The sequence below is a fragment of the Leptopilina heterotoma genome, unplaced genomic scaffold (genome assembly GCF_015476425.1).
Source record: "Leptopilina heterotoma isolate Lh14 unplaced genomic scaffold, ASM1547642v1 Lhet_509, whole genome shotgun sequence".
Taxonomy (NCBI): domain Eukaryota; kingdom Metazoa; phylum Arthropoda; class Insecta; order Hymenoptera; family Figitidae; genus Leptopilina; species Leptopilina heterotoma.
This window is the reverse complement of record NW_025111109.1, coordinates 91,602-235,780: the sequence shown is the minus strand read 5'-3', so window position 1 is coordinate 235,780 and position 144,179 is coordinate 91,602. Positions and strand designations below refer to the sequence as shown.

At 28.5% G+C, this 144,179-nt stretch overlaps 2 protein-coding genes across 2 annotated transcripts; one reads left to right on the top strand and one right to left on the bottom strand.

Moving 5' to 3' along the window:
• Nucleotides 1-66,387: 66,387 nt before the first annotated feature.
• LOC122507657 lies at nt 66,388-131,650 on the bottom strand. Its single transcript, XM_043620489.1, has 18 exons — nt 131,624-131,650; nt 130,652-130,678; nt 130,490-130,513; nt 130,045-130,071; nt 128,111-128,149; nt 127,936-127,959; nt 127,723-127,749; nt 127,600-127,626; nt 127,401-127,418; nt 100,429-100,460; nt 100,276-100,311; nt 99,867-100,065; nt 99,647-99,751; nt 90,726-90,751; nt 88,859-88,894; nt 88,483-88,684; nt 66,610-66,711; nt 66,388-66,507 (listed from the first exon to the last, which is right to left on the bottom strand). Exons 12-18 carry the CDS (start codon nt 100,006-100,008, stop codon nt 66,497-66,499), a joined length of 624 nt encoding a protein of 207 aa, XP_043476424.1. The 5' UTR covers nt 100,009-100,065; nt 100,276-100,311; nt 100,429-100,460; nt 127,401-127,418; nt 127,600-127,626; nt 127,723-127,749; nt 127,936-127,959; nt 128,111-128,149; nt 130,045-130,071; nt 130,490-130,513; nt 130,652-130,678; nt 131,624-131,650; the 3' UTR covers nt 66,388-66,496.
• On the top strand, nt 112,313-115,817 carry LOC122507655. Its single transcript, XM_043620479.1, has one exon. It carries the CDS (start codon nt 114,228-114,230, stop codon nt 115,815-115,817), a length of 1,590 nt encoding a protein of 529 aa, XP_043476414.1. The 5' UTR covers nt 112,313-114,227.
• Nucleotides 131,651-144,179: the final 12,529 nt, after the last annotated feature.

Below are 144,179 nucleotides of genomic sequence, written 5' to 3'. Positions count from 1 at the left end.
AAACACCTCCAGCAATGCGACCGGTCAATTCTCGAGGAATATATTTGATTGTAAAACCAATATTCAAATAAGTTTCCGTGAATCGATATTTTAAAGGTAATTTTAAACGGTCACACTTTTTATAACAAACCAAAAGAAAAATAAAATATTATACAAAAACTCATTAAAGAAAAAGGAAAAAATAGAGAATTGATGTAAAACAAAAAAGAGAATTTACCTTTCCGTGTCCTCGGCCGGCACGTGAGAGCGTAGCCTATATCAGTTCCGTCGACGAGGCGTGAAACGCGAATGACTTATCATTCGCATAAACCCCCCAAAACGACGACTGAATTCGGCTTATTCTCTCACATTCCTCCTTTTCTTTTCATATTTCGAGAACACGGAAATTCATATGAGTTTAACCGGTAGCATCACCAAAGGGGCCATACAACTGCAAAAATACATCATAAAAAGGCATCGTCTCAATTATTTTATTTTCTGTCTTCCATAGATGCTGGAATATTATTTAATTCTTCCTTACTCTAGGTCCTGTTAAATACCCTTCGCATCCTCGTTACGTTTTCTTGAGTCCTTTTCTAATCTTTCTTTGCCCCTATTTATTCATCTTATATGATTTTTGAATCATCTTGCTTTCTTTCAAATCTTCTTATTATGATTCCGTACCCGGTAGAAACCCTATTAAAACTGTTACGAAGATGATCATGTACCCCCCTAGCGCTTACATTTTTCACCAAGAGAATTAAAATTGGTAAAAATATATATTTTCACGCGTAGATTTAAAAGATTTTTAACAATACATATGGCAAAACTAAGTAGTGTAGATCTTTATTATGGTGTTTTCAGAAAAAAGTTAGAAATTTTTGACAATTTATCTCAGTGAGAAAAGTGTAAAATATAATTATAAAATATTTTTTGTTTTGTGTTTCTCACAAAACAGAATGTTATGTAAGTCTCAGTTTTCAGTGAAATAGCATGTCTCAGAAGTCGTGAAAAATTTCACCATGTGGTATATAAGAACAATTCGATACGTACTTTTAAGTGTTAAGTGTGTGTTTATATTTAAGTTATACGCGAATATATGTGTGTGTTATAGGTTAGTTCATAAGTGTTGACGAACGTCGAAAAGTGATACAATAATTGTTCTTTGTTTGTGTGATTAATTATCCAAATATGTGAATGAATGAGTGAATTTCAGAAAAACGGTGTGAACAAGTGGAAATTATTTTTTTTATTTTACAGTTTTTTTGAAAGTCAATGAAATTCTCAAGCAAGGTACTAGAAATTTTCATTGACTGCTTTTGAAACTCTCATGCAAAAGTACTAGACTGTTTTTAGTATTTTGTGTCGTATCCAAAAGTCAAGTACCGAGTCAATGAAAAATTCACGTACTTTTTTTTTCCGTGTAGTGGTTGCAATACTGGACCTCGTGGACTACAGTTTTACATTCGTATATGTTTTTATATTTAAACGTGAGGAAAAATGTAAGGAAAATGATTAGATTTCAGTATACGTATACAAAACTCACGGATTTAGTAGGAGTTCAACTGGCACTTGTCCGGTTTTATTATTTTATAATTTCTGATGTTCCTTGAGTTCTTTTGAATGCTCTTTGAACATTTTTAGATTTAAGCTTTAAACTCTTTGTTTTTTATTATTATCTTGAATTATTTTAGAAATTTTCGTAATCTTTTGACTGTAAGATAAATATAGGGGAGAGTAGGCTACATTGAACCAGCGTCAACAGTGAACCACTTTAATTTTCTGAGAAATGACTGAGTGAAACTTTTTCTTATTTAATATATAAGTTAGTTTTACTGAAACAAACTATGTCCGAAAATTTCGGCCACGTAGGTTTATTATTTATAAAGAAAAACTAAAAAAACTGTTTTTCACGTACAAAATAAAAAATTTTGTGGAAATATAATCAAGTTTTTTTTTTAATTGGAAGTTTTAAAAATTAGTAAACTTGTGATTTATTTCGCTTAGGGTGTCAACTTCAATATTCCAATGTGATAAAGAATTTTAACTCTTACATAAATTTATTATAAACAATTTTTGTTGTGATTGTCATGTGTATACAGTGAGTGCGGCATCATTGAACCACCCGAAAAAGCAAAGAATTTTCAATTTTAAGAGTTGTAAAGTTGTCTGCTTTACTAATTAGTAAGAAAAATACTAGAAGACATGCTTTCATCACAATTGTGAACGAGATAAACTCAAACTGTCACTTTACCTACCTAACCTGACATCAAAATATATTAATCTCCTATATTAACAAATAATAACTCTTTAACAACAATTTTCTATTTTTTTGAGTGAAAAATAATATTTTTCACAATGTGTAAGTGGAAATATTATTTTTGAAGTAAATTGTAGTGTTTTATTAGAGGTAGTTCAATGTAGACACAGATCCTTTAAAATAAGAAAAGTGTGACTTGTTAGAAAAAAAATTAAATTTAATTATTTAATCATAATAATTTGTGTTTGTAACGTGTGTATTAACTAAAGGAGTACTTCAGCTTAATTTTAATACAAAAACCTGATTGAAATTCGTAAAATTTAATTAGTTCTTGGACTTTATAAAATACCCGGTTCAACGTAGCCTACCCTCCCCTATGTGGACGTCCACATAAAAAGGACCCATTTTGGCACTATTGGACTTATCTATATGGACGAATTCCTTGCAAAATTTGAAAAATTTTGAGCGGTCACACAAATTTTTTGGTAAAAAATTCGATGAGTTATAGAATTTCAAAGTTGAGAATGCCAAAAACCTCATTTCGAGAAAAACGGAATTAAATATTATGATACCAATTAATTGTGATATCTCTGGTTCTTCTGGGAATTTATTTAGATAATAATTGTTTCTAATCCAGGGCTCGTTACAGATTAAAAATCAAGAGGTTTTAAATTTTTTCCCCTCCATTTCAAAAATACGGAATACTTTTGCAAAGGACCGACAAAATGGGCCCTTATCTTTTTTTCTAAAGAACCAATGAAATCAAACACTTAAATTAACAATAAATTAATAAAAACTGCATGATTTCACTTGTCAAAACATGTAGATTGATAATAAAAAATAAAACAAAATTAAGGTTTTTTTCAAAAATATTAAATTGCGATTAACTTGAAAACTAGAACCGACAAAATGAGCCCTTTTCATGTGGACGTCCACATATTTCTAGCCTTAGGCAATACAGTACTTGATTGAAGCATATGTTTTAATTTTCTTATGAAAAAAATTCTTGGGATTTTATAGAACATAAAATGTTATACACAATTTACAGAAGTGGATGATGCCCATGAGCAGTTAATATTGGAGCGTAATCATTCCGTAGAAGCCGATTCACAAATTACCGATTCTCAATTAATTAATCGACAATCATTGCAAAATAATTCACAAGAACCAGTTTTACAAACTGGTTTACAATCAGTTATCCACCAACCGCTGCCGAGTACATCGAATGTTTCCAAAAACTTGTTGGAGCAAAATGATTCTGGAGACCCAGACATACAAATTACAAATTCAGAGACAGTAAACCATCCATTTTTGCTTGGTAGATCGCTTCTTGGTAGATCTTCTACTCATTTTGATCTGTCTTTGAAATGTCGAATATTATTATTATTCTTTTGAGTTGGTTTTTTTGACCGGGGCTCCGCCCCTGGACCCCGTCAGGGGGAGACACCCCGAACCCCCCCCGCGCGATTAGCTAGTAAGTACGCTTGACAGTGGTTCTGTGTTCCGAATCTTATGTATGCGTTTCTCAACATTCTTTTCAGTTATATATATGTTTTTCAGTGTCAACGCCTTTTTATGATTTTGTTATGAAAAGTATCGTGCGCAACACGTGTGGCGGCTTCGGCTTCCTCACCTACGACTCGTTACGAAAACTTAGCGCTCGTTCCAAAAAGGCCGCTAGTTCACACTTGTTACGCAATGTACTATTTTATTATCATTGTTGAGGATGCAGGTCTTAATTTCTAAATGCACATTAAATGACTGATGGCATTCTTACTGTTACAATATTTATTATTACGCATAGAATTAAATTTGATTCCGCACTCCAAGGTTATGTGGGGTTGGTACAATGAAAAAAAAATTTTTAAATAAAGGTAAATAAATATTATAATAATTTTAATAAACTGGTGACCTACTGCCAGCCCGACCCACTAAAACCCGTAACCCTTCTTTTAGAGCCCTATACCCACCCTCGGAACTGTCGTAAGACTTTAGCCTTCGAGGGCGGTGCTCCAACTCTGTCGCTGATGCGACCTTGTTCGTTCCCTGCGGCTCTCCTGCGTCAATAGTTAAAATGTAAAACTATTTTAATGTCAAAGCGGCATTCACAACACAACAATAAAAAACAAATGTTAAAAAAGTGTAAAAAAAGTGTAAAAATAAAATTGTAATTGGACATAGGCAACAGAAACAAGAAAGTAAACATATTGACAGTAAAGTTCAAAAGATAAAATTATAAAAGGACAAATAAAAATCACAAAACAAATTAAAATTGGAAAAGGACAAATGAAAATCAGAGTAATTAAATTAAACAGAACAAAGCAAAATGTTGACTAAAGACATAAAAGTTGTGGTGTGAAATTACGCCTTTTTTCTACTTTTGGTCCTTGCGGAAGTCTTCTTCGCCTCCTCAAGGGCAGTTCGCAAGACTCTGCAAGTTCCACTTCCCGCAACGTGATGAACGTTTTTCGATTCTGGAAACTTTTCCTTACAAAAAAAGCAAGAAGCATTCCTCTTGCAATCCACAGCCTTGTGATCGACTTTACCGCATTTAAAGCACGCAGTCGATCTATCCGTCCTGTTACATTCTCTTGCTAGGTGACCATAGCCGAGGCATCGGTGACACCTCACTATCATAAGCCTCTTTCTGATCGGGCATGACATAAAACCAATTTTTATGTTTCCTAGCACCTCCAGCTTTGCAGCCTGATCCTGGTCGGTGACCACAACTGCGAGTTTCATTCCCCGCTTGTTAGGTCCAAGAACCGTCACTCTTCTGCTTTCTGCCGGTTTACTTATGAGACCCGATAGTGCCTCCTGCAGAATCCTGCACAACAGTGATCTGAAAAATTGCATTCAAATATTTATTTTGGGCGTTCAGTTTTTTATTGTTTTTACAAGGATTTCCAAGAATTAATTCTGGGAAATATTTTTTTAATTATTGTGCGCGATTGGTACTTTGACTTCAAAAACAAATTTTGAATCAAATTGAAATGTATAAATAATACAAAGCTTTTTGTAAAATGAAGCATTTCGGGTATTGTGGTCCACGTTTTTTGGGGAAGTATTTGTTGCTTGTTTTTGCCGATTTAATTGACCAATGCATACATAATATTATAATTACTATAATATAAAGAAATTTTGCATCAAAATTTCTTATCGTAATTTAACAAAAACAATTATATTCATTGCGATTCATATGATAGAGCTGCTCACAGGTCTCCTCAAAGGTGGTCAGGTTATTCTAAAATGTAACGCTTTAAACTTGGTAAGGAGTTGTTCAAAATGACTTCCAGATTCCAAATTTTCAAACCGATAAATCGTACCTGATCCTCTTTTCGAATTATCTCTTCTACAGATAGTCGGAAACTTAAAAATGTATTATCTTAATGTGGAAGCTTTGATTCAGAAGACTGCTGATTTTTCGTTATGAGCAATTCCATGTGAAATGATCGACGATTTTTGGACATTGTTAGTAATTTTCTTGAAACTTTTTTTTCTTGTAGCTATAAGGATAAGATATGATAAAGTGAAGGCGATTTTGAAAATTTCGAAAAAATTTTGAAAATATTCAAATTTAAAAATTTATGTACTAATTTTTTAAAATTAAGATAACTCCAGTTGTTTTCAATATTTTTTCAAAATTTTTTTTTTCAATTTCTCAGTATAACTAGTACTTTTTAAATAAATTTTTTAGAAACAAAAATTTTTAGAAATTATTAAAAAATTTTCAAAAAAAAATTTTTTTTTTAATTTTTTGAAAAACACCCCCCCTCCGATTTTTTTTATTTTTTTTATAATGATAGCCAAAAGTAATAAGAAAATTTTCGTAAAAGTTTTATAATGGGATCGCGATAACTTTTCGAGAAATCAACGAAAAAGTCTATGGCGCCCTGTTGACGCTGACGCGCTCACGTACGTATGTCCAAGAAGTTGGCAACGCCATTTCATTTTTTCTCATCAAAATTTTGATAAAACTAAAAAACGAAAATTGTGCTACACTTAGAAAACGATAACAAATATTGTGCTGGAAAAAAATTAAAATATTTTTTAAAAATTAAAAAAATTTTCTTATTATACTTCAATTTTTTTGAACATTTTTCAAAAATCAAAATTTTGAAAAAATAAATTTTGTGCTGAATTGTTCTCAGCGAGGACAATAAAAAAGTCTAAGAACAATTGTACAAGTTAATAATTATTTTAAAAAATCACACTTTTTGAACCTTTTTGAAAAATCAAAAGTTTGGAAAAATAAAATTTGTCCCGAATTGTGCTCGTGAGCACAATAATATAGTCTCAAAACAATGTTTCAAAAAGTTAAAGAATTGTTTGAGAATAATCATAGAGGAAATTGGGGAATTGTGGGTCACCTCCATTATTTAACAATTTTTAAAAATTTTTGATCATCCAATTTTTTTATTTTCTTTTGTTTGTCAAAAGTAAATTTTTCATTAGCATTTTATAACTTTACAGTATTTCTCAATTACCTATAAGTCATAAACAACAACCAACTGAAAATTGCAATAAAATATTTATTTTGGGCGTTCAAGTTTTTACAAGAATTTAGAAGAATTGCCTAGTTAAAAAAAATTTTAATATATATTGTTTCTTTTTCTTTTACTTCGACTCCAAAAAAAATTTGCATGAAATTTAAATAAAAAAATAATACAAAGCTTTTTGTAAAATGAAGCATTCAGGGAATTGTGGGCTACTATTTTTTTAGAAGTATGCAGGTACATAATATTAAAATCACATATAGCTAAAATAGTAATTTAATTAAAACAATTCTATTCATTGCAATGAATGAGATAGAGCTGTTGTAAAACTGTTGTAAAATTGTTTTTTAGACTTTTTTATTGTGCTCGCCGAGCACAATTCAGCACAAAATTTATTTTTTCAAAATTATGATTTTTGAAAAATATTCAAAAAATTTTAGACTCAAAAAATATGATTTTCTTGAATAATTATTAACTTTTTCAAAAACTGTTATACACTTTTTTTATTGTCCTCGCTGAGAACAATTCAGCACAAAATTTATTTTTTCAAAATTTTGATTTTTGGAAAAATGTTCAAAAAAATTGAAGTATAATAAGAAATTTTTTTTAATTTTTAAAAAATATTTTAATTTTTTTTCAGCACAATATTTGTTATCGTTTTCTAAGTGTAGCACAATTTTCGTTTTTTAGTTTTATCAAAATTTTGTTGAGAAAAAATGAAATGGCGTTGCCAACTTCTTGGACATACGTACGTGAGCGCGTCAGTCTCAACGGGGCGCCATAGACTTTTTCGTTGATTTCTCGAAAAGTTATCGCGATCCCATTATAAAACTTTTACGAAAATTTTCTTATTACTTTTGGCTATCATTATAAAAAAAATAAAAAAAATCGGAGGGGGGGTGTTTTTCAAAAAATTAAAAAAAAAAATTTTTTTTTGAAAATTTTTTAATAATTTCTAAAAATTTTTGTTTCTAAAAAATTTATTTAAAAAGTACTAGTTATACTGAGAAATTGAAAAAAAAAATTTTGAAAAAATATTGAAAACAACTGGAGTTATCTTAATTTTAAAAAATTAGTACATAAATTTTTAAATTTGAATATTTTCAAAATTTTTTCGAAATTTTCAAAATCGCCTTCACTTTATCATATCTTATCCTTATAGCTACAAGGAAAAAAAGTTTCAAGAAAATTGCTAACAATGTCCAAAAATCGTCGATCACTTCACATGGAATTGCTCTTATTAAAAATTTTTAGACAAAGATTTTATAGATAATTATGTTCATGATTTTGAGAAAAGTGGGGGTAGGGGAGAGTGGGTCAAGACGGGGTACTTAAGGTTTAAAGCGCAAAAAATCGAAAATTATCGAATACATATTTTATTATTTTATTTAATAACCATCTTTGTAAATCAGTCTTTAGTAATAAAGGAGCACAAAAGCCATTGGTTTCTTGAAAAATCATAAAATTAATAATATGGAAAAAATTGCAAATCTCCCCATTGACCCACCGCTGGTGGGTCAGGACCCACCAGCGCGGTACTAAAAAAGCAGCCTATTTCTGTCGACAAATTTAACAAGTAAAGGTTGCATCTTCATCATTGGCACCAGCACAACGGCACAAAGTCCATTGGCCGCAGACAGAAGAAGCAGCCCAGCCTTTATTTGAGTCTAAATAATAACCATTACAATTTATAGAGACAAGGTGTATTTTCCACTTTACCATCGCTAATTATTGATTTAACCTGACAAGCTTTTTTCTTTTTGGTCACTCTTATTTTATTTAGTCTTGATTTAAGTAGTTTTCTTAACTTCCCTTATTTCTCTTTTCTTTTGCTTCATTTGTGTAACCCGCCTTGTCCCACTCTTCTCTACCCTATGTTGCCCGCACCTACGAAATTGAATAAAATGATTAATTACTACAATTTACGATTCAACAAAGAAAAAACATATGCTTCCCTTCTTCTGTAACCCTTGCCAGTTATAAAAAATTTTGTATAGTTTATTAACTGTTATTATTGAATAATAAACACCTCATAAAAAAGTGAAAAATTCACAAAAAAATCGTCGAAAACAGTTTTTTTAGTAAAACAGATAAAAGATTTGTTCTCATGGCTTTTAGGTTTTGTAAACAAGAGACTATCGTCTCGGTGCAGTATTATGTAAAATATAATCGCGAATGGTTAATTCGTTTGTTAAATAGGGCCGGTACCCCGTCTTGACCCACTCTCCCCTATAAGTCCCAAAAATCACTTTTTAGTTTTTGTAAATACAACTGTTTTAAAAAATGATTGGATTGGTTTAAAATTTGTTACTCAGGGGTTTCGGGGTCGCTGATTGCGAATATGATGTCAAAATAAAAAAATCTGTGGACAAATTCCTAATCAGCAAAACCCCGCGAGTAACGTGTTTCAGGTAAATTGAATCGATTTTTTAAAGTCGATCGCCATATTGGATCCAACATTTTGAGTTTTGAAAATCTGACGTCATATTCGTAATCAACGATCCCGAAAACCCCCGAGTAACAAATTCTTAGCGAATCCAATCATTTTTTAAAATAGTTGTATTTAAGTCAATTTGTATGCAGGACAACTGTTGAAAAATCAATTTTGACAGTTAATTTAGTTTGTTGTTGGCAATATCGCTATATTTTCGTAAAGTAGAGGGTTCAAGCTTTAATTTAACTAATATGACAAGTCTCTAGCATGTCGGATTTACCCAGCAGAAATTTTTAAAAACTACTAAGAAATGATTTTTGGGTACTTTACCCCCAATTTTCTTAAAATCCTGACGTGATCGGAGGTTTTTGTTAAATGTTAATTCGGATTTAGCGCACTAAAAGCTACGGTAAATGACTTCTTGATCTCAGACAACGGAAATTTTTATTTTTTTGCAGGCTTCTGAAATTATATATATATTCATATATGTAGCACTTTAGCATGTGACAGACGTGTCCAAATTCAAAAAATCAAAAAGTTTCTGGAAGAAGAGACAATTCGGTACCATAATTATCCATAAAATCTTTGTCTAAAAAATTTTTAGTAACGAAAAATCAGCAGTCTTCTGAATCAAGGCTTCCACATTAAAATAATAAATTTTTCAAGTTTCCGACTATCTGCATAAGAGATAATTCGAAAAGAGGATCAGGTACGATTTATCGGTTTGAAAATTTGGAATCTGGAAGTCATTTTAACAACTCCCCACCAAGTTTGTAGCGTTACATTTTAGAATAACCTGCCCATCTCTGAGGAGACCTGTGTGCTCACTTAAAATATGTAATTAATGGAAATTATTTTACTTGAAAAAATTACGATTCCGATTAATTTCATTTTCTTAGTTCTTCTTTTCTAATTTTAAATTAATAATTAAAATTTTTTGACGTGCTTAATATTTCTAATCATTTAATAAATATATTTCATTATTATTTTTTATTTTGAACTTAATTTCGGCAGTGGCCCACAATTCTCTAACATTTTTAAAAATTTAATAATTTAAAAAAAAACTTTTTGTGCAAATTATTGAGCTAAGAAAAAGTGTGTCCCACAATACCCCAATCTCCCCTAACTTATGAAAATTTCAGTTACAAATTTGTTTTTAAATCTGATCTTTATAATTTAAAAAAATATTTACTTCAGGATTTCTATTTCATTTTGTTCTTTTTCAAAAGCTAAACTTTAACTTTCTTATTTATCTATTTATCTATTACTGTAAATAGTGTAGTTTTTTATTTCAAAATTATAAAAATAATTGAATTTTATGAAATTTGTGTTTTTAATGTTTTTTATAAATAATACAAACAAATAGCCCAACAAACGAAGTATTTTATTTATTATTATTATTATTATTATTATTATTATGAAAATAATGTAAATTAAAAATTTTTTATTTTCAAATTTATGAGTAAATAATTTTGGATTTAAAACAAAAAAAAATTGAACTTTAATAAATTTGTTCAAAAATATTAATTTTTCTCAAATTTAATAAAAAATTTTTAATTCTCAGGAAAAAAAAATTTAACTATAATAAATTATACAGGAATAGAAATGAAAATGTACAAATTATCCCATTATTCTTAAAATTAATTGTTTGTAAATTACTGAATTTTTTAACAAAAGAAAGTATTTTCTATTGTAAAATGTTAGGCATACAAATCTCATCTCATCTCTTGGTACGAATCACTTTTGACATTTGAAAGATTTTTTAATAAAAAAAAATTTTTGGGACCAAAAAAATGATTTATATTTGTCTTTTTTTTCAATATTTCGCTATAAATGTAAGTGTTCCAGGAGACGTAAGTTAAAGTGAGTTCTTTGGCTTGCTGATTATTTGCCTGCTCGATTTCATCTCTCAAGACGAATCACTTTTGACATTTTTAAGATTTTTTAATGAAAAATAAATTTTTGGGACCAAGAAAATGATTTTTAAATGTAATTTTTATCAATTTTTCGCTATAAATCTAAGTGTCCCTGGAGACGGAAGTTCAAATGAGTTCTTTGGCTTGCTGATTATTTGCCTGCTCGATTTCATCTCTCAAGACGAGTCACTTTTGAGATTTTTAAGATTTTTTAATGAAAAATAAATTTTTGGGACCAAAAATAGTATATTAAGCAACAAGAGGAGAAAGGCAGCCATTTCTTTACGGTGATTTTTGTGACACGAGTGGAGGTCGAGGGCGCCGTAGGCGCCCCGAGACTGGAACAAGTGTCACAAAAATCATCGTAATGAAATTGGCTGCCTTTATTCTCGTGTTACTTACGATATTTTTTATTCCTAATGCACAAAAGCGGCGATTTCAGATAGCAGACGACAGGGAGTAAAAGTCATTCACTTGTTCGATTTGTATGAAAATGGCGGCCGATTTCTCCCTTGGGCAAGAAAAATGCATGTGAACAGCTAATTTTCTTGCCCTTGGGAGAACACGGCCGCCATTTTCATACGGTCGAAGAAATGAATGACTTTCCTCCCTGTCGTCTGCTATCAGAAAGCGCCATTTTTGTGCATGTGGGATAAAAAATTATTTTTATTTGTCTTTTTTTCAATATTTCGCCCATACATGTAAGTGTTCCAGAAGACGCAAGTTGAAGTGAGTTCTGTGGCTTGCTGATTATTTGCCAGCTCGATTTCATCTCTCAAGGCGAATCACTTTTGATATTTGCAAGAGTTTTTAATGAAAAATAAATTTTTGGGTCCTTGAAATTGATTTTTATTTGTCTTTTTTTTCAATTTTTCACTTAAAATGTAAGTTTCCCTGAAGACAAAAGTTCAAATGAGTTCTTTGGCTTGCTGATTATTTGCCTGCTCGATTTCATCTCTCAAGACAAGTCACTTTTGAGATTTGCAAGAGTTTTTAATGAAAAATAAATTTTTGGGACCAAGAAAATGATTTTTAAATGTAATTTTTATCAATTTTTCGCTCTAAATCTAAGTGTCCCTGGAGACGAAAGTTCAAATGAGTTCTTTGGCTTGCTGATTATTTGCCTGCTCGATTTCATCTCTTAAGACGAGAATGAAAAACTGACTTCAAACTGTGGTCAGATATAATTCATGATTATATCGACGAATGTAAAAAACAAAAAAAAATAAAATAGATTTTCAATGTGTCCACCTTCGGCATTGATAAGCAGTCTACACCTTCTCTCCAAATTCTCAATACTGCTTGAAATCATTTCGGGTGTAATTTCTCGTACTGCTGCCGTTATTCTCGTTCTTATTACATTAACATTAGGCACAGTATGCCGATAATTTTATTTTTCATGGCTCCCCATAAAAAGTAGTCCAATGGGTTCAGATCAGGTGATCTTGCAGGCCAACTGATTAGGCCAACGCGTCCAATAAATCTGTTCGGAAATGTGCTTGCAACCAAATTCTGTTGTTTCTTGCCGTATGGTATGGAGCATTATCGTGTTGGTACCATAATTCACTTATTTCTTGCTCTGTGTACCCTAAATTCATTAATCGAAAGCGAATTGTCCTCAAGAGCCGTCCATATTTCCCTGGAACACTATCGGTTCAAACTGTAAATAGAAAAAAATAATAAAATGATCTATATTATTAATATTTCTGAAAACTACAAAAATAAACAGAAAACAATAACATTATAATTTTTTAAAATTATTTTTAACATTTTGGAGAAAATAATAAAACAAATTCTTCAATTATTTTCGAAATATAAAATTCCAATATAATAAAAAATTTAATCTTAGAATTTTTTTATCATTATTTTTTAAAATTCAATTATTCTCAAATTCAAATATGAATTTTTGAATAATTTCAGATTCAAACTTTAAAAAAAATCCAATAAATAACTAATTTACTAATTAATTATTCTTGTTTCTTAATTTCAAAAATTTTAATAGAATTCTTCGCAAAAATGTAATTATTTTTATAAAAATAATAACATTCTTCGTAAAAATTCAATTATTTTTATAAATAATAAATTTTTTTAATGAACAATTCAATTATTTTTAAAGAAAATTTAAGTAAATATTTCGCGAATGAATACAATTATTTTCTAAAATTTTAATAAAATCTTTGCCAAAATTCAATTATTTTGGGGTGCATGATTATTCCCCAAATGTCATTTTTGCGAAATGTCATTTTACCGAACTGCACTTTGGCGAAAAGTCATTTTTGCGTATCGACATTTTTCGAATTGTCAAATTTCCGAAAAGTCATTTTTGCGAAAATTCCTATAGTAAACTTGTATGCATATATAGATTCACTATAGTAATTTTCGCAAAAATGACTTTTCGGAAAATTGACAATTCGTAAAAATGGCGATTCGCAAAAATGTCTTTTCGGAAAATTAACAATTCGTGAAAATGGCGATTCGCAAAAATGTCGATTCGCAAAAATGACAATTCGCAAAAATGACAATTCGCAAAAATGACATTTCACAAAAATGTCTTTTCGCAAAAGTGACAATTCGCAAAAATGACAATTCGTAAAAATGACTTTTCGCAAAAAATGACTATTCGCAAAAATGACAATTCGGAAAATTGACAATTCGTAAAAATGTCCATTCGCAAAAATGACAATTCGCAAAAGTGACATTTCGCAAAATTGGCTTTTCGCAAAAATGACTTTTCGCAAAAATGACTATTCGCAAAAATGACAATTCGTAAAAATGGCGATTCGCAAAAGTGACAATTCGCAAAAATGACATTTCTCAAAAATAACAATTCGCAAAAATAGCAATTCGTAAAAATGACTTTTCGCAAAATGGCTTTTCACGAAAATGACATTTCACAAAAATGTCTTTTCGGAAAAATAATAAAAATTTTTTGCAAAATTTCAATTATTTTCATGAATTTTAATAAAATTCTTGGCAAATTAAAAATTCAATTATATTTGTAAGTTAATAAATTTATTTCGAAAAATTTAATTATTTTTTAATTATTTTCAAAAATTTTAATTAAAACTATTAAAGACATAAATTTTATTATTTTTAAAAAATATATTCAAAGAAATTCTTAAAAAAGAAATTAATTAGAATTTTCAAAAATGTTATAAAAATTCTTCCCGAGAATTAAATTATTTTCCTAAATAATAAAATTCTTTGAAGGAATTCTATTATTTTGTTTTATTTTTGATAAAATTATTTGAAATAATTAAATGATTTTCAATACATTAATTTCAAAATTTAAAAAAATTAAAAAATGAAAAATCATTTTTAAAAAGGTAAGAAACAAAAAAGCAAACAACAACTAATGTCAAACTGCGAACAGATTACCGGATCAAGCATTTTATTAATATAGATTATTAAACTTCTTACCAGCTTATTATCTATCATTCCAGCCCATACGTTCAATTTGAATTGTCCCTGAAAGCCCCTTTCTGACACCAAATGAGGATTCTCCCGGGCATAATGGTGGAAATTTTTAGTGTTCCAAGTTCCCTCATTCCCAAAGGTGCATTCGTCGGTGAAGAGAATTTTTTTGAGAAAATTTGGATTTTCTCCGATTCCTTGGATTATTGATTGGCCAAACGCCAAGCGGCTTTCCGGATCCAGAATTTTTAATTCTTGCACTCTTGTTTGATGATATGCGTGCAATTTTTCGTCCTTCAAAATTGGCCGAATTGTTGAATATGACAATTCTAGCGATTCCTCTATGCCTCTTATTCTAATTTCTGGATTCTCTTCAACGAACTCGATAACTCGTTCTACATTCCGAGGAGTCCTTTTGGTCCTCGGTCTTCCAGATTTTCCTTTTTTATCCACATTAGCACTTCCCGTTCTTTCAAATCTATTCACTGCATCTAATATTACATGATCTGATGGCCAATTGTCTTCTAGAGGATGGATCTCGGCGTATCTTCTGCTCGTCTCTGCGGCATTATTATCATTCTTATAGTACAATTTCACCATTTCCACGTACTCTGCGGTTGTATATATAACCATTTCAAAAATGGTTATATGCAAAAACAAAGAACAAAAACGAAGAACAAAAACTATACAATTGACAATAATAACAAATGAATTAAATAAACTAATTAACTATAAAACTAATAAATACTTTTGCAATTTAATAAACGAAATAGGACGCCACAAATAAATCCTCAACACGGGTTAACACGAATAAATTATAAAAACGAATTTTGTTTTTATTAAAAAATTTGAGATCGTTTTTTGTTTTAAGAGCGTTCGATGGTCTCTGAAATTTGTAGGTTATGAGCGACCTACACTTTTCGCCCTACAAAAACGGTACTGCCTGATTTAAATGACGTGAAATTGGTAAAGAATCATTTTCGAACGAGTTTTTCTCTGCACACAAGCACTTTTTGCAAAATCTGAATCCGAACCAATGACACAAATCTTCTTAATTACCTAAATCCAAAATATTTTTTTAATCCATGAAGAAACGCGGTTGCAAAATAGTAAATGCAAAAGCAACAAAAGTAATGTAATGACAGGCGGCAAGACGTTTGTTCCAACCATTTGCCATTAGAGGGCAGCAGCATGCAGGGAGCGTAAAGGCTCAGCTGTCAAAATGATTCGCATTACATTACTCCGGCCTTTCTCATTTTGCAATCACGTTTCTTCAAGGATTAAAAAAATATTTTGGATTTAGGTAATTAAGAAGATTTGTGTCAATGGTTCGGATTCAGATTTTGCAAAAAGTGCTTGTGTGCAGAGAAAAACTCGTTCGAAAATGATTGTTTACCAATTTCACGTCATTTAAACGAGGCAGTGCCGTATTTGTTGGGTGATAGCGGTTTGTCGAATGTAATCTAGAAATTTAAGAGACCGTCGAACACCGTTAAATTTTGCGTGCAACCTGAACATATCTGACATCTCGAGATAGCTATTGGCTGAAATTCGCGCCATAATGTAAAATTATTTAAAAAATTTTTCGAAAATCTTTTGCGTGAATTTAGTTATTTTTACAAATATTAAAATTTAAATATTATTTTTATTAATTAGTTGTAATATTTCATTGGCTTTAAGGATCAGGTTAAAAGAAAAAAACTAATTTTTCATTTAAAGTCAGACGTTTCTGCGATTCCTCCTACATTAGCACAACAAAAAGAAATATTAAAACGCGAAATAACGAACACAAGAAAGATGTTTACAAACCCCCTAAACAGTGGACATCATTAACTAAACATGCTTCGTATAGGGACCATACATTTGATTACAATAACACTAAAATAATTGATCAATCTGATAACTATAAAAAAAGAATGATCCTTGAAATGACACATATTGTCAGTAATCCTAAATCAGTAAATAAACGAAGCGATACGGACAATCTATCCTCATTTTACAAAGCCTTATTAACAAACAACCTTTAAATAACAATTACATTTATAAGGATTAATTTTCAATAATCACAAGAAAACCCTAAAAGTAAATTTGTCAAAATAAAACCATTAAAATAAATTTTGTTACAAAGGGCATAAAATCTCACATTTCAAAAAATAAAGATAGTTCAAAAATGCTTTTCACCATATAATTCGTCATGGTCACGTTCGACCACTCCAGTTACAGATCAAAAAATAAAAATCGGTTTCCGCCCTCATCTCACACTTTTCTAATTCTACACATACAAACAACACTTGACAAATACACATTTTGACATCTCTTCCACAAAACAAAAAAGTCAGTTTCGCTTGTACCCTTCAAAAGGGAAGACTAACAGTTTTTGAGAAATGTTTTCTCTAAAAATGTACAAATTTTCTGTGTTACTTTGTTCAATAATTATGGATTAAAGTGTTTATTTAAGGTTCGTAAATATAATGTTTTGGGATATTATAATTTGGATATTTCTTCTTTTTTCTTTGTTCTTTATATAATTATAAAAAATAATTAAAATAAAAAAATCTCTAAAATTTTTTATTATGTTTCATATTAATATCTTAAATAATTTATAATTACATTATATTCTTTTACATAATTTTATCACGCCGTTATATAAAAAGTATATATTTTTTAAATAATTTTTAGAAAATAAACGTCACTGACGCTCCCACATGAGCTGAAACGTCTGACTTTAAATGAAAAATTAGTTTTTTTCTTTTAACCTGATCCTTAAAGCCAATGAAATATTACAACTAATTATTATATAAGAGGATCAATAAAAATCAAAATGAATAGAATTATTTTTATTATTTATAAAAAATTTTATAAGATTAAAATCAAAAATTTGAATAATAAATTTTTTTTGAAAAAATTAATTGTAATTTAAAATTTTGAAATTAAAAATTCCTACCTCCAAAGAGAAAAGTTTTTCAAGAAAAAAGTGTAGTTTTGAGTAGAAATACTATACATAAATATATAAGTATTATAAAGAAAAAGAAAGTTGATGTAGGATGATTGATCCCGAGCGATCCAAACCATAGGCAAAGTATGTCAAAAAACTATTTTTTGTATTTATTAAATTCAGGGCAAAGGTTGGCGAACTATGAAAAGAAAAAAATATTTTTTCTAATTTCAAGCCACGGGTAAAGTATGACGAAAAATTATACCCATAGTTTGAAAATAGAAAAAAAAAATTTTGGCCATTCTTTGGCCATGGTTTGAATTTAAAAAAATAGTTTTATTTCTTTCCATTGTTCCCCATTCGTTGCCCAGTTTGAAAATAGAAGAAAATAACTTTTCGACATACTCTGTCCATAATTTAAAATTATAAAAAAATAGTTTTCCTTCTTCCCATTTTTCGCCAATCTCTGCTCATAGTTTGAAAATAGAAAAAATAATTTTTGGCCATAGTTACCCATGGTTTAAAATTAGAAAAAAATAATTTTCCTTTTTCCCATTGTTCGCCAATCTCTGTCCATAGTTTAAAAATAGAAAAAAAAATTGAATCAAATAATATTTATAGGAGCTAATTTATAGGAGTATTTGAATGAAATACCATTTAATTGACTCCAATAAATATTATTTAATTCACTTAAATATTTAATTGATAATAGTCAACTAATCGGTTATTTAAATCAATTAAATTTTTTTCAGTGTTACCCCCGCGCACCCTGCTTCGCGGAGGAGTACATTACGGGGTTACATATCACTTATACTTATTTTATTAATTAAATATTTTAGCTTTAACTTTACAGTGGTGTTTTTATTTAATTTTTATTTCATAATTTAGATTATATTGGCAAGCATTCAGAAGGTCTGTCGTATGATGTATACATCGACGTTTTAAATAATCAGTGCCGGACGTTGAGAAATCCAAAGAAATGCAAAAAGCAAAAATCAAAATTAGTTTTTTTTTTTAGTCAGAGCGTAAATCTAAATCATTTTGGAAATCAAATAATACAGGAAAAAAGAAAATTAAGCACAAGAGCACTCTTAAAACTTGGTGTGGTACAAGTTTACCACTTTTTCAAGGGGTTACATGGGTCAAAACGGCCAGACAATATATGATTGTTTAATTTTTTTTTCATAAAATAAATAAATTTTTTATTTGAGTGTTTTTATATCTTAAAGTACACTATTAGAAGAGTAACTTGTAAAAATTTCGTTAAAAAATATTTAAAATCAGGGCCGTACCTACAGGATCTTTGAGAACCCTTCCAAAAAAGCGGTGGTCACGATATCTTCTGACCGGTTCATTGAAAATCAAAAAACCAAATATTTTCTGTTAGTGGATGAGTATAGCTCGTGATTGAACGATGGAATATTTTTTTTGTTGATTAGAACCAATTTTACATAGTCTTAATGGTTCTAAAAATTTTAACTTTTGATAAAAGTCACTGTCAAACATCCAAATTTTAATTTCTTTGAAAACCCTTCGTTCAATCACGAGATATATTCACCCACTAACAGAAAATTTTTTGTATTTTGATTTTAGATGAAGCAGTCAAAAGATATCTTGACCACCGCAAAAGCAATTTTTTTTAAAGGGGTTCGAAGAACTGTTGCTACGGGCCTGATTTTTAATATTTTTTATCAAAAATTTAATATCTTTCTCATTTAAGGAAGTTGTTTACAGCACTTGAGGGGCAGGCAGGGAAAGGGGAGTTCCTATGTCTTAGCATACGAATTTTCCTGTCATACCAACCAAATTACATTATAGAAATTCTCCATTTACTTGTATTTTATGAACTGAAATACACTTTAATGAATTTATTTTGACTAAATTTTAATATATACTTCCATATAAATGTGAAAGATTTGAATTTATTGTTAAAATAATTTAAAAGAAAAATAAGGTTTCACTGTAGTTTACTTGGCAACGCTGTATTTAATGTCTTGTGTTGGCTAACATGAGTACCAGTTTCGTTGTCTCTCTTTATCTTGGGGTAAACAATTGCTCTCTCGCTTACTCTTACAGTACTTTCGCTGACAATTTCACACAGTTCGCGGCAACGTTATGTACGTCAAACGATAAACATAACCCCAAAATAATAATTAAAGTATACAAACATGGAAAAAGTTTTAAGATGAACTTTTTTGAAGATCTATTAATAAAAAACAATTAGAAAAACGTATTAAACAAAGTGAAGGAGGTAAACAGAGAATTAAAAATGTGTGTGAAAATAAAAAACATGCATAGTTGAACTGCGTCGCATTGACGTGAAATTGGTAAACATTCAATTTCTAACAAATTTTTCTCTTTTCACAGGCACTTTTTACAAAATCTGACAACGTACATTTGTCACAAATGTTTTTAATTACCTGAATTCAAAAGATTTTGTTAATCCATGCAGAAACACTGTTGCAGCATTGGAATTACCATAGCAATGTAATGCGAATCATTTTGACAGCTGAGCCTTTACGCTCCTGCCCTCTACTGGCAAAATGGCTATAACATACGTCTTGCCGACTGTCATAACATTGCTTTTGTAATTCCAATCCTGAAACCGCGTTTCTGCATGGATTAACAAAATCTTTTGAATTCAGACAATTAAAAACATTTGTGACAAATGTATGTTGTCAGATTTTGTAAAAAAGTGCCTGTGTGCAGAGAAAAACTAGTTCGAAAACGGTAGTTTACTAATTTCACGTCATTTCAAACAGGCAGTGCCTTTTTTCTTGGGCGATAACTGTAAGCCGCACATAACCTACAAATTTCAGAGAACATCGAACGTTCTTAATTATTTTTATTATTATTATTTAATTAATACCTAATAATTAATGCCTTATGGGATCATTTTTAAATAGAATGCCTCTACTGTATTTTTGAATACTCGCGGTCAAATTCCCACGTTCATCATTTTACAGTGTTGCCGCGGTTTCATTGCCCCTGAGGAAAATGTTAGCCAAATGCATGATTTTTAGTTCGTTTTCTTTAAATATTTTTCATACGATGCGGTAAAAACACAATATTATTAAATATTTATTACCAAAAATGTTTCTATTATTCAATTCAAAGTTTTTTAAAAGAGTGTAACCTTTTTTAGGCACGTTTATTGATATTTTTCTCTGACTTTAGCGCACTGTCCCATAAGAACCCATGTATAAAATAGGAACTTTCACTCAAATTTTTTCAAAAACTATACGGTCAATCATTATCATATTTGAAGTACACCTGTGTGCAGTTCCAATGAATAAAATAAAAAATATTTCAAATTGTTTTAACCTTTTTCATTTCAGTACACAACCTCCTTAATAGTGTACTTTCAGATACCAAAGTGTTCAAATAAAACAATTTATTTATTTTATGATAAAAAATTATTAAAAAAACATACGTTTTCAGGTCGTTTTGATCCATGTAACCCCTTAAGGACCCGAAATTAATTAATTTCCTGAAAGTTGAAATTAGCTTGCCAGCAATATTCGGAATCTTCATTTACGAGGCTCTTTAAAGTTGAAGTAATTCTGTAAATGCCCGATATTATTCAATGTTTGATGTAAAAGTTGATTGAACATTGTATAAATGTTGAAAAATTTTTAAACTTTTAAGCAATGTTCAGTCAACTTTCGCATCAAACATTGAAAAACAGTCGAAATTTAAAGAACTTTTTTACCTTTAAAGAGCTTCGTAACTAAAGATTCCGAACATTGCAGTCAAGGTAATTTCAACTTTTACACGGAGAGAAAAATCAAGCGTTTGTAGTATGGACATGGTCCATACTTAAAAAGCACCGCGCTGTTTACTATTTGCATGCTGTGTGGGACTAAAGGAGCATTCAGACCTCTATAGACTGCCTGCCTGCGCAGGCAGAAGATCGTTCACACCTCACTTTTCCCTTTGAAAAATGAGGGAAGATTTGAATTTTAATAGATATTCAAATCTTCCCTCATTTTTCAACGAGAAAAGTGAGGTGTGAACGATCTTATGTCTGTGCAGGCAGGCAGCCTACAGAGGTCTGAATGCTCCTTAAATGTCATTTCTTCAAAATGGTCTTGACAAGTGCTGCCCTCTCGCCGTGTTTTTGCTTTCTATTCTTTCTAATTTCAATGCATTTTTAAGTATCACAAAAATATTCCTAAACTTCTTTGAAAAATGATGCAATATTTCTTTTAAATATAAAAGAATTAATTTTTCAGTGACAATTAATTTTATTATTGTAATTTGGGGTTACATTTTTATTTAAAAAAAAACATCCATCAGCTGGTGTTTTCTCGTGGCGCTTTTTTATACTAACATTTTTTTTGCAAATTTCTCTTTTTGACAATATAAAATGTTTTACTATTACTTTATATCACAATAATAATAATTAATTTTTATTATTTAAGTTTGTAAAAAAAATTATTAATGAAATAAAATAATTATTATTTTAATATTATCATAAATAAACAAGTTTAATAATTTACGGTTGGCATAAGTGCGTCGTGATACCTCGACCAATGTACTTTTTGGGTTGGTACAGCTGTCTGAATAAATGAGGTTATGTTTTGTGTACCATTGTGTCTGTAGTGCCGATTTTTAAGGTTTATTAATTGTTGTCATATTTAGAATATGTAAGAGCAGAGAAGAAACGGCAGGCAAGTAGAATAATTAAATAAATAACTAATTTTTTCCAAAAAATTCTGAATACTTGAATTTTCTTTAATAATTTTATTTAAATACGAACAAATTTTTATTTTTTTCTTCTTTGTTCGCGTCTTTTTCTTATTTCTTCCCTCCTATTTTTTAATAGAAAAAATAATTGAGAATTGTTGAGAAGAAGTTTTATAAAAATAATTAAATTTTTGTATTTTGTCAAAATTTCTAAAATTGTTACACGTGTAAATGCATGTGTAATTTGAAATTTGATTTTTTAAAGTTTGAAAATTGTTACATGTGTAAATACACGTGTAATGTGAACTTTGAATTTTATAACTTTGATTTTTTGGAAATTTCTCAAATTCTTACACGTGTATTTACACGTGTAACAATTTTAGAAACTTTGACAAAAATACCAAAATTCAAATTCCACGTATAATTTAAAGACACTTTTTTTGTGTGCCTGTGTATTTAATTCCATTATTATAGGTATTATTTTGAACCAGACATGTAATATTAAAATATGAATGTTTTCGCCGCCAATTTCAAAACTGACCAATCACAATTTTCTTAACATTTTCTAATTGGTTAGTTTTGAAATTAAGTTAACTTTATAAATAAGAAAAAGATTTGAAATCACAATTCAACTGTCTTTTTTTCCGTGAAAAAAGTGAAAAAATTTTCTTTTACTTAACTTAAATTTTTTCTCAGTGTCATTTAAAAATTATTAGAATGTAATCCTGGGCGTTAGTTAAGTACATAAATAAATGTAAAATGCATGATTTAAAACATACATACGTTGTAAAAACGGAAGCGATTAAAATTAAAGGCGGCAATTTTGACCAATGTCAAATATATGACACCGAATGTCGAAATGGTGAAAAGTTTTGCCAAGCTATCATAGGAAAAATTGTTCAAGCTTCAAGTAAGTTATTATTCATTAAGTAATTCTATAGGAATTTCGGAAATAATAATATAAGGAAAAAAATTTATTTTAAAATTTATAAGATTTCCTGCGTCATCTATGAGCAGGAATTAATCAATAATATGTTCCAGAAAATATTAAATTAGGAAAGGGCCTAGCGGAGTAAGCATGCAAAATCTGCCCCCGCTCAAAAAAATTTGAAATTCTTGGTACATGTTGGCAACATTGAGATAAAATTTTTAACCAAATATTTTTTCAAAAAATGTTTTTATGTAAGAGTTATGGAGGGGGAAAGAAAAATCAAAAATTTGTTTTTTCTCAAAAAACACTAGATCGATTTTAATGAAATTTATATGTGTTTTATAAATTCATAAGAGGGAAAAAAAAAATTTCAAAAAATTTTGCCCAAAAAAAACCCAAAAAAAATTTTTTTTAATTTTTAAAAAAAATTTTTTTGTCCTATTTTAGAGATACTACTTTGGAATTTTTACAGAAAAATCTCCTAAATGTGTACTTTTAAGAAATATTTTTGTCGATTTTTTTAATTGGCTACCACATAGTTAAAAAAATTAAAATCCTAGGTGGCGCATCATTCCGGCTGAAGCACAATGTATCCAGTAACTGATTATTTTTAAATTTCCTTGAAATTTAGTAATTATGCGTTTCTGGGGTCACTCAGTTCGAATGTAATATTAAATTGTCAAAATTCAAAATGACTTAGTACATTGTGCTTCAGCCGGAATGATGCGCCACCTAGGATTTTAATTTTTTTAACTATGTGGTACCCAATTAAAAAAATCGACAAAAATATTTCTTAAAAGTACACATTTAGGAGATTTTTCTGTAAAAATTCCAAAGTAGTATCTCTAAAATAGGACCAAAAAAATTTTTTTTAAAAGTTAAAAAATTTTTTTTTTGGGTTTTTTTTGGGCAAAATTTTTTGAAATTTTTTTTTTTAATTCCTCTTATGAATTTATAAAACACATATAAATTTTATTAAAATCGATCTAGTGTTTTTTGAGAAAAAACAAATTTTTGATTTTTCTTTCCCCCTCCATAACTCTTACAAAAATACATTTTTTGAAAAAATATTTGGTTAAAAGTTTTATCTCAATTTTGCCAACATGTACCAAGAATTTCAAATTTTTTTGAGCGGGGGCAGATTTTGCATGCTTACTCCGCTAGGCCCTTTAAACATTATTAGAGGAAAATAAATAACAAAATTAAGCAAACAAAAAAATGTATTTAAATCAACCAAATACGTTTAACTAAAACTATTTATTTGAATCAAACAAATCTTTTCTCTTAAAATAAACAAATTTTTTGGTTATATAAAATAAAAACGTTTGGTTAAGTGTAATAACCATTTGGTTAATACAAATAAACGTATTGGAAGAAATTTTTTGGTTGAATCAAACAAACGTTTGGTTGACTGTATAGCAATGCATTTATTTGGTCGATTCAACCAAAATTTGGTTGTTTCGAACAAATTTTTTTTCTCTCGGAGAGGATTAAAAGAATGAAAGTGTATCGATAGATATTATAGAGAATGAATAGAGAAACAAGAGAATTAAAAGAGAACCAATAAGAGAATCAAGAGTAACAAAACTTCGACTCGGGTATTTAAACTCATTCAAATTAATTTATAGAATTATTATTTAAAAAAATTAACTTGAATTAGGGCATCCAGGAAATAATAATGGTTTCGTAATAGATATCTCATTTAAAATGAAAAGAATATTTTGAGTCGGGATTTTTTGGAAAATAAAGAGGAACGCTCTGGGAAGCGCGGACCTCCCGAAATTTTGCAAAATTGTGATAAATAATTATTAAAAAAAATTGTTTAAAAATTGAAAAAAAATGGTTTTTAATGGTTTGGAATAGACATCTCACTGTAAGAGGTTATAATATTTCGGTTTAATACTTGAAGGGGTGACAGAGGAAGACTCTCGGAGGCGCGGCCCTCTCTGTTTTTGCAATAATTTTGCGAGGAAATTATTTTATTGGGGATCAAAGTTGGAGTGGTTTTCGGTTGAGTCGTTTTTTTAGTTGAACAACCGGCCACTAGCTCGAATTGGCGCCACCTCCTTCACCACTGACACACAGATCTTACACACAGGTCTGTGTGCTCGCCGCCATATTGCTTCTCATTTTCGCCAAAAACACAATTTTTAACTTTCTTTTTCAATAATTTTTTTTTAAATTACTTGCAAATTTTAAGAATATTTTTCTTCAGCACGAATTCCCCTAATTATCCTGATAAATCCCAACGAGGTATCTTTAATTATTTAGGAGTAAGACGACACGCAGGAAAACACTTTTTGGCCACAATTTTTCCCGGATGCTCTTAAAGAAAGTCTTCATTTTATATTAGATATTCTTAAAAAAAAGTCACATAGATTAGGGTCAATTTCGATTAGTTTATATATAAAAGCTCAAGGTTTTTAATGTTTATAATTTATATTATTAGTAAAAAAAATACCGAAAAAAAATTAAGGGGACTTTCTGGTTTAGAATTGACAAAAAAGGAAGGTTTTAAAACTTTTATTGTAAGAACAGTATTAAAGAAATTGTAAAAACTATTTTTGGACATTGTAGCACATTGCGTAGAGAAAATTTAAAAAATATGTTTGAGTGTATTTAGTTCAATTTCATAGCTGTAGGTGTCGTCTTCCAAAAGATACCTTTTTTTTGGTACGTTAGATTCCGGGCAACCTGTAATACATAAATTCAAGTTCCAAACGGGAATCTCTTCATAAGGATTTATTCTTGTGCTTAAACCTCAAAAACGATTTTTTTTAAAGGTTTTTTTATTTTATATGTACATTTTTCTCAAAAACTCGCAAAAACGCAGTGTTTTTGGGTCAATTTACCTCCATATAAAAACACAGGCGGTAGAAATATGAGTTTTTAGAGGTTTAGGCACCAGTTTTTTAAATAAAGAATCGAAAAATTTTTGGAATTTCAAAATCGGTTCAGTAGATTTCGAGAAAAGCTCTGTACCAGTTTGAAAAATGAGTTTTCGAGAAAAACGCGTTTAAAGTTTTCATAACATAATTCATTGAGTCATGAATATCAAACAACTTTTTATTACAACAGAACAAATATCCCGCTGTTTTTGGGGTCGCTGATTACGAATTTGATGTCAGTTTTTGAAAATACAAAATGGCGGATCCAATATGGCGGACGAAAAAATAAAAATTCAACCGGATTTGCTTAAAACTTGCTACTCGGGGGTTTTTGGGGTCGCTGATTACGAATTTGATGTTAGTTTTTGAAAATACAAAATGGCGGATCCAATATGGCGGACGAAAAAATAAAAATTCAACCGAATTTGCTTAAAACTTGCTACTCGGGGGTTAAATCAAAATCCAATTAGAATTTAGGATATATACACTGAAAAAATGCTATTGAATCTAAAGCATATGCTATTGCGAGCTACCAAAAGAAGATAATGTTAAATTAATAGCATATATGAACAATTCGACAGTATTACTTTCAAAATTGATAATGAAGTATTTGATTCAAACGCAATGCTTTAAGATTTTGAACATATGCTATTCATTCAACAATATCTGCTTTTGGCAGCCCGCAATAGCATATCTTTAGATTCTATAGCATTTTTTTCAGTGTATATGTATTTAAAACGTTCCTAGAACGTTAATGTTTTGTGCCTATATTCATAACTAGCAATCTCAAAAGGCCACAAGTAACCATTTTCAACTAAATTTAATTAATTTCTTAATCTTTGTCCGCCATATTAGATCCGCCATTTTGTATTTTCAAAAACTGACATCAAATTCGTAATCAGCGACCCCAAAAACCCCCGAGTAACAAGTTTTAAGCAAATCCGGTTGAATTTTTATTTTTTCGTCCGCCATATTGGATCCGCCATTTTGTATTTTCAAAAACTGACATCAAATTCGTAATCAGCGACCCCAAAAACCCTCGAGTAACATGTTTTAAGCTAATATCAATAAAAGAGGAACACCAAATATGTAAATAAGATAACTGTAGATTGTTGTTGAAATACATACCATCATAAATATTGTTATAACTTTTGTTTTTGTACATATTTTTTAAAAATCGTTTTGGGACAGTAATTCCATGATACTAAGGAACATTTTTAAGCAAAAAAAAAAATCGATTTTTTTGAAATTCTAAACCAGAAAGTCCCCTTAATATGAAATATATTGAATTTGTAAAGATATAATATATTTAAAAATAATGTATTTAATATGATTAAATATGATTAGACATAATTAATTATAATAGATATAATTAAATATAAAAGTAATAAATTAACAAAGTTTTTATTTAAGCTAACAAATAAAACTAAAGAATCAAAATTATAAAAAGAATTTGATATTTCCATTATTAACACATAAAATTTTTTCCATTGATTGTCCCGTGCAGAAATTAAAATGTGGGCCTGATAGGGTACTGGACAGTTTTTCCGATCTCTGGTGTGGCTCTGGGTAGAGAAACTGACCAGGGCCCGACTAGTGTGTGACGCTGTTCCCGACCAATGCCCTACTATAATTTTTGTTTTCAAATGTATAAGTAATAATTAATATTTATTTAATAAATATTTTATTCAAATTTATTAATTATGTTTAAAAAATAGTTATTAAATATTGAAGTTGTTAAATTTAACAATCTCTCCGAATCATTTTCTCACTTTAAGCTAATATAATATAAAATAATAATTATTATTAAAATAATATAATATATATATATACAAACCAAATGATAAATTCATCCTATAAATTAATAATTATAAAAACTCATTAAGTATAATTTATTAATAATTGTTTATTAATTATTTTTTTTTAAATTCATAATTTTTATTTTTAAATAAATGTATAATAATTAATTATTTAATAACTATTATTATTCGTTATTTATAATTTAGTTGTTATTATTAATAAATAAACTTTATTATAATATTGTACTTAAAGAAAAAAAAATTATATGTATTTTCGTTTTTTAAATATATTACCATAATTATTTTATAAAGTGTTTTAAAAGAACACGCTTTTTTAACTTAAATAACTGTTTTAAAAAAGTTAATTTTTTTATAATTAAATTTATTTACATGCTTTTAAAACGAGGAAAACTATCGAGGCCCTGACCAGAGCCCTATTTTATATCTAGTGAACACCCCACTTAGGGTTTTGGCTAGAATTTCTGGTCAAACCCATAAGATAAACAAATTCTTAAAAATGTAGTGTAAATACTCCGTTTAATTAATTTCTTCAATTGTTTATAATTTTATTATGGGAACTAATTTAAAAAACTTAATTCATTTACACTTTATTCAAACGAGAAAAACTGCGGAGGCCCTGATCAGAGCCCTATTTAATATCTAGTGAACACCTCACTTGGGGTTTTGGCCAGAAATTCTGGTCAAACCCACAAAATAAAAAAAATATTAAAACGATAGTATAATTACTCCCTTTAATTGTATTCTTCAATTGTTCATTATTTTTTATTAAAAGTAATTTTAGAGATTTAATTTTTTTACACTTTATTTAAACAAGGAAAACTGTCGAGGCCCTGATCAGTACCCTATCTAAAATCTAATGAACACCCTACCTGGGGTTCTGGCTAGAAATTCTAGTCAAACCCCTAAAATAAAAAAATTATTAAATAACTAAAATAATGATTGCCTTTCATTGTAAGTAGCTTCTACAACAAAAAAGAATTCTAAAAACTTTATTAAAAAAAAAATTTTAATAGGGAAAACTGTCGAGGCCCCGACCAGAACCCTGTTTTAAATAGGGCAAAGTGGGGCATTTTCTGCACGGGCTATGTTGAATTCCAACATTTTCTATTTCATCATTTAAATTTTGAAAAACGTTATTCTGATCAGAATTTGATGACTGTAGAGAATAAGGCCCGTCATCTTCATGTGAATTTGATTGTTGCGGTAAATAGAGCTCACGAGGAGGAGTTTCAACTAATATGATAAACAAATATTAATTGTTTATTAATTATTAATTATTTATTTAGAAGTGTTATTACAAAGGTTGGAATAACTATTTAAGTATTCAAATATGGTGAGAATCACGTGAAAAATCCACCCAAAAAAACTTTTTTTGTTCAATTATTCTCAAATTTTTTTATGATATGTCTTATAAGTTAGTAATTTGTATACCAAATATTTTTGAATTTTATAAAAAATTGGCCGAGGGGGAAAGGGTAAAAGTTATGAACTTTTGCGTGACGTGATGCGCAATATTTAAAAATTAATAACTCGAAAATAAAAAAACAGGTTTTCTGGAAATTAAGTATTTCGTCAGAAAAAATCTCAGCTTTATTTTAAAAATAAAATTAAAAAAAATGATCCAAACATGAGAAAAGTGAAAATATATTTTTATTTTTTCAAAATTTTTGTCAAAATTACAAAATTTTTGAAAATAGTTTATGCCATTCGAAAGCTGATGAAAAATTGTAAAAAACCCATATAGCATCTTTTTTTTAAATTGCTTCTTTTCAAAGTAATAAATATTCAAAATGGGGCGTGTCACGCAAAAGTTTATAACTTTTACCCCTTCCCCTCGGCCAATTTCTTATAAAATTCAAAAATATTTAGTATACAAATTAATAACCTATAGGACATGCCATAAAAAATATTTGAGAATAATTGAAAAAAAAAATTTTTTGAGTGGATTTTTCATGTGATTCACACCATATTTGTCATTAAACTACAAAATATATTTATATTCTTATTTGAAATTAAATAATTAACGTTTTTAATTAACAAAAAAGAAACCTTCATAAATTAGCTTCATATCTTGAATTTTGCGATTAAATGTGTTTTTTACTTTTGAAATTTTAGTCTCTGTGACACGTTTGCCTGGAAACATTAAATTTATAAGAGTTATACATTCTTCTTGAATTAAAAACTGTTTCTTTGCAGGCCCATTAAAATTTTTTTCTAACTTCAACAAAATATCAGAGTTTTGTTTGATTGATTGTAATAATAATATTAAATAATCATTATCTTCACGCTTCTGCGGAGCATCAATTTCAATATTTGGATGTAAAATTTTATCTGATGGAAAAACAAATTAACAATAAATATAATAAGTCGGCTAATATAATAAATCATAAAGAATATATAATTAAATAAAACAAGTAAATAAACATTAATAAAAATTTTAAATAATCATAAAAAATAGGAATCAAACTAAAAAAAATTTCACAATATTTAAAAAAATAAAACTAAAGTAACAATAAATAAATAATGTTAAAATATTTTTAAAAAATTAATAATGTATATACTTCTATTGTTGAAAGTTACGAAATAAACCATTATTATCCATCTAATTATAAAAATTATAATGGGAAATTTATAGTTATGTATAATTTACTGAATTAAAAACTATTGCATCGTTAACCCGAAATTCAAACACTATGATCTCAGAACTCTAATTTACAAAGGACAGAAAATTTAACAAAATCTCATTAAAGGGGCGAACTGCTGAGAATGAAAATCGCGATGCATCGATCTCCAGTGATAAATGAATTTCAAACCTTCGTTGAATGAACTCGTCAACAACCAACGGCGTCTCCAAACTCCAACGATCAATTCGAACACAATTAGCAAGAAAATAATTAAAAGGTTTAAACACCAAATAAAATAACAAATTAATCAAAAAGAAACTGATAATTTATTAATAAATTAAAATAAAATATTAAAAATGGCAATAATTCAAGTTTGAAATATCTTTGATTTTCACACACACGAAATTGCAAATTCAGACCAATTACAATTTCAAACTTAACCAGCTCGATTAATATCTGGGCGACGAGTGTTCCTCCGATCCGCGGCTTTTCAGGAAACCAGCAGCGAATTTGGGAAAACTCCTTCCTTATCACACCTCATGATTTTTCCTATGAATCCTTCCTTGTCGAATATCAACGATACCTATTAGGAAGAAGGGAAAGGGTCGCTAAAAGCCATGTGACATCTCCCTCTTATCAAACAGACGAGAAATCATTCAGGGAAGGGGCACTAGGTGAGACAGACACAAGACGCTGACTAACGGAATATACCAAAATTGGGAAAAATGCGACGGAACGATAGAAAAGACGGAGACAAAGTCACTAACTATAGAACTGGACTCAGAACGAAAATTTGCCTATACAAGTAACGATTTACTTCGTTACAAAATTAATTAATTAAATGTAACAATTATATATGAATATTATCTTTTATCATTAACTAATCTTGAAACTTTTACAATATTACTAATATTCTTATTAATAATACAATATTCTAATATTCTAATCTTACTTAATAGATCTTCTTTAATTTGAACAAAATATTTTCCTCTTAAGAACTTCTGATATTGTTGGATGCGTATCGATTCAAATTGGCCATGAATTTTTGAAATCATATTTTTTAAAAGGTTTTGATTTAAATATCCTTTGCTTGTTATGAAATTATTATCTTCTCCTTCCTTTATTATAAAAGATAATAAATTGTTGTATAATTTATTATTTTTTTCTAAATTCAGATTCATGACTATCTTTATTATTGATTTGATAACCAATGAAAAATTGAAATGACGAATCGCTAAATAAAAATATTAAGAATAAATTTATAAACAAATCATAATCATAAAATTAATAACTCACTTCAGTTAACATTTAGTATACAATTTTTTAAACGAAATGAAAAAAGATGAATAAAAATTTAAAGAGAAATGAAAAATTCTAAAATGAAATGACAACAGTCAACCAGTGTTTTATATGAGGCGCACAGTGTCGAAAACTGTTGATTTTTGTGACAAAATCGTAAAACTCTCAACAGAGTTGATATAATTTAATATAAAAAATTAAACATTAAAGCTAAATTTCTATAGATTATGGGAAAAATATGGAGAAACTCATAAAAAATGTTTTAACCTATAAGAAAATTATGCAAAGTTGGAATTTGACTGCAGAAAAATGGTTTTCATTGTACTGACAACACCAACGCGTTGAAATCATTGTCTATATCAACTATACTTAAGTAGATTTTTATGCTGAATACTAATCCGATGACTGAATTGTTGAAAAAAATTGATAAATATAAATCCGCAATGTTTTTTTTTTAAATGTCAAACCTCTGCAATTGGTGGTTTCGCCCCACCAACACATTTTTTTAAAAAATATAATAACTTTTAAAACACTTAAAAAATTTCAAAATAAACTACATCACTGCGTTCAGAACACTCAAATTAATAAAGAAATTCTATCCTTCTATTAATTTTTACATCATATTAACAATAATTAAATCATCAAGTGAAACAAAAAGTTGTGAAAATTGTTTACATTTTACAAATAAAACTGTCATTTAGAAGACATTTTGATAAACGGTTTGAAACTTCGGAAACCAGCAGAAAATGTTCCCATGATTCGAAAAATCAAAAAAATTTCCTGAAAAATTTGAGAAATAAAAAAAATTAATGAAACATATGAGAAATCAAAAAAATTTGATTATAGCTTTCTCCCATAATTTAAAAAAATTAATTCTAGCCTTCGCCCACACTTTCATAGACTGTTGCCATGTTTGGAAAATAGAAAAAAATAAGAATATAAGAAATTTGAACAGTATTTATTCTAGCTTTTGCTCAATCTTTTCTAGACAGTTGTCATGTTTGGAAAATAAAAAAAAATTTTATAAGAAAAATTAAAATTTTTTAAAAAATTATTATACTTTGCGCCCATAACTCTACTAGACAGTTGCCATGGTTGGATAATAGAAAAAAATGTATAAAAAATTAAAAATTTGAAAAAAATGATTCTAGTCTTTTTCCATGATTTTTTAGACAGCTGCTCTGGTTGAAAAATGAAAAAAAAATACATTATAGCTGTTCCCCATACATTTCTAGTATGATCCCATTGTTTGATTTTAGTGTGATTGCGAAGCCTAAGATTCGATCATGAGCCATACCTTTGATATTTAACCTTTAAAGTGCTAAGTGTTGAAAAATCACGCTCAGTGCTAACCCCGGTCTGTCAGACCGCTATTCCCTTTTGACAGTTTTTTAGTCATTTATAATTTTTAAAAGACAACTATTATAAATATTTTTTACTTTTTAACAAAAAAAGTCATTTCTGTATTATGCATTTATTTATTTTATTTATTTTATAAATGCAGTCTATGAGAACTGTCAGTAGAACTAGCTGCGCGTCAAGTTGCGCAGACGTCACTCATGGGAATATACTGGAATATACTTTCACTTAAAGCTAACCCCGGTCTCACAGACCGCTATACTTCAAATATTTATTTATATTACAAAATTTAAGGAATAAAATTTTTTGAAAAAGTTGTCTCCTAACAGATTTTTATAAAATATGAAGCTACTTAAAAGTTCAAGTTCTTATTATACTTTGAAAAAAAGTTACAAGCAAAGAAAATTTTAATAGCGGTCTGTCAGACCGGCATAGCACTTTAAAGGTTAAAAAATAATGAAAATTATCAATTCCATAATTTTAGGTTATTCTTGACTTTTCTACCTTCCCCTCTTTTTTCAGAGCTAGTGACAATTTAAACTAATCAAAAATATCAAACTTCCTTACAGTTCGAGTGAAGTTTGATATTTAAAAAATTATCAATTTCATAGTTTTAGGTTATTCTTGACTTTTCTACCTTCCCCTCTTTTTTCTGAGCTAGTGACAATTTAAACTAATCGAAAATATTAAAATTCCTTACAGTTCGAGTGACCTTTGATATTTAAAAAATTATCAAAATTATCCATTTCATAGTTTTAGGTTATTCTTGACTTTTCTACCTTCCCCTTTTTTTCTAAGCTAGTGACAATTTAAACTAATGGAAAATATCAAAATTCATGATAGTTCGAGTGATCTTTGATATTTAAAAAATTATTAAAATTATCAATTTCATATCTTTAGGTTATTCTTGACTTTTCTACCTTCCCCTCTTTTTCTGAGCTAGTGACAATTTAAACTAATCGAAAATATTAAAATTCCTTACAGTTCGAGTGACCTTTGATATTTAAAAAATAATGAAAATTATCAATTTCATAGTTTTAGGTTATTCTTGACTTTTCTAACTTTCCCTATTTTTACTGATCTAGTGATAATCAAAACTAATCGAAAATATCAAAATTCCTTACAGTTCGAGTGAAGTTTGATATTTAAAAAATTATCAAAATTATCAATTTTATAGTTTTTGATTATTCTTGACTTTTCTACCTTCCCCTCTTTTTTCAGAGCTAGTGACAATTTAAACTAATCAAAAATATCAAACTTCCTTACAGTTCGAGTGAAGTTTGATATTTAAAAAATTATCAATTTCATAGTTTTAGGTTATTCTTGACTTTTCTACCTTCCCCTCTTTTTTCTGAGCTAGTGACAATTTAAACTAATCAAAAATATCAAAATTCCTTACAGTTCAAGTGAAGTTTGATATTTAAAAAATTATCGAAATTATCAATTTCATAGTTGGGCGGTAGCGATACTACACATTTAAACTCTACATTGATGAACTGTACTCGTTCGATTATATACTGTTGAATTGTATACAAATATGTATTATAAATATTTATCATTAAACTGCATACATTTCAACTCTACACAAATAATTTTAAATAATTTTATTTTTTTTTATATGCTTGTTTGAACACAGTTGGGTCATTTCGCAGGAGAGTTAAGGTTCATGTCTCAGATTTTTTTTATATTTTGCTTATTAATAGTATTTTGGGTCCTAAACAACTATACAAAATTTTAATTAAATATTTTTATTATTTTTCAAGATATTTGCATTGCAAATTTCTTGACATGTTTTTTTCATTTTATTATAACTCACTTATTTTTAAAAATTTATAAATTTGTTAAGAACCTTTTTTACGTAAAAACCATTGAAGTTTAATAAAAAAAATTGAAAATTAAAAAATATCAATTTTTTTAATTATTTATTTATAAAATTATATTTATTTTTAATGTTTAAGCATGAGCCCTATCAGATTTTGTTTAAAAAAAAATCTTATTTCAAAGTTTAAGATCTTATTAAAAAACCGTGAAATTTTTAGAATGGCATCTGTCTTTGTTTTTTAGTAATAAATTGTCAAAGTTTTAATTGCACTATCGCGCGCCGGCTCACAGTTGGATTTTTTTACAATTTACTGTTTAAAAATGACTACAGCCTACAATTTTTAACCGATTTGAGTGTTTTTTGTTTTAAATTAAAGGGGACATCCTGGGAGGCCGATTTTTTAAATATTAATTGTTTATAATTTTTTATTATAAAAAAATTAATACAATTTTTTTAAAAAGGACGTTTATTTTTTTATTCTGTTACTGCACATGATCTAAATAAGTTCAAAATAATCCAATATATCCACCAGACAATTAATAAAACAAAATAATTTATTTAAATTGTTATGAACAATATTAATTAACAAATAGTTAACTTTGATTCCTCTTCAATAAAAAAAGTTTTTTTCACATTTACTTTTATATTTAGGTTCATTTAAAGAATATATGTCCTCTCCTTGTTTAAATAAGTTATTTTTTAAACAAGTAGGACATGTATTCTTGAAATAAAATTAAATCAAAAAGAAAATGTGGAAAAAAACCTTTTTTAGTGAAGAGGAATCAAAGTTATCTATTTGTTTAATTATATTGTTTATAACAATTTAAATAAGTTATGTTTTGAACGAGGAGGACATATAATTATTCATTAAATGATCCTAAATAAAAAGTAAATGTTAAAAAAAAACATTTTTTAGTGAACAGGAATCAAAGTTAACTTTTTGTTAATTAATATTGTTCCTAACAATTTAAATAAATTATTTTGTTTTATTAATTGTCTGGTGGATATATTGGATTATTTTGAACTTATTTAGATCATGTGCAGTAACGGAATAAGAAAATAAACGTCCTTTTTAAAAAAATTGTATTAATTTTTGAAAAATAAAAAATTATAAACAATTAATATTTAAAAAATTGACCTCCCAGGATGTCCCCTTTAATTTAAAACAAAAAACACTCAAATCGGTTAAAAATTGTAGGCTGTAGTCATTTTTGAACAGTAAATTGTAAAAAAATCCAACTGTCAGCCGACGCGCGATAGTGCAATTAAAACTTTGACAATTTATTACTAAAAAACAAAGACAGATGCCATTCTAAATATTTCACGGTTTTTTAATGAGATCTTAAACTTTGAAATAAGATTTTTTTTTTAACAAAATCTGATAGGGCTCATGCTTAAACATTAAAAATAAATATAATTTTATAAATAAATAATTAAAAAAATTAATATTTTTTAATTTTCAATTTTTTTTATTAAACTTCAATGGTTTTTACGTAAAAAAGGTTCTTAACAAATTTAATAAATTTTGAAAAATAAGTGAGTTATAATAAAATGAAAAAAACATGTCAAGAAATTTGCAATGCAAATATCTTGAAAAATAATAAAAATATTTAATTAAAATTTGGTATAGTTGTTTAGGACCCAAAATACTATTAATAAGCAAAATATAAAAAAAATCTAAGACATTAACCTTAACTCTCCTGCGAAATGACCCAGTTAGATTCTACACTATTAAATTTGGTAAAATTGTATCGAAAAATTGTACACAGTTTGATTCTATATAGTAGAATTATATACTGCAAAATATTATTTTATTTGTTGAACTGCATACAGGTAAATTCTATACAAGATAAAATACGATTAATTGTATACAGTTGTATTGTACATAGAAATTTTTTGCATTATATTATTCTTAAACTGTATACATTTCAACTCTACACAAATAATTTTCAATAATTTTATTTTTTTAATATGCTTGTTTAAATACAGTTAGATTCTACACTCTTTAATTTGATAAAATAATAACAAAAAATTCTACACCGTTAGATTCTATTCAGTACAATTTTGTATATTATTCTACTGTATAGAATCTAACGGTGTAGAATTTTTTGTTATTATTTTATCAAATTAAAGAGTGTAGAATCTAACTGTATTCAAACAAACATATTAAAAAAATAAAATTATTGAAAATTATTTGTGTAGAGTTGAAATGTATACAGTTTAAGAATAATATAATGCAAAAAATTTCTATGTACAATACAACTGTATACAATTAATCGTATTTTATCTTGTATACAATTTACCTGTATGCAGTTCAACAAATAAAATAATATTTTGCAGTATATAATTCTACTATATAGAATCAAACTGTGTACAATTTTTCGATACAATTTTACCAAATTTAATAGTGTAGAATCTAACTGTGTTCAAACAAGCATATTAACATAATGAAATTATTTAAAATTATTTGTGTAGAGTTGAAATGTATGCAGTTTAATGATAAATATTTATAAAACATATTTGTATACAATTCAACAGTATACAATCAAACGTGTACAGTTCATCAATGTAGAGTTCAAATGTGTAGTATCGCTACCGCCCCGTTTTAGATTATTCTTGACTTTTCTACCTTCCCCTCTTTTTTCTGAGCTAGTGACAATTTAAACTAATCGAAAATATCAAAATACTTTACAGTTCGAGTGAAGTTTGATATTTAAAAAATTATTAAAATTATCAATTTCATAGTTTTAGGTTATTTATGACTTTTCTACCTTTCCCTATTGTTTCTGAGCTAGTGATAATTTAAACTAATCGAAAATATCAAAATTCCTTACAGTTCAAGTGAAGTTTGATATTTAAAAAATTATCAATTTCATGGTTTTAGGTTATTCTTGACTTTTTTACATTCCCCTATTGTTTCTGAGCTAGTGACAATTCAAACTAATCGAAAATATCAAAATTCCTTACAGTTCGAGTGAAGTTTGATATTTAAAAAATTATCAAAATTATCAATTTCATAGTTTTAGGTTATTCTTGACTTTTCTACCTTCCCCTCTTTTTTCTGAGCTAGTGACAATTTAAACTAATCGAAAATATCAAAATTTCTTACAGTTCGAGTGACCTTTGATATTTAAAAAATAATGAAAATTGTCAAATTCATAGTTTTAGGTTATTCTTGACTTTTCTACCTTCCCCTCTTTTTTCTAAACTACTGAAAATTTAAACTAATCGAAAATATCAAAATTCCTTACAGTTCGAGTGAAGTTTGATATTTAAAAATTTATCAATTTCATAGTTTTAGGTTATTCTTGATTTTTCTACCTTTCCCTCTTTTTTTAAGCAGGGAATTAATCAGCAAGCCAATGAACTCATTTAAACTTACGTCTTCAGAGAAACTTAGATTTTTAGCGAAAAATTGATAAAAATGACATTTAAAAATCATTTTCTTGGTCCCAAAAATTTATTATTTATTAAAAACTTTTGCAAATCTCAAAAGTGACTTGTCTTAATAGATGAAATCGAGCAGGCAAATAATCAGCAAGCCAAAGAACTGACTTTAACTTACGTCTCCTGGAACACTTACATTTATAGCGAAATATTGAAAAAAAGACAAATAAAAATCATTTTTTTGGTCCCAAAATTTTTTTTTATTAAAAAATCTTTCAAATGTCAAAAGTGATTCGTACCAAGAGATGAGATGAGATTTGTTTGCCTAACATTTTACAATAGAAAATACTTTCTTTAGTTAAAAAAGTTCAGTAATTTACAAACAATTAATTTTGAGAATAATGGGATAATTTGTACATTTTCATTTCTATTCCTGTATAATTCATTATTGTTAAATTTTTTTTTCCTGAGAATTAAAAATTTTTTATTAAATTTGAGAAAAATTAATATTTTTGAATAAATTTATTAAAGTTCAATTTTTTTTGTTTTAAATCCAAAATTATTTACTCATAAATTTGAAAATAAAAAATTTTTAATTTACATTATTCTCATAATAATAAGAATAATAATAATAATAATAATAATAATAATAAATAAAATACTTTGTTTGTTGGGCTATTTGTTTGTATTATTTATAAAAAACATTAAAAACACAAATTTCATAAAATTCAATTATTTTTATAATTTTAAAATAAAAAATTATTCTAAAATAATTCATGAAAAAAAGTATTTCTGGATAGCTTTTCAAAAATTACATAATTCAAAAAATTCAATTTTAAGGACGCTACACGGTGGGAAATATTTAAAAGTACGCATAGGCGTAGCGAGCGATTTCTCCTCAACTTCAACTCTTTTCCCCTCCTTTCATCACTCTTGTTGCAATTTTTTGACTTTGATAATTAATTTAAAAAACTGCAGATTGAAAAAAAGGGCGATTTAAGGAAAAATAATATTTAATAGTGAATATAAAACAAGTTTTCTTATGACGATTAGATGTTTCTATAGGCGTGAATATCAATCCGCGTTTTACAAAACATAGCAAACTGACAGCTCAATATGGGAGGTTAGTCATGGCCGACTATATCAGGTTGTACCGTTTGCGTAGTACAGTAGGAATGAACGTGAGGAACAAAAATATCAAATATCAATTACTCTTATTGTTTACTATTATATTTATTATTTGTTTATTTATTTATTATTGTTATTATATCTATTATTATTTATTATTGTACTTACTTTTTAAAAATATTATTATGAAAAAGTATTAAAACAATAATGGAAAATTTTTTATGAAAATATTATTAAACATAAATTTAGTAAACAAAAAAATAAATAATAAAAAATTATGAAGTGCATAATTTTTTAAATTTTATATTGTTATTTTTATTATTATTTTTAAGTAGGTATAAGAAAAATATAATTTAAATATTCCACAAAATTAGTTTTAAAGTAATTTTTTGTAAGGAATTCAACGGTCATAAAATAAAAGCGGACAACAAATATTTTGACCCTTTTTCAATTTTCATTCTTCTTAAAAATTGGTGGATTTCGAAACACACGCGTAATTTGGTAGAAAATATGTTTTTAAATCCATAAAATAATTCCAAATGAAATCGATGATTTTCATATGTAATAACCTAAAAAAAGTATTGTTTTGAAAAAATCTTTGTTTTTAAACTGAAAATTCTAAAAATAACATTGTTATTCAATTTTTCTATATGGAAAATTATTTGTTTATTTATTTAATTTCTGATCAAAATTTGATCTTAATTTTTCTGTATTTTCTATTTTTCATCAATAAAAATTATAATATGAAATTATTTAGAAAAATAAATTTCAAAAAATGCCCTTTTTAATAAAAAAAGCAGTAATGTGTTGAAAAAAGACGAAAATTTAATAATCGACTTCAAAAATTGTTAGAAAAAATTTGCAAACATCAACGTCGTTTTCTCAAGACAAAAATGGTTTTCGTAATTGGAAATAAATTCTGAGTACCTCTGTTTCGGAAAAAGGACTTTTTTCATAAAAAAGATTCAATTTTATGACAAAAATTATGTTTAATAATATTTTCATAAAAAATTTACATTAAATTTTTTATACTTTTCCATTATAACATTTCTAAAAAATAAGAATAATATTAAATAATAATAGATAAATAAATATAATTATTTATATAATATTAAATAATAAAAGTAATGACTTATTATTTTTGTTGATCATCTTCGTCCCAACATTATCATAGCGTAAACACTTTTAACACGAAAACGGTGCAACCTGTTATGGTCGGCCATGTCCTACATCGAGCTGTTGCTTTGTTTTGTAAAACGCGGATTCATATTTACGCTCCTAGAAACATCTAATAGTCATAAGTAAGTTTCAATTATATTCTCTATTAAATATTATTTTTCCTTAAATCGCCCTTTTTTCATTTTCTGTCTGAATTTTTAAAAATTAATTATCAAAGTCGAAAACTTCTCCTCTTTTGGTGTAATTTTCGATTTTGATAATTAATTTTTAAAAATTCAGACAGAAAATGAAAAAAGGGCGATTTAGGGAAAAATAGTATTTAATAGAGAATATAAAACAATCTTTCTTATGACGATTATATGTTTCTATGGGCGTAAATATCAATCCGCGTTTTACGAAACATATCAAACCGATAGCTCAATATGAGAAGTTGGACATGGCGGACCATAACAGGTTGCTCCGTTTGCGTGGTACAGTAAGAATGAACGTGAGGAACAAAAATCTTAAATGTCAATTACTCTTATTATTTACTATTATATTTATTATTTGTTTATTTATTTATTATTGTTATTATATCTATTATTATTTATTATTATACTTACTTTTTAAAAAAAGTTTTTTATAAAAATTTTTTCAAATACCAAGATTAATTTTTTTTATAGACAATTTGAAAATTATTACACTGGGAATAATATTGACACATTTAAAAAAATTAAATTTTAATGTATAATTTTTTTCTTTATTCTTTATCAACTATAGTTTATTCCTAAAAAGACTATTTAAAAAAAAATTTGGTTTTTTTATTTCTAATGATTTAAAATTTTATGCTTCTTTTCCCAAATTTTTCACTTTGATAATTTATTTTAAAAAATCCTGAAACTTTTTTTAAAAAAATTGGCTTTTAGAAATAAACTACAGTCAATAAACATTCTAAGAAAATGTTTTCTTTAATTATTTAATGTTTCGATGACCGTCAATATGAATCCGGGTTTTACAAAGAAATACCCCAGTGGGCACAGGGACGTCTAAAAGACGTCCCTTTTTGTCCGCGGACAATTCGGGGACAATAATGGTAATGTCTCTAAGTCATCAAAAAGACAACTAAAAGACGTTCTATGTCTGGTCCAAAAGACGTCTAAAGGACAAAAAAAGGACGTCTAAAGTGCGTCTTAAAGACGTCGTTTGGACGTCTAAAAGACATAAAAGAGACGTCTTTTGGACGTCCTTTTTACATTCCTTCAGATCTTGAATAAATATTTCTTTTTTAACATTTTTTAAGTTAAAACTCAGTAATATTGTATTAAATTTATTTTAAGTTTAATTTTATTTTTTCTAAAATGTGGAGAATTAATGAAAAAATTCCTACACGGGGAAAAGAGAAACGTTGGGTTAATACCGATTTCAGATTGGATGAACAGTTTTTCAGTGCTGTTTCAACATACGCGACATCTGTATAGTATAATGTATGTTGTATTACTGTCACCTCGTAAGCAGGGTTGTGCAGTGACGCGTCACTCGAGGTTTTTGACGTAAAATACTTAAATCGGGTAATTTACGTCAAAAACTGGTAAAATACTTGGTAAATTACCTGGTTCAAATAAAACCGTTTATAACCTCACATTTTGTTGTCAACAATGTTGCAGAAACATAAAATTAAACAAAATTAGGAATCACCTTACATTAAGGAAGAATCTGATGTACAGTGAAAACAAAAGTTATTCCAATGTCACAATTTCGTAATTTAAAATAAAAAGACAAATTTTTCAGATCCCAATAAGAAACATTTGTTAAATTTTAGGTTATGCTACTTAAATAATTTATTATTGCCAAAAAATTATATTTTTTATTTAAATATAACTTTAAAATGTTCAAAACGTAGAAAATTGAATTCCTTACGCTTCTACCAAATGTAATTTAATATTTAATTTAACTTTTTTTTAAATACGAAATTATGACATTGGACCAACTTTTGTTTCGATTGTTTGTCGGATTCTTTTTTTTTAATTTGCAATAAAATATTAAAGAATGTTGGGTATAATCGCCTATTAAAACATAGATATGGAGATTTATAAATAAATATACTGTTTTCTATAAATTATTAATGTATTTTTAGTTTAATTAATTTCATTAATTAGATAATTTCGAAATTGTTTCAATATTTATTTTTAGTTTCATATTATATAAATATTTAGAGCATTTGAAGTCGTTCTATTTTACATGAATACAGAAAGGCATTTTTAAAAATATGCATTATAATTATTATATAACGATGCCTGCCACCTTTGCTCATGGTTTATTTTTTAAATTTAAAATAATTAGTTTGACAGTTTGGAGGTTATGTTCGAGTAATTTACATCGCGTCAAAAACTAGTGAAGTAATTTACCTTGTATTTTACCGTAAAAAACCACGTAATTTACCTGAGGTATTTTACGCGCCCAACCCTGCTCGTAAGTGAGTTTGATTCCGAAAGTAACTGTCAGGCGATGGTGTGTTGATTCATTTTACAATTAACCGTTGAATTAACGTACTATATCATTTTATACATCAAAATAAATAATATTTAAGAAATAATTATTTAAAACATGAATCACTTGGCAAATCCATTATGAAAGATAATTTCCGCAATCATTAAAAACATTTACGACTATATAAAAATATACGCAGCTGATCAGTCAATTTTCATATACGGCCATAACCTAGCTGATCAGTCATAATTACACGCATTTTTCAATGACAGGCATGTGATCTTCCTCTTCAAACAATGGAACGTTGACCGTGCTGTGGCTTGTTTTGGACTTTTTCTTATCACTTCCGAGAGATATAAATGTTTTATAATCTTGTCTCAAATCGCCGTAAGTTTTTAACTCAAGATCCTCTTCATCGTTTTCCAGTTCAGACCGAGTTTTCAATTTCTCTAAAGATATAAAGCAATAAGGACAAGGGAAGGAAGCGCTTGCAGTTTGCTGTCCATTAATGATCAGAAGCAATTTAAAATCTGCTACGAACTTGAATGGAATGTCATTGATTTTTATCAAGTTGAACAGTTTTTTGACATTTTCATAACTTTCCTTTATCTGAGGCACAATTGTGTACACTGGTTAATTTATCAGTCTTGAATTTCTTTACAGGAACATTATCGGAAGCTAAATTTAAATCAGAAGCGTAACATTCTGGGAGAATAGTCATACAGACTTTAAAAAATCCTTGTCCACCATCTGCCATTACTTTAATCACGTAGTTACCAACTAAATTTCTTCTCTGTATTACTTCTTCCAGTATTTCTTCAGAATTACACCATACAACAGGTCTTTTCTGCTGAACGTTACTTTTTTCAATATCAAAGTCTAATGTCTCGTACCTGTAATACAATACAATACAATACAATACAATACAATACAATACAATACAATACAATACAATACAATACAATACAATACAATACAATACAATACAATACAATACAATACAATACAATACAATACAATACAATACAATACAATACAATACAATACAATACAATACAATACAATACAATACAATACAATACAATACAATACAATACAATACAATACAATACAATACAATACAATACAATACAATACAATACAATACAATACAATACAATACAATACAATACAATACAATACAATACAATACAATACAATACAATACAATACAATACAATACAATACAATACATACAATACAATACAATACAATACAATACAATACAATACAATACATACAATACAATACAATACAATACAATACAATACAATACAATACAATACAATACAATACAATACATACAATACAATACAATACAATACAAGACAATACATACAATCATACAATACAATACAATAACAATACAATACAATACAATACAATACAGACAATACAATACAATACAATACAATACAAGACAATAAAACAATACAATACAGAAATACAATACATACAATACAAATACATACAATACAATACAAGACAATACAATACAATACAATACATACAATACAATACAATACATACAATACAATACATAAAACAATACAATACATACAAATACAATACAATACAAGACACATACATACATTACAATACAATACAATACAATACAATACAATACATACAATACATACAATACAATCAATACAATACAATACAATACAATACAGATCAATACATACAATACAATACAATACAATACAATACAATACAATACAATACAATACAATACAATACAATACAATACAATACAATACAAAGTATAATATATCATACCTGTAAAAATCTTTTAAAGCACTAGCTCTTGCTGCCACTTGCTTGGAATAATTAGCTGGAATTGATTTTCGACCAGCATTCGCTCGAATAAAAGTAGCTAAGTTTTTCATTTGCTGTCCTGAAGAACTCGAATGAATCTGGTAAGTATGTAAACTTTAATTGGAAACACGATAGGTTTAGTCGATTTTTTACAATGCAATGTCCTTTTCCGCCCCATTGTACTTAATGTCAATGAATCAACATTATTCCCTGTTAATAATGATTCACTCTTTTCCTTTTGATGAATAATTTCACTGCAAACCTGTTCTTTTTGTTTTTGTGGGATATCTTTAATTAAATAAAGTATATTTCCTACCAGTTTTGTCTGTGAACGAATATCTTTTATACACGAATGCGAAATGCCTTTTCCGATTTCTTGAAAACATTGATTGCACAAAGTTTTTAAACTTTGTTGCTGTTCTATCGGTTTTGCGGTTGCTAACTTGGTCACTTTTGAATTGTGCGATCCAAATTGCCCGTTGTTTGCATCGATTTTTACAGATAAATTAAGACTTTCTCCTATTTTCAATTTTTTTTTCATATTAACTGATCCTTTATGCCGTCCTGTCAAACAAATAAAGCAGTTGCAAATTGAATCTTCATCACTTGCTCTATTTTTTTTGGCAGCAAAATGTCTTCATAATTCGGCATTATCTTAAAAGGCCTCTGAAAATTATCTTTGCTGTGCTCAGTAAGTATCTTTCTACAATTGTAACAAATACTCAAAGGATATTTCGAGTCATTTATGGAAAAATTAGCATTAACAAATTGCTGAATAAGATGTTCGACGTTTTCAGTGATCCGGAAATAATCAATTTTTTTATCCCCAAGACTAATTTTTCTCCCGCATGGGGCACAAAGTTTTGACCTATTTTCTTCATGATCGCAACGGTGATTAGAAGGATGAGGCATCTTTATTTTTACAATTTTATACGAAGAACACACTTTAAAACATATTAACAATTCTTGTTAAAACAGTAAACATCAGATTAGCGCGATACAAACTAGGTTATAAATAAATGATGCAAAAAAACATTTGACAAAATTAAATATATTTCAATACAGAGAAACACATAAAAAATTTGTTATTTGCAATTGTTATTTCTATAAAATCTAAATTTTCAAAAATGCAAGTATCTAAAAAAATTTTTTTACCCTTTATGTATGTAAATTGAAGCTTTATAAAAGCATTCACATCTGTAAGAATTATATAATAGCTGTAAAAAAATTTTACAAACATTATTGATCATTTGAAAGAATATTCTTTAATAATTTCCTGAATCGTCCCTTAAAAGGGTCAATTCTCTCGCAAATGAACAGCTATGATTTTGGGTGAAGTTTTTCTCGACTCAGGGGATGCTATGGAATCACCTGATACCATTCACTTGAAGGGGCATCGTAGGTAAACTTTTTTTTCCTTCCAGCCACCTGTGAATTGTAATTAAGAAATAGAAATGATGCAAATTATATCCTTTTAAAAAAAGAGAATTTTCTACAAAAATATTTAAAAAATTTGTTGAATAAATGAATGTTTTCTAAATTTTAATTCTCATAATTCAATTTTAAAAAACATTTAGTTATTCAATAAATTATTTATTTTTGTATTAAAATAATTGAATTCTCGTAGAATTTTCTAATAAAAATTGATTTAAAAATGGATTCTAGTTAAATTTTTTGATAATAATTAAATATTAAAAACATATCATGAATTTTCATATTAAATTATTTTAAATTTAATTGACAATTATGTGACGAAAATCGGCCCATTAAAGGCACATTAGTGGCACTTTAATGGCAAAAATTTTGTATCTTTGAAGGCAAATTATAATTGCCAGTATTGGGGCGTAGCTTAGCTTAATAATGGCACATTCACGGCAAAGTTGATCAATCTTTAATGGCAAAAGACAATTGCCAGCGATGTGACAAAGATCGGCTCATTAATGGCACATTATTGGCACTTTAATGACAAAAAATTTGTATCTTTCATGGCAAATTATAATTGCCAGTATTGGAGCGTAGCTTGGCTCAATAACGGCACAACATTGGCAAAGTTGATCAATCTTTAATGGCAAAATTCAATTGCCAGTGATGTGACGAAGATTGGCCCATTAATGGCACATTAATGGCAAACATTTTGTATCTTTGATAGCAAATTATAATTACTAGAATTGGGGTGTAGCTTGGCCCAGGAATGGCACATTAATGTCTATCATTTTGTATCTATGATGGTAAATTATAATTGCCAATATTGGGACGTAGCTTGGCCCAATAATGTCACAGTATCGGCCAGTGTAGTGTAGCTTATAAGAACCCTTTTGCTTCCTCGACTTCACGTCGGAGTAGCAGAGTGGTCAGAGTGTTAGGCTGTGGTGCATCAGGTTCAGGTATCGATCCCCGCGAGCGGTAAGAAATTTTCAAATGTTTGTAAGTTTGCGTTTAATTTAAGAAAATAAACCGTATAAATATTATCAATTAATTAGTTAATTAAATAAAAAATATATTTTTTATAAATTTTGTCAACATTGGGGGAGTAATGGCAGCCAATATTGGGCCATTAATGTCTTCTGAGATCTGGCTGCCAATATTGGGCCATTAATGTCTGCCGACATCTGGCTGCCAGTATTGGGCCAATAATGTCTGCCGACGTCTAACCGTGGTTAACACCACAAAAGTCGGGCCAATATTGTCTGCCAAGTCTTGATGCCAGCTTTGCTAATGCTTGGCCAATGTTGGGCCGCGTTGGTTTTCGCACTTGGGCTTATATATTTAATTATCACTTCAATGTAAACGATAGTAAACAGACATAGGATAAGTGCGCTAATTATTGCTGCGGATGCTTAAATTTCTGCGCGTTTGTGAAATAAGTCATTATTTATCACTTAAGAAAATATTAATGTTTTAAAAATGTTGCAAAAATTATTTTGAACAATTCTTAATATAATTTTCTTTAAAGATATACATTTAAAATAAAAGTACTTTATTTTAAGTTGCTGCGGACAAAATGATATCTAAATGCATATTATTTTGGTCTCAGAAACTGAAGGCGCTCGCACAGATCTACTGCCTGCAGGTCGTCATGGTAACACATAAGAGTAAGAGAGTCAGAAAATTCAAATTAAATGTTTTTTCTCCCTTACTCTCATTTCTCCTGCCTGCGCAGACAGGCAGGCAGTAGAGGTGAGAGAGCAGAGCTGGGTAAAATGGTTCTTCATATCTATTTAAAATACAAAACGCCAAATAGGTTGATAAAACCTATTTAAAATGGAAAATTATTTTCTGTTTCTTATTTAAAATGAAAAATGCAAAATGTGTATTTGAAATAGATTAACATAAAATGCAAAATGGTTTTTTTTTAATTTTATTATAAAATCTGTATTATGTTAACAGTTTCAAAATAAAATACCGTACCACGGTCAAAATTGTAAGTCCATCCATTTTCAAGGAAATAAAAAAAGTTTTTAAAAATAAAATTTATGAAAACTAAAATTTGTTTCGACATATGGTTTGAAAGCTGATAAAATTTTGAAAATAATAAGACCTTACAGAAGTAATTTAGCCAGTATTTTATTTAGATATTTTTAAAAAATAATAATTTTCAATGTTTTACAAAAATTTGAATAACTTCTAATGTAATGAACGCTTTTTAATGATATTAAGCTTATTTTAAAGGTCATTTTTTACAGAAAAGATTATTTATAGTCATTAACGTATAATTTTTTTCTTTGAAAATGCAGGTCGTCAAAGTTAGACCAAAATATTTAAAAAATTTAAAACAATCTTTTGAACAGAAAAATAATTTTTAAAATTCAAACATATTTTTTATTAAATTTTCTTGAAAAATCTACACCATATCATCATGTTTTATATATTTTCTAGAATACTTCTTGTAGAAAAAAATAAGACGCATGCTTATTTCCGAAATCTTTTTTGACCAAATAGCTATTTGATATAAAACTACTTAACTTAAAATTCACATAATATGCACATAATTTGACATAAATTTCATTGCACACAAGAAACATTTAATATAAATATCATTTGTCATAGAATTCATTAAACAGAAATATTATGTTACATAAAACTCAGATAACTTAATTCCCATTTGACATAAAAATTATGTAACATAAATTTCCATTGACATAAAAATCTAACATGAATTTCTTTTGACATAAAATTCATTTAACGTAAATTTTATTTATGAGAGTAAAGGAGAAAAAACATTTAATTTGAATTTTCTGACTCTCTTACTCTTATGTGTTACCATGACGACCTGCAGGCAGTAGAGCTGTTCGAGCGTCTTCAGTTTCTGAGGCCAATATAATATGCATTTACATATCATTTTGTCCGCAGCAACTTAAAATAAAGTACTTTTATTTTAAATGTATATCTTTAAAGAAAATTATATTAAGAATTGTTCAAAATAATTTTTCAACATTTTTAAAACATTAATATTTTCTTAAGTGATAAATAATGACTTATTTCACAAACGCGTAGAAATTTAAGCATCCGTAGCAATAATTAGGGCACTTATCCTATGTCTGTTTACTATCGTTTACATTGAAGTGATAATTAAATATATAAGGTCGTTTTCTATATAGAGACAGCAATTTATTTGTATTGCTTTGTAAACCCCGGATTCATATTGACGGTCATCGAAACATTAAATAATTAAAGAAAACATTTTCTTAGAATGTTTATTGACTGTAGTTTATTTCTAAAAGCCAATTTTTTTAAAAAAAGTTGCAGGATTTTTTAAAATAAATTATCAAAGTGAAAAATTTGGGAAAAGAAGCATAAAATTTTAAATCATTAGAAATAAAAAAAACCAAATTTTTTTTTAAATAGTCTTTTTAGGAATAAACTATAGTTGATAAAGAATAAAGAAAAAAATTATACATTAAAATTTAATTTTTTTAAATGTGTCAATATTATTCCCAGTGTAATAATTTTCAAATTGTCTATAAAAAAAATTAATCTTGGTATTTGAAAAAATTTTTATAAAAAACTTTTTTTAAAAAGTAAGTATAATAATAAATAATAATAGATATAATAACAATAATAAATAAATAAACAAATAATAAATATAATAGTAAACAATAAGAGTAATTGACATTTAAGATTTTTGTTCCTCACGTTCATTCTTACTGTACCACGCAAACGGAGCAACCTGTTATGGTCCGCCATGTCCAACTTCTCATATTGAGCTATCGGTTTGATATGTTTCGTAAAACGAGGATTGATATTTACGCCCATAGAAACATATTATCGTCATAAGAAAGATTGTTTTATATTCTCTATTAAATATTATTTTTCCCTGAATCGACCTTTTTTCATTTTCTGTCTGGATTTTTAAAAATTAATTATCAAAGTCGAAAATTACACCAAAAGAGGGGAAGTTTTCGACTTTGATAATTAATTTTTAAAAATTCAGACAGAAAATGAAAAAAAGGGCGATTTAAGGAAAAATAATATTTAATAGAGAATATAATTGAAACTTACTTATGACTATTAGATGTTTCTAGAAGCGTAAATATGAATCCGCGTTTTACAAAACAAAGCAACAGCTCGATGTAGGACATGGCCGACCATAACAGGTTGCACCGTTTTCGTGTTAAAAGTGTTTACGCTATGATAATGTTGGGACGAAGATGATCAACAAAAATAATAAGTCATTACTTTTATTATTTAATATTATATAAATAATTATATTTATTTGTTTATTTATCTATTATTATTTAATATTATTCTTATTTTTTAGAAATGTTATAATGGAAAAGTATAAAAAATTTAATGTAAATTTTTTATGAAATATTATTAAACATAATTTTTGTCATAAAATTGAATCTTTTTTATGAAAAAAGTCCTTTTTCCGAAACACAGAGGTACACAGAATTTATTTCCAATTACGAAAACCATTTTTGTCTTGAGAAAACGACGTTGATGTTTGCAAATTTTTTCTAACAATTTTTGAAGTCGATTATTAAATTTTCGTCTTTTTTCAACACATTACTGCTTTTTTGATTAAAAAGGGCATTTTTTAAAATTTATTTTTCTAAATAATTTCATATTATAATTTTTATTGATGAAAAATAGAAAATACAGAAAAATTAAGATCAAATTTTGATCAGAAATTAAATAAATAAACAAATAATTTTCCATATAGAAAAATTAAATAACAATGTTATTTTTAGAATTTTCAGTTTAAAAACAAAGATTTTTTTAAAACAATACTTTTTTTAGGTAAAATTTTCATATGTAATTACATATGAAAATCATTGATTTCATTTGGAATTATTTTATGGATTTAAAAACATATTTTCTACCAAATTACGCGTGTGTTTCGAAATCCACCAATTTTTAAGAAGAATGAAAATTGAAAAAGGGTCAAAATATTTGCTGTCCGCTTTTATTTTATGACCGTTGAATTCCTTACAAAAATCTCAATTCCGAAGTGAAATAGTCTCTAAAATGTTCAAATTTTACATTGTTTGTTAATTTGTAATCTCTTTTATAATTCCCACCTTTATTTATAATCTCAAATTTAACCACATCATTTACTTTTAAATTTTTGAAATTGTTCTCACTATTTTCAGAGTTTTCTACTAAATTCTTTTGCTTTAAATTTATAAGAGTTTCTTTTACTTTATTTTCGATTTCTATTTTTAATTTATCATTTATATCGTTTGTTCCTTTCTCATCTGATGGTAAATCATCATTGATTACCTTATTGGTTTCGCGCATCATATCTTTTTGTGCAAGTCTAAAAGTTTTGGCTATTCCCTCTAAAGCTTTGATATTTTCATTGGTTTTTCTATTTTGTTGCACATAGTCAGTTCTAAGTAAACCTGTGAGATCTCTTAAAGTTTCACGGCTTGGTGAATCTGTTTCTATGTGTTTTAACACATCTTTAATTTGGGTAACAATGCTTGTTAATTGTTCAGTTAACTGTATTGAAAGTTCGCAAAATTTGTTCACGATTACAATCAACTTATCAATTTTATTTTCTTGTCTGGTCACTCTATCTTCAACTGAAATATTTTCATTTTTATTAGTTGGGGGTACAAAATCAGAGGTTTCAAGTTTTCTTGTTAATTTATACTGATATATTTTATAATTGCATTTAATATTACTACTAATTGTGGGTTTAGGATTAAAATTACTAGAGGTAGGTTTCAAATCACCAGTTTTGAAAAATGCGGTCACAGAGTCATCATGTTTTTCTCTTTTCGTCTCATCAGTCGCTTCTTTCTCTTCTACTAATTTCCCTCCTGTCTCATCCTTCTCATCTAATTTCTCATCTTCATTATTTTCTCTTTCGTCATCTATTTTTGTTGACTCATTCTCCTCATCTATTTTCATTTTTCTCTCTCTCTTCTTTTTCCTTTTCCACAATTTGTAAATTTTCCACATCTAAATGATCAATAACACTCTCCATTGACTCTTCTAAATCTAAATTTGTCTCATTACTCATTTAAAACTTTAAAACTTCGTCACATCACTGGCAATTGAATTTTGCCATTAAAGATTGATCAACTTTGCCGTGAATGTGCCATTATTGGGCCAAGAGCTGGCCCAGTCTTAAAAAGTTCGAAAATCTGACCCACGGCGCCATCATTGGCCCATCAATGGGACGTTTTGAACACCAGTAATGGCCCAGTAACTACTGCCAATTCTCGGCAGACATTACTGGATCAATAATGGGCCGTTTTTGCAGTCTTGGCATTTCGCACTTGGGATTGATCGGTAATTGGTAGAATTAAAATAAACAATTATAAAAATATATTAAAATCATTTGATAAAAAAAATAACAAAAAAATTAAAGTATTGTATATATCTAATATTGTAAACAATAATAAGCAGAGGAACAAAATTTTCAAAATTTATTATAGTTCCTCTGCTTATTATTGTTTACAATATTAGATACCGTAAGTAAGGCTAAATTCGCTCAATTTTTCAATTCTTTTTTAAATAACTTCGGGAAACGATGAAAATAAACATTGGCACTGAAAATATATAATCTTTAACCCTTTATCTTTCCTATTACTGCATAAAGAAATTAAAATATGTTGCAGAAAATTATTTATAAGCCTTTTTTTTGTGAGCGACTTTACCTTTAAATGATGGGTAAATTCGCTCACCATTATTATTCTGGCAAAATATATTATAATCTGCAAAAATGAAACTAAATATTCTTTAGAATCAATAAAGAAAAAAATTAAGAACAATATACAAAGTTATTGGAATAAATATTTAATATTGTTTTATCAATAAGTAATTAGATTCAATCTTTCAATCAAACTATAAAAAACAAGGTTAAGTTTGACAGTTTAGTGCTTAAACCGTTTTAAATCGTTTAATTTTCAGTTATAAGAGTACTATTATTTAAAAAAATCGAATTATAAATTAAAATAATTAACATACTTAAAATATCCAGGCCCAAACATCTTTTTTGTAGACTTATTTTCTGAGAAAATTTACACAACAAATTTGAATTTTTTTTTAAATTGATTTTTTGCAGAATCTGTTTATTGCTTTAATTTTTGTGCTTTATGAAAATCATGTTGGAGTTACAGGAAATGTAATGTTCAGAAGTATTCAACTTAAAAATTTTTAAGTAAAGCTTTATTCCCTACTTTTTCGTACTACTTGTTCAATATCAAAATTATTTACTTGTGTTTTAAATATAATTTCTACTGAAAGTTACTAATGAATTTGCTGCAAATAAATTTTAAATTAAAGTTTAGCATTTATATTAACCAAAACAATTGTAAATCTTAAATATTTCTGTCTAAAAAGTATGTTAATCGAATTTTAAAAAATAGACATCGGTTGAGCGAATTTACCCTACATGAGCGAATTTAGCCTCACTTACGGTATACAATACTTTAATTTTTTTTAGTTATTTTTTTTTATCAAATGATTTTAATATATTTTTATAATTGTTTATTTTAATTCTACCAATTACCAATAGGGTTCCGCCGTTACACCGTAGGTGTACGGAACCCTAAAAATGTAAATGTCTATTTAAATGAACTGAATTGGTCAATCATAAGGAAATTAAATTATTTACCATTTTAGTACAGTATAGTTAATATTAAAGTATTAATTAACTTTCAAATAAAATATGGCAATAATTTTCCAGATTCGAGTATATTGTCTACAACTCAAAAGATTAGTAATGCAAGTGCATTAAAAAGTACATTGTGTGATAGTAACGATTCTGCGTCCGCAGTCTTAGGAGAAGTCATCCCTGAGAAATTAAATACTGACAGCGATTTGGAAAAAAATTCGATTGATTTACAATGCAAGACAACTTCTGGTTTGAAGACAAGTTCACATGAACCATCGTCAAATGGTTCAAATAATTCATTACCTACTGCCTTAGACGATGTTCTTCCTAAAGGATTAAATCCGATCTCCTGCTCTGAAATAAATTCTACTGATTTGCAACTTCAGAAAAACTCTATTGGTGAAAAAAGCTGTTGTGATCCGAAATCACTCTGTAAAGGTAATCTAATGTATAACAAGGATGAATAACATATATTAATAGAAATTATTTAAGTCGTTCAATTCAACATATTTATTTGTTTTTAATTTACATAAAAAAATATTGTTTATTTTATTTAAATAATATAAAAAACATTCAATTTACGTATATACAATTATAAAAATTAAAAATAATCTAAATAGTGTAAAGTTAAAAACTTTTTCATTAAAAAAATTTTAAAAAATATTTTTTAACTTTTTCAGATTCTAGTAAATCGTCTTTATCTTAAAATCAAGATAAGGAAAGTACATCAAAAACTGATTCTTGCGATGATGAGGGTCCTTTATCAACAGTCATAAAAAAAGAAAATTCTACAGAATTAAATGCGATTGCTGATTCTGAAAAAAATTCAGCTGATCCAAACTTTGCTGAAACTCTTATTAAATCAAAAAGTTGTGAACAAAATCAGCCCCCTAAATGTAATTTGCTATAAAAAATTCAGAGATGCCACAGGTCAGGGAGATCAGGAATTCAGGGAAAAGTCAGGGAAAGGAGAATTGGTTAGGGAAATCAGGAAAAAGTCAGGGATTTTTATTAAAAGTATTGGAAAAAACTAAATTTATAGAATTCATAAGAAAATATTTTAATAATAACTATTTTATTTTTTTTGTTTCTTTTTTGGTTGCCTCCGAAATGATGAAACTGCTATGAATTCTGATACAAAACTTTCAACAGTTATTTTCTATTTCTGACAAGAATGAATTTTTTAATATTATTCAATTACTTCAAGAGTTTTAACGCAATTATCTTGATAAATAACAAACTTCTTCACCGAAATTAAATTATTTTTAAGAATTTTTATAAAATTCTTTGTAAAATGTAATTATTTTCATAAATAGCAATATTCATCACGAAAATTCAATTATTTTAAAAAATATTAGCAAATATCTCGTTAAGAATTCAATTATCTTTATAAATAGCAAATATCTCGTTAAGAATTCAATTATCTTTATAAATAGCAAAAAATTTTTACCAAAATACAATTATTTTCAGAAATTTAAATAAAACTTTGCAAAATTTCAATTATTTTCAAAAGTTTATCGATATTTAACGATTTCCAATATTCACTATTTTCATAAAATTTATCAAATAAATTAATTATTAAAAAAAAATTTTATAAACACTTCTACAAAAACATTTGAATATTTTCATAAACAATTACATTTTATTTAGGAATTAAATTATTTTTATTGCAGAATTTCAAATATTTTTAATACAATTTTCAATAAATCCCTCGAAAAATGCAATTAATCTTAAAGATTTTATTAAAACTTGACAAAAGAAATAAATTTTAAGAAACATTTAATTATTGAATAAAATTTGTTGCAACAATTCAATTATTTTCATAAATAACTCTTAATTCGTCGCAGAAAATCAATTATTTTCAGAAAGTTTCAAGTAACTCTGCAAAAGAATTCAATTATCTTGCTAATCAACAAAAATTCTTTCCATAAAATCAATTATTTTAAGAGATTTTAATAAAATTCTTTTTTGTAATTCAATTTTTTAGATAAATATCAAAATTCGTAACAAGAATTTAATTTTTTGAAAAATAATAAAATACTTTCTAGAAATTAAATTATTTGCAAGTTTTAAAAAATTCTAGTCAAGAATTAAATTATCCTGAAAGGAATTAGATAATAATTTAAAAATGAAAGCATAATTTTGTGAATTTTTAAAAATAATTCAATTTAAATGATAAAAATTATTTCAAAGAAGTTACAATAAATCCCAATTTCTACGGAAAAATAGAAATGGTTAAATATTTATTTAAAAAAGAAGTTATTGTTGTTTTCTAAATAATTTTACAATTAATGAAAATCCTAAATAAATGTATTAAAACATTTTTCTCAGTATCTAATCATTTAAAATTTCTTAAATTTTTGTGGCAACTCTGACAATGGTCATAACAATATAAAGTGTCTTTCTGGTAATTTGATAATGGAATAATATTTATCTTTCTTTTCAGTTACACGAGAAAATTTAAATTTTTTGGAAAATCTTGTTTCATGGATGCGAACAAAAGTGAATGAAACTCAAATCGAAATATCTACGTCGGCAACAAAGGTTGTTTACCTTAAATGTATTTTTTATTATGAAATATTGCATATCAGATTTTAATTATATTGTGAATTACATTTAGCCTCTACCTCCAACTATAACAGAACGAATAACTGAAGAAATGACTCAATTATCTGAAAAGGAAAATGTTTTTGTAAAAAATTTAATAATTTCTGAAGTTTTAAAATCACAACAAAATCCTGAGGAAATGGTGAGGAAGTTATTGTTAAACTTAGTCGGGATAGACAAATTAGAAAAAATGTCTGCATTAGGAAAAAGAGGAAAGGAGCCTATACCTCAAGATATATTTAATGCAGTTTTTGGTAATAAAATTTTCATTAAGTTTAATCATAATATAGATTAATGGTATTAAAGTATATAATCTACAGTTATAAAAAAATACAATATTGAATTATAAAAATATTTCCAAAAACCATCATTTTTAATAATAACAATATAATTTAAAATTTAAAGATTCCAAAGAAACGTTATTGAAATTGTTTGTAGTAGAAAGAATTATTATTAACATTAACTCTCCAATACTACTTTCTTACAATTTACATTATTATACTAGATTTCATAGAAAACAAAAATGAAGGGTCATCCATTAAAATCGACCAATATATAAAAACTATTAACAATATGTGTGGAAGATTACGACAACAAAGTTTGGAAAATAAAAAGAGTGAATCAAAGAAAGATGAGAAAAGTAATTAAAACTAAGATTTAATCCAGAATTATTAATTTTCAACTTAGATAATTTATACTAAAATATGACATTTATTATTATTTTCTTTTCATCCCTAATGTTAAAAAAAATTCACATAACTCATCAGTTACACTCAATTTCTACCCAAGTATTAAATTGGTGAGTTTGTATTTCTACACTAGAAAACAAAATATTTCATTATTTACTTTCTTGCCCTTATTTCTAAAATATATAATCTTTGCTTTACCAGTATGTTTTTCATCAATGTTAGATGATTTAATTATAATGACAATGCTGATATTACAATTTGTTACTACGAATAATTCTATTAAACTATATTGCAAGTCTACGAAAAAAATTTGCTACTAATATCAGCTATAAATTTCATGTGTATGATTTAAGGAATAGTAATTAATAAAAACATTTTTCAGCTATAAAAATTGATATTTTTTTTAAACTATCAAGAAAAAAATTATTATTTTAACTATGAAAGTAAGTATAACATAAAATGGAGTTTCTTACCTTTTATACACATATAAAATAAGACTTAAAATAAAAAACATTTTCTACTTTTTAGCCTAACTTTTAGGTTTAACAAATTTAAGTAGACCAAATAAGTATAATTAACGTATCTATCAAAAAACTTTGTACAAATATGCATAAAAAAGTTACTAGAATGTTCTTGTTAAAATGTACATTTTGGCTAATAAGCAGTTTTCATTTTGTTACTTAGAGAAAAAACTTAGAAAATCTAAATTTCTGGGTTTATGAATTTTTAATTAGGGTTTATGCCTTAAACTTTAGGGGAGTTTTTAGCTTCAACCAAGTCTCGACCCTTGAGGGAGCCTTAAGCTTCAGGATTATCTTTAGCTTCAACCAAGTCTCGAGCCTTGAGCGATCATTAAGCTTAGGGAGTTTTTAGCTTCAACCAAGTCTCGAGCCTTGAGGGAACCTTAGGCTTTAGGATAATTTTTGGCTTCAACCAAGTCTCGAGCTTTAAGCGATCTTTAAGCTTAGAAGAGTTTTTAGCTTCAATTAAGGCTTTAACAAGTCTCGAGCCTTGAGCTAGTCTTAAGCTTTAGGAGAATTTAAGCTTAAATGAAGTCTCAAGCCTTGAGCTAGCTTTAAGCTTTAGGATTATTTTTAGCTTCAACCAAGTCTCGAGCCTTGAGCGATCCTTAGGCTTAGGAGTTTTTAGCTTCAATTAAGGCTTCAAACAAGTCTCGAGCCTTGAGCTAGCCTTAAGCTTGAGGAGAATTTAAGCTTCAACGAAGTCTCGAGCCTTCAGCAAGCCTTAAGATTTAGGATTGTTTTTAGCTTCAACCAAGTCTCGAGCTTTGAGCGATACTCCAGCTTAAGGGAGTTTTTAGCTTCAACGAAGTCTTGAACCTTAAGCGAGCCTTAAGCTTTAGGATTATTTTAGCATCAACCAAGCCTCGAGCCTTGAGCGATACTCAAGATTAAGGGAGTTTTTAGATTCAACAAAGTCTCGAGCCTTAAGCGACCCTTAAGCTTTAGGATTATTCTAGCTTCAACCAAGTCTCGAGCCTTGAGCTAGCCTTAAGATTTAGGATTATTTTTAGCTTTAACCAAGTCTTGAGCCTTGAGCCATCCTTAAGCTTAAAGGAGTTTTTGGTTTTAATTAAGGATTCAAACAAGTCTCCAGCCTTGAGCTAGCCTTAAGCTTTAGAAGAATTTAAGCTTTAACGAAGTCTTTAGCCTTGAGCTTTAGGATTATTTTTTGCTTTAACCAAGTCTCGTGCCTTGAGCTAGCCTTAAGCTTTAGTATTATTTTTAGCTTCAACTAAGTCTTGAGCCTTGAGGGATCATTAGGCTTAGAGGAGTTTTTAACTTTCAACCATGAATTAAAGCTTGTTCGAAGTCTCGAGCCTTGAGGGAACTTTAAGATGTAGGATAATCTTAGCTTCAACCAAGTCTCGAGCCATGAGATACCTTTAGGATTATTCTTAGATTTAACCAATTCCCCAGCCTTGAGCGATCTTTAAGCTTAGAAGAGTGTTTAGCTTCAATTTAGGCTTCAAACAAGTCTCGAGTCTTGAGCTAGCCTTAAGCTTTAGGAGAATTTAAGCTTCAACGAAGTCTTAAGCCTTGAGCTAGCCTTAAGCTTTAGGATTATTTTTTGCTTTAGCCAAGTCTCGTGCCTTGAGCTAGCCTCAAGCTTTAGTATTATTTTTAGCCTTACCCAAGTCTCGAGCCATGAGATCCTTCAAGCTTTAGGATTATTCTTAGCTTCAACCAATTTTCGAGCCTTGAGCGATCTTTAAGCTTAGAAGAGTTTTTAGCTTCAATTTAGGCTTCAAACAAGTCTCGAGCCTTAAGCTTTAGGATTATTTTTAGCTTCAACCAATTCTCGAGCCTTGAGCGATCTTTAAGCTTAGAAGTGTTTTTAGCTTTAATTTAGGCTTTAAACAAGTCTTGAGCCTTGAGCTAGCCTTAAGCTTTAGGAGAATTTAATCTTTAAAGAAGTCTCGAGCTTTGAGCAAGCCTTAAGCTTTAGGATTATTTTTAGCTTTAACTAAATCTCGAGCCTTGATACTTTTCTGAAGATGACTTCAACAGAGGTGTTAAAATGAGGTGCAACAAATATTACACCCCCCGATTTTCTGTGCAAGTGACAAACGACAAGAAACGCAAATACTCAAAGGAAACTTGGAATTTTGTAGATCAAATTTCTCATTCAAATACTTTTTGATCAAATCTACATATTTTTCGGTTATAGCAAACCACTTTAACTTTTTTCCTTTTAGAACAATTTTTTCTCCACAAGGAGCGCAAATTTTTGGGCGGTTTTTTTGGTGGTTTGCCGATATATCATTTTTAGACATTTTTGGTTAATTTAAATGTAACCATCACACCAACCAAGTCAAATGTAAAATGTCAAATCAATAATAAAACTAAAGTTGCATTTCTTTAAAAAAACGAAAATAAAATTTATAATGTTTTGATTAATTTTGCGATATCTTGCTTAACGATCAGCTAGGATTTCAAATCAAACGGATTTGTGATATTTACGTCACCCCGAACATATTCCCGGGTACAGTTTTACTCTTCATTTTTGCTTGGAATTTTCTAGCTTCAAGACAGCCGCGTTATGTTCATTTCCCGGTTTAATAATTTTTTCAAACTAACGTAATGATTTTTTCTTCCGTTAATGTGGAAAACCCATTTGTGAATATACCAACGTCAACTACATTTTTAATAAATTTCTTTGATTTGTTGCAAATGACCATCATTTGCAATAAAGTATACCAATTAACACAAATTCCAAGGTTGCCGCAAAATTTATTAAGTAATGTAAGCAACTGAAAAATTACATTTTATGACATAATATGTGTCCGCAGTTACAATATTATATTCTCCATTAAAAATTATTTATTAAAGTTACGTCTCCTGATTGGGCAAATTCCATAACCCTTCGAACATAGTAGTCACTGATTTCTTCAGGACCTGTGATACTAATTTTTCAATTCCTGAGAAATAAACATAACTTTAACAGAAGGTGCTCATTTTTTATCTCTTAAATTTATTAATTTTCATTCAATTATTTATTTAAAAGCTCAAGAATAAAAAAAAGCTCAAGTTTTCGTGGAGTTAAGAAATCAAGTGGTATTAAATCAAAGTAAACTGAACCTTGTGATATAAGATATATTAACTATGAAGGTTGCAAACGAGAAAATTATAACGAAATTAGATACATGTAAAGCAAAGTGTCAACAGCTGATAAGTGATTATTGTTACGAAAATTTAAAAAGCCATTTTTTAAATTCACAGTCTGTTGAATCTACTTTAATCCTAATATAAATATAATAGAAAGTGTAAATGAATTAAATGAGACTATACATTTAATATACAAGATTCTTTAGTAGATTGAATATGGATCAGACTTAATACGGCGAATTTAGTTCAAAATTTAAAAGTTACAGATTTGATTTTAGGATCAGATCATTTCCCTCTAGCTCTCTTATTGGACATGCCTGTGGAATCTGGTAACATAAATAGTTTTAAAAATGAATATAAATGGGAGGGAAATTTAGCACATGCTTATACGAATGAGGTGTGAGTATACTCGAATATAGTCATTCATACAGATAATATCGATACCCTTGCTGATAACTTAATAACAACAATAATGAAGGTTTTTCAAAATTTAAATATGGTTACGAAACCTAATGCGAATTTGGGCCGTTCACAGCCGTGGTTTGACAGCGAATGTTTAGAAAGTCGAAAATTAATGAAAAATAAATTTAAAAAGTGCGCAAATAATTTTAGTCGGACAGTTTGTAAATCGTTTTCTCATTGCCCTTACGAATGTTCGCAATTGTTAAACTGTCCGCGTCACCAATAACAACTCGAATATCAACCCCAGTTGATGTTGATTCAGCTCCCAAGTCGGCTTCCATCGCCTTGGTACTTCCTTCGAAATTGTGACGGCAATTGTGATCATCTTTTTTTTGACGAAGTGCGCATAGCTTGTATTTACGGTTTCTTGTCCCAAAATCTAACATTTTACAGCTTAAGAAACCTGTAATACAACAGTAATCGTTCAATCTGTTATAACTTCTTCCGTTGCAGCGCTTAATCCAATTCATATCGTATAGATATTAACAATATTCCCTAATGTCGAATCAAATTGTTTTGGCGTATTTTTCAAAATTTCTTAGAAAAGATAAATAACTTTAGCGATTTTAACCGGACTGTAAAAATACAAATTTTCAAATTTATATTTTAAGGATTTATATAATTTAATAAAACAACATTTAATAGTGTCTCTAAGTTCTCCAAATTTAGGAAAAACTCACCTATATCGTTGTTGTCCTGTCAGAAGGATTGGACGATCTATCATTAAAGATATTGCGCATATTATTTGCAATATTTTTAAATAACGAATATTTACTTTAATGTGCAATGTTTTATTTTGTTCATAAACAAACAAAATTTGGATAACAGTTTTCAAATATAAAATATATCAAAGATAGATTCACTAATAACCTCTTTTGCCAATAATCTAAAATTATTTTCTTAAGAATATTTATAATTAGCTGCAATAGTATTTGCAATTAAGTCAATAAAACTTTTTGTGAAGATCCTAAATTAATTGCATTTTCTGATCAAAATATAACAATTTTTTATTCAAAACACGAAAGTAAACATCAAATTACATTAAAACCAAAAAGAAGGAGATCTGTTAAATCTCTATAATGATAAACTTTATTCATTCAGTTAAAGCTATCTCTATATGTGTTAATTAATTATAAGTTTTATTAGCCTTGAAACAAAATCGCCTATTTTTAATTATACTATTAGATAAATTATCATTGACATAAACTATTAAATTAAAATGTAAGGCATTGTCGGCAGTGGCGGGACAGCTGGTATAATGAGACACTGCGATATTTCAAACAGCTGAGTTGACAGTGCTGTTTCTTCTTGTGTAAAAGTAAAGTTTTATTCTGTTAAAGCTTTTTTATATATGATACACATTTTCTGGGCATAAAATCTGGCAATTTGTTTTAACTACAAATGCTTTAATTTATTAGTGTGTAAGATTCCTTCGAAATTTCTAGAGCATTATACATAATAGTGCGATAGACACAATTGTAGATCGTTATTATCGTAAATCACTGTTTCGGCAATGGCGGGACACTTGTTGGCAGTGTCCAGACACTGCTTCTTTACATCTGATAAAATAGTACAATTCTAAATGACTTTGGTATAATTTTTTTAATTTTTGTCGGTAATATTTTCCATAACAATAACCTAATCCAAAAATTGAGGATGTATTTTCAAATAAAATCTGTAATGATGAAAATAATAATTTTATCTTATTTTTTAGGTAGTAAAAAACGAAAACAATTAAAAAGGGACACAGAGGAACCCAAATACCTCGAATTTGAAAGCCGTAAAAGACTGTAATTAATTGAGAGAATAATAATCAACATACAAATAAATTCATTTATTTTATAATATGTATGAGTACTATTCGACGAGTGTTTATACTCGAAGCTCAACGCTTACTAAAATTTTCGCAAGCAAGGAAATCTCATAAAGCCGATGATTAAAAAAACACTTTAGAAAGCGAGAAATATATCTTATCTGTGTCGAAATGGAAAACATTTACAAAAATAAAAATTAATTCATAAATAGAGAATAAAATAAATGATCTAATTTAGGTAAATTTTAAACATATATAAAAATCAGTCAGAGAAGCAGGCGCAATGCGCCTACATCATAGGGTTTCGTGGCCTAAAATGACAAAAAAAAAAATAATAATTTATTTAGAAATTTTTTTGTACTTAAGATTGAAATTTTTTTTTATTATCATAGTATCGGTTGCCATGGCAACGGTTGTAATGGCAACCATTACTGTATCAACGGTTGCAACGGCAACGTTTGTTATGTCAACCATTAATATAGCAACGGTTACCATGGCAATGGTTGTTATGTTGTCTTAAGACTTAAGACTTATAAGACATAAGACTTAAGACATAGGACATAAGACTTAAGACTTAGGACTTAGGACTTAAGACCTTCTTATACCGAAGTTAAGTCTTTAGTCTTAGGACTTAAGACCTTCTTATACTGAAGTTACGTCTTAAGTCATAGGAGTTAAGACCTTCCTATACCAAAGTCTTGCTATAAGACTTAAGACTTAAACCTTATTACATAAGACTTAAGACGTAAAAACTACGGACGGACACCGAAGTCTCGCTATAAGGGTTTTGGCCCTTGGCCACGAAACCCTAAAAATAGGGTTAAAGCATGAGTTATAATACTGATAGACCGTGTTTTTAGTTTCTGGTACGAGGTCGTATTACCGAATTGAAATACTTTATTTTAACCCAAAAACTAAGGGTTCAAGCAAAAAATTGCGGTTCTGAGTTAAATCATCTCAAAGTGCTAACTTGATTGGACATAAATAGAGTAGAACGGGGTGAAATAGCCAAGGTGCAAAAAAGCCATTTGACTTTTTTTAAAACTATTAAACCGATTTATCAGCTATTTAGAATATAAATACTATCAGTTAATACGCAATTTTTGATACTAGTTTGGATGTTGTACCTATATTAATATAATTTTTATTGTAATTTTAATTTTTGAGTTACTCTGCGTATAATATTTCGATGAACTTTTCAAACATATTACAACCTGTTTAAGTGAACGGGTTATAAAAGTAAATGTTTGTACTATAACGGGTGTCTTACTATTGTTATAATTATAACAATAGTAAGACACCCGTTATTCGAGAAATTACTATTAATTTGATTACTCTAAATGAGGTTATTTTATTTCAAGAATTTATTTTTGTTTACTTCAGGATCAACTAATTAAATAAAACACACGTTACTTTGTTGTTTGAATTTATGCCCGAACGCCAGAGATATTTTATGGAAAAATATTCAAACCTAATATTTTAATTAATTTTATGCTAGCTCAATCTTTTCAAGGAGAGCGCGGGGTAAGAGAAATTACCAGTTAATGTTTAAATTTTGATTTAATAATAATAAATTACAGGTCCAGACGGGACCTGTTCAAATTACAGAAATGTCGTGAAACAAAGAAAATTGACAGATGTTATTTTAGATCGATTATCCGTCAGGAGACAACACATTAATTCTTTCGAGACTCACCGGAGATGCGCCGACGCCCCCGCATTGTTCCTCGGCTCATCCTTGGGAAGTAGACACAACTTATTTTTAATTTAATTTTATATAAAAACGGTCTACTGCGACCTGTCACAATAAGACGCCAAAATGAGAATGAATTAAATGGCCGACGGGGACGCCGAAGCAGACGCGCATCTCGGGTTCGTGGTGAGTCTCACGCGCACTCTTTACAAGATTTTCATATGGTAATCGATGCGCGACCGTAAGTAATTCAGGTCATTTATCGACCGTCGAAAAAGAGTTCATGAAAGTTCGTTTAGTCTCCGCGAGGGGCACTGCGCGACGACGTCCGGTTCGCAAGATGGCTGCAGCCAGTGTTTTGACAGCTGATGTCCTCGTCGATGGACCTTCGCCCTTTTGCCACTTCGTATGACCCGTAATGATTACAAGTAAACACATTACTTGTTGGAATACGAAGCAATCTCTCAGCAGTGATCCCGAAGATTGGAAATCCGGAACTCGCGATGACAGTGGACATGAAATGATAAACCGAGTTTCACATTCTTATGTTTACAATACTAGTGTTGACCAGCGATCTGACGGTTTGCTAAATTACAGGTTTAAATAACATAATTTAAGAGAAACTAAATTTTAATAGTGACAAATTCAAAGTAAGTTTTCTCACAAGGAGAAAATAATTGTTGTTTCTCAGTTTGACGTGAATAAGAAAATTAAAAGTTGATTATTGACAATGAATATTAATTTGTACGCGGCAAATAAAATGCCGCGTTACAGTACATATGGAGAAAACTATACTCAGAACATATACAATGTTAATTTTTGGAATTTGAACTAAATTTAAAATTTATTTTAGCTTTTAGAAAAACTGGTCTTAGGGGTGAAAAAGACAGGGGCAAAAATCCATTGAATATTATGTGTAATTCATTTGTTTTCTACTTAAACTAACCTTCTAATTTTACAAAATTGTCGCGTGTTTACTAAATAAAATTAATTAAACACGACGAGAAAATAGTATAAAGTGCGTTAAAAAATAAAGAACGAAAGAACGGTTGCAACAAAATATGACATATGTTGTGAAATTGAAGGAGTACTTTAAATAAAGGTACAAAAACTTGGCAGTGTAAATAGAAAACAGGTAAACTTAACATAATATTCAATTTTCCTTGATAAAAGCTCTTTAAAATTTATTAAAATATTTGAAAAATAAGATTATTTGTCATGTAAATAAAGGAAAACTATAAAAATACCAAAATTAATAACATATTTTAATAAAATCGCGAGGTGGCTTTTTCCCCCCACCAGGTGGTACAAAAAAGCCACTTGCGGAGCTTTCGTAAAACTCTTATAACTTAGTCCTTTCATGGGATAAAAAATATTTCCGTGAAGAATATTCAAGCTTAATAACTAAACTTTCAATGCCAATTGGAAATTTAAGAAAAAAATTTTAAATTCAGATTTTATAAATTAAAATGTAAAAATGTGACTATTTTACTCTGTTCTACTCTATTGAAGGATTTTTAAAGGAAAGAGAAATTAAATCTAAATTAACATATTTTTTTATTATCATGGAAAAATTACTTCACATTTTTAACAAAACTTGTGATAATTTATACATTTGTTAACTGAAGTTGATGAGTTCACATCACCTTAATGTTCTCCTGAAATCAAAACAAATTTTATAGTTATCCGAAAAATTGCAGAAGATATATTCAGTATTCACTCACTTCTAAGCTGCTTACGTATTTTTCAGATATTTTTACCTTTCAAATATTTTGATATTTCCGTATAAATTATGGTATTGAATGCAGCGTCTAATGATTTCTTTGTAATTCTATCGTTTTTTAATACATCCTTCAAAAATGCTGTAAACAGAAATTTGTTTAATATACACAACCGCAGAAAATTGTCAGTACTATTGCAAGCACTCGGCTTAAAAAAGCTAGTTTTTAAAGCATACTTTTTTTAGTGAAAACAAATGTTAAGAATTAAACCATTGGATTTTTGGAAATTCTGAGAAAATTTTTTAAAATGTTTTTTATCTTAAATCAAAGTTGAGTTTTAAGTGATGACATCTATTTATTTAAAGTTTCAATTATATATCATAAAAGTTAAGATGTAATAGCTTTCGAATGTTACATTTTTTAACTGTCTAAAATTTGTTTTTACTGAAAATCGTGATATAAAGGATTGCTGTTTTTGAGCCGTGCGTGTACAACCGCACCTAAAATGTTTAAAGGTTATGTATGAAATGTTATAAATTAGGCCAAGAGACGAAATTATACCTTCAACTTATTCAAATACAAAAAATAATAATTCATGTTCTAACATATTTTATTTAGTGTACAGCGGAACATAGATAAAAGTAAGAAGTTAACAAATTAAGAAACAAAAAGTAGACAACTGTCTAGTCAGTTAGCTAACTGAGGGATTTACTCATGCCAATAGACGAATACAGGCAAATATTAAGTTGCTTTGTCTTTTTGGCGCCGGTTAGCTAACCGTCTAGACGCTTAGCTAAATGGTAGATTCTTCTACTTGGTTACGATATATGTGACCGCGTCTGAGAAAAGGAACCTTATGACCAAAAAAATCAATTTTAGATTTAAATGTTTTTTTACACTTTAAGTCCTTAAAATGGAGGTCATGAGGTATCTTTTCTCAAACGCGGTCACATATATAGAACGCTCTATATAAGGAAGGACAGACATAGTAGAAGCAATGGTCAATACGGCTGTCAAATCCAAAATTCCGGACAGTAAAAATATTTTTATGACTTAAAAACTAAAACCTGACAAGTGCGAGTTGAACTTGTAGTAAATCTGAGGGTTCCGTAAATGTAGCAAACTCAAATCGTTCTCATTCAATTTATCCTGAAGTCTAGATATAAAAAAACTAATAGAAAACTGCAGTTCACTAGGTTAAGCACGTTTCTAAGGAAAGGTTTTTGGGTTTAAAAAAATGACCATGAATTTTGCACCTACTGTCCTTAAATATGACCCTAACAGTGTTAAAAAATGCCCTAAACAAAAAATCGATCGGGGTCAAAACAAAATAATTGAATTTTTGTTTCAAAGTAACAGTAAGCATTTTGTTCAGTTTTAGAACGCTAAAATGTCGAATTCTAAAATTAGACATTTTAATCGTCTAGTTCGAATGTCGAATTTTTAGTTGGATATCATGGAGGATCCATGCACAGGAATCAATGTAAAGAAGTTCTACAGAAAACAAGCAACCTTTCTGAAGTTTTGCCAAGACATTTATAAAAGTTTGCAAATGCCTTGAAGCTTTTTAATGATGTAAGATTCTCATGTTATAGAAAAACCTACTGCTTTCTTTTGAATTAGATATCAAATCTTTTCAAAAGGCCTACTTGAATCTTTATATTGTAACAGTGTCAAAATTGAAGACACTTTTTAAGTCCTCGACCTTGACGTGGACGTGAAGCCCCCTTTTTATATATATATTTTCCTTTGGATAAAATGTTATTTTTTAGAAGGGGTAAAATCAATCTATGTAATTTTGATGAACACTTACTGTTAAAATTATTATTATTTTCATAAAAAAATTTATCTTAAAAGGATCCGACAGTATTTCCGAAAGTAAGAAAGAACTGATTACTGCCGTATTGTTTTTATTTAAGCCTATTAGATGCGACGAAAGTAGCGCAACCAAACCAATAAGGACTCTCAGAAGGAGCGAGCAGGGTTCAGGAAGCAGTCTTGAGGACAAATATTAAATAATGCAGCCAAAAGTTCTATCACAAGAACTATTATTATTAAACAAAAATTTGTTTTATTGTTTATGTTTATAAAATTAATTTTATTGTGTTATTGCAATGCTCCAGGCTCATTACGTGATAACTTAGTGTCACTAGTCCAAGATTAGCTGTTTTCCTTAAATTAATATTAGGAATAATATTAAGTCGCGCCTGCAAGGCCGCAACCCATTAGTCGTTACTCGTAGATGTATTAATCTACATTTATCGACAGGGTGGCTGTTGAGTAAGAGCCGCGTCTAATAGGCGAAAAGAACGAGCAGCCGAGGGGCGCTTGTTCTTCACGTTTTGCACGTCAAAGGCGACGGACTTATTTTTAAAGAAAGATTCTTTTGTTTTTGTTTTGTTTTAATTTGAGGCATTGGCCGGAAAGTAAAAGGAAAAATTATTAAGGAGGAATATTTGAATATTTAGTTATGGCAATAAGTCAGAGCCTTGATTGTTAAAAACTAAAAAATTAAAAAGAAATTCATTTGTTTTTATGCTCTCGCATCCATGAGGGAATTTCGAGATTTTGTTTATTTTATGTAATTTCTAAACTTTTTCTAAATGATAATAAATGTGATTCTGTGTTAATTTAAAAATATATATGTTTGTATTTATTTATTAATGGTCACCACTCGAATTCACGTCCAGCCGGAATATAAATTATATTTTCTGATTTCACTAATCAAGATTTAAATCGCGTAAATTTTATAAATATGGCCATTAATTATTTGTATATATATGTTATACAAATAATTATTAAATTGCCAGGCGCTCGTAAATCGCGAGCAGCCTTTATAATTTGTCAATTTGTTTGAGGTTAACCCGAGACTTCGATTTCCAAAAAGGAGTTATTTTCATTTCTAATTAGATATAAGAATTGACAAGCTATAAATGGCGCCCAACAAAAATGTGGTGACTATCGGGTAAACGAATAATTAAGCACAGAATAGCATTTCACAGAAAAAGAAAAAATATGATCATTGCATTTTATTACTCTATCAATGTTTTCTTAACTTTTATGTTCTCTCTTTTTCTCCTAACCTTACTTTCCATCAGTGTAAAACTTTAAACTAAATGCAGCATAATCATGCGCATTTTCGCTTTTAATTGACAAGCCCTGTTTAAAAATCTAAAACGCCCTATACGTCATTACTTAACATAAAATATAGCATTCTTATAATACATATTTAATATACAAATGACTCGCGCATTGCCTCAATTAATGCAAAATTTTCTTTTCTACAAAACATGTGCTTAGAGACGCCACGTATGTGTTAGACAGAGATCGGTCCTCTCCGTCAAACCAATACACCTTTGTCGCGTTCCCCTCGTATAAAGCAACAAGTATTCCGCGCACGTGCGCTAAAGGAGAAAGTTTCATTTCTTTCCCCTACACTACATAGAAAGAAATTCTTGCTCTCTCTCGCACTACAGTAGATGCTTGATGAGAAAGGCAAGAAACAGCTGCAGCCATATTGCCGTTACCATCTCCACACAGCCACTCGCGCAACGCAGTAGTCGCTTTAGACGAAGTACACGACGTTCCAGAGTATCCGACATTTTGAATCGCTCTCCCCTCTCACACTGCGCTCCTCTCCTCACACACATGTTACTGTGGCCGTTTTCAGCATGGTCATGGATCGCGATGGATCGTGATCCAGATCACTTTTCCTATGCTGTGATTGGTTACTTTGTGATCCGGATCGCGATCCATGACCATGCCGAAAACAGCCTGTATTAGTCCCACTATTAGAAGTATATATAGATATACTCCTCATAGAGACAATTTAAATATACCAAAATACAGAAAATAAGTCCAAAAATAAAGTCATAATAATTAGACAATAATTCGTGAAGCATATTGCTAATAATTTTAACTTAATTTAATAGCAATAATCAATAAAATATTTTAAATAAATACTATTGATTATAAAAACGATGACAGTTGAAATTTAATTTTCTTTCAATTGCCGAGTTAACAATAAAAATAAAGAAAAATACACTTCTTTTTCTTTAATAATTCTTTTATTAAATATTAAAAGAGAATACTTTTCTATAAATAATAGCAGTTTTTTTAAAATTAATTAACGCTACGTTAAATTTATATAAAGAAAAGAAGTTACAACAGTCGGAGTAAGATGAGAAAAATTAAATAAAGTTCTTAATTACTTTTTCTAATTGACTTAATTGATTGATTTAAATAAATGATTGGATAAATTAATTTAAGTAATTGATTTAGATTTTGAATAAATCTTTAAAGTTATTGATAATAAAATTTAAATTAATACTTATTTTATCTGTAAAATTAATGCAATTTAAATACATCAAATTTTAAAACTCAATGAATTGAAAAATGATTGATTCAATGATTAATTGAAATAATAAATTTGAATAGTTAATCTGAATAATTAATTTGGATTTAAATAAATCTTTTAAATCTTAAATAATAAAATTTAAATTCAGATTTATTTTGTTTGTGAAATGAGAATTTTTTTAGAACTTTAAAATAAAATTCTTCTTTTTCTCTTTCGCATTTTACTGTGACGGTGACACTTCTTATCTTCTCAAACATTGCTTCTAAACAATAAAAATTTTTTATTTACAATATATTGAAACATAATTCATAAAATTAGATATTTTAATTTTTCTTTCTGTTTAATAAAATAGAAGCAATGCCCACTACAGAAGAAAAAATTAATTGGCTATTCTCACTTAGTGAAACTGATTTGCGTAGACTCGCTATCGAGTTCTACGTTAATCCAACTGGTACGACTCCAATTGTGAGAGAAAGACTCCTACGGTTCTTACAAAGACGAGACGGCTTTGACACAATCCCGTGGAATAATCAAGAAGATAGCTACTATCCGGAAATCCCTGATGTTTTAGATGACCAATCATCTGATTTTGAGCTTCCTCTAAATACAAAAGCACAAAATACTACAACACATCAAAAAAGCAACACACACGTTGTAGTAACAACAATTACTACAACAACCACTGCTACAGCGGGTACATCTGGAAATGTCACGTCCACGTATCCTTTTCTTCCGATGGTGTCTTCAACCTTTATAAATCCTTCTCGATTTCCTCCACCTATCTGCCAAGCGCTAACAAGCAGCTGTAACGTGCATTACTCCTCACAAGCGAATAGCCAAATACCAATAAACACGACGTTTTCTCATGATCACACATTTCCGCATCATAATTATTTTCTAAATTCTTCAACCGATGCTCAAAATCCATACGAAAACATCGCGTTTAACAAACAACCACAATCAACAACATTTTTTCCATGTAGCGCAAATGTGCAGCCCCCAACACCACCAAATATAAATATGCTCAATTCATTCAAAGTTCATTCCGATCTAGATTCGGAGACGAAAATTTTGAATATAGAATCCGTGATCAAATTAGGCTGCGCACTCAAGGCGCGCATGAGAAGATAAAAGACTATTTAACTTGCTTAATAGGATTATATAATAAACTCAATAGGTCCACACCAATAGAAGAGCAACTCGACTATGCTCATAGGGGACTTAGAACAGAATACAAAAAAGTAATTAAAAGAAACGAAGTTTCCGACCTACAACGCTTAGCACAAATAGGTCAAGAATGGGAAGCAGAGTGGGCTACTTTCAAAGAGTACAAACCCCCACCCACACCCGAAGCCTCATTTTTACCAGAATTTGCATACAAAGGGGAAACTAGTAGTAAAAATAATAAACAGTCTTTAAAAGTAGCTGCTACTACAACCAGCGAAAAACAAAATTCGATAAATTTACCAACAGATAGCGAATGTTCTGTCCTGTCACATAATCCTAATAAGGAAACAAATACTAAAAAGCAAAACTCATCGAAATCTAACGGTAAAAATAAAAAAGCGCAAGTAAAAGCAGCTCCCCCTAATGACACACCGGTATCAGCTATCAACGCAGATAATTCCCACTTAATTTGTAGGAATTGTTTGTCACATGGCACCCCAGGTCCACACGGCCATTTCGAAATCGAGTGTCCAAAAGACAAATTACACTACTGTTTCCGTTGTGGTAGACGAGGAGTAAAAGCTCCAGATTGCACAACTGCTTAATGTAAATCAAAAAGTAAAAAGGGAAACGAAAAGAGAGCTCAGTGAAGCAGGTCATCACTGAACTCTCTTCTAAACAAACTGACCTACCCGAGTTATCAAACCTACTAGCTGAACTAAATTTGTCGCCGTTGATGGAGTCTGGGGGGGAAAAGGCGCATCCTGCTAGCCAAATAAAGTTCGACCCCACATTGTCACAAGAGATAGATTGTTCAGCAGTAACAATTAGTAATATTACCGAACGTTTCTTTGTTAAAATCAAAATTGGTGATAGTAATCTTAAAGCTTTGATTGACACGGGTTCATCTAGGTCAATACTAAGCGAAACAAGTTTTCAATTAACTAAACAATTAAATAAAAATTTCAAAACCTCAAACGTGAAAGCCATTATTTTTCCAAACGGTAACACACAATCCACATTAGGACAAATCGATTTGCCATGTGAGATAGGGACGGTAACAAAAAAAATTCCTTTCGTAGTAGTGAAAAACTTTAATTACGAGTGCATCCTAGGAATAGATGCAATTCGCATATTTAAACTTTTGGTCGATGGCGCATCGAATACAGTAAGGATGATACCAAATATAGAATCCTTCGCGCCTGTTATTGACCTTATTTCTTTTCCAGAAAACCGCGAAGGCGATGAATGTTCCGCTCTCAAAGAATTAACAAGCGAACAGATTGATTTAGTCGAGAAGTTTTTAAAAATGTATGCCCCCACTCCAACTAAGTTAGGTAGGACTCACTTAATCGAGCATAAGATTAATGTAGAAGGTCACGAACCTATTAGGGCAAAATCTATTAGAAGGTCCCCGGCTATCATGGACGAGATGTATAAACTTATAGACAAACTCGTGGCCTTAGATATAATAGAACCCTCTAAGAGTGGGTGGAACTCACTTATTGTTATGGTACGTAAACCTAACGGTACCTATCGATTATGTATCGATTATCGAGACGTAAAAAAAGTCTCGAAAAAAGATGCATATCCGTTACCCCCGATGTCAAATATTTTAGATAAATTACAAACAGCAAATTACATGTCGACAATTGATCTCGATCAAGCTTCCCACCAAACTCCGTTGGAAATTCAAAGCCGAGAGATCACGGCGTTTTCGGTTTCTGGAAGGGGTCATTTTCAATATAAAAACTATGCCATTTGGCCTCACTGGCGCTCCGGCATCCTTCCAGCGCCTTATAGATAAGATCATAGGTCCAGAAATGGAACCCTATGCATTTGCTTATTTAGACGATATCGTGGTGGTGACGGAAACATTCGAGGACCACCTCAAATGGCTTAAAGAAACGTTAGAGCGCATTAAAGATGCCGGACTTACAATTAATCCGGATAAATGCTCTTTTTTCGCAATGAGATAAAGTATTTGGGATTTGTAGTCAACAACGAAGGAGTCAAAATAGACCCTGAGAAATTGGCTCCAATTCTTGAGTACGAAGCACCTCAAAACATTCGTCAATTGCGCAGGTTTCTAGGGTTTGCTTCTTGGTACCGGCGCTTTTTACCAAATCTAGCAACAGCAGCCGAACCTCTTACTCGTGTGCTCAAATCCAAGCAGGTTTGGGAATGGACTGACGAGCAGACAGTGTCATTCGACTCGATTAAGAGAGCTTTAACTTCAGCTCCAGTAGTCGCATGTCCTGACTTCTCGCAGCCCTTCACTCTGCAAACGGATGCGAGCGCATCGGAATTAGGCGCGGTTCTTATACAAGTGCTGGAGGATAAAGAGCGCATAATTGCCTATGCAAGCCGTACTTTATCGAGCTCAGAACGTAACTATTCAGCCACTGAAAGAGAGTCCTTGGCGGTCGTCTGGGCGATTAAAAAGTTTAGAGAGTATCTTGAGGGTTTCTACTTTACGGTTGTGACTGATCACCACAGCCTGAAGTGGTTAAGATCTCTTAAGGATCCAACTAGTCGCCTAGCCAGATGGTCGCTAAGTTTCTCTGAGTATGATTTTGAAATACAATATAGAAAGGGTTCGCTAAATGTTGTCCCAGATTTTCTATCGCGTATGGATCAAGACAAAGAAGTTACATAACCAGTTTCTTCCATAGAGGAAACTAAAGACGAGTGGTATAGAAAGAGAAAAACAGACGTACAACGCCATCCACATGCATTTCCTAATTGGAAAATAGAGAACAATATATTATATTATCATCAGAGCAATGAGATCATTGACTTCACTGTCCCTGATCTCAATGCTTGGAAACTCGTTCCCTATAAAGAACTCCATTCGAAGGTTTTAGGCGAGGCACATGATGAGTCTCAAGCCGGTCACCAAGGAGTCGATCGCACATTTCGCCGTGTCTCACTCAGGTACTATTAGCCCAGTTATACCGTGACGTAGCAAAATATATTAAGCTTTGTAAAATTTGCCAAACGTGTAAGACTGAGCCAAAGAAACCAGTCGGTGAAATGGGCCATCGCGTTATCGAGCAGCCGTGGTATATGGTAGGCGCTGATATCATGGGCCAATATACTCCTTCGTCTTCCCAACATCAGTATATCCTGATTTTTCAGGATTTCTTTACTCAACGTAAGTGGGACGACTACTCGCAGACTTCCGTTTCGCGTTTAATACGGCCCATCACTCATCCCTCGACACTTCACCAGCATTCCTTAACTTGGGGCGGGATCCCTTACCATCGGAAACATTATTTGAAAAGTTAGTTCTAGAATCTCAACAGCCCTCCTTTTCCGGAAATGTCGACACCTGGGGAGAGAGAATGCAAAAAATTAAGGCAGTGCGCGACTTAGTAAAATTGCACATAGATAAAGCTCATTCAAAGCAAGCACATAATTATAATTTACGGCGTCGTCCGCATAAATATAAAATAGGCGATAAAGTTCTCCAAAAGGACCGAACACTATCTTCAGCGCAGAAGGGTATTACCGCTTCGCTGCTACCAGTGTATAGTCTGGAAGTTTATACAATTTCTAAGGTGTTATCAGATATGGTTTATCAGCTGATGGATAGTAAAAGAGATGTTATTCCTCTTACTTGCCATAGCAAAGACCTCAAACCCTATTATGCCTCAGAACATTCGGATTCCTAATTCTTTGAATGAACTTTTTATAGGAGAATATCGAGTTCAACGAATACCAACCGGAAGTCCTCCCAGTTAATATCGTCTTAAAGTTAGTCTACCTGTATGCCATTTTTGGTCCTTGGCCAGAAGTAATTTACGTAGGCAACCCAGATTTTAAAATAATAAATTACTGGGGTCAATATCATCTGTTTAACCGTACTAACCGTGAGGCCATTGTGGATAACCCGATAAGTGAGGAAGAAGTAGAAACGGTTAACGTCCCCGAACCCGAAGAATCGGCAGCCGAAGTAGCGCCTAATGTCCCTCGTCGTAGAATGAGAGGATGTCGTGCAGGTCGTAAGGTGCGCGAGCGTAAAGAAGCCGCTAAATGGGATCTGCTCTGTCAGGAAGAAGAGCTTATGAAACGTTGGAGGGTTTCTCGAGACAATATTGAATGGTATAAATTCCATTCTGGGGGAAAATGAATGAATCCTATTTGTTAAAGTTGATCCATACATTTGTCTTGACTTAAATTTACTAACTTTTTCTTTTCTCCAATTCTGTTTACGTTTATTCTTTTCTTCCTACTATTACTATAAAATGTAAATGATTTATTTTTTTAACTACTTATAAGGTTTAAACAAGTACTTAAAATATTTTGTAATTTTCATTATTTCATAATAAACTCTTTCAATTTACTTTACCTGTTGTCATTGTTATTAATTTAAGTTATAACAGAATTCAGGAAAGATTTACTCTTGGATCCGAGAGATAGAATTGATTAATAGATTCAGACAAAAATATTATCTCGTCAAGTAGCAGTCAAGCGTTCTGGCTTCATCCCACATTTTCGGTCTGGGAAGGGGTGTTGTAACAGTGTCAAAATTGAAGACACTTTTTAAGTCCTCGACCTTGACGCGGACGTGAAGCTCCCTTTTTATATATATTTTCCTTTGGATAAAATGTTATTTTTTAGAAGGGGTAAAATCAATCTATGTAATTTTGATAAACACTTACTGTTAAAATTATTATTATTTTCATAAAAAAATCTATTTCAAAAGGATCCGAGAGTATTTCCGAAAGTAAGAAAGAACTGATTACTGCCGTATTGTTTTTATTTTTTGTTTAAGTCTATTAGATGCGACGAAAGTAGCGCAACGAAACCAATAAGGACTCTCAGAAGGAGCGAGCAGGGTTCATGAAGCAGTCTTGAGGACGAATATTAAAAAATGCAGCCAAAAGTTCTATCACAAGAACTATTATTATTAAACAAAAATTTGTTTTATTGTTTATGTTTATAAAATTAATTTAATTGTGTTATTGCAATGCTTCAGGCTCATTACGTGATAATTTAGTGTCACTAGTCCAAGATTAGCTGTTTTCCTTAAATTAATATTAAGACTAATATTAAGTCGCGCCTGCAAGGCCGCAACCCATTAGTCGTTACTCGTAGATGTATTATTCTACATTTATCGACAGGGTGGCTGTTGAGTAAGAGCCGCGTCTAATAGGCGAAAAGAACGAGCAGCCAAGGGGCGCTCGTTCTTTACGTTTTGCACGTCAAAGGCGACGGACTTATTTTTAAAGAAAGATTCTTTTGTTTTCGTTTTGTTTTAATTTGAGGCATTGGCCGGAAAGTAAAAGGAAAAATTATTAAGGAGTAATATTTGAATATTTAGTTATGGCGGTAAGTCAGAGCCTTGATTGTTAAAAACTAAAAATTAAAAAGAAATTCATTTGTTTTTATGCTCTCGCATCCATGAGGGAATTTCGAAATTTTGTTTCTTTTATGTAATTTCTAAACTTTTTCTAAATGATAATAAATGTGATTCTGTGTTAATTTAAAAATATATATGTTTGTATTTATTTATTAATGGTCACCACTCGAATTCACGTCCAGCCGGAATATAAATTATATTTTCTGATTTCACTAATCAAGATTTAAATCGCGTAAATTTTATAAATATGGCCATTAATTATTTGTATATATATATGTTATACAAATAGTTATTAAATTGCCAGGCGCTCATAAATCGCGAGCAGCCTTTATAATTTGTCAATTTGTTTGAGGTTAACCCGAGACTTCGATTTCCAAAAAGGAGTTATTTTCATTTCTAATTAAATATAAGAATTGACAAGCTATAATATAGTCACTCCCAAAGTTCATGCTGTTTTTTGCCACGTTCCAGAATTTTGTAAATCTAAAGGAACTGTATTAGTGGTTTATTCAGAACAAGCAAGTGTAGTAGTAAAACTTTTAAAGCTATTTATCACTTACATTATTATTGACAAAAAAAAAAAATTAAAAAAAAATTAAAAAAGAAACAGATGTCATTTGGTCACAACCCCAGGGTGAAGAAATGGGAGTTTCAGGTAATCTACACTAAAAAACAGATATTGTTAATTCTGACATACGAGTATGGTTAGGGCTTTTGTCTGAAATATACGTACAGTATATGTGAGAATATTTTTTATGAAATCTACACATGAAAATACATAAATAATGTAAAACTACAATGAGTGTAAATACGCGAAAGCACCCCTGATTTTTTTACTTTTGACAGCCGTAATGGTATTACCATTTAATTTTTTTGAAAAACGCCTACCGCACTATTGCCAAGATTTAAATACTACTACAAGAAATTGCTGCCATCTATAGCTTTGTTAGGTGAGTGACATTAAGATCTCATCTTTGTAATAATAATTTTAACTAATGAATATTTAATAATCATTTGAGTTCAATTCTTAAAATATAAAACAAATAATTTCACAACTGTGGCCCCAAATACGGAAAAATGGTAAAATGTAAATATTCACACGAGTTTTCGATGAAAATTAGTCAAAGATAATTCGATGCAGAATTCTACTATAAATAAGTTTAAAGTGCGATCTCAACGCAAAAGGTAAATTATTATTCTTAGAGTAATAGAATGATGGAATAAAGATGAAGATGGTAAACGAATCCGCATTATGTCATTAGTAGAAAATTGCCAATGTTAAGATTGTTCCGATGGAAATTGTTAAAACTATTATTATTTCATAAGAAGTAAAAAAACTCACTTGAAGATTTACATTTTACCTTTTTCGATATTTCGGACCACTGTGCACCGTCATCTTGAAGAAGACGAATGTAAGAATTTCAGAAGCCGTTAATCACTTCAATCCATTAAACAAAGTTTTGTTCTCACGGCAAAAAATTGTACGATATGTGTTGGAATACAACGATAATTATTAATATCAATGTTAGAAATGAATCTTGAAGGAAAATTGTGTGGAAAGGGAAACCAGGTAAATGAATTACCTGAGTCCCACTTAGGGTTGGAATTTTTCGTTAGTCGTACAAAAACGTTCCTGCGGTAAATACATAAAGTTGTACGGTTCAAAAATAAAGTAAAGCCTAAAGAATCCATTAAATCTATGTTAAACATTAAATTCTTAATTGTTCAATAAAGTCTCAATATTTGTATCTTAATTCCTTTATTTTGTCTCACACGTGTAATATTCCTACATATTTCCTGTAAGTTCCAACAGGTTATGGGTCCAGGTAGATAAAAGAAAAGGAATAAAGTGTTAAAATAAAGTTTAAGTGAATTTTAACTTCAAGAAAACGATTAAAATAAAGAACAGTGTACCAAGAGATATTAAGCTCAAGTGACAACTCGGACATTAAAGTGAATTGAATAAAAGTGACAATTTAAAGTTTAAAGAATTAACTATAATAATCGTCGTATTCTGTCCATTCTGTCCAGTCTCTCCTGGTCTGTCCAGTCTGTCCACACTTGAAGTCAGACTATTGTGCATGCTTTTGTTTTTTTGATATATTCTGATAGATAATATTATACGTCATTATTTTTTCACTAATTTTTTAATTTAATAATATTATTTTTATTTCTCAAATAATTCAAAAATATTTTTATTAATTTAAAAAAATTATTAATGTTATTATATTATTCATTATTTCTTTTGTTTCTAAACAATAAATCCTGCAAAATATTTTCTTTTTTTATATGAAAAACTTAATTACTTGACAAAATTTTGACTTCTTCCCTAACCCTAAAGAAAATTCTGATACACTCCAAAAATGATTAGACACTCAAAAAATGTTCTATTACATTTATTTACCAATTTCTGAAATTATTTAAACACATCAATAACTTCTTCTCTAAATAAATTTTAATCATTATTATTTTCTCACAGGAATAAATTATTTTTAATAATTTTTGAAAAAAGTTCTTTGAGAATTTTAAAATCCATTTGTTTACAAATTAATTTTACGAAATTTAAATTATACAGAAATTCTTCAATTAAATACGAATTAAAAAATAAACACTTCAAATAATTTCAGGATAAAATTTAATTAAACTTTTTTAATATAATTAATTCCACAGAATTGTTAGTTATAAGTATGAAAAATACAAATTTTTAAAGAATTTAATTTGAAACCATTTTAAAATTTAATTGTTTCTTAAAATTCATGCTAAATATTTATTAGATAATTCAATAATTTAAATGCAAAAATAAATAATTTATTTAATATTTAAAATTTCTTAAAATTGAAGTCTCATAAAGAATTTTATCAAAACATTTTTAAATCATTGATTTCTTTAAACGATTTTTCATAAAATTTTTAAGAACAATTACATTTTTCGATGAATTTGATTAAAATTATATTAAAAATAATTTAAACTCTGCCATGAGTTTTATTTATGAAAATAATTGAATTCCTAAAAGAAATTTTATAATTTATAAAAATAATTAAATTATTGCGAAGAAATTTATAAAAATATTGTAAATAATAGATTTCTTATTAAATTTTTAAAAATAATTGACATTTTGACGAGAATATTAAAAAATTCTTGAACATAATTGAATTTCTGCGAAAAATTTTATTACTTTTGAAAATAATTGCATTTATGCAATCAGTTATAAATTTACAAAAATTCAATTTATTATTGGGAGGCTTAAAAATGAATTTTGTGCAAAAATTAATTTTGTGCAAAGTTAGCAAAGCATTCAAAATTCTTGCTCACCAATTTTTTTAGTTTTTTTGTTATTTGTAACAGGAATTTGTCGTAAATTACTGAAGTAACATTTTAAAAAACTTTAACTAATTCATTTTTTCACCCCGAGTCAACAACCTGACTCGGGGTGATCGATAATTTCAACTCTATTATTTAATTAATTCATTTTTTGAAGGCACAAGTAAGGCACTTATAAAATTGTATGCAAAGTTAGTAAAGCAGTGATAAATTTTGTAAATTTTAATTTTTAACGAAATTTATTTTTCTTACTAAACGAAAAAGTAGACATAATTTGATAATTTCTATTTTATAATCATAATTTTCGCACAAAATTTTGTTTTTTTAAATATTTGAATTCATTTTTGTGATTACACATGTGTAATCCCGTTTTTATTGTTTATAGGCATTATTATTAATTATCTATTGACACTAAGAGAAACTACACGCGCGTTTGTTTAGCTGTTACATATACAATAATTTAAAAGGTTACATTTTTGTAATTTTTTATAAATTTTTCGAACAATTTTTTATTGAAATTTTGTAAAGATAATTTTATTTCTTTTGAGTAATAATAATAATAAATTTAATACTTCAGTTGGCGGGCGTGACAGTTGCTACTTATTTATATTACTTAATAAAAAAATTTTAAATACAAATTTCATAAAATTCAATTATTTCTTTAATTTTTAAATAAAAAATTATTCCAAAATAAGTCATAAAAATAATGTTTTCTCGACAGTTTTTCAATAATTAAATTATTTAAAAAATATAAATTTTAAATCTGTAAAGTCTAATTATTGTTAAAAACAGGAAAAGTTTGAAATAAATAAAATCTTTTTAACGCTGAAGAATAACATTCAGAATTTTCTTATGACTTCTTGAAATTGAATATTATTCCAGCACTTTTGACAAAAATCTCTGGCTTTTTTCTAATTTTCCTAAATAAATTTAGAAAAATAGTGATTTTGTGTAGAATTCTTCTGAATAATGCAATTTTTTAATGTTAATGACATGAAAATAATATTATTTAATTTTGACTAGATAACTATTGGAAACAAAATAACAAATAAGTAATTAATTGTAATTAAATGTAATTTATTTTTGATAATTAATAAGTCAAAAATACTGTAATAAACATATCTTCCATTATCGTCTCATTGGCAATCACGCTTTTCTATGAACAATAGTCAACCTTAAAATATAACATGCTTAACGAAATAAAAATTTAAGTCTTATTTTCATGTGACGTGTAATGTAAAAATTACATTATTGTTATATATGTTAAAAGTGAAATAAGAAACTTCACGCGCGCTTTAGCCCGCGTTATTTGTGCTAGTTTTAAGTAATAAAGTGTTTGTTATTTTACGATGGCTCAAAGTTTTCGCCCAAGTTTCCAAATAGAGAAGCTGAACAATAATAACTACGCCGTGTGGAAATATAGAGTTAAACAAATGCTTGTTAATTTAGAAATATGGTCAGTGGTAAATGAAGAAATTCCAGCAACTACAGCAACTCCGGACGCGACTTGGAAAAAGAAGGGCGATCAAGCTTCTTTCACCATAGGTTTGCTCGTAGATGATAACCAATTAGTTCACATTATCAACGCCAAGTACGCAAAAAACGCATGGAAAGCTCTAGAAGATTATCACCAAAAGTTTTCAGAAGCAAGTATTGTTCATCTCTACAGAACTTTATGCAGAATGCGTTTAAATGAAGATCGTGATATGGAGGACCATGTCAATAAAGTGCAAAATACGGTAAACAGACTAAATGCTTTAGGTGAAGAAATCAGAGATAAGTTTGCGGCAGAAATGTTACTAGAAACTCTACCAGATTCGTACGATACGTTAGTGACAATGTTAGAAGGTAGACAAGAAGCCCTTTCATTGTCGTTAGCAAAAAGTAAATTAATCGGCTAGTTGAAATCCTGCGCATAATTTGCGCCAATGTTGCGGTTATCAGGTTCCGGAACCAGAAATTTTTTTTACTTATACACGTTACTTCAAACGACAAATGAAGAAGTTTCCAATAGTTTTTAGACGGGACAACATAATAGGGCGCTAGATAGGCAAACTCAAAGATTGTTATTTTAAACAAAACTAACTCCGGAACATAAAAAAATTTAATACTCCAGTATGTAAATTAAATTAAAAATTAATTCTAATAACAATAGTTTTTAGACGGAACAACATAACAGGGCACTAGATAGGCAAACTCGAAGACTGTTATTTTGAATAAAACAAACTCCGGAACATGAAAAATGTTAAAACTCCAGTATGTTGATTAAAATAAAAACTAATTCTAATTGAAATAATGTTTATTCTGTTCAACATAACCAGGCGCTAGATAGGCATTTTGAACATTTATTATGATGTATAAAACTAACTCCGGAACATGAAAAATGTTAAAACTGCAATATGTTAATTAAATTAAAAATTAATTATAATTACAATAGTTTTTAGACGGGACAACATAACAGGGCGCTAGATAGGCAAACTCAAAGACTGATATTTTGAATAAAACAAACTCCGGAACATGAAAAATGTTAAAACTCCAGTATATTAATTAGAATAAAAACTAATTCTTATTTCAATAGTTTTTAGACGGGCCTACATAACAGGGCGCTAGATTGGTAAATTAAAAGACTGCTATTTTGAATAAAACAACTCCGGAACATGAAAAATGTTACAACTCTAGTATGTTGATTAAAATAAAAACTAATTCTAATTGAAATAATGTTTATTTGGTACAACATAACCGGGCGCTAGATAGGCATTTTGAACATTTATTATGATGTATAAAACTAACTCCGGAACATGAAAAATGTTAAAACTCCAATATGTTAATTAAATTAAAAATTAATTCTAATTACAATAGTTTTTAGACGGGACAACATAACAGGGCGCTAGATAGGCAAACTCGAAGACTGTTATTTTGAATAAAACAAACTCCGGAACATGAAAAATGTTAAAACTCCAGTATGTTGATTAAAATAAAAACTAATTCTAATTGAAATAATGTTTATTCGGTTCAACATAACCGGGCGCTAGATAGGCATTTTGAACATTTATTATGATGTATAAAACTAACTCCGGAACATGAAAAATGTTAAAACTGCAATATGTTAATTAAATTAAAAATTAATTATAATTACAACAGTTTTTAGACGGGACAACATAACAGGGCGCTAGATAGGCAAACTCGAAGACTGTTATTTTGAATAAAACAAACTCCGGAACATGAAAAATGTTAAAACTCCAGTATGTTGATTAAAATAAAAACTAATTCTAATTGAAATAATGTTTATTCGGTTCAACATAACCGGGCGCTAGATAGGCATTTTGAACATTTATTATGATGTATAAAACTAACTCCGGAACATGAAAAATGTTAAAACTGCAATATGTTAATTAAATTAAAAATTAATTATAATTACAATAGTTTTTAGACGGGACAACATAACAGGGCGCTAGATAGGCAAACTCAAAGATTGTTATTTTGAATAAAACAAACTCCGGAACATGAAAAATGTTAAAACTCCAGTATGTTAATTAAAATAAAAACTAATTCTTATTCCAATAGTTTTTAGACGGGACAACATAACAGGGCGCTAGATAGGTAAATTAAAAGACTGCTATTTTGAATAAAACAAACTCCGGAACATGAAAAATGTTAAAACTCGAGTATGTTAATCAAAATAAAAACTAATACTTATTCCAATAGTTTTTAGACGGGACAACATAACAGGGCGCTAGATAGGCAAATTAAAAGACTGCTATTTTGAATAAAACTAACTCCGGAACATAAAAAACTTTAATACTCCAGTATGTGAATTAAATTAAAAATTAATTCTAATTACAATAGTTTTTAGACGGGACAACATAACACGGCGCTAGATAGGCAAATTCAAAGACTGTTATTTTGAATAGAACTAACTCCGGAACATGAAAAATGTTAAAATTCCAGTATGTTGATTAAAATAAAAACTAATTCTAATTGAAATAATTTTTATTCGGTACAACATAACCGGGCGCTAGATAGTCATTTTGAACATTTATTATGATGTATAAAACTAACTCCGGAACATGAAAAATGTTAAAACTCCAATATGTTAATTAAAATAAAAACTAATTCTTATTCCAATAGTTTTTAGACGAGACAATATAACAGTGCGCTAGATAGGCAAATTCAAAATCTATTATGTTGTATTATACTAACTCCGGAACATGAAAAATGTTATAACTCTAGTATTTTAATTAAAATGAAAACTAATTCTTATTCTAATAATTTTTAGATGGCACAACATACGCAAGATAGGCAAAGTCAAGGTCAGTTATTTTGAATAAAACAAACTCCGGCAAATGAAAAATGTTAATTTTCCTGCATGTTAATTCAAATAAAACTCATTCTTATTCTAATAGTTTTTAGATGTTTCGGTGTTTGTTTTACTTAAAATAACAGTTTTGACTTCGCCTGTCTAGCACCCTGTTATGTTGCCCTGTCTAAAAACTATTGTAATAAGAATTAGTTTTTATTTTAATTAACATACTGGAGTTTTAACATTTTTCATGTTCCGGAGTTAGATTTATTCAAAGTAACAGTCTTTTAATTTTCCTATCAAGCGCCCTGTTATGTTATCCCGTCTAAAAACTATCGTAACAAGAATTACTTGCCATTTTAATTCACATACTAGAGTTTTGCCATTTTGTATGTTTCGGAGTTTCTTTTATTTAAAATAACAGTGTTTGAATTTGCCTATCTAGCGCCCTGTTATGTTGTCCCACCCAAAAACTGTTGGAAACTTCTTCATTTGTCGTTTGAAGTAACATGTATAAGTAAAAAAAATTTTCTGGTTCCGGAGTTTGTTTTATTCAAAATAACAATCTTTGAGTTTGCCTATCTAGCGCCCTGTTATGTCGTCCCGTCTAAAAACTATTGGAATAAGAATTAATTTTTTTTTAATTAACATACTGGAGTATTAAAGTTTTTTATGTTCCGTAGTTAGTTTTATTCAAAATAGTAGTCTTTGAATTTGCCTACCTAGCGCCCTGTTATGTTGTCCCACCCAAAAACTGTTGGAAACTTCTTCATTTGTCGTTTGAAGTAACATGTATAAGTAAAAAAAATTTTCTGGTTTCGGAACCTTATAATCGCAACATTGGCGCAAATTATGCGCAGGATTTCAACTAGCCAATTAATCGACGAATACAAAAGGCGGAAAAATAAGAATGCTCTAAATGAAGGCTACAGTAGGGAATCAGCAATGAAAGCTCAGGTGACATCGGAAATAGAATGTTTCTTTTGCAAAACAAAAGGACATTTTAAAAAGGAGTGTAAAAAATATAAAGTGTTAAAACAAAAGCAAGATTAAGCAAATACTGTTTCATATGTGGATAAAGATGACCAATTTGCTTTTACAACAAAAGACAATATGTGCTCAAAAGTGTGTAGTGCAAGTGAAAGCATAAAGGCCAATTTCTGGATCATTGACTCAGGAGCAACAAGCCACATGTGTAACGACAAGGAATTTTTTGAAAAATTCTGTTGTGAAAAGAAAGGGAAAGTGCAGTTTTCAGATAAAGCCGAATTTACAAACGTCGAAGGGATCGGTTCTAGGACACTTAGACTTGTAAACAACGGCAAAGAAATCGCATTAAAAGTGACAGATGTTTTGTACGTACTAAAACTGAGTTCAAGTTTATTGTCGGTAACTAAGTTAATAGAAAAAAGTTTTAGTGTACAATTCAAAGATAAAATTTGCAGTGTTATTAGCCCTACAGATGGAAAGGTGAAAGCAACAGCGGTCTTGACAAAAAAGAAACTCTTTGAGTTGCAGACTAAAGATTCGAGTGAAAAAGAAGTAATAAAAGTTAAAGAAGACATCCAAAATAAACATGCAGTGCAATTAAGGAAAGCAACATCAAGGCCCGTCAATCCAGGTATAAACGTCTCAGCCAAAGCATGGAAACAACGGTCAGTACAAATCCGGTAATATGGTGTATGTCGATTGGATCCAGGTAAATATAGATGAAAAGGGCAAAGGATTTGCAGAACAATGTTGTCAATAAAAATTCAGATGAAAAGCAAATAGAAGAAGAGTATCAAAGTTCAGGGAAAGAAACATGTGTAGAAAGTGCATCGGAATCAAATTATTCGTCAGAATCGTTTAAGTCAATCACTGACGATGAAAGTCATCACAAAAATGACAATGGGTTAAGAAGGTCGAGTAGGGATAATAAAGGTATACCACCGGAAATTTATATGGATTTATCAAATGTTAAAAAGTGAAATCAATAGAATAGCGATACAGAACAAAAAGGGGTACTAAAGACAATAATTTAAAGGACAATAAGTTTAGAGTTCAATTCTTCAGTGTATTTGCATACAATTAAATTTTAGTTAATGCTTTTATAGTTTTTCAAATGTGTAAAGTGTTCAATTTAGTTTTATATTATAAAATTATTTAATACAGAAAAAAATTATCGTTGAGGGAAAGTGTTGGAATACAACGATAATTATTAATATCAATGTTAGAAATGAATCTTGAAGGAAAATTGTGTGGAAAGGGAAACCAGGTAAATGAATTACCTGAGTCCCACTTAGGGTTGCAATTTTTCGTTAGTCGTACAAAAACGGTCCTGCGGTAAATACACTGTAAAAAAATCTGCTGTAAATTTACTATGTCCGACGTTGGAAAGTTTGGTCACTATGTCCGACGTGGTATTTTTACACGCCGACTGTAATCTACATAACCTGCAAATATTTTTTGAAATAATATTTTCAGTCGTAACTTTTTGTATTTATGAAATATAGCCCAAAACTTTTTGTAATATTATTATTTACTTATGAATTAGCATATACTTTCTATAAATGTACATTATATACACTTTTTTAGAGTTATTTATAAAAACTTGAAAATTTTTTGAAAATCTTAAAGGAATAAGAAAATTACATTCGCCATGTAATTGTACAGATCGTGCGACGTAATATTACGTCAAAGTGTAGAAATACACGCAATGTAAAAATACCACGTCGGACATAGTGATCAAATTTTCCTACGTCGGACGTAGTAAATTTACACAAAACTATTAAATTACATAGTCGTATAATGTAAAATTATTAAAAATAGTAAAACTACTTTTGGAACGAAATAAATTTACTACGTACAACCTATAATTTTGATGTGTGAAATTACAAGTTTCGTGTTATTTTACACCAGATTTTTTTACAGTGTACATAAAGTTGTACGGTTCAAAAATAAAGTAAAGCCTAAAGAATCCATGAAATTTATGTTAAACATTAAATTCTTAATTGTTCAATAATGTATCAATATTTGTATCTCAATTCCTTTCTTTTGTCTCACACGTGTAATATTCCTACATATTTCCTGTAAGTTCCAACAATGTGGATGACCAATATTAGGAATATATTTAATATAAAGGAAGACACAATCAACGTTGTGACCACATAATCCGATTCAGCTAAAATAAATTTAGGTTGGGTCCAATTTGTCAGACACATTGGAAATATACCGCTTTTATAAATTCTGTACTGATCATCGATTTTTATTTTCTTACAAGAAAAAAAATTAAAATAAAAGATACAAAATTAACTTAATCGGCGATCATCTATAAGTTTGGATGTTTGTGATACGATTTAAAATGCTGTTTTCTAGTTTTCATAGGCATATTGATTTTTTAATTTTTTAAAAACTCACCGTAGATGGTTATTTTAAAATTTGGTGGTAACTTTTTTGCTCCTTTCCTTCTTTGAGTTTCAATAAGGTTAAATTTACCTTTACCAATTAAATTTTGTAGTAGGATTCTCATTAACGGAACCAGCTTTAAATTAGATTCTTTCTTTATATCATCACGTACTGTTTCATTTATCCAAATATTTGACTTAGGCCATAACTCAACCTGCAACTCACAAACAGACATACACACAGATAGGAAATTTCATAAAATGATAATTGTGGCATTCTTATCTCAATTTTATTAGGTTGTGACTAATATGAATTTAAAGTTGCTTTATAAAGGCCAAATATTTAGGATATTTATTCCATTTACAAAATAGTAATATGAAACTGTTACCTTCCCTGCACTATCTTCAAATGGAAACAGTTCTTGCTAAAATGAAAAATTTTGGCATATTTTTTTTGTAACATTTGAATAAATGTTTTAGAAAATAATAAGGTACACTGAAAAAAAGGCGCTACTAGAAAATATAAGGCAATGCACCCTTTTTTTCTCACCCTGTTGAAAGTAGAAAGATAGAAGTAGATAAAAACTGATGGATAAAAATGGATAAAAGTTTTCTATCCTTACTAAGTATATACTTTGCATCTTTTAAAAATTATCTTTTTCTATCCAGAATTTTCTATCTATTCAAATCCATCCCAATAAAACATTTTTTTTATCATTTTATATCTGTTAATTTCTATCAATTTAGATCTATGTTAAAATTCTTTCTTATCCATTTCTACCCAGAGAAAGTTTTCTTATTTTATCAAAGTAAAAAGATAAAGTTACTAGATTATTGCTAGACCGCCATTTCAATACCTGCACATATCCTATAAAGCAAATCAAATTTAATTTTTTGCATTTTTTATTTATTTATTTGTAATATTCATTGGTGTTTCATGCTATGCATGACAGTAATTCACTTTTAAAAATGAATAAGCAGAACTGGGACATTTGAGGTTCTTTTGTTTGAATGCACTTGTTTCTGAACAGCATTAAATATTAATCACTTATTATTTTTAACGGTTTTAACGTCATTTTCTAAACCAATAGTTTAGTATGTACATTATTACTGCACATGGTCTGGTGCAAAGCCTTCAACTTTTCTCAACGAACGTAACCGAACGAATGAATCTCAAAATGTCGGACGCTATGATCAGCCGACAACCCTGACGTCAGTGATGCCAACTTTCATGCGCTTTATAATTCTGCTTTTAATATAGCATTTCAAATTTTTAAGATATTTTATTCAGATATGTAAGAAAATAAATATAAATATTATTAGAAAATAGAACATATGCATAAAATATATATTTTTTTAAAGGACTAAAGAACAAAAATTATTTCTAAAATATTTGTTGTAATAATTTAGGTGTATACAGTTGTCAAATACCGTTGAGTATTGTTATATAATATAATTCAATCACATGGTTAAAATAATTTATTTATATAGATAATTTTTTCAATATTTTTATATAACTGATATAAATTTTAGTTTGCAAGTTATCTATGTTATTCGATTGATAGTAAAATTAACTATTAGAAACAATTATAATAGATAGATTTGGATACAATAATGTTTGAAAGTCAAAGATATATTTAGTTCCAGACTAATGTAATTAAATAAAATTAGCCTATTGAAAAAAATTGTTTGAGATTTAATTCCAGAGATTTATATAGATATAAAACTCTAATTAGATCATGACATAGAAAATATTGAAGATTATTGAAAATAGATTATGTTTGATAAAAAATATGATTAAGAAAGATTGGTTTCCTCTTCGATTGAAACAGGTAAAGAAATTATAGATTAAGATAAAATTTAAGTGATTCGTATGGATGTGAAATACAATGGATAAATGTAGGGATTACAAGAGATTAACAAAGAAAAAACCAGAATAAATTTGGATAGAAAAGTTAAGATAAATAGAGGTTAATTAAATTTTGAATTAAGAATGTATTAATAAGGATTGAAGATTGGTTTGGATAAAATTCTTGAAATTTATTTGTATATAAATTTATGTGTATAAAAAAAGGATACATATGGATTGTCATGCATAACTATAGAATAAAAAAGGTATGACACGAATAAAATAAGATAGAAATAATCTATCTTTATTAATCTTTTGGATTAAAAAATATTAAATTGGATAGAATTTTTATCCATATACTTCCAACAGGGCAGTGCACTTATAAAACGCTTTGAATTATCATGTACCTGCAAGAGGTCACTGTTCTCGTTTGCTAATAGAAACAGATAAAATGCAAATATAAATCTACAAAAGAATTCAGAACATATTGTCGCTTGGGGGGTAAAATATATTATTTCAAAAACTTTTTTAAAGGTCTTACTAGAATGGGATATTTTGTGACTTATAGTAGAAGTAGTTTGGAGTATAAAGAACCAAAAAGTCATTGAGATAATGATGTGCCTCAATTTAGAAAAAAATAGCGTAACTTCAAACTTGCAATACAATTTTTCTTAAATTTTGACAACTTAAAAATTAACTTGATATAACATTTTTAACGAAGATTTTTATGTAAACATATAACAGGGTTTATTCTATACAATAAGAAGTAATTTGAACCCTTACAGGAATATGTGACACTTATACATATGGAATGCAATGACTTCAAACGTTAAATTTAGAAACGAAACTCATAATAAAAACCTACCATTTTTAAAGAACACATGTTGAATTTGACTCGAATTTTTCGGGTACTCGATTATTTCGAGTACCCAAAAAGTTCAAGTACTCGTGACAATAAAACTTGAATATTTAATTATTTAGATACTCTTCTAGTTGACATCAAGGTACACCTGGATGCCCCGGAGTCAATTGATAAGAGTATTTTTGTTTCTATCGAATAATCAGAGCTGTATACTAACCGTAAAGTGCACCCGGATGTGCAGGAGCCAAGTGAAAATCACCCTTAGGGAATTTTGGTTTCTATTAAATAATCATAAACATAAACTAACCCTAAAGTGCAACCGGGTGTCCAGGAGTCAGGTGAACATCATCTTCAGAGAATTTTGGTTTCTAATGAATAATCATAGCTAAGGACTAACACTTAAATGCAACTGGATGACTTTAGTGTTATTTTGGCAGCATGCTGACTCGAAAAAAACAGAATTCTCTGAAAATGACATTTACCTGACTCCTGGACACCCGGATGCACTGTAGGGTTAGTCTAAATCAATGATTATTCAGTAGAAACCAAAATTCCCTGAGGATGATTTTCATATGACTTCTGGACACCCGGTTGCAGTTTAGCGTTAGTCTATAGCTATGATTATTCTAAAGAAACAAAAATTTCCTGAAGATGATGTTCACATGACTCCTGGACACCCGGGTGCACTTTAGTGATTGTCTATAGCTATGATTATTTTGATGGGAACCTAAATTTCCTGAAACTGGTGCAAGTACTCAAAAATAACAGGTACTCGAATTATTCGAGTACCCGAAATTTTCGAGTAGTCGAGTGGATTCGAGTACCGGGTACATCGAGCCGAGCTCGGGCTCGACTCGGCCATTCGAGCTTTTTGCACACCTCTAATATATATATATATATGGGGACTTGCACGTAAGATTTATCTATGACCTTTAAAATTCGGTTAAACAAATTTTTTTCTTAATCTTTATAGAAAAATTATGATATACGTATTTTTTATTTTTGTTTAATCACCCAAATTTTCGAGTTATGAATTTTCGAAATTTTGGATTTGTAACTGTTGACATATTTTCAGTAGCTTATAAGTCTGAAAATATTGAGTTTAGAAAAAACTTGTCAAAAAATGAAAGTTTTAGTTTTCTTTCGACTTTTAAGAAATGTAAACAAAATTTTTTTTATAAAGAAATTAATTTTTTTAACTTTGCACCCGATTTTTTTTTATTCTTTAAAAATTTATTTGCACCTTATAATATACAGAAGATTTTCCAAAAAGTTTTAGAGTGGGCCGTCGCGTTTAATGAGTTTTACAAAATTTTCAAAACTCACGTGCAAGGTGCTCGCGTTCTACGAAACGCCTCACAATGGGATTATTGTACAATTTACCTCTCAAAAATGTCTGCAGACTACAATTTTTAATCGATTTGAGTGTTTTTTGTTTTAAATAAAAGGAGAATAATTTCTCAATATATCTCTGCATGAAAATCTGAGAATATTCAATTATATTCATAATTTTTTTAAAAAACAAAAAGTAAACAAATTAATTGTGTACTTTCCTTTAAAAATAAAAGATAATTTTCTTATTTCTTTACTACACATGTCCTAAATCAGTTTCAATTAATATAATTTATGACCTCCAGATAAATAGTAAATCATAAAATAATTTATCTAAACTGTTATGAACAATATTAGTTAACAAATAGTTAACTTTGGTTCCTCTCCATCAAAAAAACTTTTTTCTTTGATATTTATATTGTACTTCAGGTACACTTAATAAATTTATCTCCCTTTTGTAAAAAAAAATTCTTAACTGTTATAAACAATAATAGTTAACAAATAATGAACTTTGGTTTCTTTGCACCAAACACATTTTTTTTCATAGTTTTCATTGAAGTTTATTACAAAGACTATATGTTTAAAAAATAGTGAATATGTGCAATAATTTGTTCAATAATTATATACAATTTAATATATCCTTCCCTCCAAGTGGAATGTACGTATGTTTAAAGAACATTTTAGAAGTTACGTATCATCCACGTTCAGTGAAGAAACCACGTATCTTTCTGTTCCGTGCAAAAACTACGTATCTCTGTCAGTCACTTTAGAAGATCTACATTTTATTATTATTATTATTATTATTATTATTATTTTGAAGTAAATATTTTGTTATGAATTAATAATTTTTTCAAAAGTTGATGCAATAAAATGTATATTTTTAATAATAATTAAATTTTTTTTCTTAAAAATATTAGAATATTATTAGAAGTTTCTAAAGCGACTGACAGAGATACGTAGTTTTTGCACGGAACAGAAAGATACGTGGTTTCTTCACTGAACGTAGAAGATACGTAACTTCTAAAATGTTCTTTAAACATACGTACATTCCACTTGGAGTGAACGATATATATTTAATTATGAAAGATTTCGACTATATGAGCAATTAGTGACATCTATTAGATGTCGATTAAACTCTTTGGTTTAGAGTCAGGTGTTATTCTTAAGATAATTATTCGGATATGGTTGTCGGTAAATAATTATATTTTGAATTAAATTTTTTTTTATCTGAAAAAGTAAACTGCGTGAACGACTGCACTGTGCATCTGTAAGGACTCGAACCCCAGTTAATCGCTGCCTATCGCGGGACTAACGCCTACCAATGCACCTTGCCAACACAGCCTGGACGTTCACGTTTCTTATATTCTCAGATCAAGCCCATACACTAGTCGAAGAGCTGTATAGTTAATTTTCTACATTAATATATATTTATATTAAATGTTTTTTTTATTTTCTTTTCTTGTGCTTATGAAAATTAAAATTAAAATAAAATAACTACAATTAATATAATATTTATATTAAATTGTTTATTGATTTATTTTGACATATATTATTTGCAATAAATTCAATGAAAACTATAAAAAAATTCTTTTGGGTGCAGAGAAACCAATGTTCATTATTTGTTAACTATTATTGTTTATAACAGTTAAAAATTGTTTTTAACAAATGGGAGAAATTGAAGCTGAACAAAGGGCTTATAGAAATATTAAAACAATGTTATTTAACGAAGGATATAATTTAACTGACTTTCAGGGGTTATTAGATATACAAGATGAAATTTTTACTGAACAAGTTAATGATATAAATATTGCAGAACATATTAACATAGGAGAACAGAATTATGCTAAATTAAATGTAAAACAAAAGCTTGTAGTCGATTATGTATTTGATACCCTAAAGGATTCTTCTTTTGATGGTTCTAAGTGCTTATATTTTGATGGTTGTGGAGGATCTGGAAAAACATTTTTATACATTACGCTATGGCATTTGTTAAGAAGTAAAGGAAAAAATGTTTGCAACATGGCATTTACAGGTATAGCTGCGACTCTGCTTCCTAATGGAAAAACTGTTCATAAAGTTTTAGGCTTACCCGTTCCATTATACAGTGATTCATCTCTAAACATTAAAGTTCAATCTAAAGAAGGCCTCTTTTTAAAAAATATAGATGTTTTTATTTGGGATGAAGCACCAATGGCTCCAAAATATACTTTAGAAATTATGGATTATCTATTAAGAGATATAATGAATTCCAACGAACCTTTTGGTGGTAAAATTGTAATTCTAGGCGGATATTTTCGACAAACTTTACCAGTTAAAGAACGGGGTACTAGATCAGAAATAGTAAATTTATCAATAAAAAATAGTAAACTATATATGGAAATATTTCAAAAAATACACATTAACAGATAATATGAGAGCTTTACCACAAGAATCGGAATTTGTAGATTTTTATCTTAAAGTTGGCAATGGTGAATTAAATGATGCAGATGATAATGTTATATTACCAGAACATATTATTTAGAAAGGGAATGTAGATATTGCTGAAGAAATGTATAATCAGTTTATACAAGAAAATAAATTTGAGGAGATGTCGGAGTGTGCAATTTTAGCACCTAGAAACGTTGACGTTGATATTAATCTAAGTTTAAAAGTAGACAAAAATTTTTCATATTTCAACAGATTTTTAAATTTTGAAGGAATTTTACAATATTAGTAATATTACAATAATATAATATATATAATTATATTATTATGAATTTTATAATAATAATTATAAATTATTATTAATTTATAATACTGAAGTTGGCTATCTGATGCTGATTCCACACTTACCCAGTTGCTCCGCTTTTCCGTGGCGCTTCGCGTGAGACAGAAAAAGACAGAGATAGTCTCTGTCTTTTTCTATCTCACGCAAAGCGCCACGGAAAAGCGGAGCGCTGAGTAAGTGTTGAATCAGCATCAATAGTCTTGCAAAAATTTACTTGCATTTTGACCAACAAATTCGTTTTTCGGCAGATTTTTTAAACTAAATTTAAACTAAAAAGTACCTCGTTCTCCCTCACCGAAATTTAATAGAATGAAAAAGAAGGTCAAATTTGAATATTAAGACAAAAATTGGATCTTTTAGTCCTGCACCTGAGAAGAAATTAGTGATTAAAATCATTGAAATTCATTTAACACTTAATATTAAAGGTAAAATTTTTCATATTTCTACACGGAGAGAAGAAAGTAGTCAATCTTACTCAGCCCTGAGTCATAGTTACTAAATAATATGGTGACATTTTCGTTCAACAAAACAAAAAGTAATCTTCACTAAACGGCCGTTTAGTCATTAAGACTACTAACTTCATTAGTATCGTCTACGATATAAATTGTCATATCTGCGATTCTGTTTACAATTTACAAAAATAAAATTTAACCTCTTTTATAATAATTAATATAATAGTTAACACTTTATAAATAATTAATTATTTAGAAATAATTATTATTAATTAATTATTCTTCCAAAAATTTGTTATATATGGGGAACGAGAAGAAAATCAAGTAATATTTTACAAAAATACACTGACGGTGATATAAGGTAACAATAATAAATCAATTTAAAAATTATAATTTCTGTAATTGTTTAGTTAAATAGAGAAAATTATAAGAGCTATATTTCTTTACAAAATATATTTGTCGCATATTTGAATAAACAGCTAAACTTTTTTTATAATTATTATGATAACAATAACCTAATATTTGTTGTAATAACAAGCATAAATAATAAGTATAACACTGCAAATAAAGTTTTGAAAAATAATATTTTTTCTCGATTTCGTTTAATTTTTAATAGGTAGCTTTTTAATTAATTTTAATATTTTTTTTTAAGTTCATTTAATAATATGATTAAAAATGTAAACAGAATTAGTTTTGTCTGCTTTACTAAGCAGATATTCATCCTTACTAGTATGTTTAGTTCGATCGACAAAAAAAAATTGAACGCTGTTTTCTAACCTTTACTTAATATTTATTTGTCACAACTCAAATTTTCTTACTAAATGCGTAATAGTACAACTCACTATAACTCTTCTCTCCGTGTATATTATAAAATTAAAAAGTTAGCACATATTATGAAAGTACATTGAAAACACTTTACATTAAATAATCATAAATTTTTTAATATTTATAAACTTTGTTGAAAAATGTAATAAAAATGTAGTGTTTTTTGACATTTCATAGGAAATTTTAAAATTAATTTTTATCTATTCTTTTGGGTATGTTTACATAATAATCTATTTATACAAGTAAATTAGCTTATTTTTAACAAATATAAATCAAGAAATTTGTATTATCTAATTTATTTCCATGCTTTTTTATTAAATTTTTATAACTGACAATCTAACCTTTTATCTGTCCAACTCAACTTAAAAATTAAAATTCTAAGTTAAATTCAACAAATTTTATAAAATAATTCTCAAAAATGAATTCTATGGATATTAAACATCATTTTTACAAATTATGAGATTTTTTTAAAAATAGGCCGCAACGGCTTCAGGTGAAATATAATAGACTGACCCAAAAAAAAATTTTTTTAAAAATTTTTTACATTTCTTAGAAGTCGAAAGAAAACTAAAACTTTCATTCTCTGACAAGTTTTTTCTAAATTTAATATTTTCAGACTTATAAGCTAATGAAAATATGTCTACACTCTACAGTTACAAATCCAAAATTTCGAAAATTCATAACTCGAAAATTTGGGCGATTAAACAAAAATAAAAAAATACGTATTTCATATTTTTCTATAAAGATTAAGAAAAAAAAATATTTAAACGAATTCTAAAGGTCATAGGTAACTTTTCGTGAAATTGACCATATAAATATATATATATCTAAGAGAGAATATGAGCTTTTACTATCATATACTGCGTTTCATAAAAAAACCATTAAACTGACAAAGCCTATAATTTATTATTTATAGGTTTCTGGCGTGCTGTGGTTACAAATGAATTTGAAATCATTTTTAAAACATTTTAAATAGAAAATCCAATATGGTGAATACATTTCTGTTAAATCGAATCTTTTTGCATGATACTTGCTGTTTGGTAGTTTTTCGTTTGGTATTTTTCATATATGGGTGATTCACCAAAATACCTCATCGATTTTCTAACCTGTCATTTAAGTTCTTTTCATTCTTTTAATACGTAAAATAATTATTTGAAACGTGAAAATTGATACTTTATCAATTTTTTCTAAAAGTTATGATATTTAAGAACATTTCGCTAAAATATGAATAAAATAAGTCGTGCAGATTTTTTAAATATAGAAAATGAAATTTGTCATATAGTACCGCGTCATTCCTCTCATCCGTTGAATATTATCCAATATTTTTGCTGTGGGGATTGGTGGACAATTTTCCCCAAATCCGTTTCCCAAAAAAAACTTTTCCCAAAACAGTTTATCCCAAAATATTTTTTCACAATGCTGGATTTTCCAAAAAATAATTTTCCTAAAAAATTTTCCCAATGTTGTATTTTTTCCAAAATGTATATTTATTGCCAAATTAGTAGTAAATAATCACATTCGAACGTAATGTCCAAGTGATTGTAAATACGTAACAAGTTTGAAAAAATAATAGTTTAAAAAAATTCTAGTTTGAATAAATTCTAGTTCGACAAATTAATAGTTTCAAATTTTGAAAAGAGACTAATTTCAATAAATTCTAGTTTGAAAAAATAATATAGGTAGTTTGAGTAAATTCTATTTCGAAAAAATAGTAGTTACAATAAATTTTGGTTTGAAAAAATAATAGTTTGAGTAAATTCTAGTTTGAAATTTTTTTTAATAAATTCTAGTTCGAACAGATTGGGGGACAATGTTGAATTATTTTTTTTAGGAAATAAAATATTGGGAAAAATGATTTGCTTGGGAAAATTTTTTTTTGGGAAATATAATATTGGGAAAAATTTTTTTTGGGAAAAAATTTTTTGGGAATAATTTTTTTTGGGAAAATTGACCCCCCACCTGCTGTGGGTAGTAATATTGATTAATTATTGTGATCAATATTTCAATTATCATCTCTAATATTAATTCTTAAGTTACTTTTTAAAAAATGTCATTAGTTTGTGTTGAAAGAATTAAAATTGAGACATAAGCAGAGATTCACAACCTAAAGCGTCATTCCTTTCACTCATAATAAAAACAATATTAGTAGATATAAATTGATTGCAATTTTGTTTCACATAAAGTTTTCCTGTATCAACATGATAGGGCATTCTAAGCTGGAGGAAAATTATTTGCCAATTAAATAAAATTAAAAAATGTTGAAATCGTCATTCCTCTCACCCGTCATTCCTCTCACTTTTCTGAATACAAATTAAGAATTGATATTGATTGTCGATTGTTTACAAACTATCAGTGAAAAATCAACCTAAAATGTTAAAAAAATAATTTTTGACAATTGTTACAAGAGATCTTTTATAACGGTAATTCAGTTTAAATAATAAAATTAATTAATTAATTAAAATATTTAAAATATCCTATTTTTTCTTATTTCTATCACTTTCAAAAAGGTTAACTTTGTAAATGAAACACCGGCGCCAAATTTTAACCTCTTGATTTTTTTGTGAATTTTAATTTAAAATATATACTTTAAAAGCTGAAAGTTAGCATGATTATGCTATTAAGGTGGTAGATCTTTTAAAGCTCAATATAATTGACTGCATTAATCCACAAATAATAATTTTTTTTCTTTTTTGTTTGTAACTCACAAAAAGGAGTATTTTGAGAGAAGCACCCATATAACTTTAGAATCATAGTCATTGACCCTATAAACCCCTGAATATACAATGCTGTGAAAATCCGATAAATTTTTTAAAATTTCGATCACCATATTGGATCCGCCATTTTGAATTTTAAAAAACAGATACTGATTGATGTAAAAATCCAACTCCATGAAGGCGGGGTATCAACTTTACACATTTTATTTGCATACAGCGAAAGAGTCATGAAAAATCTAATGAGTCTAGCTAAAATGGTATATGTTTTACCACCCAAACGACAGTTGCAATATTAGTTACTTAAAAAATAATGAAAAAATATTTCATACAAATGAGATAGATAGTTATTTATTTATAATAGTTTGGTTATTATCACCCTTATTTGGAATACTTGAAATAAGATATAGTAGATGACGTAATGCCTCTTTTAAAACTTTATCTGTTAAGTTTTTCTTAGTTTTAAAAATATCCTTCACGAATTCTAAAAATAAACATTTCAATTGCATTAGAATTAGTAAGACCATTTGCATCAAAGAATTATAATTACTTATAATTTTAAACTATGATGAATAAGCTTTAAATGAGGTAAAACTCACTAAGGACTGCGACTTTGACATTTATAGGTAATTCTTCCGGATAATTTAATCTTTTTGAAAAGTGGTGTAATTCATTTATACCAATTAAATTTTGCAATAACGCTCTTATAAAGGTTCTTGGATAAAGTAAAGGCAAGTCCATAATTTTATCAAGTTCTTTTTGATATATCCAAACTGCTGAATTGGGCCATAACTCAACCTACATTATTTATAATTAATAATTTAATTATTTATTTTATATCAATAATTTTTAAAAACTTTTAATATAATATTTCCACTGCATTCTTGCATTCTGCATTCTTGCAAACTGTTATATCAGTACTTGTTTATTTAAACAGGCAGATTCTCCATGCACTCTATTTAGAGTATTCATTCATTTATGTAATAAATACTGAAGAAAAATTTTTACCTTTCCTGCAGAATTTTGATATGGGAAACGATATTTCTGAAAGTGAACAATGTACTTTGCAATCATTATCATTCATTCATTTCACAAGTGTTAAAAAAGTAATTCAAAAATATTATTGTACTTAATGTTTTAAAAATTATATATTTCATATACCTCCAAAGGATTGTTGCCCAGAACAGATTTATCTGTTGGTAATGAAAATATTAACGATATGTAATGCATGTCAATAAATTTTTTTCATTATAATATAAAATACTTTAACTGGTAACTAAGATAAATGGAGGGATAAATCTCATTAGGAAACTTCTATTCTCTAGAAAAGGGCAAACATCTTGATAAACATTCCGATTCTTTGAACAAAATGTGGTAAAACTTCTAGTATGCAAAATTTTAAGTGGTAAAAGTGTCCTTATCAGTGTTTTTATTTATCCCAGTTATTAAGTGTCTTACATAGTAGATATTAGTCATTCTCATGACAGAGACAAATGTCACGTTCATTACATTTTTCTAAATAAATAACATCAATTTTTAAAAATTTTGACGATTAATGATTGCATTCGTCATGATTTCATGAGATTCGATGAAAAATAAATACACGTGTTTATATAGTATGAATACTCTCTTCCGTTATCGTCCTTGAAGTACGTTTCATTTAAAAAATACTTATTATATTCCTTATGCAGTATAAAAAAAATTTGTTGCCTGGTAATAAAGAATAAAATAAAATATTTGTTAGGAATTCTTTCCAAAAATTAAATAAGTTTTTTGCAATAAATGAAACTCATACGCAATAAAAGAAAATTAAATGATACATTAAGACTCTTTGTTGTGTACATGTTGTTACGATTCGTACATAACATGATGAAATAAAAAGAAAATAATCATTTTTAAAAGGATCTTTCTTTGTCAGTGTTCATCGACACAATAAAAACTCCTATCTGTTACAGCAGTAAATTTAGTTTTTCGTAAATAAATAATACCTAATTATTATTAATAATTTTTAAAAACATTTTTGAATAAATAATTTGAAAAATTAAAAATTTGAAAAATTAAAAATTAAATTAAAAAATTAAATTTAAACCAGTTTAAAACTGGTTATATGGGGATTTTCGGGGTCGGTAAATACAAAATTGATGACAGTTTTCAGAAATTGAAAATGGCGAATATAAAAAAAACTAACTTCAAATTTGAAATTAACGACTCCTAAAACCCCCAAGCAATGAGTTTCGGCCAAATCCGATCTGCCATTGTCAATTTTTTAAATTAAGCTCCATGTTCGTAAATGTCAATGATAAAAACCCTTAAGAAACCAGTTTTAAGCGGTTTCCAGCAATTTTTAAATCATTAAAGATGAAGAAAATTTCCACAGAAGCTCTTGAGTAGAAAACCACGAATTAACTATAATAAACTTCGTATTCATTCATTCAGTCTGTCCAGATCGTGAACATTCTGTCCACAGTGAGAGAGAAAGTTTGATAGAGAGAAAGAGAGGGAAGTATCGCCTCTCCTTTTAGTTTAGAGTAGGAGCGAAAGAGAGGCGAATATTATTATTATATCTATATATATTAAGTTAGTCTTTCCTTATATATTCTGTTTACAGTGAGAGAGAAAGAGAGGGAGGGAGGTATTGTCTCTCCTTTTAGTTTAGAGTGGGAGCGAAAGAGAGACGAATAGTTAAGAAAGTAATGCCCACTTTTTGGGTTTAGAAGGGGGTATCATGTTTTCTCCATTTTTCGGGTCAGGTAGAAAGAGAGGAACAGAATTTGATGGAGGAAGGAAAAGTGGGGAATTTTACTTACAAGCCAAAATACGAAATGGGCGTCTTATTTCCTTATTGGCTAATTATTTTTCTTTTCTCACTCACAGATAGATTAATGAGTGAAAAAGAGGGCGATTAAGAACGAGGTATATGTTTTTGAAAATAAATCTACTTTTAAAAAAAAATTTTGAATTAAATAATTTTGTTATTGAGTAAATACATTAATTTATTTTTGTTAATTTTGTTTTGGATAAGTTTTGATTAAAATGTTTTGAAGTTATAATAGGTAAGGTATTGCAATTTTTAATATATTTATTTGTACTTATGTGCCTATGATTTATATGAGATTATGTGCTAATGATTTATATCAGCTTTATGAATTGTATGTGTTTATGATTCATTTCAGATTCATGAGTTATATGTGCTTATGTGACTTCACTGTAAATAAATGGTTCTAAATTAGAGCTGATTTTTGGTATTAAAATAGAACCAAATGAAGATTCAGTACCAAAATTTGTACTTAATTAGTACCATTCTTTTTACAGTAATTATGAAAATTATTTGATTTATATGGGACAAAAATGAGATTTATGTGACTTATGTTATTTATGCGAATTTATGATTTATGAGATAAATATGAGATTTATAAGAAGTTAGATGACTATTTATTATTAAAATTAAAATATATAATAAATAAAATAAATTTAAATATAAAATAAATTATAAAAATTTATTTATATTCATTCATTATTTTCATTTATTTAGTTATGATTTAGAAGTTTTAAGTTTAAACCTGTTTTCTAAAAATAAGTTTTTGAAAAATATTCTATTATTTGTTCATTTTATTAAAAAATTGTGTCTAACAAAGAAGAAAAGGTTTATTTAAGTGATAAAGATCATAGAGTTCTACATACTGAAGGAAAAATGTTAAATGACAATCATATTACTGAATTTGGAAAGTTGTTGAGAAGAGAATCAAATTTAGCATTTAACATGCAAAGTACTTTATATTTAATTACGCCTGAATTCATTATTCCGATTGATAAAAATCAGAAGCACATTCAAATACTTTTTAGTGGTGCTTGCAAATCTGGTCATTGGATTTGTATTTATTATGATGGATTAAGGCTATATATTTATAACAGTCTTAATAAGGGATACTTAAATGAAGATCAAAAAAAATATTAACTTAGATTATATCCTTTCAAATAACCGGTAGTTTTTTCAACTGTTAATCTACAGCCGAATGGAATTGACTGTGGCATATATGCAATTGCGTTTGCAACATCTTTGTATTACAATGAATTGCCAAATCCTGTTAATTATATTCATAGTGAAATGAGACGACATCTAATTTTTATGTTTGAAAATAATCGTTTAATTTTATTTCCTTCCGTGGAATTGACAAATGTTATTAGACCTTTTTTGTTGAGTATGATTGGAAACGTCCAATCAACGGATGGAGCTACAAAACTCATAGAAATACCAAACTCGTCTTCTATTTGTGAAACTAGTATCAGTATTAGTAATAATAATGTGAATAGAGGTATATCTACAGAATATTCAGAGGAGAAGCTTAATAAAAATGAAAACTATGAGAAAAAGAGACATCGAGCAATAAAAGATAAGGAGAGAAAAAGGGAGGAAAGGCTCAAAGAAACAGATGAACAGAAAATAATCAGACTAGAAAATGATAGACTGAGAAAACGTAATTACCAAAAAACTATAAATATAGATAAAGAGAAAGTAATAAAGCAAAACAATTTAAAAGGTAAAAAAATTAAAGTAGCTCTAGAAATAGAAATTGAAACAAAAGATCCACAAAATTTAAGTGATGAAGATTATAAAATTTTAAATACTGAAGGAAAAAAGTTAAATGACAATCATATTACTAAATTTGAAAAATTGATGAGAAAAGAATCAGACAAGGACAAAGACAGGGAGAGGAAAAGGAAGGCAAGGTTTGAAGAAACAGATGAACAGAAAAAAATAAGACTAGAGAATGATAGATTAAGAAAACATAATTACAGAAAAGCGAAAAATGTAGATGAAAAACAAATAATGAAACAAAACAATTTAAATCATAAAAGAAAAGCGGCTAATATAATATAGGGAAGAGAAATTAAATAGTAGATTGTGCAACGAGTGGAGAATAAGGGCGATTTCTCGCGAGCTCGAAGTTTGCTGCGCAAGCGTAGCGCGCGCAGCAATCGAGCGAGCGAAAATCGCTGTTCTCTACAAGTTGCACATACTATTTTGTCCAACAACTGCAAAAAATTTTTTTTATATATAATAAATTTAAACTATTAATTTTTCAAAATTTTAAGTTCACTTTACTCGTTATTTATCGAAATCAAAATATTACAATGATGTTATAGCAATAACTGAGAGTGAAACAAAATCTAATTTTGAAAAAAATTTTGAAAAAAATCTAAAAATAGAAAAAAAAATTTGAAAAAAATTTTTGGAAAAAATTTTTTCAAAAATGAATGTTTTGAAAGTGTCCCTAAAGATCCCCAGAGTGTCCTCAAAATTCTGTTCCTAAAATGTGAAATGACTTCATTTCTCCACTGGACAAACCACCAGTGGGGAAATGTACTACATTCCTCCATTGGTGCCTAGCGTACAATAGTTCTATTTCTACGAAGGCGTTGGACAAAAAAAATTTCTATGCACGCTCGCTGGTTATGAGTCGGTGCAAGTTCTAAAACAGAAGTCAATTGTCAGTGAGCGCTCCTAGGACATTTACACCTACCTGACTGGTATTAGAACTCCCGAGTAACAAAATTAAGGTCAATTGCATAAATTAAAAAGAAAATTCCGCCATTTTAAATTTATGAAAACTTACATCAAATTCGTAATCAGCGACCTTAGAAACCACCAAGTGACAAAATTAAGGTCAATTACATAAAGTAAAAATTGTTGTTCCATATTAGATGGGGGGTGGTCAAAGATTGGTTAAAAATTGTCCTCGTGGTTTATGGACGGACCCTAAGTTTATACCGCGGCTTATATCATGACTATCAATAAATCTCGGTGTCAATCTTTTGACAAAAAAGGAAGAATACTTCAATAAAATAATTCTTCTAATGTGTAATGAATTTATAAAAAGTTTTTCTATCGCTTGACTAAACTAATCGAAACAGAAACCATTATTTTGTGATTTGACTTGATTGGTTGCAAATGTTTGGTATCACTTGTTTACATTTAGTTTTGAGTAGAAAATTATGTGCAATGTTGCCAGACGTTTAAAGAGCTGTTCAATATATTAACATACAATATAGCATAGTTTATACGAGTTTAAAAAAGTATGTTTTGTAACCGACTTTCAAATTTTCTTCGCTTATAACGAATTCTTGAAATAATACAGTTTACAAGCAAACTGAAAATTTAAGGAAATAATTATAAAAATAAAAATATATTATTATATTTATGTCTTGAAACTGCTCAGTATGTTAAATTTAATTTTTGGTTTTCGTGTTATATGTTTTTTAATATTCTTAAAAAAAAATTTGTAATCTTTTCTAATATTTTCGCAGAAGAAAAAAACATCTTAAAGTCTTAGTCACACTTTTATATACAAACTTATGAAATAAGGTCCTAAGTATCATAAGACAAAAGCAACCGACAGATTAGCTCAGTCGGATAAATGCCTGGCTCGGTGGGCGGACCAAGGGTACTTGGTTCGCGCCCATTAGCCTGGGATTTTTCCGGCAAGTGAGATAATCTGAGCGGGAGGTTTGATGTCGAAGTATAATGATGTGCACCGTCGATTATTGTCCAGTACACACCATTAGAATTCGACTGTCGATAAACCGGTTGTACTCGGAGAGGTTTTCTACAGTTTCCCTCTCCACTGGCGAGAAAACCCATTGACGGGTGGTCCAGGCAAATGCGAGTACTCCTAACCTTAAAGTCGTTCTGTAGAAACGCAAAAACAAGTTGGTATATAAGAGTGTGTGTTCTGACAGTTGGCTAAGCCTGAAGTCATTTAAAAAAAAAATAAAATAATAAAGATTGTGACAACGTATTTTATATGTATACACTGAGAGACCTTTGGGTCAGCAGCAGACTTTCGATAGGCTGCTACTGACCATTTTGGTGGAACGCTGCAGGACTATACTTTTGGGTTGTTCAGCTGCAAGCCAAAGGCGGCATCCCCACTACTTTGGTGAGCTGCTCACCAACATTTTGGACTGACACGCGCTCAAAATTGTACCGCAGCAAACCAAAACCATAGTGGAGCTACTGTCATATACGTTGTTCTGCTACAGTCCCAAAGGTCTCTCAGTGTAACTTTTTTACTAAAGTTACCCTTTTGCTACCAGACCGCAGTAATAAAAGTCATTTTTCATTTTTTTCAAATTAATTATTTGTAGAATGTATATGAAATTAGAAATTTTAATTTAAAGTAGTATCTAAAATTGTGAATGTCAACACTTATAATAGTAAATTGATTCTTGTTATGAATACACTGACATCAGACTTGTATTCAGCGATCCCAATTAGATAAAATTATAATAACCCCTGTATGATATTTATAAGGCATTCCACGCCAAACCTAAATATCGTGAAAATTCACAGTTTTGATTTGTCTCAAACATTTTTTATGTTTTAGTACATACTAGTAGAAAAAAAAATTTCATGATTTTTTCAAGTTTTTTTATTAGGCAAGTATAAAAACGTTAACTTATTTTAATTTTTATTCTTAATAATATCTACTTGTAAAACTGATTTTAGGTTGTATTTTATCAACCCTAACAAAAATCATCAATCATTTTTAAAAGAATATAATGACTGTCCCTTATGGAAGGATTCCCGTAGAATTTTCGGAAAGTTTCCGTATGTGATTTCCGGAATTAATTTTTTTCCGAATTTTTTTGACAGTTCTTCAGAAACACTTCTGAAATATTCTGAATAGTGTTACTGGAAAAATTATAGTTTTTAGAATTTATTTAAATTTAATCTGTGAAATATTTTTTTGGGTTTTACTAAATATTAATTTATTTTTTACTTATCCCATGCAGAGATGCCAACGACCGTCTCCAAACGCAACTGCGCTTGCGCTACAAAAATGTTCTTATTGGTAGAATAAAGCGCGTGTATTTAAAACGTTTTATATAAAAAGTATTTTAAATAGACAAGTTTTATTCTACCAATAAGAGCATTTTTGTAGCGCAAGCGCAGTTGCGTTTGGGGACGGTGGATGTCATATCTTATCCCGTGTAAAAAGGTTCTCGAGTGTAAAGAGTAAACAAATTTTTTATTATACGAAAGATTACCTTTTTTGTCTAGTAAAAAATTAAATTAAAAACATTATTAATAAAAGTATAAATCATTATTCAATGATTAGACTGTTGAAAAAATTAAAATAATATTAAAAGTACATGTTTTAAAATTTTGTTTCTCAAATAATCTAATTTTGTTACTTTTATCAATTAATTACGAAAAAAGAAATAATACATTAAATAAAAACTCACGTAATATAAAGTAATTTTGATGAACTTCTAAATTTTCTTAACACAATTTTTAAAGCAATTAATAGTAAATATATTTTTTAAAAAATGTTTAGTTTTTAACGTAAGAAGTTCTACCGATAATTTATGCAAATTATGCAGTTATTTATAAAAATTGTTACTGTAATTTATAAAAATATTAATATTGTGAATCTTAATAAAAAATCATTACTTCGGTAATTTATGCAAATTTTTAGAAAAAATTTCTGCGGTAATTTTAAGAATTTTTCGCAATAATTATTAAAAATTTGTTCCACATAAAATACAATTAAAAATTTTTTATTCTGTTAATTTATTGAAATTTTCGAGGTAATTTATGTAAATTTATAGAAATTTTTACTATACAATTTATAAAAATTTGTAAAGCATATAAACGAAGGGTGGCATGACAAAAGGGGTTAAATGCCAATTTTATGATTTTGCAGAAAACGAAAATAACATAATTAAAAATTTTCCTCGTTATTTAAGAAGAATCTAAAAAATAACCGTTTCAAAATATTATTTTGTTTTACTAGTGAAAATAAAATTTATGAAAATAAACTTACATATTAGTGAGAAAAATAAGTAAAAGTGGACCATTTTAGGGTAACGTGAAATGCGCATATTTTCTTTTAAAGTAATTGTTAAACAATATGCAGTTTAAAGAAAAACTAAAAAAATGGTTTTCTAATATTGAATTAACGAATTGAATAAATTCATGCCACCCTTCCTTTATTTTGTTATATCCTGTATATTTTTAACCTAAAATTTTCCCACACTTTAAAACACATGTACAAATTAACCAAAAAGGACCTCACATGAAAACATTAAACAGACTAGGAAAGTTCTAAGTAATCTCTTTTCTAAAAAACTTGTTCTCTCCTAATTTTATTGCTCACAGATGACACCGTAAAAAGGTCAGTTTCACATTTCCTTTTTTTTTAACGGTCCATTCTAACCTTGCTAAAAGAAAATGCTTTCTCGAACAAAAATCAAAAGTGTTTCCAAATGTAAAGGAAACCATAAATTGAAATATAACCTCTGACCGGATGACTAAAAAACGACCTTTTTGGGAACACAGCTGAGAGCAATAAAAGAAAAACAGACACAACACATGAACACGAAATATTTTTAAATATTAAAAATTATCAAGAATATTTTTATCTTAAAAGAGAAAACACCAAGTATTTTAATAAGGATAAAAATTATATCTTATTTTTTTCGAAAATTCCTTTAAAATCATAAAACTTAAAAAGCATAGTAAATATTGACTAGATAATTTTTATCCTGTTAAAGCTTGATATTTTCCGAAAACTATTACAATAAGTGCAGTAAATATCTGCAAGATTATAAATCTTAAGAGAGATACAGAATTCAATATTTCCAAAATTGTAAATAACTTTCTCTCCAGTATTTAAAGTTCTCATACAATGCCCTTTGTACCACGATACCGTAAATCATAAGATTCAAAACCTTAGGTAAAGAACCTGCGCATCGACCCTAAGCAATATATATAGACTATAGTAAATACACCTGAAGTAATTTCTAACCCTAATTTCTGGTCAAAAACGAAAAACAACAAAAATAATCAATTTAACTAAATAATAGAAAAACCAGTAACCAATTAAAAATAATGAATTGTAAATAAATAGAAAACTACAAAAATAATTACTATTCATTCTATTATTATTAAATAAAATAACCAAAAAGGTTATAATATAGTAAATAATTAAATTCTTAAGAATTAAAATTCAATAAATACTAATTATTACTCATAATTATTAAAACAACCAAGAATAATAATTAATATTGATAAACAATATAAATAATACCTAGAATAAATAAATAATAGAAACTAAATAAATAAAAAAATATCTACGAAACAATTAAACTTTAAATAAAATTAATAATTGTTAATTAATAAACATTAAACAATCTGTATTAATAAAAATTGTAAAATAATTAAAATCAACCAGTAAAATTATAAACAATTAATTGTTAAACAACAATTTTAGAACATAACCCTAAAAATTACGATAAAATTATGATTCAAAAAGGTACATACATTTAAAAATTATAAACAATTAAACTACGCTATAAAAATTAATGTAAAATTATTATTAAGTAGATTTATAATAACATTCTGTAAAAATCCAAAAACGTGAAATAATATCCCTACTTAACTTAAAATCAAAAGATAAAATCCCTACTCTCTAGAAATAGACACTGACCTAGGGTACGTCCCCTTAAGCCACAACCTACAATAATGGGATGGGTCTCGAAGACCCAATCCTAAAACGGCAGACCCAAATTTTCCTCGCTTTTCTCCATTTTCTTTCTACCATTTTCTTCCGGAAAACCAATCCTCAAATTATCCATCCCCTTTTACCATCCCTCTAAAAATATTTTCCCAGAATTTGGAAACTCCCTAAAATCTTAGTGGGGACAAACCTTTAAAAACAGCATCCCCAAGAGGATGTCACATCATTCCAAGTATTCAGTTCAATCTTAAACATTCATACAGTGTTCAGTCTCAAGTTCTCAATACTAAAATTCAACTTAAGTTCAAGTCTATTTTAAAAGTTATATACAAGTGTTAATTCTATTACCAAATTCAAATAATTTCATCACATATCAAAATCATAAATCGATATATCGATACATCGATACAGTTAAATCGATTAATCGATTATTAATAATCGATATTACGAAAATTCCAAATTATTTCACGTTTTTGAGGACAACGATATTATTCATAAATAATAAATAAAAAGTGAGTACAAATTCAAAATATTCTTATTAAATTCATCTTTCTCTTCTTAACTTTCTCAAATCTTGTCCAATTCCCAAATCCAGGTTCTATAACTGAGAATTATAAAAATTAAATACCTTTTTAAACTAATTGTGACTCCTGAAATTGTTACCTATGTTATCGAACCCTGTCATCTTATTTTTCTGTATTTGATGATTTGGATTCATCCTTTATAAATTAAAATCCTAAACATTTCAAAAACAAAACAAAATAAAACTCGAAAGTGTCCCGAACTATTAAGCGAGAGCTTAGGTTCTAATCACTAACATAATTCCATTTATTAAATATTCATTTATTTAATAAATTGAATTTAAAATAATTATGTTTAGTCCATAGGACGTAACATACTTAATTTTTGGAGGCCCCGGAGGGATAATTCGAGTTTAATTTTGTTGAATTTTCTTCTTTTCTTCTATTTTTACTATATTATCTAAAATGTTTTCTAAAATATATGTCTTTCGTTTTATCACTGTCGTTCTCATGTCCATATAAAAGGTCGTATTTTAAAATTTTTTTTTATAAAAATTTAGAAATTTTCTTTAAAAATTAAATAATTTTCTTTATTATTAACAATTTTCATTAAACTTTTTTTTTTTGAAAAAGATTAATAAAATTTAGAATTTTATTCTTATTGTCACTAAACGCAGCAAGCGTAGTTACGCACATTACGTACACGTAGTCGTTCCCTTTTAAACCTTCGTGCGTTCTCTCTCACTCTTATAGCAGTTAGTCCGCCCAAAGACTTTCACTCTTTTTTTTTTGAATAATAAATGTTGAATAGTTCAGAAAAATAATTTCTTATATATAAATAATATTTTTAATTAATAAAAATAACAAATTTCCTTTTTATATATCAAACAAGAATTTAAGAAATTTCAAATTTTGCCGCTCAACACGTGAAGATATCACGTGTTCAAAATTTTATACTGCCGTGTATAGTCAGACGCTCCCCACTACCGCGCGCCTGGTCAGACAGAGTACCGTCTGTTTCTACTTCGCTATCCACGAGCCAAGTATAACGGGGACTATCGCGAATTAGTACCCGTTCTTTTAACTGATAAATCCATGCGTTATCACGTGAAATGCGAAGTCCTTCGCGATTTTTAATATTTTTTTTGAAACTTTGAATTGGTTCTTAGTAATTCCATGTTCAATTAATAGATTCAAAATTTGAATGGAGATTCTACGACGATTCTTTCTAAAAATTGGTTTTAAATTTATTTTCTTGTTTTAAAACAAATTTATTTTCTATTTTTCTTTATTTCTAAAAAGAAAAATTTATTTTTTTTTATTTCAAAATGACTAGCGAAAACAATCAAATTGAATTATTATTGGACGATAATAAATTTATGTGGACATTTATTAACAAAGATACCCAAGAAATTGAATATTTAAAGAAACAATTGAAAGCACTTGCTGAGGAAAATAGGTTATTGAACAACACAGTTAGACGTTTGGTTTCTTATTCGACCATCCCTGGCAAGAGAACGATTATAGATGAGCTTGACTTTGCCTTCACAAAATTAACCATCTAAATTTTTTTTTACGGAATTAAACAAAAATTCCAAGATTGTTAAAAACAGAGATTTTTTTTTAATAATATTTTTAAAAGAAATTTTTATTTACGGAACAAAGATTCCAAGATTATTAAAACTAAGATTTTAATAATATTTTTAAAAGAAATTTTTTATTTACGGAACAAAGATTCCAAGATTATTAAAACTAAGATTTTAATAATATTTTTAAAAGAAATTTTTATTTACGGAACAAAGATTCCAAGATTATTAAAACTAAGATTTTAATAATATTTTTAAAAGAAATTTTTTATTTACGGAACAAAGATTCCAAGATTATTAAAACTAAGATTTTAATAATATTTTTAAAAGAAATTTTTATTTACGGAACAAAGATTCCAAGATTATTAAAAGACTTCTGTTTTTAATAATGTTCAATTTTTTTATTTAAATTAAAATTATTTAAATTGATGCCTGTCATTTTTCCTTTTTATAATGCTTATACCCAAAGACGATATCATAGTTAAACTCTGCAATAGGGTTAATAAAATTGAAGAGACGGTAGAAATTAACTCGGACATCGATAAAGACCATTGGGAAACCACTGCTTATTTATGCGATGAATCAGTGAAAATGAAGAAAGCTTTAATTTTGTTAACCTCTGTTAATCGAGAGTTGATTAATATTGTCCGGAAATTAGTACCTGCTACTACAGCAGAAAATAAGGAAGAATTAATAAATGATTTGGACGTCGCTTTTGCTCGATTGAATATAAAATAAATGAATTTAAAATTTTTTTTTTCTTCTTGAAATGAGTTATGTACCAGTTCAAGTAAATCTAATCACGTGTCCCTATGATCCATCTCATAGATTGAGACCAGAAAAAATCGTTGGTCACTTAATCAAGTGCAGAAGGAACAATTATCCTGAATCAGAAGAGAAAATTATCTGTCCTCATACAGGATTACATGAAGTACGCGTTAAGGAATTAAATTATCACCTAGAATCTTGTAAAAGAAAATATTTTAAAATTTATAAAAGTTTATAGAAATTTTTATCTTCTCATTTTCTTTTATACTTGTGAAAATGAAAAAATTTATAATCGAACAAAATATTGAAAAAATCATAAAAAAGGGAATTATTGAAAATATCCCATCTCCTTATTCAGCTCCAACTAAACAATCTTATAAAAATAGAATTATTATAAGATTTTAAAAATCCATCACTTCTTTATTCCAAAATAAATAAAAGAAGAAAAATTTGTTTCAAAATATTAAAATTTTGACCCAAATTTTACTGTTCATACGCGCAGGTACACAATAGCTGCATTAGCGCATGCGTGTCACTGCAGCATTGAATATTTTAATTATTTTAATTAAAAGGATAATTAATTTTAATTTTCTATAAAATTAAAATTAATTGAAAAATTTCTAGTTTCTCGAATAGAATATATCTATTTTTGAAGAATCAGAAAATATCCTTATGGAAAACAATCCTCCTTTAAAAGAAAATTCCTCTAATAAAAGGAAAAGAGGAAATAAAAAATTCATAACTATTAAAAGCAGTTCTTGGATGTATCATAATTTGGTCAAAAGACCCATCAAAATTGTTCCTACTGCAATTGTTAAACCAACAGTACGGGTTCCTATCCAAATCGAGCAGGTACAACCCCAAAACCTTGTTGAAATAGATCTAACAATTGAGGAAGCAATATTGTTAAGAACTCGAGCTCTTGCCGAGGAGGGTCTAGTGCGTAATTTTGCGATCCCAGAAATTATTGACTTAACAGAATAGTAATCGATTCCTATATATTTTTTTTTAGTGTCTGAATATTTTACGGCACCAAAAAAGTTAACTGGAAAACAAAGGAAAGCCATTAATAGGAGGCTAGCCAAGGTTAAAGCAGCAAATGGAGAATCTTGGCTACCAATACATGAATTTAGGAGATTAAGAAGAGAGCGAGACGCTCTTAACCAGAAATTGAGTATTATTGAAGAGGAACCTTCAATATTTCCACCCCTACCCAAAGAAGTAGAACCAATACCACTTCCACCTCTTCCTAAAGATGAAGAAGTGAAATCAATTCCTTCCTTTTCAGAGGAAAAAGAAAATTTTTCAATAACAATCCATCCAAGCGTGTATAAAAGTCTTAGTTTAGACACTAAGATAGCCTTAATGCGCAAAAACCTTTGTAAACATATGTTAATACCTAATCAGTGCGTGAATTGTTTGGAAGATTGGAGGAAAAATTATAAAATTCCCAAAAGAAAATCTAATAATAATAAAAACGAAAAATAACTAAACAAAATTCTTTTTTTTTCTCATTCCTATCCTTTGTAGAGAAAAATATATAAAATTTTTTTTTATTATTAATGAGTGATAAAAGAATTACTCGACAAGGAGCAAAAGACGACCCAAAATTATCGGAAGAAATTGAACAGTTTAATCCTTTCGGTAGATCACAAATAGTATCACGTTCGCCTACGAGTATTGTAAAGCCCCTTTTAGATCTTTCTATTGATTCTGACATATACGACGAAACTACAATTGAACACATACCAAAAACAGATACACCACTAAATACAAATATACAATTGTACACTTCTACACCGAAGCCTACAATTTTAGACTACTCAAACGATACAGACGATAACACTATAATTTCTTTAGATTCAGAAAATCTTAATCAAGTTTTATTAGGAAACAATTTTTTAAATCCAAATTTAAATAATCTTGAACCTAATATAAATTTAAATAACGTTGAACTTCAACCAGTAAACATGGCTTTACAACTTAATCAAACTGTCAGTTTGACAGATGCCCTTAAGGCAGTGCCAGAATTTGACGGTACAAACATTTCCGTTAATGAATTTATTCGAGGATGCTTAGAAGCTAAAGCTATGGTAGGTGAGGCAGCAGAGGAAAATCTCACTAGGTTGATCAGAACAAAAGTTTACGGAGAAGCTAGGAAAGCTATAAGTGGGCAAACATTTGGAAACACGGAAGAATTTAGTAACTTCCTCAGGGATATTTACGCGACTACTAAAACGGTCAAACAACTATATGGCGAATTAGGTAACGAATTTCAAAAAGAGAATGAAAATGTTTTAACTTTTGCAAATAGGATTCGGGATATAGGAACGAGAATTTTAGATGCACAAAGAATAATGACCAATGCTGTAGTTACGGAAGCGTTTAAAACCGAAACTCAAAATGATATTATTGAATGTTTTAAAGAAGGCCTTTTGCCTGAGATAGAACAAAAAATGACTAATCAAGCAAACATAAATAACCTAATTAGGGAAGCTATAAGAGTCGAAAAGAAAATTCTAGCTCAAAGAGAAAAAAGACTAGGTAGTTCGGAAACAAAAAATCAAAAAAGGAGGGAAATCTTTCAAGCTGAAGAACACAATCCACCACAACCCATGAACACTAACTTTGAAAATGCTACAGTTTTTTGTCAAGTTTGTAATCGTAAAGGACATTCTGCATTACAATGCTATAAAATCAAAACGTGTCCAATTTGTAATAAGAGTGGACACGATGCAAAGTTTTGTAGAGCCAACGGTCCGGAAAAATGCCAAATCTGCGATAAATTAGGGCATAATGCAAGAACATGTTATCAAAACCCACTTTACAAAAGACCTAATGAACAGAATCCAAATAACAAACAAATCGAGTCTAGAACCCAATTTAAATGTCAAATTTGTAATAGAATCGGCCATACAGCAGCTAGTTGTAGAAGTCTACCTAAAAATAGCGATAATGAATGTAAATTTTGTCACAAGCAAGGGCATCAAATAGAAGAATGTAGGTCACGTATTTATCAGAACAGACTTAGAGATCAGGGAAACGATCAGAGTCCCCATCGTCAGGGCGTGAATCAGGGGACTTTTCAAAATCAAAATCGCTCAGTCAATGTAACAGAAACCCAGGATCTTGCGTCAGAGTTAATACCGTAACTGAAGAATCACTTAAATTCAGTCCTTATATCACCATGACAATAAGTAGTTTTTCAAAACCCGTAAATTTATTATTAGATACGGGAGCAAAAGTAAATTTAATAAAAGAAGGTGCAGTACCAACAGAAGGAAAAATTAATTACAAAGATGTGTACAAGATTAGTGGTATAGGAGGTGATTCTTCAGACTCAATTGGTTCATTTAAATTAAAAATAGCGGATCAATTAGTAGAATTTTTAGTAATTTCTGACTCAATTCCAATTCCTTATGATGGAATACTGGGAACTCAATTTTTCTTTCAAACAAAAAGTAAATTAAATTTTAAAACTCAGAAATTAGAAATCGAAAATACTAGAATTCAAATGAAACGAATGGGTTTAACTAATTTAAAAAAAATGTCAGACGTATGCTACACTGAACAAAGTAGTATTATAGGTAGGCTACCTGTGCTAACCATACAACACATGATTAGTAACATTAGTACTTCCTTTTTGATTGATACCGGATCAGAAGTAAATTTAATGAAAGAAAAATTGTTGTTCCCAGGTGATAGATACGATTCTAATAAGAAACAAATTTTAAAAGGTATAGGTCCAGACACAATAAAAACACTAGGCAGTTTAGATTTGTGCATTTTCGGAGCAGAATCAGAATTTCAAATAATAGATGATGAAATTGCATTACCTTGTGAAGCCATATTAGGATCAAGATATTTTCAGGAAAGCAAAGCGATAATTGACTTTGAAAACTCAATATTTATTGTAGACAATATGAAATATTGTATAGAATATAAGATCAAAAATTCCATCAATAGACAAATCAATGAAATTCCTAATTCTGAAGTTCAAAATCCTTTATACCATGAGAATTGCCAGGAAGATGAAATTAAAAGTTTAGCAGAAAAACACGTCTTTCTTATTTCTAATATGGAAATGAAAAATGACTTGAACATTAACCTGTGTGATGAAGATTACTCACCAGAATTAGATAAATTCACTCTTGACGAAGAACCTTCACTTAACTCGGAATCAATTGATATAAAAGATTATTTGCGCTTAGATCATTTAAATCCAGAAGAAAAAGCTCATGTTTTGCAATTAGTTAGACAATATAGGCATCATTTCTTCCTTCCTGGAGATGAACTCACTGGTACGGATAAAGTTATGCATAGAATCCCTACTACAGATGATATTCCTGTATATTCAAAACAGTACAGATTCCCCCATTCAATGAAAAAAGAAATTCTAAAACAAGTGCAGGAACTATTAGATGCAGGAATTATTAAACCTTCCAATTCTCAGTACAGTACACCATTATGGATTGTACAGAAAAAACCTGACTCAGAAGGGAATATTAAATGGAGAGTAGTGTTAGATTTTCGCGCTCTTAATGAAAAAACTCTAGGAGACGCATATCCATTACCTAATATCACAGAAATTTTTGACCAAGTAGGCGGCGCTAAATACTACTCGGTTTTAGATTTGGCTAAAGGCTTTCTTCAAATTAAAATGGATCCTAGGGATGCCCATAAAACAGCCTTTAGTACACCATTTGGTCATTACGAATTCACCCGTATGCCTTTCGGCCTTAAAACTGCACCCGCTACATTTCAGCGACTTATGGATCAAGTTTTAAAAGGTTTACAAGGTGAAATTCTCTTTGTTTATTTGGATGACATAGTAATCTATGCAAACAGCATAGAAGAACATGATTACAAATAAAATCTTCTAATAGAAAGGTTAAATGATGCAGGTCTAAAATTGCAAGTCGATAAATGTGAATTTTTGAAGCAAGAAGTTTCTTACTTAGGGCACGTTCTTAGCGAAAAAGGACTAAAAGTTGACCCTAAGAAAATCGAAGCTGTCCAGAAATTCCCTAATCCTAAGAATATTAAAAACATTCGCGAATTTTTAGGACTAGCAGGTTATTATCGAAGATTCATAAAAGATTTCGCGAAAATCGCAAAACCACTCACAAAATTATTACAAAAAGATATAACTTTTGAATGGAATGATAAAGCTAATGAATCTTTCGTTACACTCAAGAGTCTTTTATGTAATGCCCCTTTACTTCAATTTCCTGATTTAGATAAACCCTATAACGTAACTACGGACGCATCAGGTTACGCGATAGGAGGAATATTGTCTCAGGGAGAAATTGGAAAAGATAAACCAATTGCGTATTTTTCCCGAGTTTTACGAGGCCCAGAAATTAATTATGAAGTATATGAAAAAGAGGCCAAAGCTGTAATCGATTCCGTTGAAGCATTTAGGTCGTACGTGTATGGTAGGAAAATTACAATCTACACAGATCATCAACCACTAGTTTGGTTTAAAACCGCTACCTTAAATACGCGAATCCAAAAATGGCGTTTTAAACTCTCTGAATATGAATACACTATTATTCATAGATCAGGAAAAACTAACACCAATGCAGATGCTCTCTCTAGAAATCCTATAGAAGAAGCACTAATTAATGTTTTAACAAGAGCCCAAAAGAAATTAGAAGAATTAGAATCTCGCGATGTTCAACATCCCCAAATCCCCGTACCTAAACCTTCTTCACCAATTCCGAATAAAGCTTCTAATCCTGTAATTGATCTCGCGTCTAAACCCAAATCTTCATTAACAAATTGTAACGAATCTCAAAAAGACGAGATCCCTGTCTTAGATGCAACCTTAGAAGATCGTACTTTTCGAAGGTTTCCCAAACGGAATTTAAGAATCCCCTTACCCAATTACGAAGAAAACGAAGATTCTAAAGAGGAATCTACTGCAGATCCAGTACCCCTCAAGAGCCCTGAACCCAAACTCCGGGAAGACTCTTCAGACGATTTTGAAGAAGATTTATTCCCTAAAAACAAACCCCCACAAACTTCGAAAATTAAAGTAATGAAAAAAAGAGGACGCCCAAAAAAGATTATTGTCGAAGAAAAAGACATCACGTCACGGGATATCATTTTTCCCAATCCAAGAAAAAACGCTAGAAAAAGAAGATATTTACGCCACGACTCGGATACTAATTCAGGGGACTCTAGTTCAATTTCTTCTGAAGATTCTCAAAACCTAGATTTTGAAGTTAGGAAAACTAATCTAATAAAAACTAGGGAACCTATTCAATATAGGAAAGATAACATCGCGTATTTTGTAACCACTAAAGGTTCTCCTTGTGATTTTGGTGCCGAAAAATTAATTGAACACAACAAAATTTCAAATAAAGGTAATTTCACAATAGGTGAAATTAACACAATTAAAAGGAAAAACAATAGACATTTATTTGCAATGTGTTTAAAAGATGATAATCCTCAATCTCTATCTCAAATAAAAGATTCAATTCTTAAATTGTTAAAAAAATTGAAAAAACATCTCGAAGAAATAAACCAAAACGAATTTTCAATTGCTAAAAGTGAAAAAATTGAAAATTTGGATTGGGAAGAAATACAGAATTTAATTAAATTGACTTTTCAGGGATCAAATATTACTATTCTGGTTTGTTATGGCACCGTCAGATATGTCCCTTTGGAAAAAAGAAACGATATCTTTGACGAATTTCATAAATGCCCTATTGGAGGTCATAAAGGCGTTAGCAAAACCTACAATAGAATCAAACAACAATATTTCTGGGAAAGACTAAAAGACGACGTAATTAGACGAATACAACAATGCTTAGAGTGCCAATTGAAAAAGCTAGTACGTTTAAAAACTAAACAACCCATGGTAATTACAGATACCCCAGGTGTTGCTTTAGAAAAAATAGCCATGGATATAGTAGGACCCATAAAGAAAACACGAAACGGGAACGAATATATCCTTACAATTCAAGACCTTTTCTCTAAATTTTGTTTAGCCGTACCTTTATCCAACACACTATCAAGTACTATAGCCGACGCTTTTATTAAAAAATTTATATGCGTTTTCGGTTCTCCCAAAACTGTCCTAACAGACCAAGGTAGGAATTTTCTTAGTGAATTGATGGTCAGAGTATCAAAAAGATTCAGAATAAAGAGAATTCGCACCACGGCTTTTCACCCCCAATCTAATGGTTCACTAGAAAGATCTCACCATTCATTAGCTGAATTCTTAAAACAGTACACTGATGCAGACAATGAATGGGACGAATGGATTGATATAGCAATGTTAAGCTATAACACTAGCGTTCATGAGACTACTAAACACACCCCTTATGAGGTTATATTTGGGCGATTAGCAAGACTCCCATCAAGCGATCCCTTACGAGAAGGAGATTTGCTTCCTACCTTTAAAGGATGTGTTTCGGAACTAGTGACCAGATTAAATGGCATACAAAAGTTAGTATACAAAAATCAAACCGAATCTAAAGAAAAATCGAAAAACTATTATGACAAACAAATTAACCCCGTAAATTTCAAATTAGGAGATTACGTGTTTTTACAATCAGGACCAATCCCCGGTAAATTAGGTGACCATTATTCTGGTCCTTTTAAAATAATTGAAATTTTAAACAAAAATAATATCAAAATTCAAATGGGAAAAAACCATAAAGTAGTCCACGCAAATAGACTTCGTATTTCCCATATTCATTCAGAAAACAAAATTAACAAAAGGACACAGAGAGACGAGAGTGATTAAACGAAATTAATTTTGCTTACATGAAAATAAAACGACAACAAGTTTTTGTTACAGAATGATTTCGGTAATTCTCGCTATTTTGATTTCGTCAACTAACGCACTTATCGGGTACGATTGCGGGTCTGGTAATTTAAATATTACTACCCTATCTTTAAGGGAAGTCGGGGAATGTAATATTCCCATAAACAATGTAAGTATAGAGCAGAGATATGTACAATTGCTACAAATCGATAATTTTAATGACGTCAAAGTCATACAATGTAAGGTAGTGATCCATAGAACTATATTTAGTTGTGGGATGTTTTCTCACATATCTCCGGTACAAAATGCAGAAAACGAATTCGTACAGGAAATTAGTGAGGAAGCATGCCGTAAATTGCATAGAACAGGTTACCTCAAAATAACTGACGACCATGAAATTAGGGGATTAAAGATTAATACAACATCGACACACTCTGTAACTTTTGCTGGCGAAGTAACCGATAGTAGAAAATGCGACGGAGCATCATATTCTGACCCTTACGGTGATTGGGAAGATGTATTAGTACAAGGCTTAGCTAGGATAACCTTAACCGAACAAACTGGAACTGTAAATCTCGACGATAATTTAGTGAAATTACACTCAGGTGCAACTTGCCGTTTAAATGAAGGTAGTTGTGTAGATCCAGTAGGCGGAAACTCTTTTTGGGATCCAGTTCCAATTGACAAATGTAAATTCGACAGATATAGTATTTTGCATGAAGGATTTGCTAATAAATTTACCGATAACGAAACAGCTTTTGATCAAACAATCTATTCTTTAAATGCTGCCGAATCTACATTTGCTTTTGCTACTAAAGGAGAATATTTGTTATGCGGATACAATATCATTAGAACAGAACATCCGAAAATTGTAATCTTTGAAACTTATAAAGGAAACTCTTTCGCTACACACACAAAAATTTCAATGTCAAAACTCGATATATTCACTTACATAAACTCTAAATTCATTTACGTCGAAAAACACATCAGATCACAAATAAAACAATTGTATCGCGATATCATGATCCAGAAATGTCAAATTGAACGCCAAACTTTGAAGAACTCATTATCGATTGCTGTAAAGTCACCAGATGAATTCGCCTATGATTTAATGCAAGGACCTGGATATATGGCCGTAGCTGCTGGAGAAGTGGTGCATATTATTAAATGTGTGCCAGTTGAAGTAAAATTGGAACATGGAGACGCATGCTACAACGAACTACAAGTAACCAGACAAAACAAAACCCATTTCTTAGTACCAAGAACCCGCGTTATCAAGGAAACCGGAACAGAAATTAAATGCAACAGACTTTTACCTGCTTCGTATTATATCGATGGAGAATGGATCAAAATCCTCCCATTACCAACACAAACCAACGCCCCCAATATTATCCAACCCTACACAAAACACAATTTCCATTACCAAAACCCAGGACATCTCGCTGAAAACGGAATCTATACACAACAAGAAATAGATGGTCTAAAAGAAAGAATTATGTTCCCTATGGAAAGAACCGGAGTTTTAAACAGCATAGCCAGAGAAGTCCAAGGATATCAAACAATCAACAACGAAGGAAGTCTAATCAAGTACTTCAGCGGAGATGCAGTCGATAAACTCATCGAATCAACGTGGTCCAAGATGTGGGAAAGATTCCTTACTTTTGGAACTATAAGCGCTGGATTCATCGCATTCCTCACTATATGCCATTTTATTAAAATGACGGCGGACGTCATTTTACAAGGATATGCTCTACACTCGGTGTACGGGTGGTCAATTCATCTACTTGGAGCCTTTTGGAGTTCAGTATCTCATTTTCTACTCCACTTAGCACATACTAAAGAAAATAAGACAAATCAACAGGACGACATCGAACAAGGAAAAGAAACGTTGGAACAACCATCAGCACCTGTAAACAACATAAACAATCAAGCATCCACAAATCCATCCAAACAAGAACTACACAGTACTATAGCACAAAAACACTTCTTCCATCTACAATCTTAATATGTGCCTAATCTCTAGTAACTATAAGCCGTATGATAGGTCCTTAAAAATCATAATCCACCTCTCTACACATCAACATCAAGGAGACTCCAATCAAAATTCATCGATCAACATCTCTTCAACCAAGGACATCATCAACATTTGTAAAACCATTTATGGTTATTTTCGTCTTACATCCTCAACTAACCATTTTACGATGGGGGTGTTATATCCTGTATATTTTTAACCTAAAATTTTCCCACACTTTAAAACACATGTACAAATTAACCAAAAAGGACCTCACATGAAAACATTAAACAGACTAGGAAAGTTCTAAGTAATCTCTTTTCTAAAAAACTTGTTCTCTCCTAATTTTATTGCTCACAGATGACACCGTAAAAAGGTCAGTTTCACATTTCCTTTTTTTTTAACGGTCCATTCTAACCTTGCTAAAAGAAAATGCTTTCTCGAACAAAAATCAAAAGTGTTTCCAAATGTAAAGGAAACCATAAATTGAAATATAACCTCTGACCGGATGACTAAAAAACGACCTTTTTGGGAACACAGCTGAGAGCAATAAAAGAAAAACAGACACAACACATGAACACGAAATATTTTTAAATATTAAAAATTATCAAGAATATTTTTATCTTAAAAGAGGAAAACACCAAGTATTTTAATAAGGATAAAAATTATATCTTATTTTTTTCGAAAATTCCTTTAAAATCATAAAACTTAAAAAGCATAGTAAATATTGACTAGATAATTTTTATCCTGTTAAAGCTTGATATTTTCCGAAAACTATTACAATAAGTGCAGTAAATATCTGCAAGATTATAAATCTTAAGAGAGATACAGAATTCAATATCTCCAAAATTGTAAATAACTTTCTCTCCAGTATTTAAAGTTCTCATACAATGCCCTTTGTACCACGATACCGTAAATCATAAGATTCAAAACCTTAGGTAAAGAACCTGCGCATCGACCCTAAGCAATATATATAGACTATAGTAAATACACCTGAAGTAATTTCTAACCCTAATTTCTGGTCAAAAACGAAAAACAACAAAAATAATCAATTTAACTAAATAATAGAAAAACCAGTAACCAATTAAAAATAATGAATTGTAAATAAATAGAAAACTACAAAAATAATTACTATTCATTCTATTATTATTAAATAAAATAACCAAAAAGGTTATAATATAGTAAATAATTAAATTCTTAAGAATTAAAATTCAATAAATACTAATTATTACTCATAATTATTAAAACAACCAAGAATAATAATTAATATTGATAAACAATATAAATAATACCTAGAATAAATAAATAATAGAAACTAAATAAATAAAAAAATATCTACGAAACAATTAAACTTTAAATAAAATTAATAATTGTTAATTAATAAACATTAAACAATCTGTATTAATAAAAATTGTAAAATAATTAAAATCAACCAGTAAAATTATAAACAATTAATTGTTAAACAACAATTTTAGAACATAACCCTAAAAATTACGATAAAATTATGATTCAAAAAGGTACATACATTTAAAAATTATAAACAATTAAACTACGCTATAAAAATTAATGTAAAATTATTATTAAGTAGATTTATAATAACATTCTGTAAAAATCCAAAAACGTGAAATAATATCCCTACTTAACTTAAAATCAAAAGATAAAATCCCTACTCTCTAGAAATAGACACTGACCTAGGGTACGTCCCCTTAAGCCACAACCTACAATAATGGGATGGGTCTCGAAGACCCAATCCTAAAACGGCAGACCCAAATTTTCCTCGCTTTTCTCCATTTTCTTTCTACCATTTTCTTCCGGAAAACCAATCCTCAAATTATCCATCCCCTTTTACCATCCCTCTAAAAATATTTTCCCAGAATTTGGAAACTCCCTAAAATCTTAGTGGGGACAAACCTTTAAAAACAGCATCCCCAAGAGGATGTCACATCATTCCAAGTATTCAGTTCAATCTTAAACATTCATACAGTGTTCAGTCTCAAGTTCTCAATACTAAAATTCAACTTAAGTTCAAGTCTATTTTAAAAGTTATATACAAGTGTTAATTCTATTACCAAATTCAAATAATTTCATCACATATCGAAATCATAAATCGATATATCGATACATCGATACAGTTAAATCGATTAATCGATTATTAATAATCGATATTACGAAAATTCCAAATTATTTCACGTTTTTGAGGACAACGATATTATTCATAAATAATAAATAAAAAGTGAGTACAAATTCAAAATATTCTTATTAAATTCATCTTTCTCTTCTTAACTTTCTCAAATCTTGTCCAATTCCCAAATCCAGGTTCTATAACTGAGAATTATAAAAATTAAATACCTTTTTAAACTAATTGTGACTCCTGAAATTGTTACCTATGTTATCGAACCCTGTCATCTTATTTTTCTGTATTTGATGATTTGGATTCATCCTTTATAAATTAAAATCCTAAACATTTCAAAAACAAAACAAAATAAAACTCGAAAGTGTCCCGAACTATTAAGCGAGAGCTTAGGTTCTAATCACTAACATAATTCCATTTATTAAATATTCATTTATTTAATAAATTGAATTTAAAATAATTATGTTTAGTCCATAGGACGTAACAATTTGCTTTCTTTACAAATTTGTATAAATTACAGTGAAAATTTCTATAAAGAGTATAGCGGAATAAAATTAAAAATCTGCTTTTGCTCCAAAAAGGTTTAAATTATTACTAAAAGTTGGTACTAATACGATGAAAATTTCCTGCAAATATTTTTTGAAAAAGTGCATTTTTACAGGACTTATGGAAGGGAAAGCAAAATTAAAAAATTGATTTTTCTCGAAAGCGGCTTAACCGATTTTAATAACAAAAATATGCTTTTTTGTAGAATCAAATTACGAATTATAAAAAATACTCAAAAAATGTTTGCCCAAAAAACCCAGAAAAAAAAGTTTTTGAAATTTTGAAAATTTTAGAGGTACCATTTTTGGAACGTGACAAAAATATATCTAATAGTATCTACTTTAACATATAATTTTTCTAGATTCTTAAATTTGGTGGAACATAATGAAAAAATGGAAAACCGAGAGCGTAACGTCACTCTAGCATATGCGTACTTCGGTTTAAGAAATAAAATAGTTTTTTAAACCATTCTATAAAATCAAATTTTGTAATCATAAGATGAATTTTTAAAAAATATTGTAAAAATTTTTGTCCAAAAAAACCTGGGAAAAAAATTTTTTTTAAATTCTTTTTGCAGAGCTACCATCACAATAATTTGCGTAGTGCAGTGATGTTGCAACTATACTTTAATTACAAAAACTTTAATATCTCCGGACACAGTTGAGTCTTCATAAAAATTTTTTTAAATTAAAGATGAATTAATGAAGAATAAAAATATGTTAATTAAATTTCTCATAGAGAGGAGTAAATAAACAAAATTGTTTTTAGAAAAATTTTTTATATTTAGAAATTTTTTTTAAAATATTATTTTAATTTTTTTAATAGTCTAATCATTGAATAATGATTTATACTTTTATTAATTATGTTTTTAATTTAATTTTTACTAGACAAAAAAAACCTCTTTCGAATCATAAAAAAATTTGTTTACTCTTTACCTTCGAGAACTTTTTTTTACATGGGATAACTAAAAAATAAATTAATATTTAGTAAAATTACAAAAAATATTTTACAGATTAAATTTAAATAAAATCTAAAAACTGATTTTTCCAGTAACACTATTCAGAATATTTCAGAAGTATTTCTGAAGAACTGTCAAAAAATTTCCGGAAATCACATACGGAAATCCTTCCACATGGTGTATAAAATTCATTATTTGAGAGGATCCATTATCAAACTGCTATTTTGAAAAATGTGAAGGTTGTCAAGGAATAGAAGTTCTTGAAAATCTGCTGAAGACGATTTTTGAAGAAAATTATAACGAAGATGTAAATTATCAACAATGGATTTAAAAACCTTATACAAGCCTCGAAACGTTTACTTTGTGTACTTCAGAATTTATTGAATTTTTTGATTTTTGAAGAAAATGCTAACGAAGATATCAATTATGTGCGAAAATCACAAGCTAACTTTATGAAGAGTGTAAAAGAATCTTTAGAAATTAACGAATTTTTTGTAGTTTGTGATTTTGCTGAAAACTACAAATTTGTTATTCAGAATGCAATATCTGGGTTTCACTGGAATAACAACCAGTCAAATATTTTACCAGTTTTCATTTATTTTGAAGTAAACAATGAATTAACACATAGAAGTCTAGTGATTATTTCTGAATGCAATACCTATAATTCGAATGCGGTTAACGTATTTTTTAAAAGTTATTGCAGACTTTATTAAAACATTGTTCAAAGATGACAAGAAAGAATATTATTTTTCGGACAGAGCGCAACAGCAGTGCATAAACTATAAAAACTTTATTAACCTTAATCACTATCTGTCTCGGAGAGATCGATAAATTCTGATTTTAAACTATTAAACACATCCGAGTGATCAATTCAATCAACATAATATTATACTATTATATTATTTGTCTGATTAAGAAAATTAAAACCCTCGATAATTGCTGCACCCTCGGTAACTGGTGCAATTACCCTATTGTAGTTACTGAAGCAAAAATCTTAAATGAGAATAACATTTTTAAATTTGTAAAATTTTGAAGTAGAAAATCAAATTTAAATTATAATATAAAGTACTTTGAATTTACAAATACTTATATTCATTAATTCATTACTACCAAATAAAGCGTACCTCAAATTCTTCTAAAAATTGTTATACTTTTTGGGCAAGAGTGTTAAAAATTTTTAATGTTTTTTATCAAACTTGATATCTAAAAGTTTTGGGATCGCGGATTACGAATATGACATCAGTTTTATAAATAATTAAAAAGAAGACTGAAGTCACTTATAAATGAATATAATTGATATTTAACATACCCTCGGTCCTCCGGTCATCTGTAGTGAAAAGAAGTCACAATATACAGAATTTAAGCATTAATTTTAAAAAGTATAAAATGTGCCTTTTAACAAAAATGTTCAATTGCAAATAATTTTTGAAAGTTATTACTATTATCTGTAATGAGGAATGGATCTTTATCAATATAAAATTAAACAATATTTATCTTTTATACAATACCTGCTAAAAATATAGTAGGTTCTATGTCTGCAACAAGATTTTTTATCGATTGCTATCAAGAAAACTGTTTTCTAATTTTCGAAAAAATAATTTTAAAGCTAAAATCATATTCTGTATAGAGACCTGACAAATTTATTGTGGATTCAGTTCCTGCAACCAAATTAGAATTATTTAAAAACATTTTTCTGAATTATTAGAAAAGGTTACACAATAAAGATCTTCAATAGTGACCGGAAAAGTAAACCTTCGGACGTTTAAAATTATTTGCTTATAATTATTTTATAGTAGTACGAGAAACAAAATAAGCATAGATAACAAAATTTTGATATAAGTTACCTTGACAAATTTCCTTAATGTAATCTGCAACATGAATATTAAAATTTAAAAAAAATTTACTGTTAGGATTACAGAAAATTCAATTTTAGATCGAATTTAAATATTAAAATGCAGAAACGTATAATTTTTAACTTCAAAATTATATTTTTAAAATTGAATAATTTACATTACGCACCAAATATATTTGAGTCGTCTTCACTTCCTGTAACAATATCTAATGGACAAAAGTTTAAAAATGTTAATATTAAAGAGCCTAGCGGAGTAAGCATGCAAAATCTGCCCCCGCTTAAAAAAGTTTGAAATTCTTGTTACATGTTGGCAGCATTAAAATAAAATTTTTCACCAAATACTTTTTCAAAAAATGCTTTTTTGTAAGAGTTATGGAGGGGGAAAAGAAAATAAAAAATTTGTTTTTTCTGGAAAACCACTAAAATGGTTAAGATACTACTTTAGAATTTTTACAGAAAATTCTCCTAAATGTATACTTTTAAGAAATATTTTTGTTACTTTTTTTAATTGGGTACCACATAGTAAAACAAATTAAAATCGTAGGTGGTGCATCATTCCGGTTGAAGCACAATGTATCCAGTAACTGATTATTTTTCAATTTGCTTGAAACTTTGTAATTATGTGTTTCTGGGATCACTCATTACGAATGTAATGTTAGATTTTCAAAATTCAAAATAACGGATCCAATATAGCGGACGACTTTTTGAAAAATTCATTGTATTCGCTTTAAACTTGTCACACGGAGGTTTTGGGGTCGCTGATTTTAAATTTGAAAGATCTAACTTTACATCCGTAATGAGTGACCCCAGAAACACATAATTACTAAATTTCAAGCAAATTTAAAAATAATCAGTTACTAGATACATTATACTTCAGCCGGAATGATGCGCCATCTAGGATTTTAATTTTTTTCAATATGTGGTACCCATTTAAAAAATTTAACAAAAATATTTCTTCAAAGTACACATTTTGAATAATTTTCTGTAAAAATTCCAAAGTAGTATCTTCAAATTAAGACCAAAAAATTTTTTTTTGAAAATTCAAAAAAAAAATTTGGTTTTTTGTGGGATAAATTTTTTGAAATTTTTTTAATATTCCTTTTATTAATTTATAAAACACGTGTAAGTTCCATTAAAATCGATCCAGTGGTTTTCGAGAAAAAACAAATTTTTGATTTTCCTTTCCCCCTCCACATCTCTTACAAAAATGCATTTTTTGAAAAAAATATTTTGTGAAAAATTGTATCTTAATGCTGCCAACGTGTAACAAGAATTTCAAATTTTTTTGAGCGAGGCAGATTTTACATGCTTACTCCGCTAGGCCCTTTGTAAAAAAATTGTTTACACTGAAGATAAAAAATAGTAAATAACTTTAAAAGAGAACAAATTTATGCCAATAAAATGGTTGTCAGTCTTCAGTACAATTATTTTAAAAATAATCTGCATTACACATTGAATATTGGATAACTTTCTTAATAATTTGTTTTTTAACTATTACTGAAGAGCCAGAAAATGGAACCTTTGCTGATATGAAAAATCTGTATTTTTTAAAATTTAAAGTTATGAAAGTAATTTATATTTACATCGCAATCATCTTGTATCACTAACAAGATTGAAAATTTTTGTGATGGGTAAAGAAAATTATTCTTTATCGTAAAATTTTGTAATGCAGGTTTTATCAGACAGACCTTCTTTTAAGATTATTTAAAAAGAAGAATTTATATTTAAGTATAAATAGTCTAAACGCAAGTAAAAAAGTCAAAATAGTATCTGGATACAACTGAATCTTTTTTCTGAACTACAAACATGCATAATATGCAATGAATAGTTGTAATTTTTTATAAATGTAGAATTGTAAAGTTGGGTGTTTACTAACGTAATTAATATTATTGTTCATACCGTAGAGGGTAAAAAGTAGGAAAGGGTAAATTATTTCTCAAGAAACAGGAATTGTTAAAATGAAATACAGTGCAGCGTAGGCGCAAATTTAACTATTCCTGTTTCTCAAGAGGAATTTTATCCTTCCATACTTTGCTCTCTACGGTATAAAGAGCCTCAATATGTATAACAGAAAACAATATTTAAAGCTTTCATACCGCACCTGGAGAAAACAATGTAGGTTCTATAGCTGCAACAAGATTTTGTAACTCTTGCGATCAAGAAAATTATTTTCTAATTTTAGAATAAATAATTTCAACCTTAAATAATATTATATTATATACACATATCTGACAAATTTATAGAGACATTAACTCCTATAATAAAATTAAAAAAATAATTATTTTAAAATTTATTTTCGAATGATTAGAAAAGGTTGCCCAATAGAGATCTTCATTAATAGTCGGAAAAACAATCATTTGGAATTTTACATGAATGAATATTTAATATTTCTTTTTGTTTAACATGATTTATTTAAATATTATTCTTTAAATCATTAGTTTTGACGTTTTAAACCTTTGGAATATTTAAAATTATTTGCTTATAATTACTTTATACTAGCTCCAGAAAGAAGATAAGATTTCATAAAAAATTTCAATCTAACCTACCTTGACAATTGTTCTTTATGTAATCTGTAACTCGTTAATGTGATTATTAAATTTTTTATTTACGACTTACTGTTAGGGTAGTTAAGTTAAATTTTAAAATAAAATGACATATTATATATAAGGCCAAAGATTTTCAATAATTAAATAAGTTAGATGACGTACCAAACAAACTTGAGGCATCTTTACTTCCTGTAACAATATTTGCTAGACAAGTGTTTAAAAAGTTAAATATTAAATTTGTAAAACAATTATTTATACTAAACATTAAAAATAGTAATTAACTTTTAAAAAAGGTCAAATTTGTGTATATAAAATGGTTGTTTTTCTTCAGTACATTTATTTAAAAAAGTGCATGAGACATTGAATATTAGATAACTTTCTTATTCTAAATAGAACCTTTGCTGATATGGAAAACGTGTATCTATTACAATTTACAGTTATCAACGGAATTTATTTCTAGTGAAACTTTGTATTGTAGGTTTCTACCTCATTTTAACATTCAATATTTTTCTGTAATGATTTTCTACCAAATGGATACAAAGCTGTTTAAAAAATATTTAAAATGGCGAGCACTATAAAAATGATAAGTGTTATCATTTCTGTAATGCTTACGTGGCATCAAGCATCACGCAATACGTGGCAACAAAATGAGTCATGTTAGACGTGGCAGATTTACAACAAATATGTAAAATTAATGTAACCTAGAAAGAATATTTTTCTACATAAGAAATTAAAACATGAAAATTAGTAATTAAGAGTTAAAAACAGTAGCGCTTTCAAAAGAAAGAAAATTTAGAAAATATTTTTAATATTAAAATATGTCACACAAGACAAATATAATTCTAGAAAACTAAAATTGACATATTTTACCTCATTTTTTAGAAATTATTTAAAACATATGATCCTTAATAGATGTAGCTATGCAGAGAACATAATTATATACCATATATGCAATTATAATACCTTCTTCAAAAATTTATATTGTGAAAAGCAACGGAGTTTTAAATTTGATCAAAAATAAAAAAAAGTATTTTTTAAAAACTTAATAAATGTTTTGTTTAAAATATTTTAATTTTATAGTTATATACTTTTGCATTAGAATATATGAAATAATATTAAAATAAGTTTTCTTACCATAATAATCTTGCAGTCCACTTTCCTGTTAATGGTCGAATGTGAAAAACTCTTTTCGTATATAATGCTTTCATATGACTCTTGAAACTATCGCCTCGTGCTATCATAAAAAAGCAGATAGAAAAATTTTATGATTTTTCTAAAGATAGTAATTCTACATAACTAAGGTTTTAAAACTTTTCATGAAAGTTTTTAAACTTTTAAGAAAATTAATATAAAAAATAATACTTGGATAAATTATAATTTCTCATTTTTGTGACATTTTCGACATCAAGTTAAGACAATTTACCTATTCAATCAATTATAATTTCACCCTCTTTATATATCGTTGATGTCATCTCTAGAAATTATAGTAAATATTTTAAAGAAAAATGTTAAAGTTTTACACATTATATATTATCAACGAATTTCGTGATGGCGAGAGTGCTGACACCATTGTCAATTAATGTAGACTTTTTAATGTTGCATAGTGGGCGAGAAAGTAGGCAAAAGCGACCAAAACTCACAATTTAATTGAATTTGCTTAAAACTCGTAACCCGGGGGTTTTCGGAGTCGCTGATTACGAATACAATATTAGTTTTTCAAAATGGCGGATACAATATAGCCGACGCCAATGTTAAGAATTCATTTAATTCACTTGAAAATCATTACTCGGGGGTTTTTGGGATTGCCGATTACGAGTTTGATGTCTGCTTTATAACTATCTGCTGATGCTAACGACCGTTATCGTCAAAAATCGTCATTCTGGACGCCTGGTGGGGGCTATGGGAGTTACTTTCTTTGGCGATAGAGTGGGGATAATTTAGCATAAGCGGAGGGTTAAAATTGAAAATAGTGGATCCAATATGTCAGATAAAAATTATTAAACTTATTTAATTCTGCTGTAAATACCATTCTATGTGTTTTTATGATTTCTTAATAAGAATGTGTAAATAATAATTTAAAGTCATGAACACAAAATTCTGGAAATTTTTTTTAAATTAGGATTCACAATGGTTTAGGTGACCTTGTTTCGTTGCTAAAAGTCTAAATGAGCCGCAGCGTGCAATAACAACAGATACGCTCGGGCCGTCTTTCCGAATCGAAATATCTAATTCGAAATCGGCTGTTGGAACTAGATCTGGCCAATAGGGAAACTGCATTCGATGTAGATATTTTGGTTACGGAAGACAGTCCGAGCTGATTGCGAATCTGAAATAAGCGACCCCAAAAACCCCCGAGTGACTAATTCTAGGCGAATTTGTTGAACTTTTAATTTCTTCGTACACCATATTGAATCCTCTATTTTGAATTTTAAAAATCTGACTCCAGATTCGTAATCAGCGACCCCGAAAACCATAGCTACTATACCTATTAGAGATATTTTTTAATTGTCCTAATTATAGAACTAAAAGGGTTAAACGAAAAGTTACGGTTTTTGTACTTTTGGACAACCCTGTACAGGGAACGCACGTGAATAATACACTTTAATATATTTTCCTCATAGCCCGCTGTGGTTTCTAGTGTCCTAAAATAACTCAAAACTTTAATAAAAACAGCTCTCTATAAATTTTAAAAAAGTATAAAAAACCAAAACTTGTGAGATTTCTAAAACTTTAAGGCTCTTGGGGCAACCGTAAATATTAATTGATCAAAATTCAATTTAACGCAGTGTTATATGAGCATGTTACGCAACTTTTCCACAGTATTAAAATTTAGAAATCGAAAAATCGATTTTTTCGATCTACCCTTATGTATGTTCGGGTGCCCATAAAAAATTTTTTTTTTCAATTTTTAACCCTGCCCAAAAATTTTCTTCCTTTTTATAAAAAAAAGGTACCATCTATCTTACCAGATTTTTTAAAAACGATTTAAAGGTCGCGACGAGCCATTTTATCTTAAAAACACGTTTTTCAATATTTTTCGAGTCTTAGACGTATAATGTTGAGTAATAAAAATAATTTCATGTGATATATTACTTTTAATTTATCGCTGAATAATCTAAAAATTATTATGTACAGAAACTCATTTTTTGAAGCCGCCAAAGATACAGAAATATAAGAATTTGCTAATTTCGCGGCTATAAACAAGGAAAATAAACTCTGACTGTTTCTTATAAAGTTGAAGAAAATTGTATATTATTATTGTGTACAAATATTAATTTTAAATATTGGAATTTTTTTTATTTTAGAGGTATAAATAACTAAAAAATATATTTTTTAAAATTCAACTTAATTTTTTAAACTCATAATTTTTAAATCGATTTTATTGAAACGTAAATATTGAACTTAAAATAAATACAGTCTTATTTTTTAATTTATTGACCAAGTAATAACACCATTAATATATAAACATCAGAATAATTAAGTAACATTATTTATTAAATCCAGAAAAAAAAATCCTAATCACTTTTAAGTCCTTGAACTAGTGTAGCTTTTCGAGAGTTTGGAAATTGTTGGTGATGTTTTTTCACAACTTGAAGAAGAAACTGTTTCTGATCTTCCTGATTTGTTAAAATTGAATTGTAAGTTAGGATTAAGGAAACTCCGCGTTTAGCTGCATCATTAACTACTTTCAATTTTTCAATTTTATTTTTTGCTTCTAGATAGCTTGTATCCTCATTCCATGCACTAGGCTCTTTATTCAAAAACTCATAATATATATTTATTGTTTTGAAAAACTGTAAAGTATTTTGTGTCACAAAATGGGGTAATTCTTGTTTTGAAATTAAATTTTTATTTATTTGTATCCTTCGAACAGGTTTGTCCGTACCCTTCTTTGTTAATGCTGCTACCATTGCGTTTTTTATTTCATTCGGCACTGAAGGCTTAAAAAATGCTAGCCCAACCAATTTTTCACTTAAATACCACAAATGACGTGCCATGCTGTTAAATGCTGCTTGAGCAAGTTTCAAGTTAATTTGTTTATACTCTAAAACTTCCTTTAATAGTTTTAGATCATTCGACGATGTAGGTTTTGGACACGCATACCAATATTTCAAATAAATTCGAACTGCAAAAGTGTTGAATTCTCGTAAAGCATTAAGCTCTCTACTTTTTAGAACAAACTGATCCCGGAAAAGGTATATTTTTAAATCGTAAATTATCTTTGCCATCCACCTTGCTCGATGAACAGCTCCGGGTGCCATGACTGAAACGATTTTATCGGAATCTTCACCTAAAAATAGTAGTGCTAATTGAAGGAGCTCTTTGTAATCGTCTCGGGGCTGAAAATTTTTTATTTGATTTCGAAAGAAAGCGATCAACCCATCTCGTACTAATAGAACGTGTTGAAGTTAATTTTTAAAAACAATCAATTATGTCGCTTTCCGGATAAAAAAAATTCTATTAATCCACGTTTAGTTGTTAAATATGATTGGGAATATCTTTTAAGGAATCCAGTTGAAGAACTCCTATGTGGAAAAGAAACCCTAATAAAATTATTAATCAAAATATTTCTTGTGAAAGAATTTCAAATAGAACAAAGGAAATCAATAATCTTTCAAAGACACAACAATATTCTGCCATACTCAAATCCAAAAGTAAAAAAATTACAAATTTATTTTATTCAGATAAAGTAGAAGTTTTCTCTAAAAAAATTCAAACGAATCAGTTAGAATTCCAACGACAACATCCGGATAAAAGAAAGTTTGAAGTTATCAATAATGAAAAAGACTCCATGTGTAAGAAAAGCAACATACAATATTAAAAAGAATGTGAAGAGGGATTACTTAAGCATTAAAATTGGTTAAGTCAAGTTAATGATTCAAATGATGATAATATGAATGAATTTGTTAATTTAGAAAATATCGTTGCTTCTATTCCCACAATAAATAATATATATGATATTGTAAAGGAAACAAATTCTTTATTTAAAACTGTTCGAAAAAGTGTAGCGGAAAATCAAGGAAATTATCGTGCCAGACAAAAATTGAAAAGAAATATTGAAAATGTTAATCTTTCAGATAAAGTAGATCACTTTTCTATAAAAAAAAAAAAAGATTTGGGCAGAATATCAAAAAATATACAGGGAAAAAATTAAATTAAAAAAAAGAAAATGAAATAAACTCTTTTTTTGATTTAAAAAATGTAAATTCTAATCAATCTGATTTAATAAATGACATTTCTCCTGTTCCAGTAATAACAAATTAACAATTACAAGATAGTAGTGAAAAGAGAAAAAACTCTTTAATTGAAAAGATTCGAAAAAGTAGGAATGAAATTCAGAAAAACTATCAGGAGAGATAAAAATAAAAACTTAATACACAAAAATCAACTGTTATTCTGCCAATAATATCAAAAGACAAGATTATTCATGAATCAAATTCTAATGAAAATCATTTAGGAAAATTGAATTATTATTGCAGTCATTGTCAAGCTAAGCATTCTAAAAATAAAAGAGTTAGTGTCAAACAGGACAGTTTCAATTATTGTTGTGGTCATGGTGATGTTATACAACATTCAGTGCAATATCCAGAAGATTTAAGATTAATGCTGGAAGGACTTCATACAAAGTCAGGTCATTTAAAAAAGAATATAAGACAGTATAATTATTTTTCTTTTGCATCTTTGAATGCTTACGTTATTAATTTTAATAACACAAGAAGAGGACCAATTTGTCACAAAATTCAAGGTCAAATTTATTACCAAATTAATATAGTGCATTCACAAAATCTTTTATGATGATGTCAGAAGTAATTAAAATAGAAACTGAATTATCAAGACAAAATAATGAAGATGTTCCAGAGTTAGAACTATTGTTCATGTTAAAAAAAGGTTTTGATAAAAAAGATATAATTATCAAAGTTACAATGAAGTTGCTGATAATTTCAATACAAACTCAGAAGGACAAATACCGGAATCTTATGTAACAGTTTATATAATAAGTCTACAAAGGAACTGATATCAGTTAGTAATTTTGATCCGAATGTTGAACCATAGATCTATCCCATATTTTATCCACTTGAAAATAAAGGTTATAATATTAATATGCTTCGTAGTGATAGTGATTTTAGAAGTAAAAAACATACTATTTCTAGGTCTGCCTATTGTAAATACAAAATTGCTATGACAGATAAGAAATTTAATCAATTTTTATATGGAGGAAGATTGTTTCAAAAATGGGTAGTTGACAATTATGCAGAAATAGAGAAAGATAGATTGCGATTTTGTGCAAACAATCAAGCTTAATTGAGAAGTGAAACATATCAAGGATTAATCAATTATTTATAAAATAATGAGTTAGAAAATGATGTAGATGTTGGAAAAATGCTTATATTGCTTTCCACTTTTATAGGATCACCTCGTGATATGATGCAACAATATCAGGATGCCATGGCTATTGTTGGTCGTCATGGTAGACTATATTTATTTATTCCAATGACGTGTAATCCAAATTAAAAAAAAGATACAGAAAAATTTATTTCCCTATCAAACTGCTGCTGATAGACCTGATATAGTAACTAGAGTTTTTGCATTGAAGGTGAAACAACTTTTAAATGTTATGTTAGCAACAAATTATTTGGAGAGATTACGTCTTATGTTTATGTTATTAAATTTCAAAAGCGAGGATTACCACATATTTATTTGTTAGTTATATGAAAAGAAAATTCTAAAATATTAACAGTTGAAAGTGTTGATAGTTATATTTCTGCAGAAATTCCTGATGAAAATATTAATCCTTCCTAGCATAACATAATAATGCAAAATAACATTCACAGACCTTGTGGAGATTGGTGTTTAATTGATGGTAAATGTTCAAAAAATTTTCCAAAAAGTTACCAAGAAGAAACTACAATTGAAGAAAACTGTTATGTTCGTTGTCGTTGAAGAAATAATAATAAAACATATGAGCGACCAAATGGATTTGTTGTTGACAATTCTAATGTGGTTGCATATTGTCCTACACTTTCGGAAATATTTAATTGTTATATAAATGTGGAAATAGTTTCAAGTATTAAATCTGTTAAATATTTATATAAATATATTTTCAAGGGTCATGATGTTGCATCCATTATTATTATAAATGCGAATGGTGAGGTAACTGTTAATCATAATGATATTAATCATTATGAAGAAAATAGGTATGTAGGTGCTGTTGAGGCTGTTTGGAGAATTTTAAGTAAACCTTTAGGGAAAAAGTTTAATAGTATAAATCGTTTACCCATACATTTACCAAATGAACAGAATGTTATTATTCGCGAAAGGAAAGATAATAACAATGTTTCTTTTGATTTACAGAAAAATACAAAATTGCTCGATTTTTTTAAACTTAATGAGCGTCAGTATTATTATACACAAATACCAGAACATTATACCTGGATAAATAAATCTCTTGAATGGCAAAAAAGGATTCGTGAAGAAAAATTATAGAGAAGAATGTTGCCATTCAGTTAATCCACGTCAATTGGAATTATTTCACCTTAGATTATTGTTACTTACAGTAAAAGGAGTAAGTTCTTTCCAAAGTTTAAGAACAGTTAATGGAGTTATTCATGAATCTTTTACATCTGCCTGTTTGGCATTAGGACTTATAGAAGATGATAGTGAGTGAATTAGGACAATGGAAGAAGCTACTTTTTGGATGATGCCTCATTCACTTCGACAATTATTTGTAAGAATTCTAATTTATTGTAATCCTGTACATCCGGAAAAACTTTGGGAGAAATTTAAAGGTCAAATGTCAGAAGACTATTCAAAAATTGACAATATTGAAGCTGAAAAAACAGCTTATAGAAATATAAAATCAATGTTATTGAATAAAGGATATTGTTTAACTGATTTTCAGGGTTTATTAGATATAGATGAAAATTTCCCTGCGCAGGTTGATGATATAAATATTTTTAAACATATAAAGATAGGAGAGCAGAATTATACTAAATTAAATGTTAAACAAAAAAATATAGTTGAAGTAATAAAAGATTCTTCTTCTAATAGTTCTAAATGCTTATATATTAATGGTTGCGGAGGATCTGGAAAAACTTTTTTATAAACTACCTTAGGGCATTTATTAAAAAGTAAAGGAATAAATGTTTGCAACATGGCACTTACAGGCTAGGCATAGCTACCACACTGCTTCCTAATGGGAAAACTGTACATAAAGTCTTAGGCTTACATGTTCCACTGTACAGTGATTCATCTTCAAATAATAAAGTTCAGTCAAAAGAAGGAAAATTTTTAAAAAATATTGATGTTTTTATTTGGGATGAAGCACCAATAGCTCCAAAAATATGCCTTAGAAGTTATGGATAAGTTATTAAGAGATATAATGAAATCAAATGAAGTTTTTGGTGGAAAAATTGTAATCCTAAGAGAATATTTTCGACAAATTTTACTGATAAAAGAACAAGGTACTAGATCAGAAATAATAACTTTATTAATAAAAATAGTAATTTATAACAACATTTTACAAAATACACATTAACAGAAAATATGAGAGCTTTACCAGAGGAAAAAGAATTTGTAGATTTCCTACTTAAATTGGCAATGGCGAATTAAATGATATAGATGATAACATCGAATTACCAGAACATATTATTCAAGAAGGAAATATAGATGTTGCTGAAGAAATGTATAGTCATTTGATACAACAACAAAAATTAAGGATTTGTCAATGTGTGCAATTTTAGCACCAAGAAATGTTGACGTTGATGATATTAATAAGAGGGTGGTAAATCTCTTAGACAGTAAAGGTGAAAAAATATATAAAAGTATTGATTCTACTAAAAATTGTGATAATGGAAAATTTTCTGATGTTTTATTACCAGAATATTAAAATGAGGAGCAAGTTTTCAAAACTTGATAAATCCATATTTTCTTATTTCGAGAAAATGATACAAATGACTTTTCTCACATAACCACTATAGTTAATTTTAAATTAAAAAATTTGTATTAATTTATTTTTATAACAATGTTTTTATATTTAAGACGTTCTGTTTTTAATTAAACATTATCATAATTAAGTGATTTAAAGATTTGGGTAATTTTTTCTAATAAAAAACATAAAAATTATAAGTCATCTTGGTTATGTCAAAAAGTTTTTAAATTGAAAATTCGTTGTTAATAATTTTTTTTCTAACATTTAACAGTGACAGGTCGATTTGTAAGGTCTTTAAAATATTAAATTTATGTTTATCTCAATTTTTATAAAAATGGATTTATCAGCTTTTGAAAATTTGCTCCTCAAATACTCTCTCTCCACCTTCTTTACCACCCTATGAATTACATTTAAGAATTAATTCTGTTTTCATATAAAGAATCATTTAAAGTTAATTTTTAAAACCAATCATTCAAGTCGTCCAATTTCTCCTGTTCTAGCAATAAAAAATTCACAATTACATGATAGTAGTCAAAAGAAAAAAATCTTCATTTAAAAAAGTAGGGATGAAATTTAAAAACATTATTATGAGAGACAGAAATTTTCAAATTCTCTATTAACTAAATATTTAAATTTATTTATTTCAAAAACGGATTACTTTAATTAAATTTAATACTTCATTTTAATTATTTTAGTTTAACAGGATATTTTCAAAAATAAAATATTAGAAATTAAAAAATAAAATATGTTTGATTTATGAAATTTTTAAAACTATTTTGAAAATTATTACCAAAATATATTTGATTTAATCAATTTGTTGTTATTATAAAGTTTCTTATATCTAATTAATTGTTATATTATTCAATGTAAGTATTTATGATTAATAATAAGTAATAGATTTGTTAATTTTTATTGTATTAAATTATAAAATTATTCTTTTTTTGAAGTAATATTATTCTTAATTAATTTTATGATAATATTATAAAAAATTAATTGAAAAATGGATTAATTAAAGTCTATTACAAAACAAAAATTTCGTTTGTTTAATGGTTCGTTTCGTCCAAATGAATCACTTGTGATTTGTCCAACTTTTTTATATGTCCCACAAAAATTACATTTTTTTCATAGGCTTATTTGTATCAAATTTTTTATAGAATTGATATTTTTACAAGACTTTATCAACACACATTCCTTTAGAAAATGCAAGTATAATGTATACAAATTTTAAAGTTACTTTTACAATTGAAAAATAATTTTTGTATATAAAATATATACTAGGTATAATTACAGTAATGTCACTGTAATGATACGAAAAAGATTACCAAATTCCATTCAAGAAGAATTGTTTTCATCTTTCTTTGAGATATTACTTTCGAATTACTGCAATATTACAGTAATATTACCATGTAATGTAACTATGCAATAACTTAAAATATCACATTGGTGTGAATATAGTTTAGTTTAGGTTATTTACGGTATGATACACCTTTTTTAATTTGATGTTACATTGGTATATTAATAACATTACATGGAACATTGTAGTCACATTACTGTAATGTCACACGGAAAAAAATTTCTTATAGAAAACTTAAACTTTTTCGTAAAATATACAAATAGGTTAAGTTGTGCTTTATGCAGGCGAGTTTTGTGTTTCCAACAAGCTGGTTTGTGTTTCCAACAAGCTGGTTTGTGTTTCCAACAAGCTGGTTTGTGTGTTCCACAAACCAATCTGTTATAACACCAAGAAATCCACGCATGCGCAAGAAAATTCAAGTGAACGTCTGCTTGTCGTCTGCTGCGTGACTGTTTAAGATGTTGAATCATAAACTGAAGTTTGTGACAAGACTCATTCTGGTTTGTGTATTTCCCAAACTCAGCCGTTTGTGGATACTACAACCGCCATTCATAGATGGCACAAGAAATCTTGTAATTTTCACAGGAAATTTTTTTCCGTGCATGTGTTACTTAGATGATATTTAAAAATACCCTGCATATTTTCTAAGGATGTTTGCCATTTTTATATAATTAGGGTATCCCTAGGATATTTGTAGGACGTCCATAAATAACATTATTACAGCTAATTGATATCTTAATTTCCAAAGACTAATGAATAATCTCAAGATGTCTATAGGAGATATCTAAGATATCTTACGATATCAGTAGGATAATTAGAATTCTTTGCTCTACTGGATATTCGAAATATTTTATTTAAACATTTTCAAGATATTGAAGCATATGAAAATTACTTAAATGTATTGTGGGATTTGTGTGATATTTTTAAATGATTTACATATTAAAAAACTTAAAGTGCTCATTTAAAGCGGTTTTGTTGAAATGAATTGGCGCGCGTAGCGCGCAGAAATTGTTTTAGTAAATATAATAGAAAGTGTAAATGAATTAAATGAAACTATATTTTTAATATATAAGACTCTTTAGTAGATTTAATATGGATCAGACTTAATATGACGCACTTAGTTCAAAATTTAAAAGTTATAGATTTGATTTCAGGATCAGATCATTTCCCCCTAGCTCTCTTATTGGACATGTCTGTGGAATCTGGTAACATAAATAGTTTTGAAAATGAATATAAATGGGAGGGAAATTTAGCACATGCTTATACGAATGAGATGTCAGTATACTCGAATAAAGTCATTCATACAGATAATATCGATACCCTTACTGATAACTTAATAACAACAATAATGAAGGTTTCAAAAAATTTAAATATGGTTACGAAACCTAATGCGAATTTGTGCCGTTCACAGCCGTGGTTTGACAGGGAATGTTTAGAAAGTAGAAATTTTATGAAAAATAAATTTAAAAAGTGCAGTTCGCTAGGATTTCCCCAGTGGAATTGCGCAAATAATTTTAGTCGGACAGTTTGTAAATCGTTTTCTCATTGCCCTTACGAATGATCGCAATTATTGAACTGTCCTCGTCACCAATAACAACTCGAACATCAACCCTAGTTAATGTTGATTCAGCTCCCAAGTCGGCTTCCATCGCCTTGGCACTTCCTTCTAAATTGTGACGGCAATCGTGATCCTCTTTTTTTCGACGAAGTGCGCATAGCTTGTATTTACGATTTCTTGTCAAAAATCTAACATTTTACAGCTTAAAAAACCTATAATACAACAGTAATCGTTCAAACTGTTATAACTTCTTCCATTGCCGCGCCTAATCCAATTAATATCGTATGGATATTAACAATATTCCCTAATGTCGAATCAAATTGTTTTGGCGTATTTTTCAAAATTTCTTAGAAAAGATAAATAACTTCAGCAATTTTAATCGGACTGTAAAAATACAAATTTTCAAATTCATATTTTAAGGAAAACAATGACAACATTAAAAAATTTACACAAAAGTGTTTATTATTGCTTACATTTAGTCTTACATATCGTTGGTTTAGAATTCGAAAGTATTATTTATATATATATATATATATATATATATATATATATATATATATTACATTACTTGAACTCTATAAAACAAACAGTAAATTTTCGTAAAATAAATATCTAACTTAAATGTTAATTTATATAATTTAATAAAACAACATTTAATAGTGTCTCTAAGTTCTCCAAATTAACTATGTCGCAGAAAAATAGTTTTTTGTCGTTAAATTATGTAAAATTCAGAAAGGCTAATATATTTTATCCACACTTCTTTGTTTCCTTCTAGAATCATGCAAAGAATTAAATGAATTTATATAGGTAAGAATTAAGAATTTATATAAAATTTATAAACAATTTTAACATATTTATAACAAAATTTCTAAAAAACGTTTAGATTGGTTTAATTTCTTAAAGCTTAATTTCTTTATTCTCTAACGTTTAAATTTAGTTACTAAATTTGTATAATTACGAAAAGTTCGATTGTTTATTTTTTGAATACAATATTTTAATTTGCATGCAACTAAATATACACCTTTATATTATTCTTATATAATGATATTTAGGAAAAACTCACCTGAATCGTTGTTGTCCTGTCAGAAGGATTGGACGATCTATCATTAAAGGTATTGCGCATATTATTTGCAATATTTTTAAATAACGATTATTTACTTTAATGTGCAATGTTTTATTTTGTTCATAAACAAACAAAATTTGGGTAACAGTTTTAAAATATAAAATATATCAAAGATAGATTCACTAATTACGTCTTTTGCCAATAATCTAAAATTATTTTCTTAAGAATATTTATAATTAGCTGCAATAGTATTTGCAATTAAGTCAATAAAACTTTTTGTGAAGATCCTAAATTAATTGCATTTTCTGATCAAAATATAACAATTTTTAATTCAATACACGAAAGTAAACATCAAATTACATTAAAACCAAAAAGAAGAAGATCTGTTATATTTCTATAATGATAAACTTTATTCATTCCGTTAAAGCTATCTCTATATGTGTTAATTAATTATAAGTTTTATTAGCCTTGAAACAAAATCTCCTATTTTTAATTATACTATTAGATAAATTATCATTGACATAAACTATTAAATTAAAATGCAAGGCGTTGTCGGCAGTGGCAGGACAGCTGGTATAATGAGACACTGCGATATTTCAAACAGCTGAGTTGACAGTGCTGTTTCTTCTTGTGGAAAAGTAAAGTTTTATTCTGTTAAAGCTTTTTTAAATGATACAAACTTTCTGGGCGTAAAATCTGACAATTCTTTTAACTACAAATGCTTTAATTTATTAGTGTGTAAGATTCCCTCGAAATTTCTAGAGCATTATACATAATAGTGCGATA

Coding starts and splice junctions, on each gene's coding strand:
- LOC122507657 (XM_043620489.1), bottom strand. CDS start 100,008: ATGGACTTGCCTTTACTTTATCCAAGAACCTTTATAAGAGCGTTATTG. Junction 99,752..99,866: donor TGTCAAAGTCGCAGTCCTTA/GTGAGTTTTACC, acceptor GTTTATTTTTAG/AATTCGTGAAGGATATTTTT. Junction 90,752..99,646: donor TTCAAGTATTCCAAATAAGG/GTGATAATAACC, acceptor TGTTTCTATTAG/CAAACGAGAACAGTGACCTC.
- LOC122507655 (XM_043620479.1), top strand. CDS start 114,228: ATGAGTGATAAAAGAATTACTCGACAAGGAGCAAAAGACGACCCAAAA.